The following is a 121,896-nucleotide window of genomic DNA, read 5'->3' as shown; positions in this document are numbered from 1 at the left end:
TATGCCAATGCATAACTTTGTTGACACCTTCTATATTGAGCATGTAAAAGACCTAACCAATGTTTATTTGTAAGTTTGAGCAGTGTTTGATGAGGGTTGGGATCTCAAAGAATTAAATGGAGTGGCTTCCAAAATGCATCAAACCTCAATTGTCTATAACTACATGATTGTGTCACAAATTTTTATTGTAACTTTTCCTTGCTTTCTGTCAGTTGGTCTTATTTGAATGCAAAGATGGTGGCCAAGGGGCACAAAACATCGTGTCCTGGAACTATAATTACTTCTTGAAAACATGCAATGAATATAAATGTGAGGTCAAATATTTGATCAACACAAGTTAAAGGAATGGAGAAGACACGATGCATAAAATGAAAAAATAACAAATTTAATATAATCAGCTTCTAGAGCGAAAAGTTCGAAAGGTTTTAGAAGAAAGGCCATGGATGGATTAAATCAGTTGTCAATGTGTCTTATGTGATCTTGACCTTCCCGATTTCCACACTTCTTGAAATCTAGAAGTCTTCTCAGGTGTTAAAAAAATGAATTGGTCCTGCAAGCTCACAAACAATGCTCAACCAAGGAGCCCCGCCACACACCTAGTGCTACATTGCAGAAGGCAAGCCGCCCAGTTCACTGAACATAATGGCCATATCCATTCCTTGGACCATTAGAGGTATGGCAACCTCATATGGACATTTCTTCGAAAACCCGCGCTTTCCGGACTTTTCGACTTTTCGCATGCACTTCTTGAACTTCTCATGGCAGCTGATATGCATCATTCCTAAATAAGAATTAACTCAAGCTATCAGTTGAAATATTCCTTGTCAAAGGCTAAATAGAGAGTATAAAAACACAACAAACAAAACTTTGCCAACCCTTCTTCTCCACACATAAATCATGCTGTTTACAACAGTTGTCCAGATCATCGCATGGCTTTTCACCAGCACATCCAGTCCAGCCAACTCCACAGAACTTGCCATAACGTATTCCAAGAGCTGCAAAATAGCATGATAAGTGGCTGATTGGACAATCTATTTGATTCAAAATCCTGTACTAGGGGTAAACATTGTCAAATAAAAATTGTCTGGACCTCATGCACAGGGCGGCCCCTGGGGTGAAGGATTAAAAGGGCCAATACTCCACGTTAAGTGTGCACCTGATAGCGATATGTGCCATGTTGGTGTCTCCACCTCTCTGTATTTTTTATTATTTACTCCTTACTTGTTGTGCCTCTAATTACTTCCATCAGAAGGACGGTAATGCTATTTGGTATGGTGCCTCAAAATGGTGCTTTTTAAGGGATTGAATAATTCATAGTCATGGGGATCGCAGGCCAACGTATTCCTGAATACAGAATAATTCATAGTCGCAAGGAACACATGCCAAAGGAATTCCGGATTGTGGAACCCGTTCTCGGCTGGGTAAACAGAAGACCCCTTATAGAATTTGTGAGTGCAGATGGGTTGGCAAATGTCTTATCCATAAGCCTAAAAGTAAAGGATTTGGGGTGAAACTTTTGACAAAACGGCATTTTACGATGTATTTTTGGTGAATTGCTCTCCCAAAACCACAAAAATTTTAATAGTTTCGGCTAATCTTGTTATAAAATATGATTTGTGTAAAATAGCCAAATGATCCTAAAGGCCCTGCAAAAATAGCCATTGGGCTATAAATAGACCCTATTTTTTTCCTAGGAACGTCTGGGGCACCCAGTGGGCATCCCCCCTAGAGTTGAGACCATGTTCACTTCTGTGAAGCCCATTGAGACTGCCTTATTATAGCAGGTTGGTGAAGTAGCTTTGGATTCAAATGTTAACACTCCCATGTTTATTAACAAGGTGCATTTCTTCCTTCATTGTATTCTCATTCCCAACCCCCTTCCCCGATCCATGTTCCGTATTCTTTGAATATTGCTGCAGGATCTGATGACACCAGAGTGAGAGCATATGTGGACAGAGATTGTAAGTCGAGACATGAGGGTAGTAAAGGGATTTTGGACCCAACATGCAAAAGAGCAGAGCCCTTGATAATAGTCAGAGGTTTCATATGCTTGGCTGATAGCACCTAATTGACCACTAACACTATTGCCAGCATGAGAAAGATGAGCAGTACTCGAATTGCCAATGGAATTGTTAGCTGGCACCAGCGAGATGACTGGAGTAATTCATTGTCTAACTTCTTCCCCATGAAATCAATCATACACACAGGGGTATGTCACCTCAAGGTGCTACTTTTCAAGGGGTGAGACATGAAGGTAGTTTACTAAATCCAAACATGCAAAGCCTCTACGCCCTATTGGGCAAGATGGCATCCAAAGGTTTCTAGTTAAACTTTTATTAACACTCGTTGGGAGGCACTCTGTCCGGACTCCTATTCTGCAACCAACAACTAATGGAAGACAAAGCATTCCAAGAACTCTGAAAAGGCCTCTTTTGCTGACTGGGAATGAGAGATGCCCCAAAATATTCCAATTGTTCCAGATTATAGGCAGCATGCCTGAGCCTTGGTGCTAATCAGAGGCCCTCCGGTCCAATTATTTGGTGCTGGACGCTTGTGAACTCTTCCAGAAGGCATGAGAAGAGAGGTCAACCCAGGCATGGAAGTTCGTTCGGGCCCTACAATTATCATTTGACAAAAACCACATCCTCCTGCAGTTACACCTTTGTCACAAATGCCAGACATCATCTATGATTCGAACTGCACCACAGCTTGCAAATGTCCCGCAACAATTTCAACCATCGCTCCAATAGTGCTCATACCAGTTTACTTAAGAGGCCATTTGTTGCATGGAGTTGTGTTTCCAGCTTGCACTGTATATACTATTCAGGTAGGGCAAAGGAAGAGAGTTACAGTATTTTCTTGTCATATTTGGCCAAAAATGAGGTGTCCAAATCCCAAAAATAGGAAAATTAGTTGCTGCTATAAACAACAGCAATTTTGATCATTTACTAGAGAAAAGAGGGCCCAGACTTAGCTATAGCACTTCACACAAAATCCCTCTCTCCAAGTCCTAAAAGCAGCATATCACATTTGAAAGAAAAACGAATCCCCCAATCTTTCCACCAAAAAGCCGGTCGCTTAGAAAACCATGATCCTTGCATGTAAATAAAATTGCCACGCTGAGCTGCCACAACTGCCTCTGTCATTACAGCTTGAGAAATAGCATTCCTTCTGTGTTATAGGCATTGCAATTTACAAAGAACATCTGTAAATGAACCGCCAAAGCTAGATTTGTTATTAATAGCTTAAATTCACGGAATCATTTGAAGTTTCTTTTTCTGAGGTACAACTGAAAGCGCACACCCCACCCCGTGAGCTGGAGGCAAAACCGACCAGATAAGGGCAGCTGGCAAACCCCCTTATATAAGCATGGGGAACAACCCTGGAGAACGAGGCATCATATGAGCAGCTAAGGGGGGTTGACCCAAGACCTTGGACCTAGAGACTTTTTCCTCCAACCAGCTGAGCTAGCTTTGTTATTAAAGGTGAATCTAGACTTATCCTGGATTCTTAGTCGTGTGATGAACATACAATTTAAATTGTGAGATTTTGGTCCGAGTTACAACCAGTTGATAGTCTGTTAATTCTTTCGATCTTCAGTGGTGCATATAGCATATCAACTACCTTTAACTTTTTTTGAATACTTTTCATTTACTGCTTCTTTTAGTGCAAGACTTCATTATGGCCGAGTCTGCCCTGAATCCCTAGAGTTATGACAGAAACTCAATACCCAGATCTTTGTATTGATGTAAGCTTTTGTGTGCGTGGGACATGCAGACTTCACCTCACCTTGTGAAGCTTTTGTCCAGTTTACGAGGAGTTGATATGGTGTAAATTCTATCTATCTTCAGTGGTGCATATGCCCTATCTACTGTAAAATTGTTTAAATACTTTCTATTTATTGCTTTTGTTTAGTACTAAGTTTCATTATGGCTGCGTCTGCCTACAGAAACTTAGTACGCAGACCTTTGTATTGATGTATGCTCTCGTGTTTGTGTGCACAAAGTGAGAAAAACACACGCTAGGTGCCTCACAAAAAACCATGTATGAGCCAGAAATTCGAAAAGATTATAAGAGAAACTTACAATTGCATTGGACCTCTGCACATGTGCGACTGCATGCAGGCTGAGGAAAAAAAGATAAGCATCTCTCTGACTCTCTCTCTCTCTCTCTCTCTCTCTCTCTCTCTCTCTCTCTCTCTCTCTCTATCATTAATCAGACACTAGAGGAGGAGCAAAGAAGACGTGTGCGCGCTTTACATGTGAGAATTTGCAGTCTTAAAGACAAAGGCAATGTGGACGAAGAGGTAAAAGAACTCATGGCCTTGATGGGGGTTCATGAGCCGACGCACACAAGAGCCTGGAGAGTGGGCAACATAAAGAAAAATGGAAGCAGTGGGGAAACCTTAATATAAAGGGCACTCATCCTCCGTTTTCCCTCCCATGGAAGCGAAGAAGTCCTTCTTGAAGAAAAGACCAACTCTTAAAGAGACGGGCATCTTTCTCAGGGATGATCTTACCCTCTCGCAGTTCGCTCATATGCAGGAAGTCATGCCGGAGATTAGAGCGGTAAGGGGAAAAGGCAAGATTGCCTTTTATCGAGATGGAAGAGTGGTAATACTAGAGCGATGCTCCAAATGACGGTGCGAGACTTATGGGACCACACTCAAAGTGGCTGCTTGGAACTGCAATGGATCTATGCGTCTTGATGTGGGTGCTTTTGAGGATAGTTTTACTGGAAGAGACATCATCTTTTACTCTGAGACACACCAGGCCCCTGGGCAATCCATGCCTCACATCAGTGGATACAGGTGGGAGACAGCTTACAAACAGGAGACACACTCAGAGCACAAAGGACGGGGCTCAGGGGGAGTGGCAGTGTTATTTAGAGAGGATTTTGTTACCATATACATGTGGTAGTGATGCGTGTGAACACACTAGGACCGCCAAGGCATTTTTTCCCTCTTTAGGAGGTTTTTTCCCCCGAGCATTGTATATACGCCCATCACTCTAGGGCTATCTATCTTTCCATTGCACACTAAGTAACACACTCTCTATTGTGTGCTTGAGCTTCCTTCGTCTTCTCCAAGCTGTGTGTGTTTCTCTGCAACCCTAATTCCAACAATTGGTATCAGAGCAGGTCACGTCCTCCTGGGCTTAGTCGCCAGCTGCTCCAGCACACGCCTTCTCACTTTCTCCGATTTCAGTGAGCTTTGGCAAGCGTTCGCACGTCGACAAATATTTTGGGCGAGCTCGAAGAGCTCGGTCTGCTCAGAATTTTGATTTTGGCTCATTTCGGGCTCCGTTTCGACTACAGGCAGTACTGCACAGGCTATTTCGTCATTTTGTGCAAAATTTCTGTCAGTGCCGTTTTGTGCATAACAGGTGCCTTATAGTCTTCTACGGTTTGTGCTATATACACAGGTTGTTCCCGCTCCGTTTCTCCTATTTTCGGATAGTTTTCACATCAGGTGCAGCATTTACCATGGCTGACAACAACAACACAGATGTGTTCAAGATGTTTGCTGCTGAGGACAGGTTGGATGGGGACAACTACCCTATGTGGGCTTATATGATGCAACATGTTCTTGTGTCAAAGGGTGTCTAGAACATTGTGCAGGCCCCAGGGCATTGATGTACGTCCTGGTTCTGAGGATGTAAGCGATGTTGAGGATGTTGCAGGTCTTGCTGCAAGGATTGCAGCTGTTAGAGTTGTTTTGCCTACTGCAGAACAAGCTCGTTGGGATGTTAAGGATGCGCAGGCTCATGCATTGATTGCGTTGTCTGTGAAGCGCACCATTGTTCCTCACATCTGTTCAGCAAAATCTGCAAAACAAGCTTGGGATATTCTAGCAGGTCTTTATGCAAGCCGCAATGAGGCTAAAATTGCTTTGTTGCGTAAAGAGCTGGAGTCGAAGATTATGCATGAGGAAGATGATATGGACACTTTCCTTGCTAGTGTCAAGGATATCAATGAGCAGCTTATTTCTACAGGTGAAGTCATTTCAGACAGTTCACTTGTGCAGACTGTTCTTGATGCCTTACCAGATTCCTACCAGACTTTTGCTAGTACTTGGAGAGTGATGACCCAAGGAAATCCTGAAGTTGTCAAGTTTGATGGATTATGCACATTGCTGTTGCAAGAGTCACTTTCTAGAAAAAACAGGACTAGGCAACGTGCAGTTGAACAGGCTTTTATTGCTTCTCAAAGAAAGGGTTATGGACAGCAAAAAGGCATAGATTATGAAGAGACTTTTGCTCCCACTTGTCGTATGACTACTGTGCGTTTTCTATGTGCATTGGCAGCTCATTTTGGTTGGGATGTACATCAATCAGACATTGTTACTGCTTTCTTGAATGGTGACATATTTGAGGAAGTTTATGTAACGCAGCCTCGTGGTTTTGTCATAAAAGGACAAGAGGACAAAGTGCGCAGATGTAAGAAGGCTTTGTATGGGTTGAAGCAATCTCCTCGTGCTTGGTATGAGAAAGCTGACACTCATTTGTTTAAACGAGGCTTTCGTAATAGTCCAACAGAAAGCACATTGTATGTAAAGCGTGAGGGTGACGTACTTCTCATTGTGGTTCTTTATGTTGATGATTTGCTGATCACTGGACCAAATGAGAGACATATTGCTGAATTTAAGGCTGATTTGAATGCTACTTTCAAGATGAAAGATTTGGGGCTGTTGCATCATTACTTGGGTATACAGTTTAAGCAATGTGATGGTGGTATTGCCTTGTGTCAGAAAAGTTACATAGAGACATTGCTATGTAAGTTTGGGCTTGAGGATTGCAAACCTATTGCCACTCCCATGGAAACAGGTTTGAAGTTGAGTCTACATGATGCTGGTGATCTTGCTGATGTCACTCTTTACCAAACTGTTGTTGGCTGCCTCATTTATGTATGCAACACGAGGCCAGATATTCAATTTGCAGTCTCACAGGTCAGCAGATTTATGCATAGCCCAGGATCTAAGCATTGGCAAGCTGTCAAGAGGATTTTCCGCTACCTTAGTGGCACTTTACATCTTGGCTTGTTTTATCCCAAGGGGGGATCATTGCCGCCAGACTTACATACTCAGATTGGGCTGGTTGTTTTGACACGCGAGTGTCCACAAGTGGTTTTTGTTTCATGCTTGGCAGTTCATGTATATCATAGTTGAGCAAGAAGCAACCTACTGTGGCCACTTCGAGTTGTGAGGCCGAGTACAGGGCAGTCTTCACAGCTACGGTTGAGTGTGTATGGCTCAGACGCCTTATGGCTGATTTGGGTGTTGGACAGGACACTGCCGACACTATCTACACTGACAGTCAAAGCGCATTGGCAGTTGCGAGGAACCCAGTTTTTCATGCTCGCACAAAGCACATTGAGGTGCATTACCACTATGTCAGGGAGAGGCTCTCAACAGGAGAGATCAGCTTGGCTTATGTGCCAACACAGGACAACCTTGCAGATCTTTTCACAAAGGCATTGTCTCGTGAGAAGCTTGAAGCTTTCCGCAAAGCTTTGGGCTTACTCCCCATTGTGGACTGATCATGTCCTCAGGGCATGGCACTTCCCTTTACTCATGTGCCAGCTCTCGTTCACCGCATTACTCCAGGGGGGATTTGTTACCATATACATGTGGTAGTGATGTGTGTGAACACACTAGGACCGCCGGGGCATTTTTTCCCTCTTTAGGAGGTTTTTTCCCCCGAGCATTGTATATACGCCCATCACTCTAGGGCTATCTATCTTTCCATTGCACACTAAGTAACACACTCTCTATTGTGTGCCTTGAGCTTCCTTCGTCTTCTCCAAGCTGTGTGTTTCTCTGCAACCCTAATTCCAACAGATTTGCAGCCATTGATACCTATCACACGATGTGGAATATACTGAGTATGGGCGACACCTGATAGACATGGGCACCGCACATGGACTGGCCATCTTGAATGGCCTACAGAGGTTTCCTGTTGCGGGAGGTTTCACATGCTTCCCACACAGACATGGAGCCAGCACAATGGACTATGTCATGGCACAGCCGAATCTCATCTCTAGTATCCAGGATCTCATAGTTGGGCCCAGACCGGTCGGGGTGGCAGTGGATCATGCTCTTGTGTCGATGACCATCTCCTTCCAGTTCAATGTAGCACACAGGCCACAGATAGCAGCCCCTACTCGCTACACCTTCACGCGGGAGAGGGATTCTGTATACATGGACGGGATCTACAAACGCCTATGCACTAAGGAACCGGGGCGACCTATGGAGGAGCTTACTACTATACTGACACAGACATTACATGATGCAGCAGCAGAGGCATACCCATACACCCAGCCTGAGCAGAGATGCCGATCAGGGAGCATGCCTCAGAACAGCTGGTACGATAAGGAGTGCTGCCAGACTGAGCTAGACTCCAGAGGGAGGTGCTTTTGGGGGACGTCACTCACAGACAGTCACAGATTGACTTCCGACGCCTGGTGCGGCGGAAGAAGAGGGCATTTTTGGCTCGACTCTAGCAGGATCTATACCAACTATTCTTGAGTCAGGACTCGCGTGAGGCGTGGCATCTCTTTCATGAGCAGTCCCCCCCCCTGCTATTACCTCCACAGAGACCTGGGGTCAGTACGCATTATCTTTGTACACAGTACCTAGACAGCCGCCCCTTCCCAACCCCCCCAATCCATGCTATTGGGTTAAAGGCCCGTGTGCCCGGCTGCCCGTTGTTCAGCCGCCCATGTACAGCCATTCATTTACTCATTCATAGTAACTATACTCACAACTACACATTGTAGTGTGAGTACCGCCCCGCCACACACTGTGTCTATCTCCTTCTTCGTGCTGGCTCTCTGTGTGTGTGCTCTCCGATCCCAACAAGTGGTATCAGAGCTTGGTAGTGAGAGCATTGAGAGCTTCATCATCATTGTTGAGTGTGTTGAAAATTGTTGCTGTTTCATTGCCGTTTTTCGGTTTCACGCACGCGCGCATTTCTAAAGAGCAGAAGGTTTTTCTGAGCTTGGCATTGGAAGGTTCAGCACTCCGCGAGTATTTTCAGCAGGCGTCCTGAGGTTTAACCCCCCTTTCGGAGCCATTCGTGCCATCAGAAATCCCATCCGAGCTACAGACTAGGAGCTGCATTTTCCAGCTCTCTTTGGTAGTTTTCTGCTGCCAGAGCTTCCATAGCCATTACAAGTGCCATTGCTGTAGTGTCTTCCACTTACGTGAGCCCACAGCTCATTTGAGAGTGTGTAGCCTCTTCTTGGAGTGGCCTCATACACAGATAGAGTGGGAGTTTGGCGACATTGTCTTCTTCGACTACAGGTACAGGTACGGGTACAGGCTACAGGTTACAGGGAGCTTTGGATACAGGTTTCTTCTGTGGTTACAAAAACATGTATTTTGACTGTGGGACAGCCATGCATATGGTTGTGGTTTGAGTGGGAGCTTCTACTCTTCTGGGCAGTCTGTTTATGCGTGTTCTTGAGCTACAGGTTGACATCATCTATGTATGTTGATGGATGTGGATATGGCAGTTTGATAGACACTCTTTATGCATGATATTGTGGAGATTTGGTTCACTTATACATAGAGCGGGTTTGCTCTTGCTTGCAGTGTTGCAGTACGTATAGGTACTTGGTTGACAGTGGAGATTGGACTTCGTTGAGCTTGTGCATTAGTTATATGCTCACTTGGATCCATTTATGCTCACAGATTTGTGTAAGCTTGGTCAGCTTATGTCTCTGTTGTGGTTATTCAGACATGGAGTATGTTTATGCCTCTATGACAGCTCATTGTTGATGCATTTTGTGGCACAGTTTGCCTAGGCCGGTTGAGTTACAGATGTCACGGGTTTATGCATTTGTTTGTGGATTTCTACGTACGTTTTTTGACCATATTATGGGATGATTTATACTCTATGCGTTTGCTCTTTGATTGAGCAGCAGGTGTTGTCAGATTTGCAACACTACTTTGTTGTAGCAGTTTGTTGGTTGGTTACAGGTTTCTCATTGTTGCATTCTTGTTGTAATGGGCACTAAAGAGGACACAGTTTTCAATATTGAGAAGTTGGATGGTGCTAATTTCTCATATTGGAAAGATCAGATTTGGGATGTCTTGGTGCAGAAGAAACAGATTCGACCTCTAAAGTTGCAGGGAGTTAAGCCAGAGAACATGGAGAGGGATGATTGGGAGGAGTTGGATGAGATGTGCAGGTCTACCATTAGGCTTTCCCTTTCAAAGTCTGTTTATTACAATGTGAAAGATGCACAGGGTGGAGCTTATGAGCTATGGCAGCGGATTTGCGATATGTATGATAAGCATTCGGCTGCTTCTATGGTGTATTGGATTAAAAAGCTTATTGATTTGCGAATGAGGAAGGTGCTTCCATGAATGCGCATTTGAATGAGTTCAATACAATTTTCAGCCAACTTGCTACGCAGAAAATTACGTTTGAGGACAATGTAAAAGCTATGTTTTTACTTGTCACGTTGCCTGAGTCATGGGACACATTTAGAACAGCCATAAGTAACTCGGTTCCTGCGGATGAGTTGACAAGTACTAATGTGGAGTCTAGTCTTCTCACGGAAGAGATTAATCGAAAGAATAATGCAGGTAGTAAGTCTTCTAGTGCAATGGTTGTCAGAGGCAGGACTATGGACAAATATAAGTCCAACAAGGGTAAATCTAGAAGCAAGTCCCGTGCAGGCACAAGTAAAAAGGATGTGGAATGTTTTCATTGTGGTAGAAAAGGCCATTTCAAAAAGGATTGCTACAAGTGGAAAAGGGAAAATGGAGATGGTAAGAAGAAAGACCATGATGCTAAGGACAAGCCTAAGTCCAATGTCAAGATTGAGGAGTTAAATGCAACACAGGGAGAGTGTAGCTCTCAAGATGACCATGTATGTGCTCCGACTAGTGCTACTAGTGAAGAGCTTGGTGATGTGTTGCTTGCATCCTATTTTGATGACGCTTTTCTTCTCACTCATGAGAGTAGTATGCCTATGGATTGGGTCATTGACAGTGGTGCTTCTTTTCACGTTACGCCTCATAGGTCGTGGTTTCATGACTATGATGCTTCGAGCACAGGTACTGTCAGGATTGCCGATGGGCGTTCTATGCAGATTCATGGCATTGGGGATATTCATTTGGCTATGCCAAACTCTACTACGTTTGTCTTGCAGCGTGTGCGTCATGTGCCGGCTCTTGCAAAAAGCTTGATTAGTGTGGGTCAGTTGGATTCACTTGGTTTCAATGTATCTTTTGGTGATGGAGGTTGGAAGCTCACTAAGGGCAGCCTTGTTTTGGTTAAAGGTGCTAAGAGAAATACGTTGTATTCCCTTTGTGTAGCTAGTGTGGCTGATCACATTGTGGGGATCATTGAGCAACCTCCTGCTTCTTTATGGCATCAGCGTTTGGGGCATATGTCACTGAAAGGTTTGAAGTTGTTGGCACGTGCGGATTACATTCCCGTTTTAGATTTTGGTGGTTTTGAGTTTTGTGAGCATTGCCTTTATGGTCGACATGCTCGGTCTTCTCATAAGAAAAGTGTTCCACACAGATCTTTGGAAAAGCTAGCTTTGGTGCATAGTGATGTATGTGGGCCGATGCCCAATGCTTCTCTTGGAGGTGCTATGTACTTTGTTACGTTCATTGATGATGCTAGCAGGAAGGTATGGGCATACCCCATTCGTAAGAAGGATATGGTGTTTGATATATTTAAGCAATGGTTGGCTTTTGTTGAGAACCAATCAGGTTGTAAGTTGAAGTGCTTATGTACGGACAATGGGAGTGAATTTATGTCTCATGCTTTCACAACATTATGTGTTGAGAAGGGTATACGGCGCGAGCTTAGTGCTCCCTATACACCTCCTCAAAATGGTGTGGCAGAGCGCATGAACAGGACTATACAGGAAAAAGTCCGTAGTATGCTTTCTATGGCTGGTTTGTCAAATGGATTTTGGGCTGAAGCTGTTGCCACTTCTGTGCATTTGATAGATCGTTCACCTAGTGTTCCTTTGGGCTTCAAAGTGCCTGAAGAGGTATGGACAGGTTTGCCACCTTCGTATGGTCACTTTCGTGTTTTTGGCTGTGAAGCTTATGTACATGTACCTAAGGCAAAACGCAGCAAATTGGATCCAAAGAGCAAGAGATGTATCTACTTGGGTTATGGTAGCTCTAGTGAGATAGGTTATCGATTGTGGGATCCTATTGACAGGAAGATTGTGCGCAGCCATGATGTTGTTTTTCATGAGGACTCTATGTATAGAGCATCACCGCGAACGGTTGAGGTTCGGCGTGTGATATTTGAGGAGGATGGTCATCGGTATGATGCTCCCATGGCTGCTCGTGGGCAGCCCATTGACCCTCAAGTGGGAGATCAGCCCTTGTTGGGAGATCATGTAGATGTGGGACAGCCAGATGCACCTCCTGCACAGTCTTTGAGGCGTTCAGAGCGGCGTGCAAGACAGCCTCAGCGTTTTGTGCCTTCTATGGATTATGTATTGTTGACTGATTGCGGGGAGCCATCATGTTATGATGAGGCCATGTCTAGTGTTGACAAGCTCAAGTGGGAGCAGGCTATGCAGTCAGAGATGGATTCGTTGATCCAAAATGAAACGTGGGAGCTTACTCCTTTGCCAAAGGGTAAGAAGGCACTACCATGCAAGTGGGTTTACAAGATAAAATTGTGTTCAATGGATGCAAAGCCTAGGTACAAAGCAAGGCTTGTGGCTAAAGGATTCAAGCAACAGAAGGGCATTGATTTTGACGAGATCTTCTCCACAGTGGTGAAGATGTCTACTTTGCGTATGTTGTTTGCTTTGGTAGCTACAGAAGACATGGAGTTGAAGCAAATGGATGTAAAGACAGCTTTCTTACATCCGGACTTGCACGAGGATTTGTACATGGAGCAACCAAGTGGGTTTGTTATTCATGGTTCAAAGAAGATGGTATGCCGGCTTCTTAAGACCTTGTATGGGCTGAAGCAAAATCTCGTGAATGGTATCGTAAGTTTGATGCATTCATGAGTTCATTGGGCTATGTACGCAGTTATGAGGACCCATGCCTCTATACTCGCAAGGCTGCAGATGGTAGTCTTATTGTTTTGGTGTTGTATGTGGATGACATGCTGATCGCAGGGAAGTGTATTTCTGATGTGGATGCCTTGAAACATAGGCTACATGAGACCTTTGCCATGAAGGATCTTGGGGATGCCAGTCATATTTTGGGTATGCGGATCACTCGTGATCGTTCTCGCAAGATGCTCTTTCTTAGTCAGAAAGAGTACATTGACAGGGTGCTTGAGCGTTTTCATATGGAAGGGGGAAGGGCCATTAGTACCCCGTTGCCTCCATATGTAAAACTCAGCCATGATGACTGCCCTCAGACAGATTTGGAGACTACAGAGATGTCTCAGATTCCCTATGCGTCAGCTGTTGGTTCCTTGATGTATGCCATGGTGGCTACGCGTCCAGATCTTGCTCATGCAGTTGGTGTGGTTAGCAGGTACATGTCTAACCCGGGCAAGCGTCATTGGGATGCAGTGAGAGGTATTCTCACATACTTGAGAGGGACTTCAGAGTTGTCCCTATGTTATGGTGAGAAGGATATGTATGTTTGCGGATATACAGATTCAGACTATGCAGGGTCAGTGGACTCGAGGAAGTCTACTAGCGGCTATGTGTTCACAGTTGCAGGTGGACCGGTTTCGTGGGCATCACGTTTACAGCCATGCGTTGCTTTGAGCACTACAGAGGCTGAATATATGGCTGCCACTGAGGCTGCCAAGGAGGCCGTATGGCTCTCACAACTAGTGGGAGATCTTGGTATAGCTGGTGATGCTCCGATTCTACATTGTGATAGCCAGAGTGCCATAGCGTTGGCACGGAATCCTGTCTTCCATGCGAAGACAAAGCACATTGAGGTGAGGTATCACTTCATACGAGAGGTGCTAGAGGACAAGCGCATAGAGCTTGTCAAGGTACACACTGACGATAACCCTGTTGATCTACTCACGAAGTCGTTACCCTCACAGCGGTTTGCACACTGTAGATCGCTGATGGGTATGGCTTGACTTCTTTTGCTGTACTTTGGCCACTTTAAAGGCACACTGCCTTTAAGTGGGAGATTGTTGGGTTAAAGGCCCGTGTGCCCGGCTGCCCGTTGTTCAGCCGCCCATGTACAGCCATTCATTTACTCATTCATAATAACTATACTCACAACTACACATTGTAGTGTGAGTACCGCCCCGCCACACACTGTGTCTATCTCCTTCTTCGTGCTGGATCCCAACACATGCCCACACACATGTGCTTTTTTCACCGCTGAGATGGTGAAGAAAGCCATTGACAAGATGAGGACTGGGAGAGCATATGATCATGATGGCTTAGTGGCCGAGCATTTCATGCATGCCAAAGACCTACTAGCAGAGGTTCTAGCAGTTATGTTTAACCGTGCCATGTGTGAGGGCCTGCCGGACACTTGGAGCCTATCTACGATTGTACCTATCTTCAAGTCAGGAGACCCCATGGAGCCTGGGAATTATCGCACTATCATGATTGGACACACACTGGCACAGTTGTACGCATCCATTCTTGAGCAACAATTTAGTAGATGGGCAGAGAGGGAAGGAATGCGTGCAGCTGGGCAGGCAGGGCTCAGGAGAGGCTTCTCTACTCTTGACCATATCTTGACACTCAAGGCCATCATCGAGGAGGGCAGATCTCATGGGAGAGGGATCTATTGTAGCTTTGTGGACTTCCGCAAAGCCTTTGACACAGTACCCAGAGCTAGATTGATGCGTAGATTACAGGAGATGGGAGTACCCAGAGAGCTCATTTGGAGGATCATGGCATTGTACAAATCAGTAGTAGGTCATGTACGCACCCCCTGAGGGACTATCTACACCGGTTCACTCCACTATTGGGGTGAAGCAGGGCTGCCTGCTCTCTCCTACTCTATTTGGTATGTATGTGGATGAGGTTTCTGACTACATTGAGAGAGATGGTGGTAGAGGCGCACAGTTGGCAGGGACATGGATTCCACTTTTGTTATATGCTGATTATATTGTGTTGATCTCTGAATCTCCGGAGGGAATGCAACGTCAATTGGATGCTTTGCATAGGTTTGCCCACGAAAGTGGTGTTTATTACCACCCCACAGTGGATCAGGAGGTCAGCACCTACATTCACATACGGCCAGGAGACTCTGGAGTACACAGATGCTTACACTTACCTTGGAGTGGTTTTTAGCGGACCTGCATTCTCACTCAGAAGAGCAGCACAGACCAGATTGACTAGAGCCCACGCAGCATTGGGTGGATGTGTTCGCAAGTTCAGTTTCAGGAGCCTCGGACGGAGCTCTGGCTCTTTTGACACTTTGGTGGCTTCTGCATTACTCTATGGAGCTGAGATATGGGGACCTTCATTGGATCACCACGGGAGGCCGGGTCGCACTGATGGATGGGGGAACATGGAGAAACCTCTCGTCTCTATGATCTCGCGGCTCATTAGAGCCAAGGCATCAATACCACGGGCCATTATCCGAGCAGAGATAGCGGCCCCCCCACTAGTGGTTGAGGCGCTCACCAAATCAGTCTCCTTCATACACCGCACATGGAAACTTCCTAGAGACAGATATGCTCGCACTGCACTTGAGTCCTCTCAACAGTTAGCCATGCAAGGAGATACAGCATGCTGGTATGGGGAGATGACATCATGGTTTCAGGCGCATGGGTTCAACATAGACAGGTTGCCACCCTTCCAGTACTCATTGGATGCACCATCTCTCACTCTTACACAGTCCGAGATCACCAGGCTCATCCGCCAAGACCTGACCCAGCTAGACACCACGAGGACATGGATACACCAGCACAGGAATTGGGCACGATGATGGCTTTCTACAGAGACCATCTTCTCCAGCTTACGGAGGATGGTTTTGTAACGAGACCCACATACATGGACACCCACTTGTCTCATGGGATACGATGTGCTATTGGCCAGTTACGCACATCTTCTCACCAGCTGCGGATTGAGACTGGGAGATACACCAAAGTACCAGCAGAGGCCAAGACATGCCCCTTGTGTGACATGGAGCCTGAGACAGAGTTGCACTACACATGCCGCTGCCCCGTCTACTACGAGATACAAGGCCGCTTCCATTGCTTGTTTAGAGAGGGTTTTGGACCACTCTCCAGAGTCATGGGATACGAGGATCAGAGATGCCTGGGTTTGTTCTTGCTCGAGCTGCGCAGACACAGAGATAGTCTGATGAGTGGCGAGGCTAGCCAGTCTCAGAGACGGATCACAGACTTCTTCAGAGCAGACACGGGACAGCCGCAGGAGCCACTCCCACAGCAGAGCTCCCTTTCGTCTCACACTAGAGGCACACTGATCGACCGAGCGAATGAGTTGGGAAAATCCAGGAGCCCACGACTACTGAGGACTACACACCATCGACGGAAGCTACGTCAAAAGATTCGGAGCACTCTGGTCAGGCATGCACGACGCCCGGTCAGACTACTAGCCAAGGAGGAGATTGATGAGATCCGCCAACGACGGATGCTAGATCTCCTGTGTTTTAGCTATCCCAGCAAGCCGCCCATTTTGCTTAGTTCACATCGACCAGTCTAGGATCCCATAGTATATATCTTCGTCTTTGTTTTGTTATGTTGTTATTTTGTCACTCTGACTTTGTATCGGATCCACCACATTGTAACTTTATGGTCTCATAGGTCACTTTGGCCTTTTGAAGACGTTAATATAACATTTCGTTTCATTTCACATCTCTCTCTCTCTCTCTCTCTCTCTCTCTCTCTCTCTCTCTCTCTCTCTCTCGCGCACGCAGAGCACACTGCCTGCTGCACCTAGCGCACACTTCCTGCTGCATCCCTCCTTGCCTATTGCCTGCTACAGACCAGGTGAACTGCTGACTGTCCAAAGCATCTCAGGTGAAGCAGTTCTGTCAGCAGCAGGCCAAGTACAGTAGCAAGTCAGTTAGGGTTTCGCCAACGAGAAGGATTTTTCAGCAGCAGGTATAGCACGGTGGCATATTTTGCGAAAAGGGGCGAAAATGTATGCATAATGTGGTGAATGTATGCATAATGTGATAAATGTTATTGTATGCATAGTGTGGTTCAGAGGAATTGCACAAATTGTGGAATAAGCGCATAGATAGAACAAGCGGACATGAGGAAACGACCGCAGCCTCCTAGGCACGATAAAGACACTTGAGGATCGGGTGACGGCCCAGGATGAGAAGATTGCACGACTCGAGGAGGAGCTTGAAGAGGTGCGCTCACAAAGTGCGCTCGAAGAAGGGGAACTTCAACCATCGGTAATGGAAGAGCTCAACACCATAAAAGAGCAAGTGCAGGTCATCAAAGAAGGGGAGGAGCAAAATAAAGAAATGATGACTTCTTGGGTGGACATAATTACAAAAATTCAAAAGAAAGCGAATGAGGCCAAGAAATGGATTGAGGTCACCAAAAAAGGCAAAGGCTAAGAATCAACCCCCACACCCACCATCATTAACTTGACACTAGCAGAGGAGCAAAGAAGGCATGTGCGTTCCTTACATGTGAGGATTACCGGCCTCAAAGACCATAGTGACATAAAAACCCGTTTCAGCCCTCTAAAACCCCGAAACGACGAAACGGCCCAAACGTTTCGGCGAAACGAGCGAAACTAGTTGATTTTTTTCTTGCCCCCTTTTGACCCATTTGGAGATTTTTTAAGCTATGCACAAAGGCTGCCTCAAAAAATCGATAGATTTTTTTACCCTCACACACATCGAATAATCTCTCTCTCTCTCTCTCTCTCTCTCTCTCTCTCTCTCTCTCTCTCTCTCTCTCTTACACGTCAGCTTGGCCCGGGTCTTTCATGTACGTTGTTGCAGCTTGCTACCGACTTACCTTGTTCACTCGTGACTCAAGTCTCACATCTAGATTTTGGTATTTCACATGACTTGAAAGGTAAATTGTATGTATATTCAATTTATAATTATATGAACATACATATAAAAGAAACCTGTGTTTCACTTTCTTTGAGCTCCGAAATAAAACGTTTCAGAAACCTCGAAACCTTGAAACGCACGAAACCCCGAAACGTTTCATGTCACACTGCTCAAAGACCAAGATAATGTTGAGGAAGAGGTCAACGAGCTCATCTTTATGATGGGGGTTACTGCGCCAGTGCATACAAAGGCTTGGCAAGTAGGTAACAAGAAAAGTGAAAGCAAGGGGGAAACTTCCAAGGAAAGAACGCTTATCCTCCGCTTCCCCTCTCTCGAAGCAAAGGAGGCCTTTTTGAAGAAAAGACCCACTCTTAAGAAGACGGGTATTTTCTTGAGGACGACCTCACACTCTCACAAATTACTTCTATGAAGGAGGTAATGCCAGAGATTAGAGCAGCAAGGAAAAAAGGGAAAATTGCTTTTTATAGAGATGGGAGGGTCGTGATAATGGAGCAACGCTCCACATGATGGTGTGTGACCTATGGGACTAAATTAAAGGTGGCCGCCTAGAATTGTAATGGATTTCTACTTGGTGTAGGTGCCTTCGAGGATTTTTCACTGGGAGGGACATCATTTTCTATTTTGAGACACATCAGGCTCTTGGGCAATCATTGCCATAGTGAGCGGATATACATGGGGAGAGCTTGTAGACAGGAGACCCAATCAGAGCATCGAGGGCGGGGCTCAGGGGGGGTGGCAGTTTTATTCAGGGAGGATTGATACATATAGCAAAAAAGGATGAGAAGGATATATAAGGTGCAGCAAATATGAATGTTGAACTTTGCTCAAGATGAATGCTCCGAACTGTGCTCAAGGGTTCCTTTTAATTACGGAAGGGAGAGCCTTCCGTTCCTTTAGTGAGAGTGCAAATGATCACAAACAAAGTGGTAAACACTGTGAATGAAGGTGCTAAGACCGAGAGATTGTAAGGTGCAGCCGAATGAATGTTTGCGCTTTGCTCAAGATGAGTGCTCCGAACTGTGCTCAAGGTTCCTTTTAGTTCTTATGGAAGGGAGAGCCTTCCGTCCTTAATGAGAGAATACTATGGTCACAAACAAAGTGAATGGACACTGTGCGTGCAAGTGTATGAAACTGAGAGATAGAGAGAGAAGAGAGATACGACACCAGAGACATTGTAAAACCCTCCTCCGAAGGCCCCACTCGCGTTGGCGAGAGTAGTCTACTTATGATTGCACAATCTGGTACAAACGGTATACATGAAACTGATGCAAGTCTAGCCTATGTCGCAGGGTAGAATCCGTACGTACGTACGGCACCTTTCCGTACGGTACGGTACGGTACGGTACGACATAAAAAAATTTTGGGCGTTTTTTGCTCGGACAAATTCCGCTAGGGAGCGCTTCCAGTTAGGCTTATTACTGTGAAGGGGGGAAGCCTTAGGCTTTTTTAATCGACCACTGTAGCAAAAGAGTCTCTGTTCTGTTACAGAGAAGTCTGCAGAGCAGTGCACAGAGTCCTGCAGAGCCGAGCTACGCGCGTGAAAAGGTACTGCTTCTGCCACCATGCACTCCGTACTCTTCTCTCGCACTCCGTACTCCTCATGTGCGTGCACTCTTTTGCATTTGCAATGTGCAGGATTCATTATGCCGCGTAAAACCAACCCCAACTGGTCGCTCCACACCAATGTTTTGAGGATCATCACAACCACTTCTCAGCAAGGTTCTGGTACACGCTTATGGCAATGCAAGTATTGTGGGGACCAATACACCAACACTATTACCCGAGTCAAAAAGCACTTGACAGGCATCGGGTGCACTGATCACATTGGTGCATGTGAGAAAATACCATCACCTTTGAGGGAGCAGCTTATTCAAGAGTATTTTCCTGTTGGTGCTCCTGTTTTGAGAGGTGCTCCCAGCACACAGGATGCTTTACATGATGCTTTTGTTGGAGAGCTGGAGTCTTTAGGTGCGGAGACAGAGGTTGGAGGAGGTTCGGCCTCCATGCAACCCCCTACTTCCAGGAAGAGAGCACGTGTTGGTGGTGAAGGTGAGGATTCCTTGCCACGTGAAAAAGGTACATCTGAAACACCAACGCAAACCACTTTGCCTAGTCGCATCTCTTCTCAGGCTTGGGTGAAAGAGCGTCAGAGGGTGGCAGAGATGGAGATATGTCGCACTCTTATTGAGTGCAACATATCTTTCAATGTTTTGCGCACAGATCAGTGGAAAAGAATGGTAAAATCCATTGCACAGGTGGGGCCTACTGAGACATGGACAGGTCTTGATTACACAAAGATGCGCACCACTATGTTAGATGAACAAAAGGCCTTAATTGACAAGGCGCTTACGCCTGTGAAAGCTGGATGGAAGGAGTTTGGATGCACCATTATCTCATATGGTTGGGCAGACATACGCAGACGACACATAATCAATATTCTTGTGTCTTCTGCTTTGGGCACCTATTTCTTGCGTGCTGTGGATGCAGGAAAAGCAGGGGAAAAGATCACGGCTGAGTTTATTTTTGGTCACATCAAAACAGCCATAGAGGAGGTTGGCAAGGAGAATGTTGTGCAGGTGGTGACAGATAATGTAGCTAATTGCAAGGCAATGGGATTTATGGTGGAGCAACATTTTCCTGGCATAGTGTGGACTCCATGTGCTGCACATTGTTTGGATTTGCTCATGGAGGATATTGGCAAACTTTCATGGGTGCAGCCCATAGTTGCAGATGTAGTCAAGGTCACCACATTCTTTCGCAAGAAACATCAGGCTCTTGCTATCTTCCGCAGCCATAGCACTTTGGCTTTGGTTCGACCTTCAAAAACCAGGTTTGCCTACATTTACTTGGTTTTACAGAGGCTCTACAAACTTAGAGATCCACTACTACAGACAGTGGTGGATCCAAAATGGCGAGGCATGTCAAGATCGCAGGATGAATCTACAAAATACTTGCAGAGGCGGATCCTTGATGAGAGCTTTTGGCAGAAAGTGCACGCTCTTTCCGTGGCACTCAAGCCAGTCTACGTCCTCCTTCGATTGACGGATATGGAGGGATCGACCTTGGGACTAGTCTATCATCTGTTTATGCAGATGAAAGACCACGTTTCCAAATGCGATCTGTTGACTATTGATCGGTAAGGGTTCCTCATGTTCTAATGGTTGTAACTTGTCTATTTTAACCATCAAGTCTAAGTTATAACAATTAACTTGTATTGACAAGTTGTTTTGATATTTCAGCCGATCAGATTTATTGGGATGTGTTGAGAGCCGCTGGACTTTCATAAGCCGTCCCATACATGCGATGGCTGCCATGCTTCATCCTTTCTACAGGTCGCCAAAGCTATGGAGTGATACCTTGCTTAGCACAAAACAATCAGAGTATGTTGGGCTCATGTTTTCAGAGGATGATCAGCTTGGGATAGACAAGGAATTCACCAACTACATGAATGGCATTGGCGCTTCTTTCACGAGAGCAGTTTCTTTGAGGAAGGAAGCCACAAAGTATCCTTTGACGTGGTGGCACTCGTATGGGAGAGTTGGTCTTCCCAACCTCTCACGCATTGCTCTTCGTATCCTTTCCCAGGTTAGGAAACTGCCATCCATGATTACATTGTATATATCATTTTAAACTTCTAACTTCATCTTTATATTACTTGACACTTGTCACTCTCTTGCTGATGATTGCGCTCTTGCTTGATCACTGAGCAGGATTGCTCGGCTGAAGCATGTGAGCGCAATTGGAGTGCTTACTCTCTCATACACACGAAGATTCGAAATCGCCTTAGCACTTCTCAGTTGGAGAAGTTGGTGTATTGCAGAGCCAACATGAGGCTCGTGCGGAGTTACCATTCTTTGGGGCAACCCAAACAGGTAATTACCTTGATGTTGGCCACTGTAAACTCAACCTGCAAGCATATGCCATAAATAAGTCAGTTTAACTTTATTTTACTCTTCAACAGGTTGATGCGACAGAGCTGAAAATGGTAGATGATCCTAGACCAGAGGAGGTGGACCGACAGATTAGAGACGAGCAGGAGCAGATTCTCAGAGAGCTGCATAGAGAGCTCGAGAGCGTGGATCGTCGTGTGACTAGATCACGTGCACGAGCTCTTAGCCTTCCTCTACGCACGGTGGGAGGAGATCCAGACACTGTGAGACGAGAGAGTATTCGCAGGGGGAAGCTTCCTATTCGCTCCATTCGTAGGCGAGTGAATGAAGCTGTCCGGCTCATCCATGCAGAGATTGCTGATATGCCTGAGGAGGCTTGTGGTGCAGGGTGCTTGTACCAGAGTTGACATATGCTGAGCCTGACCCTGAGTTTGATGAGGAGGGCAATGTCCTTGATGATGGGGGCTTGCTCTCTACCGACGATTCATCTTCCGCATCTGACACAGACTTTTGAGGCCGCACGTCTTAGTGCACACTGGTGACTTCATGCTTTGGAGGACAGGCTGCAGCAAACTTTTATTGTTATTATGGCATTGTAGTATTTCACAGTACTTTGTTTTGGATCTTGATTTAGTTTGTATGGTATATGCCCACTTCTGGCTAATGCCATGGACATGATGTTTGAACTTTGTAGTTGTTATTTGGTCTTATGATTTATGGTCATTGGTTTTCTCATTGAGTATTGAATCTTGAGTCATTAAGTTTTTTGATCAATATGTTCATTTTAAGCATTGCATTGTTAATGAGGCTGAATTTTGAAAGGTCTGTGAACTTAAATTTAGTGTAATTGTCTTTTTTTACAAATGGTACGTACCTATCACGTACCTAAAGGTTGGTTCAGTACGGAAGTACGTTCCGTACGTACCTAAACCGTACCATACACTACGTGTACCTTTCCACCTTGCTATGTCGGTGTCGACGACGGTGATGGCGAGACCGACCTAAGGGCTGAAATCTGCAATCTTGTATCTGCTGTCCAAAAATGCTATGCGCTGAAATCTGCGGCTAGTCCGAAAACGCTGATTTTGGGGCTGTTTCTGTGGGTCTTTGTCGCTGAAATTCTGCAGGTTTAGGGCTGAAAACTGAGGTTCTTACGGGGCTGAATCTGCTACTTCTTTATGGGCTGAATCTGCTACTCTTCTATTGCTGAAAATGGCGAAGGCTAAGATCTGCAAAGGCTGAGGTCTTCAAAAACGCTAGGGCTGATGTTCTGCAAAAATACTAGGCTGAGGTTCTGCAAAAACGCTAGGTGGGATCTTCTGCTGGCGAGGATGCTGATGCAAAACGCTAGGCATTGGGGCTTGCTGGCGATGGTGTGTTGGTGCAAAAACGCCAGGCAATGGCTGATGAAGAAACGCTAGGATGGGAGGGATCTGCTGCTTGGAGGGAATCCACCAAGGCTTGGTCTTGCTGAGAAGTTGCCTGCTGAGCTTGGCTCCTGTTGCCTCTTCTGCCATTTAGTGCTAGTCTAGGTTTGCTTATATACAAACTTACTCAATTTGCCCTACCTACTTTCCAACAAAAGTCACTTAAAAATAATAAGTGAAAAATGTGAAAAATAGGTAAAATAGGCTAAATGCATTGGAAAATTTCCCTGATGGATTCTGATGGGAATGTTGATGATCATGTTGTGTGCAACCAGAGGATATGAATCTACACTAAGTGTCTAGACATGCACGGTCTGCGAACAGACTCACAAAAGTGCCAGATCACCTCCTATTCTAGACTGACTTGACTGAACTGAACCCTGATCATCCTGTAGCTTGTCCACGGACACATAGGGTTGGATGTGTCACGTGACATCCCCTCCTTTTCAAAGTGAGGTACTGGTACTGAACTGTATGGCGTCAAGGGAGATCACCAATAGCATCCGAAATCTTGGAAGAGACTCTTCGCCGGCCCACTCAGAGCTGTGGGTCGTGCAGTACTTGAACTTCATAAAGGTCTGCAATGCCTTCTTCTTTGGGCCGCGCCGAAAGCGACACAAAGTCTTCTGTGGCTCCTTCAATGCTTCTACTTCGTTTAGAGTCATGCTTCTTTCTTCTTCAAGAATCTCCATGGCTGAAAATTCATGAAACCACTTCCAACACAAAAACATGAACATACCTATTCCATGTAAAGTGAGTGGGAAAAATCTCGGCTTCCTCAAAGACTGTGCATGCAATGTAGATGAACAAAGAGACGGAGTGCCAAACCGTTCGCCACACACACGCAAACAATGAGATCGAATCTTTCTCTTATGATCTAGAGCAATCAATTGTGGCAATTCACAACGGAAATGCCCATGCTTGGTGCTCATACTTTCATGTGTTCTTTCTACAAATCTATCATGCCAAGGAAGAGACATGGAATGCGACTTCCTTACATCCATACTTTTCAGCTTTGCATGAACAATCCGCATACATCGTGCTCATTCATGAGTGAAACGTGCTCAACGTACAATATGTCATGCCTAGGAAAAGGGATCACATAAAGACGCTGACTAAAATACAGGAAACAATCACGAATGAAACACTCGCACAATGCGTGCATACTAATCATGCGGACACATAATACTTCCAGTGAGGGGTCTTTGAACCTAGGCTCGAGAGCCAAGATCGATTCTTCCTGAGGGGGTTGTTTGAACCTAGGCTCGAGAGCCAAGATCGATCCTTCGTGATTGAGCGAATCTGCAACGAGGTTAGCTTTGCTAGAAAAAGCATCAACTAACTCATCCTTCTTGTGAACAATCACATCTTCATGCAACTCATCATGCTTGTCATTGTCATCCAAATCATCATGCTTATCATTGTCAATCAAATCATCATCATGCTTCTCATAATCATGCAAATCTTGTGTGTCATGCTTTGGAGAAGAAGAGACTGAGAGAGTCTCCTTTTCTCGTGCTTTGTTCTCGCGATCAAATCTTGCTCGACTTTCTTTTTCTTCCAAGTCGTACTGACGCTCTATGGCTGCCATTTCTTCTTCGTAGTCACGATCTATGGCTGCCATTTCTTCTTCGTAGGCCTTTCTTTTTGCTTCTCTTTCTTCGCGTTCTAACTTTCTTTCCAGAAACATCTGCTTCAACTCCTCCATAGGAGTCAATCTTTGTCATAGATGGGGAAGGGGGAGGGTCGGAAAAACCTCCTGGTGGGGAAAATTCTTCTTCGCCTCGCTCATGCTCACCACCTCCAAGCAAAATACCAATTCCGCTTCAAGTGATGACCATTCTGATGTCATGGGTTCTTGTGGGTCTTGAGGTTCTTGAGGTTTTCTTTCACTTGCAAACCGTGTTTGAGAAGGGTCTTCTCTTCACCCGAGTTCTACTCCTTTCTGCGGGCGCACCCGTTGGCAGCCTTGAGCTCACACCAAGGTTGCTTTTTCCCACCTCACGTCGATTGGCCGGCCGCTAAGTGCACGGTCCGCTCTCAATGAGTGAAAAGAGGCACAAGGGGAGGCTGGACAAGCCCTTCTTTCTTGGGTTTCCTGTCACTCTTCAAAATCAAGATTAGGAATCGACACGCCCAATGTTAAGTGCAGCAGAATGAATATTTGCGCTTTGCTCTAGATAAGAGCTCCGAACTGTGCTCAAGGTTCCTTTTGTTCTTACAGAAGGGAGAACCTTCCGTTCTTAATGAGTGAAAAGAGACACAAGGGGAGGCTAGAGAAGCCCTCCTTTCCTGGGATTCCTATCACTCTTCAAAAACACGATTAGGAATCGACACGCCCAAGCGAACTTGGGTTTATGCGACTGCAACAAGCAAAAAAAATTATGTGATTCTTTCGGTCCTTTCTTGAGTGATACAGAACGCTGCCAAAGCTCTGATACCAATGCAAGGTGCAGCGGAATGAATGTTTGCGCTTTGCTCAAGATGAGTGCTCCGAACTGTGCTCAAGGTTCCTTTTAGTTCTTATGGAAGGGATAGCCTTTCGTTCTTAATGAGAGAATGCTATGATCACAAACAAAGTGAATGGACACTGTGCGTGCAAGTGTATGAGACTGAGAGATAGAGAGAGAAGAGAGATACGACACTAGAGACGTAAAAACCTCCTCCGAAGGCCCCACTCTCGTCGGTGAGAGCGTTCTACTTATGATTGCACAATTTGGTACAAACGGTATGCATGAGACTGATGCAAGTCTAGGCTATGTCGGTGTCGACGAGGTGATGGCGAGACCGACCTAAGGACTGAAATCTGCAATCTTGTATCTGCTGTCCAAAAACGCTATGGGCTGAAATCTGCAGCTAGCTCGAAAACGCTGATTTTGGGGTTGTTTCTGTGGGTCTTTGTCGCTGAAATTCTGCAGGTTTAGGGCTGAAAACAAAGGTTCTTAAGGGCTGAAAACTGAGGTTCTTACCAAGCTAAATCTGCTACTTCTTTATGGGCTGAATCTGCTACTCTTCTATTGCTGAAAATGGCAAAGGCTGATATCTGCAAAGGCTGAGGTCTTCAAAAACGCTAGGGCTGATGTTCTGCAAAAACGCTAGGCTGAGGTTCTGCAAAAACGCTAGGTGATATCTTCTGCTGGCGAGGATGCTAATGCAAAACGCTAAGCACTGGGGCTGGCTGGCGATGTGTGCTGGTGCAAAACGCCAGGCAATGGTTGATGAAGAAATGCTAGGATGGGGGGGATCTGCTGCTTGGAGAGAATCCACCAAGGCTTGGTCTTGGTGAGAAGTTGCCTGCTGAGCTTGGCTCCTGTTGCCTCTTCTGCCATTTAGTGCTAGTCTAGGTTTGCTTATATACAAACTTACTCAACTTGCCCTACCTACTTTCCAACAAAAGTCACTTAAAAATAATAAGAAAAAAAATATCAAAAATAGGTAAAATAGAATAAATGCACTAGAAAATTCCCGTGATGGATTCTAATGGGAATGCTGATGATCATGCTGTGTGCAACCAAAGGATATGCATCTACACTAAGTGTCTGGACATGCACGGTCTGCGAACAGACTCACAAAAGTGCCAGATCACTTCCTATTCTAGACTCACTGGACTGAATTGAACCCTGATCATGTTGTAGCTTGTCCACGGACACATAGGGTTGGATGTGTCACGTGACAGAGATAGAGAGAGAAGAATACGACACCAGAATGTTGTCAAACCCTCCTCCGAAGGCCCCACTCTCTATGCCGAGAGCGGAATACTATTGATTGCACAAATCTCTACAATGCAATGGACTTGCCGACGATGAGGACGACGACAAGATGAGCTGAAATCTGAAAATGCTAAGGGCTGAAATCTGCAAATCTTGTATCTGCTGAATTTTCACTCTATGTCGGTGACGACGACGATGCGGCGACGACGCGCTGAAAATACAGATGCTGAAATCTGCGTTTTCCGGGCTGAATCTGCAAACACTGGCTGATCTGACCATGCGGTGAGGATCTGCTGCGGAAAGGTGAGATCTGCGACGTTCGGGACTTGATCTACGGTATCTAGATGCTGAAAACTGAAAACGCTGATGTAGAGAAGGTTATGACGCCGGAAATCTGCAAAAACGCTAGGCTGAAATGCTGGTCCAAAAACGCTAGGGCTGAATCTGTATTTGCAACAAAAACGTTGTGGAGTCTGCTGCCGCCAGGCTGATCTGCAACTGTTGAAAACGCTAGGCTTCTTCTGTTGTTGATGAAAAACGCTGGTTGATCTTGGGTGGCTGAAAACGCTATGTCACAAACTGCTGACGTGTCAAAGCCCTGAAGAATGGAGCCAACTTGCAGATGCCGGCCGAGGGGCCTAAACCCTAAGAAGAACAAGTAACAGAAGAAGAAGTCCTACCAACTTATGGGGACCCGGTCCAACGGGGCCCCAAGTGACATAAAGGATTCAAATAAAGCTAGACTCTCACACACACACAAAAGACTTGCGCAAACTGATGACGTGGCAGAATTTTGAAAATTGCGCTGACATGATGACGTGGCAAGCTGTACGGATTTTCGCGTTTTGTGCCGACTGCTGTACGGACTTCCGTGATTTACACGGCAGCTTTTTGGCATTGCTTTTGGACCAAAAGCTTTTGAGTTTGAAGGCTTTTCATGTAAACTGCTTTTCATAGGCCAAGGGCCTTTAAATATGTACTAAGGGCTCATTCTCTGGCATGCTTCCTGGAGAAGGTGCAGAGTCTGGAGTACCGGCTTGTACTGTGTTGATGCAATATAAAGAAATACCGAAAGGGGCGCCAAGGTTTGGGGCCAATACTCACTGGGGTGGAATTCCGCCACTCCGTCTCGTGTATCGTCTCTCTCTCTCAATTCACTTGTTATTGAAGTGCTAAAAGTCTGTTCAGTCTGTTCTTTTCTATTGGCACGTGGTGCCCGTCCTGTGACACGCTGTCTCCTTGCCGGTCTTGCTGAGAAGGTGCACTTCAGTTGTGGTCTGTTGCCTCTTCTGCCAGAAAACACCAGCGCTAGCTTTTCTTATATACTGGGTTAGGTAAATTGCCCTACCCAGTTTCCCAACAAAAGTCACTTAATAATAATGAGTGAAAAATGGCTAAAATAGGAAAATTAGGTATGTGCACTGTAAAAATGCTCTTGATAGGTTCTGATGGTAATCTAATGATCATGTTGTGTGCAACCAGAGGATATGCATCTACACTAAGTGTCTGGACATACACGGTCTGCGAACAGACTCACAAAAGTGCCAGAACACTTCCTAAGCTAGGCTGACTGAATCCTTGTCATGAAGTAGCTTGTCCACATGCACATAAGGTTAGATGTGCACGTGACATCCCCTCCTTTTTAAAGTGAGGTACTGGTACCGATCTGCATGGCTTCCTTGTAGGCTGCAAACATTTCGGGATAATCTTTGAAAAACTCTTCATCAACCCACGCTCCTTTGTGGGTTCCGTGATCCTTGAACTTCAAAAAGTACTGTCTCACTTGCTTTTTTGAACCATGGCGAAACCGATCCAGCAACACTTGCTCCGGCTCCATGACTTCACCTTCATCGATGATCTCCGGTTCTTCTTCTTCCGAAATGTCATTTGGAGGTGTTCCCTGAAACACTCAACCAAGAAACATGGAAAACGTTGTGCATTGACCATGAGTTGGGCAATTGCAATTTCATTGAAACCCTCATTTATCTTTTTAATGACAGGAAATGGACCATACATTCGAAAAGACAACTTTGGACACTTCTTTCCAACTTGCTTAAGATGTTGCTTCATGATTCTTAAATACACCCAATCCCCTTCCTTGATCGAAACATGACGATGCTTATTAGCCTGCCGTGAGTAAGACTCCTGAGCCTTGCTTAGCCGAAGCTTCATACTCTTAGAAATCTCATCCAACGACTGACTTTCAACATTGGCACCAAGCATTTGACTGACCGAGCGAGTCAAAAGTGATTGGAATGGACGGCCAAAAGCTGCCTCATACGGAGTTCGACAAATGGCAAAGGAAAAAGAGTCGTTCAAAATAGCCTGAACCAATGGGAGATAGAGCTCCCAATGAGACTGATGATCATGCACATATGACTTTAAAACATCACAAGCCAACTGATTGTAAATCTCTGTCTGACCATCTGACTGTGGATGAAAAGCCAGTGCCAAAATTTTCAAAGAGTGCGCGCCAAAAATTGGACGTGAACTTAACATCCAATCGATTTTGGCAAACCACAAAGGGGGTACCAATGCTTGATGAACAACCGTGCTACATCTTGTGCGGTGACTGTGGCCTTACAAGGAATTAACATGCAAAACTTGCTGAAACGATCAACAATTGTCAAACATTGAGTGTTCCTTGAATACAAACTAGGTGGAACATTAGTCACAAAATCCATGGAAATATCTTGAAAAAGTCCATCAGGAATAAGCAGCAGAAGCAAGAGGCCTTGCAGCTTATCCCGAGGAGCTTTTACCTTTTGACATATAGTGCATTGTGTGACATAACGAAACACATCTTTTCGCATTTTATGCCAATAAAAGAATCTTTCTATTTTTTCCAAAGTGTTCATTCCCTTGTGCCCACTCGTGAGAGAGTCATGTGCATCATGCAATATGGTTGACCTGAGAGAGGGCAACACACATAGACGTTGGCGAAAATACAATAACCCATCAAGAATGAGATAGTTGCTTGGCCCTTGGGAAGCAAGAGCCTACAACCATTGCTTACCAAACTCAGAATCCGCGTACTGGTTCTTCATACTGTCAAAAGACACACCCTCAAGAGAAACTGTGGATCTTTACTCAAGAGCCAGGACTTGTCCTTTGCGACTTAACGCATCTGCAACAGGGTTAGCTTTTCCAGGCACATACTCAATCAAACCTCCAAATTGCTCAAAAAATTGTGACCACCGTGCTTAGCGATCACTCCAATGTGTACTAGGCATAGACTGGAGCCACTTGAGGGCTTGGTGATTTGTGCGAACTGTAAACTCTCTACCATCAAGAAAATGCTTCCAATGCTTAAGAGAGTGAATGACAGACAAAAGTTCTTTATTATAAACTGAATAGTTCTTTTCTGCACTATTGAACTTCCAACTAAGGAGAGCTACGGGACGACCATGCTGTTGAAGCACAGCACCTCTGGCGACATTGCTCGCATCCGTCCATACCTCAAAGGGATCATCCCAAGAGGCAAGGATTAGACACGGCACTTCTGTCACCGCAACCTTGAGAGCTGCGAAAGCCTCAATGGCTGCCTCGGGTAAATCCACGCGTTGTCGGCGAGTCTTTACCCCTTTCAAAATATCTGTCATAGGTGCCGCAATGCATGCAAAATTCTCTATGTGCTTGACATAAACCAAGAAAAGAACGCACATCATATGCAGTTTTGGGCAAATCCCAATTACGTACCTGCTCCACCTTTGCGGGGTCTAGCTTGATGCCTTCTACAGAAATGATATAACCCAGATAAGTAACTTCAGGGAGAAAAGACTAAGATTTCTTAGCTACAATGTACAACTGACACTAGTCCAAACGGGTCAATACCCTTTCTACATCCTTTTCATGTTGTTCCCACGATGCAGAAAAAATGAGAATATCATCTAGAAAGATGAACACACAAACACTAACCATATCGCCAAAACGGCCTACCGTGAGACAGTTAAATGTACCCACCGCACCTATCAATCCAAAAGGCATAACCACATACTCCCATTGCCCTCGCTCTATGCGGAAAGCGGTTTTGAAGATGTCGCCTTTGAATACCCTTACCTGATGGTATCCACTTTTGAGATCGACCTTGCTGAAGACCTTTGCCCCATTGAGCCTATCAAGAATATACTCAATGCGAGGCATCGGAAACTTATTCTTGACGGTCATCTTGTTCAATGCCCTGTAATCAATACACAAACGAGACGAACCATCTTTCTTGCGGACAAACAAAATAGGAGCAGCAAAAGGACTTACACTAGGACGTATGAATCCTCTAGCCACCAACTCCGTGAGTTGCTGCTCTAACTCTTCTTCCTGTGTCATGTTCAAACGGTAGGGAGCCTTACTGACAGGCTGTGCCCCCTCTGTAAGCTAGATGTGATGGTCCTCTGGCCGCTCAGGTGGGAGACGAGGTGGAAGATCATCCTACAAAAGAGATGCTTAAACTTGGTACACAAAGCTGAATACTTGTCTGGAGCCTGAATGCTCTGGGTAACTGGAGAGACATAGATCAATGCAGCTTGTGCTCCTCGTCGTAATTCACGCTTTACTTGCACATGAGAAATGAGGCAAAGAATGGAGACCCTCCTCAGCACGAATGATCATAGAAGAGTTACTCTTGGCATTTAATATAAGAGTGTTGTCCTCCCAATCAATGAGAGGGTTATGCTCGCGAAACCATCTAATGCCCAAAAGCATATCACATCCTAAGAGAGGAGACACGACAAATTTCCTACGGAAAGCAGCTTGTTGAACTGTAAACAACACATCAAGGCACTCTTGCATGATGAGAAAGTCCATACCGGGAGCAAAGCCAGACACCTCTAGAGGAGATGTCTAACTAACTTCTAGGCGGCCTCTCTCTACAAGAGAGGCACTAATCACGTCATGCATACTGCCTGGATCAAACAATATGACAAAACGCTGACCCTTAGCATGACCATAACCATAGTTACAGGGGATGGAGGGGACGGAGACGGGGACTAGGGACGCAAAACGGATGTAACCGGGCCGGGGACGGCTGGGAATGGCCGGATTTTCATCCGACCGACGGGAACGCACGGGGACATACCGGGGACGGACGGACGGGAACGGACATTTTTTTAAAACTCAAAAAAATGACTGTTTTCAACGGACAGTAGCAGCAAACGTCTACTTTTTTGGGGGGCTTTGGCCCTTGGGAGCCTATAAAAGCACCTTTGGGCCTCATCTTCTCTCAAGTTCAATGAAGGCTCTCCTCTCTACCGTCTACTATCTAGACTCTACGCCGTCTACGGTCTACCTACAGGCGCTCAAGGCTCAAGCTCTACCCTACCCTTGAGTCTCTCTACCCACTCTCTCCCTCTTCTACCCTCTCAACTTTGAAGCTCTCCTCTACTCTCTCCACACAAGCTCTCCTCTTAGCTCTACTCTCTCTCCACCATCATGTCATCTCAAGCTAACTCCACTTCTCAAGCCGATTCTTCTCGAAGGAGTCCCGCCGTGCAAACATGGTCGTGGTGGGATGAAGTCGACTCTACCACGCGTGGTAAAGGTGGCAGTGCAAGACCATGGACGTGCAAGCTATGCCCGTACAGGACAACGGGTGGTGCAAACAAAGTGCGAGCCCATCTTCTTCATGAACACGGTCACGAGGTGAAGTTTTGCCCTCGAGTATCTCCCAAGAAGAGGGTGGAGCTTCTTGAGAAGCTCGCGGTGTATGAGGTCGAGGAAGCGGCCAAGAGGGGCCGTTTTGTTGTCGTTGATCTCTCCGCCACGGAGACACCGCAAGAGCAAAGGGAAGCCAACCTTGACGACACCTCTCAAGCGTTCAAGACAAATGCATCTACACCGTCCTCTTCCATTGCGTATCGCCAAAGCACCCTCAACGAAAATTGGAATCCTAAATTGAAGGAAGAGGTGGATAGGTCGGTTGCCCGATTCTTCTTCCACGACCACATTGCCTTTCATGCTTCGCGGTGAGTTTCCCTTGGCATATGCACATTGCAATCTCCCATTTTCTATTCATTATGGGGTCTCGACTCTCCATACTAACACAACATGCTCTATTTTGTGTGGATAGATCTCCATACTTTCAAACCATGGTTACGAAAATAGGGAAATATGGCTCCTCTTATAAGCCACCTTCATCGGAGAGGCTTCGGACCACCCTCCTTGACAAACAGAAGCTTGTCGTAGAACAAGTGGCCCAAGCAACAAAGGATTTGTGGGAGACCAATGGCGTCTCTCTCCTTGTAGATGGATGGAGCGACACCCACAAGCGGTCCATCCACGGAGTGGTGGCCTACTCTCGGAGGGAGATGTACTTTGTGGAGTCACATGATGCATCCGACAGTGGCAAGGCCGCGGAGATGCTTGCTGCGGAATGGACAAGCCGCATAGAGATCATCGGCCCGGAGAATGTCCTTTGTATGGTCTGAATCTCAGCTTGCGCCACTTATGAACCACCAACATCTTTGGCCAGCTCCGGTTTCGAGGTGAGAACCTGTAGGACCAACTCTTGCATGCGTTGGTCTCTCTACGCCTCAAGCTCTAACTCCAAGGCCGCTCATCTGTCTTCAGCCATTACTCGTTGGGCTTCGCCTGATTGCTCCCGCTCAAGCTCAATAGCTGCCTTTCTTTCTTCGGCTGCCACCTTCTTCTTCAGCCGCCAAGCGCACTTGCTTACGCTCACGCTCAATAGCTGCCTTTCTTTTTTCGGCCGCCACCTTTCTTTCTTTGGCCACCAAGCGCGCTTGCTCACGCTCACGCTCCAAGGCTGCACTTTGCTTCTCGATCGCCAAGCACACTTGCTCGCACTCGTGCTCCAAGTCGGCCTTTCTTTCTCCTTTTCTTTCTTTTCGTTCCTCGGCCACCAAGCGTGCTTGTTCACGCTCGCGATCCAAGGATGTCTGTCTTTCTTGGCGCTCACGCTCCAAGGTAACGCGTTGCGCTTCTTATTGTAACATCATGTCCATCATCGTCTTAACGAACCTCCATAGGATTTGGTGCAATCCTTGGCGTAGATGGGGAAGAGGGAGGGTCAGAAAAACCTCCTGGTGAGGAAAATTCTTCTTCGTCACTTCCATGCTCATTACCTCCATGCGAAGTATCCATTCCGCTTCGGGTAATGACCATACACTGAAGTCTTGAATCTTAAGTTCACGAGGAACTTGGGTTCTTAAGTTCATGAGGAACTTGGGTTCTTGTCGTTCTTGGGTTCTTAAGGGTCTTGAGTTCCGAGGTTCTTCTTTAGCTTGCAATCTGTGTTAGAGAAGGATCTTCTCTTACCCGAGCTCTTCTCTTTCCCGCGGGCACACACCTTGGCGGCCTTGCGCTCACACCAAGGTTGCTTTTTCCCACCTCACGTCGATTGGCCAGCCACTAAGTGCACGGTCCGCTCTCAATGAGTGAAAACACAAACAAGGAGAGGCTGGACAAGCCCTTCTTTCTTGGGTTTCCCGTCACTCTTCAAAAACACGATTAGGAATCCACACGCTCAAGTGGACTTGGGTTACGTGCGACCTCAACAAGCAAAAAAAAAAGATGTGGTTCTTTCCTTGAGTGATACAGAACATTGCCAAAGCTCTGATACCACTGTAAGGTGCAACGGATCTAAATGTTAAACATTGCTCAAGATGAGTGCTCTTAACTATGCTCAAGGGTTCCTTTTAATTACCAGAGGGAGAGCCTTCCGTTCCTTTAGTGAGAGCGTGCAAATGATCACAAACAAAGTAGTAAACACTGTGAATGAAGGTGCTGAGACTGAGAGATAGAGAGAGAAGAATATGACACCAGAATGTTGTCAAGCCCTCCTCCGAAGGCCCCACTCTCTATGGCGAGAGCGGTCTACTATTGATTGCACAAATCTCTACAATGCAATGGACTTGCCGACGATGTCGATGACGATGAGGACGACGACGAGCAGGCTGAAATCTGAAAACGCTAAGGGCTAAAATCTGCAAATCTTGTATCTGCTGAATTCAGACTCTATGATGACGACGATGCGACGACAACGTGCTGAAAACGCAGATGCTGAAATCTGTGTTTTCCGGGCTGAATCTGCAAACACTGGCTGATTTGACGGTGCGGCGAGGATCTCGTGCGGGAAGGTGAGATCTGCGAGGTTCGGGACTTGGTGTGCGGTATCTAGATGCTGAAAACTGAAAACGCTGATGCACAGAAGGTTACGACGCCGGAAATCTGCAAAAACGCTAAGCTTCATGAAATGCTGGTCCAAAAATGCTAGGGCTGAATCTGTGTTTGCAGCAAAAATGTTGTGGAGTCTGTTGTCACCAGGCTGATCTGCAACTACTGAAAACGCTAGGCTTCTTTTGCTGTTGATGAAAAACGCTGCCTGATCTTGGGTGGCTGAAAACGCTATGTCTCCTTGCCGGTCTTGCTGAGAAGGTGCAATTCAATTGTGGTCTGTTGCCTCTTCTGCCAGAATACAGTGTACACTAGCGCTAGCTTTTCTTATATACTGGCTTGGGTAAATTTCCCTACAGTTTCCCAACAAAAGTCACTTAATAATAATAAGTGAAAAATGGCTAAAATAGGGAAATTAGGTATGTGCACTGTAAAAATTCTCCTGATGGGTTCTGATGGTAATCTAATGATCATGATGTGTACAACCAGAGGATATGCATCTACTCTAAGTGTCTGGACATGCACGGTCTGCGAACAGACTCACAAAAGTGTCAGAATACTTCCTAAGCTAGGCTGACTGAACCCTTGTCATGACGTAGCTTGTCCACATGCACATGGGGCTAGATGTGCACGTGACAGGCTAGGTACATGTGGGTGAGATTGAAGGCAAATATCTCTACATTGCTATTCATTATTTCCCTCCTAGTACGTCAGTATATGTACTGCCTAGAGGACAGTCCCCGTTTTCTATTTTGGATGATGACATACGGGAGTTTTCCAGGGATGGTGACATCATACTGGAGGACTTCAATACTAGGACTGCCCATCATCAGATAGTATTCTATGATACTTCAAAGGAGATGCTTAGGGAGCTTCTTGTTACAGAAATGGACTTATCTAGACTATCATAGGATGAGGAGCGCACTAAGTATGGCAGATACTTGATAGATATGGGGACTACACATGGATCGGCCATTTTGAATGGTCCACAGAGATTTCCTACATCGGGAGGTTTCACATGTTTTCCACACCGACATGGGGCTAGCACAGTGGATTATGTTATGGCCCAGCCATGTCTCATTCCATCCTTTCAGGATTTCATGGTGGGCACCAGTTGGAGTAGCAGTTGATCATGCTATCTTGTCTTTCACTCTCATGTTTCAATTCAGCACAACTCCACTAGGAGAGGTCTCCACACACACTTGGTATACCTTCATGAGGGAGACGGATTATGTGTACATGGATAAGATATATAGGCAGCTATGCACTCAGGAGCCACGACAACCACTAGATGAGCTCACTCAGATACTGACAGAGACGCTCCATGATGCAGCGTCAGAGACATATCCCCACAATCAGCCTACACAGAGACGATCTGGTCCCAGAACAGCTGGAATGATGAATGTAGAGAGACGAGGATCAAATTGCAGAGGGAGGTGATCATGGGTATTACCAAACATAGACAGTCACGGATTGTCTTTCGCCGGCTATTGCGACGAAAGACGAGGGCTTATATATCTCAGCTAAAGCGGGATCTGTATAAGGTGTTTATGAGTCAGGTGTCACGCGAGGCATTGAGACTATTCCATGAGCATTCACCACCACCAGCCATCACCTCCACATAGACATGGGGAGAATATGTCAGTGCCACATGAGATTATCCGAGTCGAGCTAGCCACCCCACCTGAGAATGCTCAGGGAGACTATTCCATGAGCATTCACCACCACCAACCATCACTCCACAGAGACATGGGGGGAATATGTCAGTGCCACATGAGATTATACAAGTCGAGCTAGCTGCCCACCCATCGAATTTTAAAGTGTGATGAAGTTGTGAAGTATTTTAAGTGATTCTCTCGTGTGTCGTCCCAGATTTCCGACTTGGGGTGTCCAAGTCTGTGATAGTGGTATCAGAGCACGGCCAATTTCTCTTATACCACGAAATCCTATCCTCTTACCGCGACACACATGGATTCAAACGACGAATCCCGCAAGAATCGGACGAACCCTCCTGACACTTCCAAAACGGGAGGTAGCACGAGAAATTCGAATGAATCGGCAAATCCAAAGCATGGGCCACCTCGGCCTACGGGATATGAATTGATGGAGATGTAGCGTCAACAATAGGTTGATGATTGGCAAATCAGAGGCTTCAGTTTGCAAAGGATCCCCAGTATGCTAAATTTTTGACCCGGCACCTGATCGATGAGGTGCATTCTCATTGGCAAAAAGCCATCGATCCCTCAATAAAGTCAACCCACAAGAAACCTCCAATCCCACGGATGTTTGCTGAAGATGAACCTGAGGACATTGTCGAAAGACAAGTCAACCAACTGTTGGGGGCAAAGAAGAAGCAACTGAAGAAACACAACAAGGGAACTGACTTCCTTGGTTACTTGGGCCGAAAATCTTCTTTTGTGAATGCAAGAAAACAGAAGAAGCATTGTACATTTGGAAGGATTGTCCAATTCGTCCTCATCTTCTTCTGACAGCTCGGACAGCTCATCCTCTTCGGACTCGAGAGATGAGGACAGAAAGGGCAAGAAACGACGAAAGAACCAAGGATTGGGAAAGATCAAGAAGAAGGCCAAGAAAAGCGGATCCTGACACTTTTCTGACATTTCTAATGAGGATTCATCCCCTTCTGAGAGTTCGGACTCTGATGACCATACGTTTTACTAAAAAAGGAAGCACTTTTACAAAGTCAACCAATATGATTTCCTCGAAGACAAGGGCAAAAAGACTAAGGAATTCAAGGAGGGTGGAAAGAAAGTAAAGTTTGAAACCTTTCTAGGGTTTTGAGATGCTCCCAATTTAGCCTTTATCCAACAATTTGATATAGCATTTTTTGGAGGCCGCTATACAGAGCACTCTTAAGATTAGACAGGCAGCATCCTTTTTTAAAGGCAATGCACGGAATTGGTGGTCCACTCTTTTGTTAATAAAAGAAGCACCGACAAAGTGGCTAAAGTTTAAGAGACTCCTAGTTTCTTCGTGGCTCGCTCAAGAATACGAACGGGCTGTGACTAAATAACTGGAATCATCTTCGGATGGTCAAGGCAGAACCCTCGCATACTTACTATGAGAGATTTTGGGATGGTTTTCTACCTGCTTCATCCTTTAAGAAGACAGTTTCAAGTAGCAAATCGAGCAGTTTTGCTGTGGACTTCCCAAAGAGATCCGAGATTACTACCTTGAGCGAAAATCCGAGTCCATACAACAATTGATGGGACATGCTAAGCGGGTATTTTCTATGCATTCGGGTAACTTGCCTTATCCACCACATGAGCCTTCAACAAGTCATAACAGAAGCAGGCAACAGAAAGATACACGATCTGGACTGACAGAAGAACAGAAAGACGAATATTTCAAAGTGAAAGTGTTTTGAATGTGGAGAACAAGGATATATCTCTGCACGGAGCCCCAAAAACACACAAGAATAAGAATGACTGACAGATTGAAAATAAAACTGAGCGAGGAGACACTCCTTCCAGAACAGATATTAGATAGAAAATTATGGATGAGCTGGCATTATTTTTGCTTTGTGAATTTATGAATAACTTGGAGGTAGGACTTTTTAAAGATGATTTTGATTTAAGTATGAAACTAATGTTTTATGGAAGATCTTGCTATTTGTGAACAGATAACAAGATTGAGAATGCGATGATGATGATTTTGCAGCAATGACAACTCCGGAATGAACCCGATAACGATAAGAATCATGAATTTTGAATCATGATGAATGATTGAATGGAACTGTCGTGAGCGCATCAAGAGTTCCCACGGGATGAGATGGCCACACAGCTAGAACTGAATGATTGAAACACTATGTTCAGTATGAACTCAATGTCTGACTGATGGATTGGAATTCCCAAAAATGATTACTCGCACATGACTATGTTCTAGTACAGATGGAATAATTGACGAAATGACTGCAACATTTCGGTCTCGAGAAATCTATGGACATCATCGCAATATACAATTAGTTAATCCGACATCAGTGAGGTCAGGTGCGGATCTAGATGCAATTGCTAAATACGTTGCGAAGAATCATGGTCCTAGGTCAGAATGGATTCTATGTGATATGATCTGAATGTGATGTGAATGTCCTCTTTGTACAAGTGTTGGATTTGTGTCGTCTAGTGTGTCGGTACTTAAGAGTAAGTGTCTACTGAATTGGTTTATGGCTTATGTATGATTTTGCAGGCATAACCGAGGGCGATTACAATTCTTTCAAGAGGGGGGCATGTCACAAACTAATGACATGGTATGACCACCCCGATAATACGGATGCTGACGTGACAGCAAGCTGTACGGCAAAAACCCGGGATTTACGCTGACAGGTGCCACGTGGCAACAATCCGGATTTTCGCATAATGCGCTGACATTCCGACGTGGCTGTTGTACGGAATTCCGCGAATTGTGCTGCTCGCTATTGGGACTATTTTCTTTTGAGTTTAGATGCTTTTGGGGCTCTGCTTTTGGAGCATCCTTTGTAAGAATAAATAGACCCAAGGGGCCTCACTCTTCATAAAGTCTAGATGCACAGTCTAAGAGCAGAGGACCCCTTGGGTGTTGTACTTTGCTCAAGCATTAATATAAAAATAAATACCGATAGGGGAGTCATCTTTTGGGGCCAATACCTCTGGGCACGGAACTACGCCGGGCCATGTCGACTCTGATTTTAAAGTGTGATAAAATTGTGAAGTATTTTAAGTGATTCTCTCGTATGTCGGGTCAGATTTCCGACTTGGGGTGTCCAAGTCTGTGACACCTAAGAGAGCCACAACAACACCTGAAGGCAAAGACAGACACAAGAAGGCAAGAGGATCCGGTGAATGGCTTGTCAAAGCTTGCTATCACAACCAGTGAACAAGTCGGAGGAACAGGCTAAAATGTCGGGTAGGCCAATTCCGATAAGCGCTCTGCCAAGACAACTCAAAAAATGGAGAAAGCATGGTCCGCAATTCCATCGAGGACAACTTTAATCGACCATCCTGGGTTGCTCCTCCTTGAGGGTGAAGCGAAAGCACAAAACCAAGCCACGCATGCACACACAACACGCAAACACCACACAAGGCAGACACACACACCCAACCAGCTACACACACAGACAACCAGCCACACACACCCACACTCGTCAATTTCGGCACAAATTCACTCATGTCCTTATGTCATGTACTTGCATCAATAATCATTTGTGTTGCATCCTGGTGGGCCAACCATATCTGTTCCATATTGGGTGAGATTGCTTGGGTATGTAATATTAATGCATCGAGACACTCCTTTAAAGATCAGCGCGGTTTGGGTGTGATCGCTAACGTTGTTACGTCAAATATCAAGAGCTCCGGTACAGAATAAGGTAACTTATTGACCCGTAGGATGACCCTCAGATTTTTGAACTAACGTTTTGAGTTTTGCACGTCTAATCGCGGACAATTACTTTCCTTTCAAGAGGGGGGTATGTCACAAACTGTTGATGTGGCAAACCTTGAAGATCTAACCAACTTGCTGAAGACGGCCGAGGGGCCTCCCTAAAACTTAGAAGCAAAAGAAGACCTCTCGACTTACAGAGCTCGACCGAGGGGCCTAAATACTAAAGAGGGTTACGACTTTAAAATCCTAAACTTGCCCAACTTAAAAGATTTGGCTGAGGGGCCTAAACCCTAATTAAAGCAAAGCACACACACAACCCCCAAATTTGCTTGGAGATGATGATGTGGACGGTGGCTATACGGATCAGCTCGCAAATTGCAACGATGCATGATGATGTGGCAGTGCTACGGCCAACCCTTTGGGCACTTGCTTTTGGACTGGTAGCTTTTAGACGGTAGGATTTGTTCATTATGCAGAGGCTAGAGCCTATGGTAAGATTCGTGGTCACAAAGACCTTATCTTCTTCAATCCAAGAGCCACCAAGAATTTCATTCACCCAGAGTTCCTCAAGCAAATGGACTTTAAGCACGATCAATTTGTTGGAGCCATTGAGACTGAGCTAGCTACAAGGGATGTTAGAGCACTGGGATGCTCTATTGGGCATGCCTTGGCACGAAAAAATCCGGAATAAAACCATTACTTTGATGTAGGATGGCAAACCAGTCGTTCTTTGCATTCAACTAACAGAAACCAACCCCGAATAATTTTGGTTTTGTTTTGTATTTAGATACTTTTTTAACATTGTTTGCAAATTGTCCTGTTTTAAAATTGTCTTGGTGCCGATTAAGTTTGCTTGATTCTAGTTTTAAATGATTGTTTCAATGCTATTTGAGAACCTCTAGGAGACGCACGTTGTGGTTTGGGGAGCATTTTAGTTGTATTTGGGACCTCTAAACAACGCAGACTACGGTCTGGGGAGCGTGAGCATTTGGTTGTATAGGGCCTCTAAACACGTAGACTTTGGTCTAGGGCGCTTTATTTATATATTTGCACTTGTGAGCTCTGCGTCATTTGTAAAGCATTTTGTCAAGCATATGAATCTAGCAAATCAATAGCTCCAAATTGGATGAGATTACCTAGGTATGTGATCTTAGAGGGCTCCCCCATACACCCATTAAAACAACGATTTAAAAAAGGGCCCTCTAAAGTTTGAAGGGCCCTTTCAAAATCTCATTGTGTGCCCATATGCCCTTTAAAAATAGGTTTTCCAATCGCTTGTGCAAAGAATTGAAGAGCACACCCTCACTTTTGACTTGTTAACCTTCTATAGCAAGTTGTAATGGCATTTTTGAAATGTAGGAGGTGGTAGAAGGACCCCCTAAAACTTTTGTGCTACATTTTAGGTGAAGGACCCTTTACTTTTGCGTAGCCCTATGAGGCTCAAATTATTTTTTCGGAGGGCCCTCTAACAGCACCATTAAAGGGTCTATGGGGGAGCCCTCTTAGTGCATCAAGACACCCTTGAAAGATCAGAGTGGTCTCAGTGTGATGGCTAACATTGCTACGCCAGAATATCAAGAGCTCTAATGCGGATGAGATTACTTATGAAAATCTATTTGTGGAACCGTATGATGTAATGCATGCTAGAGAATGTACTCTCTCGTAATGATGGGCATTTTGTCAAGCATATGAATCTGGTGCATCGATAGCTCCAAATTGGATGAGATTGCCTGGGAATGTGATCTTAGTGCATCGAGACACCCCTTGAAAGGTCAAAGCGGTCTACGTGTGATGGCTAGCATTGCTACGTCGGAATATCAAGAGCTTCGATGCAGACAAGATGACTTGATGAAAATCTAATTGTGGAATTGTATGGTGTAATTCATGCTAGAGAATGTACTCTTTGTTAATGATGGGCATTGGCATGTATGCATAAAGGCAATGTTTGCTAAAGAATCCGATTGGGAATTTTGCAGGCCTAATCAGAGACGGTTACGCTTCTTTCAAGAGGGAGTATGACACAAGTTTGGTGACGTGGCACCCCTAGGGGGTTAGAGCCATTAAAGACCACAACTGTGGACAACCCGCCGAGGGGAGGACAAACCCTAAAAACTAATGATGTGGACAGCCAATGCGAAACACGGAAACATCTGTTGACGTGGCACCCTGTACGAACCATCCGGTAAAAAGCGAAGGTTGCTAATGTGGACTGTACGGACACCTAAAAGTTGCGGAATTGCTTTTTGGCACCAAATTTAGCCTCGGAAGGTTTTGGGACAGGAAACTTTTCAAGTGTGCTTCTTTTCAAGGCCAGGGACCTTTAAATATGTAATATGGGACTAGAATGTCACCGACACCCTATAGGCCCCATCGGTTGGTGCCCCTTTCAGTATTTCTTTATCAATTGAAAGTAGACAATCCGAACACTTGGTCCAAACTCTCACAAATCTGTCCAAACCTGGCGAGGGCTGAAAATGCACGTTTCTGGCCTGATTTCGGCAGCGCAACTGCGCAAAAACCCCTGTAGGTCAAAAACACCTGTCGAAGACGGATTCCCTCGCAATTAAGGAGCTTTCTGGTGAGCTGTCATAGAAATTCAGTGTGCTGTGATTCTCTGTTTTTCTGCTGTCGGGTGCCCAAAACCCTGCACATGCATCCCAAGGCTCTCAGGGAGCTCCCCTGGTGTTCCCTTGCAATTTAGGTGTGAAACCCTAAACCTGCAGAAAAACACAGCAGGCTGTAATTCTCTGTTTCGGATTGTTTTTAGCGGAGCGAACACGCCTACGCGCATCCCAAGGGCTCCCGCACGCAATGGGACAGTTCCCCTGTAAATTGAACGAATTCACACCAGAAAACTCTCCAAACTCACAATCTTCCGCGATGGAACTGTGCGTATCTGTGGGGGATTAGCAGTTAGCTAATCCGGTTCCTGTTCAGAAGGCTCTTGCCTTGGCAAACGTGCATAAACCCTCAGAATTGTACATATTCATCTAAGTAGCCCAACTAGTGGGGCATTACCATATGTGCCAAAGGGGTGGGGCATTACCATATGTGCCAAAGGGGGGGAGAGATGCACGAGAGCAAATCATCGCGCTACAAGAGACAGAGGAGAAGGCAAGCTTTCCATTAAAGCTGTAGGCTTGCACCCACTACTCACACACACATTGTAGGTCACTTATCAAGTTCAAATCAACCCCCGGCCTCATTTGGGCCCCTCCTCTTGCTGAGGTGTCCTGCAGGTTGCTCTCCTTCTGCCAAGTGTCCAGTTTGCCCCTATGAGTTAATTCCCTAGTTCCCACTCACTTATAAAGTTGTGACTTTTCGAGTGGCCCAGACTTCATTTGGCGCGCACAGCATAGAAACAAGGGACGGGGGGACACGGCCCATTTATGCGGGGACGGGACGGGGGACGCGGCGACGGAGACGGGGACGGGGACGGGGACGCCTTTTTGACGTGGGGACGTCCCTCACAGGGGACGGGTGGCGGGACGGGTCCCGGACGCGGGTCCCCGGTGACACTGCCGGATGGGACGCGGGCAGGGGACAGGTTGCTTTCTACTTAAGAGCACCCAAGCCTCAAGGCTCATACCCAAGCCTCAAGGCCACTTCCTTGAAGTTCCCATTGCCCAAGCCTTGCAAGACTCAAATGCCAAGAGCCAAGTTTGAAGGTTCCCTCCGACTCTCCGAGGCTCCGTCGTTGAGTGACGAGTCTCTTGACTCTCTCTCTCTCTCTCTCTCTCTCTCTCTCTCTCTCTCTCTCTCTCTCTCTCTCTCTCTCTCTCTCTCTCTCTCTCCAAGTCGAAGCCTTGAGCCTTGAAGCCTACCCCTCTTTCCTTCTCTTCAAGATTTCTCTAATATCTATGTACATCATTATGTTTTGCCCTTTGGCCAGGATGATTGATGCTTGATCACCACACCAATGGTGTACCTTGTGGCGCACGACGCACGCCCTTTGTTATATTTTGGTATTATGTAATATGAGTGCAAAACACACTTTTTCTTTGCAATCTTGTGCTCTTAATGTTCACTGTTGTCTCAATATTAAATTTGCAAAGAACTAATGTTTTTTAAAGCGCGTCCCCCGTCCCCTGTTTTGCCACGTCCCCATCCCCGGGACCCGCCACGTCCACAAGACCCGTCCCCGTCCCCATGTGACTATGGCGCACAGGCTTCCATACTCATCAGAATTCAGTGCTAATTGGCCCGAAATAAATAAAAATATGTAGTACATATTTAAAGAAGGCAACGGGAAAAATATACCTCCTGGTGACAGCCAGACCTCAAGAATGTTCATGAAGTTAGAAGCTTTTTGGGCTTGTGTTCTTACTATCGGTGGTTCATTTGGAAGTTTGCAGAGGTAGCTTCGCCTTTACACTTATTGACTCAAAAAGGAGACCGACCTTTACACTCCCGTGGGGACCGATAGTTGTGACTGCCTTTCGAACACTTAAGAAAAAACTGACTACTGGACCAATGTTGGCTTTGCCAGACTTGCAAAAGCCATTCGAAGTTTATTGTGATGCTTGTGGTCGTAGTCTGGGAGTGGTCTTGATGCAAGAAGGCCATGTGATTGCTTATGAAAGCAGAATGTTTTCAAGGCCAGAATTGGTAGCACAAATTTATGAGAAAGAGCTATTGGCAATGATCCATGCTCTTACTCAGTGGCGACGTTATCTACTTGAAGCCGATTTCACGGTCTTTACTGATCATCGGATTTTACGCTACTTCTTGTTACAGAAGCAGCTTTTGGAAAAGCAATAGCGGTGGGCTAATATCTTGTCAAAGTTTCACTTTCAGATTGTCCATGTTCAGGGACAGAAAAACTTAGTGGCAGATGCATTGTCTCGCAATATCATTCCACCCGCAAACAGATGGGCAATCTAAGATTGCAAATTCAATTGTTCTGGATTTATTGAAGTCTTACATCTCTGATCAAAAGACTCAATGGGAAAAAAATTTGCCTTTGGTGGAATTTGCCAACAACAACACGGTTCACTCTGCGATGGGGAAGGCGCCATTTGAGATAGTTGAAGGTGCTCAAAAGGTTCCACCCTTTCTCAACACTAAAGACAAGATTTTTGAAGCGGACCAACACACGAGGGACTTGGACGCTGCTTTTGCCAAGGTCCGCGAGGCTGTAGAGAAATCTCAAGAACGACATAAGAAGGCAGCAGATCGACATCAACAAGACTTGAAATTAAAGGAAGACGATTGGGTGCTCTTACGTTTTGAGAAGGCACGCCTAAGGAAACGAAAGGGAAAGGAGCGGCTTTTTCCAAAGCTTAGCATGAGGTATGACGGCCCTTTCCAAATTAAAGAAAAGACAATGATGTCTCCTTTCGACTCAAGATACCCGATACTTCGAAGATTCACAATGCATTTCATGTGAGTCTCTTGAAACCTTTTAAAGGTGAGGTGCCAGTTGATAGGGAACCTGATGAGCAACCCGAAGTGGAAGAGATGTCTCCTTTCGACTCAAGCTGCCCGATACTTGGAAGATTCACAATGCATTCCATGTGAGTCTCTTGAAACCTTTTAAAGGTGAGGTGCCAATTGATGGGGAGCCTGATGAGCAACCCGAAGTGGAAGAGAGCGAGCAGATACTCGTTCTTGAATAGATTTTGGCACACAAGGAAAGAAAGATGAAAGGTAAAGTGATTCCGTGGTTCTTGGTTAAATTCAAGAAATATCCGGCATTAGATGCGAAGTGGATGGAGGAGGAGGACCTAGCAAAAACTCCCCAGATTTGGAACTTTACCTTGAAGCATTCGGTTTAGCATCGTCTACTCCGATAGATCCCCCAAATCAGCAAGGTTGAATCTGGTGCAGAGGGATTGCACAACAGGGGAGTCGCTCCGCTCCTTTGTCCTCGATTAAATAAGGTCACTGATGTCCCCTTTGGGTTTCAGGGATACTGCTGGGCTGACAATATTCTGTTGTATGACTTTATGAACGGAATTGATTTGTACTCTCTCATTTGACGTGTTTGAGTGCAGGAACTGAAAGACGAAATGATTGCAACATTTCGGTCTCAAAAATCTGTATAGACATGATCGCAATAAGGATTAGTTAATCCGGCATCAGTGAGGTCTAGGATGGATCTAGATGTGGTTACTAAATTCATTGTTGGTAGTCACGGTTTGAGATTTGGAATGAATTTTTCTGTGATTGATTTATCATGTAATGACGTGTAATGTGATTGTCGTCTTTGTACACGTGCTAGATGTGTCATGTCTAGTGCGTCGGTACTTAGAGTCAGTGTCTACTGAATTGGTTTATGGCCTCTGTCCGTTTTGCAAGCGTAATCGAGGGTGATTTACAATTCTTTCAAGAGGGGGATATGTCGCAAACTGATGACATGGCAGCCCCTGCTGACGTGGACAAAATGGTGCGGAAAGGCTGTACGGACATGCTGGCGTGGCAGGGTGTCACGTGGCACACAGTATGGATTTCCACTATTCCCGCTGACATGCTGACGTGGCAGAACTGTACGGATTTTTGCTTTTTGCGTTGGATGCTTTTACTGGCAAATTTTGGGAACAATTGCTTTTGAGTTTCATGCTTTTGGGGCTTTGCTTTTAGCACCCCTTGTAATGTTTATAAGTGACCCAAGGGGGCTCACTTCTCATAGCATCCGGACACAGAGTCTGAGAGCGAGCACCCGCGGGAAGTTGTACTTCGCTCAAAGATTAATATTAAAGAAATAACAAAAGGGGTGCTAGTCTTTGGGGCCAATCTCTCTTGGCACGGAGCTACGCCGGGCCCTATCACTTTGTCATCACGGGCCGAATTCGTGTCAAAAATCATTACTCCTCCCCATGGTGTTGGAGAATCTGGGTATGTGATGAGGCTAGGTCGAGGTAGAAGAGAGAAAATCTGCAAATTTACCCACTACACCCCAAATCAGCCCCAAATATCCATGGTGTTGGAGAATCTGGGTATGTGATGAGGCTAGGTCAAGGTAGAAGAGAGAAAATCTGCAAATTTGCCCACTACACCCCAAATCACCCCCAAATAACTGAAAACCGCAGAAAAAACAGCAAACCATCTCTTTTTGTCGTGGAAATTCAGCACCAAATACTCGCACAAATCACCGATCCAATTCAAGAGCACGTTGTGGCTCTAATACCATGTCAAAGGTGCAGCAAGAAAGGGTGAATTGGCTGATGAACTTAACTGGGTACCGATAGATCATTGATCTATCGCAATGGATCTCCTCATACTCAAGCTTCTATCGCAACCCTCCCACCGTACGGGCACGGGAACAATCTGCAAGCAGTAGCACCACGTGTAGGTGTCTACATGGCAAGAAAGGGAAGCGCAAGCAAGAGAAAGAGGGATCGCTCGAAGAAAATGCCAGAGAGAGATGGTGGAGATAGAAAGAACACAGCAAAAACGCTAGCACGACTAGAAATGCTAGAGAGAGTGTGCCCATCTCTGCACTGAACAACATGTAAAAATTACAAGGGGGTGGGTTGCATATATAGGCAATTCCCAGAATTGCCCTACCTACTGCAAATCCCCACGATCTTGATAAATGGCAAAAAAAATGCTAATAAAAGGCACATGCATCTGGCAAGGAACCAATTAGACGTATCTAAAACACTATGGATGAGTACACCAATCCATTGTTGTTGGCCAGATTATGGACAGGATATGTTTCAAAGCTCACTATCTAGCAGTATTTGGACGTGATTTGTTCACAATTCACGAATGGGGATTCTTGGACGTAGTGTGATCTAGAGTTCAATTTTCTACAAGGCAATCAATGCTCAGGATGGCATTCTTCTAAGGTAAAAAGTTGAGGGTAGCAAATCTGCCAAGGTGTATCCGGTAGTAGATGTACTAATCGGATGTCCATGGTAGCTTCTTCATCGACTTGGTCTCACTACTTATGTCCACTATGAGTTGCAAACAAGGTATTAAAGTTATGGCATCTCAAGTGAACTGCCCAATGTGATCCCAATATTTAATTTTTGCTTTTAGATATTTATTTTACTTATTTGTCAAAGTCTAAGTAGGGCAATTGACTGAGGTGAATATAAACTATATATATAACCCATTGTATTATGTATCAATTCATTGCCAAGATTGATTGGTTCAACAATATCTCTCTCTCTCTCTCTCTCTCTCTCTCTCTCTCTCTCTCTCTCTCTCTCTCTCTCTCTCTCTCTCTCTCTCTCTCTCTCTCTCGTATTCTCCCCTTGGTCTCTACGCTTCTGCATCATCGACCACCTTTCTAGAAATAGAAAGTCTGTGACTGGCTAAACAAATGCAATGATCACATGCGTCTGTGACCTCAACGCTAAAACCCTAACCCTGAAACCTGTCACATACCGCCCTCTAAAATCAAAGCAATCATTCTCGATTGCAAGATATAGCAAAAGAAAAAGAAACCAATAGAAGGACATTCACACTTCTTAACATTTACACAATGTTTCCCCAAAGTAAAACCCCCGAGTGATCATTCAGTCATGCATACATGTGCAGTGATGGTGGCAGTGTGCATAAAAGGGATAATCTAGCTACAAACACCTCGAGTGCGTCTAAACATCTGTTATATGGTCAGTATCATAGCCAATGCCTATAAAAGAACATTGGATCATGTTGTTAAAGTTATAGCATCTCAAATGAACTGCCCAATGTGATCCCAATATTTATTTTGGCTTTTAAGTATTTATTTCACTTATTTGTCTAAATCTAGGTAGGGCAATTTATTGAGGTGTGTATATATAAAACCCATTGCCCTCATTGTATTATGTATCATCAATTCATTCCCAGAATTAGTTGGTTCAGGACTCTCTCTCTCTCTCTCTCTCTCTCTCTCTCTCTCTCTCTCTCTCTCTCTCTCTCTCTCTCTCTCTACACTTCCGCATCGTCGACTTTGACATGGTATCAGAGCCTTGGTGGAGCATTTACAGCGCTAAGAAAAACCGTGAAGTGAGCCCCTCCCCACACTTCCTCGTTGTCGGCGCCCTCACCACCCCTCTGCAATTAGCATTTTGAAACACTGCATCTCGGCGCCACTTGGAGTCCTATCACCGTTGTTCTAGCGTTCTTTAACGCTACCAAGGTTGTGGGCGTTTCTTTCCTGCCACTCTAGCCTTGCCATGGGCGCTGCTCCTACAGTCGACGACGTTTTAAAACGTTGTTGCTGCGAGCGTCCGACGGCAATTGTGAAGGCGAAGCACCCCTCACAGCCTTTTCCCTAGCGTTTTGAAACGCCTGCATCTTCCTCCTCCTTGACAGAAACAATGAAACCGGCCTGTTCAATCCAAAAAGGGCGGTAGACTTTACTTCAAACCTTGATTTAGCTTTCACCCATTATTAGTCGTCTATTATACCTGCGCTATAGTGACACAAGAGAGGGGAATGGGATACAGATGCTAGAATGCACCTGTATGAGAAGACCGACACCAGATTGGCCCCTAACTTAGGCGCCCCTTTCGGTATTTCTTTATTGTTCAAAAGAGGGAATAAACGTTGTGGATCCCTACAAGCTGCCCCGCACAAACTCGGCTGAATTTCCACTGTTCCAGCCCGATTTCGGCAGCATAACTCTACTAGAACCCTTCACAGTCAGTATTCCCACGCATTGACTAACTTTCCCGACGCATACGGGCACTTTGCAAAACCTGGCGAGAATCTGCAGCACGCTGAATTCTCTGTTTTCAGCCCCCTAAATGCGCCAGATCGCCTGTACAGCGGTCCCCTTGCGTCCCCGAACCTCCTGGGGATATTAGGGTCCGTTTAGGGCCAAAACCCTAGACCTACAAAAATACAGAGCAGGCTGTAATTCACTGTTTCGGGCTCCGTTTCGCGTGCCGGTCGCATCCTTAGCAAGTCCTCGAGCTCCCGCACCTGTAGGGCTACTTGCCCTTTGAATCGGACGAGATTTCACGCGTGAAACCTCTCCGAATTCACCTGTACCTGCGGGGGATTAGCCGCTAGCTAATCCAGTACCTGTGCAAGAGGCTCTTGCCTCGGCAATCGTGCATGAACCCACACAACTGTACATTGGTCAAATGAAAAGCCCACTAGAGGGGCATAACATACTGCCAAAGGGGAGAGAGAGAGGGCAGTGCGTAGCGTGCAGGGCATCACTCCTGGCACCGCACTGTGCATAAGAGGGAAAGCAATCACTCCATAGCTCTTAACCTGTGACAAAACTGAAAATGAGGCTCTCCCCCTCCTAAATTCAGCGCCACTTCTTGTTGCATGAGGCAAGTGCACCAGAAGGTGCCACTTGGCACATTTATAAGAATTTTCCCGTTTAGGGGTTGCCGCCTAAAAATCCCCCAACCGGTTGCCCAGTTGACTCAACGGCAAAGTAAGAAAATGTTCCCTTTGTCATTTCGGAGGTAATGACGTCAACACATTTTCAGGTCCCAAAATAGCAGTTCCCTAAATTTTAGGAGATGCTGCCATTGTATCTTTCTAGGTCATCCGACCCTCTTTGTACACTGCGGCCACATCCAGAACTAAAATGTAGCCTCTGTAGCAAAGGATTCCACTTTGGCTAGTCAATGACCCCACTTGGCTAACCATAGTCCTTGTCCAACCTTAGTGCTCTCTTGCCCTCAGGCCTGGACTCCCTATGGACAGTTCCACACTAGCTATGCAATGCAGGGCAGTTAGATTTCCTGAGGGGTGTTTCCAAAAAGTGAAAGTAAATAAATAATAAGAAAGAAATCAACAAAAAGGATAGATAGTAGTCACACGCTGGTGACATACCCCCCTCTTGAAATCTCAAACGTCCTCGTTTGCATCTATGTCGTTCATGCTCCTAGTCAACACTGATGTATTCAACACCTGTCGACACATGTACGACACATACATGCTCATTGTCAACCTTGGTGTATTCAACACCTCGTCGACTCATGTTTTGCCTGCGTGTGAATCCTGTCCCATTGACATAGTGGTAGCTTCGCACTCTGCCATTGCTTTGAGTCACTAACTTTCCAATGACAAAATGGTAGCTGCACATTTTGCAACTGTCTTATAGTACACGTTGGATCCCGTAACACTTTCGAGCATACCCAACCCGACAGTTTAAGAATGCAGTTACACATGTACTCTTCAATAGAAGCAATCATTGTATCCTTGAAAAACTGACAAGAAATACTCACTTCTATAGCACAAACCAAACTTTTGGACATTCCATAAGAGCAATTGCCAAACTGACAATCTCTACAACTCTAACATTCATGTAACAGGTATTTGATTTGAGCTCACTTTAAATACCATGTACATCATTTGTTTCAAAAGCCATTGTCACACTAACAATCCATTTAGCTTTGAAACTCATGGGGTCAAGGTAGGTTGCAAACCGAAGGCTTCAAGGTAAAGTGATAACACAGTTGGTGACTCTGCAAGTTCACCTTCTTCCATCCACTAAGCATCCATTGGTGGATAGTTTCTGAACTTTACCAAGTAACGCCTAGCAACCTTGCCTTTCACTTTCCTTTCTTTGTGTGCCAAAATCTGTTTAGGGACCAAGATCTCGTCAAGTTCCTCAACTTCCGGATGATCTTCAGCTGGCATATCTTCTGGCACATCACCTACATAGGGTCTGACAAGACTCACATGAAAGGCATTGTGAATCTTCCAACTGTCAGGCAATTTCAGCCTATATGCAACATCACTGATTATGTCGCACACTTGAAAAGGCCCATAGTAACGCATGCTGAGCTTTGGAAACAGTCTTTCCTTGCCCTTCATCTTCATTAACCTTGCCTTTTCAAAGCGTAAAAGCACCCAATCACCAAGTGAATATACCACTTCACGACGGTGACGATCGGCTGCTTTCTTTTGTTTTGCCTGAGTCCTTTCTAAGGCCACTTTGACCTTCTTGTACATTTCATCCATGTCCTGAACATACTTATCTGCTTCAAATATCTTGTCCTTTGTATGCAGTATGGGAGGAACTTTCTTGCCACCTTCAACTATCTCAAAGGGTGCCTTGCCAGTTGATGAACGCACTGTATTATTGTATGCATACTCCACCAATGGCAAATACTGCTCCCACTTTCCTTTATGCTCTGACACATAGCACTTCAGCAGATCTAGGACAGTAGAACTTGCCTCTTCTGACTGCCTATCTGTTTGAGGATGAAATGACGAAGAGAATTTGAGCGTGGTGCCCATATTCTCAAACAAGCCTCTCCAGAACAAACTTGTCATGCGTGGATCACGGTCGCTAACAATTGACTGTGGCATGCCATGATACTTGAAAATATTGCTCATAAACAAGCGTGCCATCTGATCTGGCTTTATCTTCTTCCTGACAGGAATAAAATGAGCCTGTTTGCTGAATCTACAAATAATGGTCCAAATACCATCGTTTCCTGTCTGCGTTCTCGGAAGATCAAAGATAAAATCCATAGGAATACTTTCCCATGGTTTATCTGGAATAGGTAGTGGTTGCAATAACCCTGGTGCCTTTTGCCTGTCAAACTTGACCTTTTGGCATATTAGGCATTCTCGCACAAAGGCATCCACATCCCTTCTCAATGTAGGCCAATAGAAGAATGTCTCAACCACTTTAACTGTAGCATCGATACCACGATGCCCTGCATACGGTGGGACATGACTCTCTTCCATCACTTTGCGTCGCAATGGCTTTGTGACACACAATCTGCCATGCATCATCATGAACCCGTCTTTAAGAAGATAGTGTTCATGACGTTGTCCATCCATTAGTTGCTCGAAGACCCTTGCAAAATCTTCATCATTTGCATACTGTTCTCTCATATCATCAAGTTCATGATGATAAGGAATCGACACAGCTGAAATTTGTGGCTTCCTTGACAAGGCATCAGCCACAACATTCTTCTTGCCTTCCACATGCACAATCTGAAAATGGAACATGGACAAGATATTTGCCCATCGCATATGCTTTTCAGATAACTTTGTTTGTGTCAAGAAGTATCGCAAGGTCTGATGGTCCGTTTGGACAACAAAGTCTGCACCTAGCAGGTAGTGTTTCCAACTTAAGAGCGCATGAATCACAGCCAGTAACTCTTTCTCATAGACCTGCATGGTCATCTCTGGCCCTTGCAAAATTCTGCTCTCATAGGCTACTACCCTGCCATCTTGCATTAGCACTGCACCAATGCTACTACCACAGGCGTCACACTGGACCACAAATGACTTCCTAAGATCTGGCTACACAATGACTGGATCTGAAGTCATCTTTTCCTTTAAGAGATTAAAAGCTGAAATCTCTTTTTGTGTCCATCTAAAGGTGACTGCCTTCTTTTGAAGAGCATGTAAAGGTGAAGCAATCTCAGCGAAATTTCGGATAAACCTTCTGTAATAGGAGCATAGTCCCAAAAAGCTTCGGACATCATGCACCGTCTTCAAATTTGGCCATGACTTGATCGCTTCAACTTTTGCAGGATCCATTCTGACACCATCCTTTGAGACAATGTGTCCCAGAAAGTGAATCTCTTCCAAAAAAAACTCACTTTTCTTTGCATTGATGAGCAACCTATGACTGCGTAGCTCTTTGAACACAATGGCCAAGTGATGCCTATGCTCTTCTTCATTCTTTGAGTAGACTATCATGTCATCAAAGAATGTACCAACAAACTGCTGGTGTGGACGGAAAATTCTGTCCATCATCCTATTGAACGTAGCAGGAGCATTTGTGAGACCAAAGGGCATCACTAAAAATTCGTAAAGGCCAAACGTCGTTCTAAAAGCAGTCTTGTGCACATCCTCTAATCTAATGCGGATCTCATGGTACCCACTCTTTAGATCTATCCTGCTAAACATAGCTGCTCCTTCTAGTTTGTCCATAATATCATCAATTCTAGGTGTAGGGAACCTATTCTTGATGGTATTCTTGTTCAGTGCACGGTAGTCGATGCACATACGCCATGAGCCATCCTTTTTCTTCACCAACAACACTGGAGCACAGAATGGAGATGAACTAGGCTGAATCAGCCCCTTTTCTAACAGCTCCTGTACTTGGCCCATTATCTCTTTCTGCTGAGCCGCACTAACCCTGTACGGATGCTTATTTGGTGGACTACTGCCTGGCACCAAATCTATCGCATGGTCCTCGGGTCTCTCTGGCGGTAATTGAGACGGTAATGAATCAGAAAAACACTCACTATACTGTTGTAAAAACATTGACCTTTCTTTATCTAGCACAGATAAATTTGATTCATCACAATCTGACACTTCACGTGCAAAAACCAAGTACGCAGAAAGATGCTTTTTCATTACAGAAGTAATAGCAAAAGCTGATACAGTAGGAATAGACTCCCCTTTAAGCTTTACATCCAGAATGTGAGTCTTTCCCCTGCTCTGTACAGTGATCTTTTTGTTGTAGGCATCCATGATTCCCTGTACACGAAACAACCAAGGAATACCTAGCAACACATCACATCCGTCCAGTGGCATGATGTAAAATTCTTCAGCATCTACATAGGACTGGATATGCAGACGCAACTTTCCAATGATGGGTGTCACAGCCTCTGTATGGCCAGGACATGCCAAACCTGCCTCTGCTGTATACCCCATCTCTTCAGGTCTGATTCCCAACTTTGAAGCCAATTCTGGGGAAATGAAGTTGGCTTTGGCACCTAGATCAAAGAAGATAAGCACTGTTTGATCCCTGACCTTTCCCCATGCTCTGCAAAGCTCACTTGCATCTGAATTTGGCTTGTCGCCCACCATATCTGGCACTAGACCAGCCATGGGCTTCTTTCCTTTCTTGTCTTCCTTGTCATCAGAATCAGCTGGCCTTTTCTTTGTAGGATAATTGTAAGCAATGTGGCCAAGCTGCTCACATATAAAGCATTTGTTCTCTGTCCTCAGGACCTTCTTTTGCTCTTCTGACTTGCGAGGAAAACGTCTTTTCCATTTCTTTGCTGGTCCTTTTTCTGATTCAGCCGTAGCTTTATCTTTCCCTGCGTTGGCCGACTCCTGAGTCCCTTTAGGAGCCTCATTGGGAACGTGCTTCTTGGCTGAATTTTTCTTGCCTGATCTTGCCTTGACGCCAGTGTTAAATTCACAATCTTCTCCCTTGAGCAAACCATTGCCAGTGTTTGCTACCTCGATGAGCTGCGTCAAAGTAGTGACTTTTGTCTTCGTGCAGTATTTTCCATAGTTACCGGGGAACGCCCCCTAGCCCCCGTTCCGGCGTTCCGGGGGGCAGTTCCCTTCCCGAACATTCCGGAACGTCCCGGAATGTCTGACGTTCCGGGTGGCCAATGCAAACCGGAACGGCCGTTCCGGAACGTTCCAAAACGCCCCCAGACCGTTCCAGAATGCCCCTGGAACGGCCAACGGCTACAAACAAATTTGGCAAAAATTGAAAAAATTGAAGTAAATGTTTGGGCTTCTTTTGAAAGTGTGCAAGGCCTCAAGGACTCATAAAATGCACCCCCCTCCCCCTTTCTCTTCACAAGCTAATCCTCAAGGCTCAAGCTCTCTCCCTCTCACTCTCAAGATCTCTCCCTCTCAAGACTCACTCTCTCAAGGCTCAAGGCTTCAAGCCTTCAAGCTCTCTCCCTCTCCCTCCCACTCTCTCAAATCTCTCCCTCTCCCTCTCCATCTCTCTCTCTCTCTCTCTCTCTCTCTCTCTCTCTCTCTCTCTCTCTCATCATCTAGTCATAGCAAGGTTGAATGGTCTTCAAAACGAGTTTTTTGTGAGTATTAGAGTCAAAGCACTCTAATACTCCTTGTATTTAAACACAAGGAGCTAAAAATTGCACTATTTGGGTGTTTTTTATACCTCCCGTTCCGCGACGTTCCCGTTCCGGACCCCTAGCCGTTCCCCCGTTCCGTGGGGATCCCGTTGCCGTTCCCGTTCCGCGTTCCGGGTAACTATGGTATTTTCTCAATCCTTTGGGTAGGCCACAACAGTATTTTTCAATCTGTTCTGTCAATGGCACAAACCTATAGGAAGTTACTGGAAGTAGAGCTTTCTAAAACTACCGATTGTAATCATCCAGATTTCTGCAAGTGGCAGCATTTAGCTGGTGCCATTCTGTCATGACATCTGCTTCAAAGTCATCAGATAACCATGCTGTTGCAAAAATCTGCTTGAAGTAAATCCATGTGGACGGGGCTTGCCCTTGAAGCAATAAAGTTGTCCACCATTGTCCCGCATTCCCTGTCAAGAAAGTGGCTGCCTTGCGGACCTTTGAAGCCTCTGTAAAGTTTCCCCCTGCATAGGCCTTGTCAAACTGCTGGAGGAATGAGAGAGCCTTCTTCCTGTCATCAAACCCTGTAAAGGTCGTGAAAGACACACCTTTGCCACCTTCTTTGTACGGAGTTGGCCTCTCCAGCGGCGTTAAATTGTCATATGGAAGTGACTGAAACATGGGAACACTATTAGGGTTCATCTGTGTTCCTTGGCCGCTATTAACTTGACCTGAAACTGCCATATTTGGCTGCTGATTTGTAATTCCAGCCATACCAAAATTTGCTTGTGGCATCCCAAATTGGCCCTGAGTGCTCTGAAACCCTGGTTGCATACCCATGACACTGTACATGGGGTTAGGCATCATCGTTTGAGCACCCCCAAACACTGTTCCTGGCGTGTAAAACTGATTTCCAGGTGCATGACCAGCCATGCTCTGGAACACCGATCCACCTCCAAAATAGCCAGGGTGTACTGAAGGTGGTGGGAAGACCTGTTGCATAGCCTGTAGGTTGCTTCCCTGCCCATTAGAACCAGCTATAGGCTGCGGAAAGGTGCCGGGCTGAACTGGTACAGCTTGAAAGACTGGCATCTCAGCCACCTGTTCTTGCACCTTAGGCACAGGTTGTGGAGACTGCATGTTCTCTGTCAAGTGTACAGGTGTTTCCATTGACTGTGCGGTATGAATCACCTGTGCTCGAGCCTTAACAGGCTTTTGAATATGATCCAGTGACCCAACTTGCTGAGACGGAACAGGAGGTTGCAGAAAGGCTAAAAACCTCGGGTTCTGCATTACTTGTGTGAACATAGCCGCAGCAGTAGCCAACTGGGTCCTGAATATATCGTCATCTGTCTGTGGTGGTCTTGAGGACTCACCCACTTCATGTGTCTGTTGACCCTGTGAAGAGGAAACCTCTTCAGTCACATCATCTGGTCTGTCAACCATAATTGCAATTCCCTGTGTCTGATCTATGATCCCCTGTGTCTTCAAGCCCAAAACTGCCCAAGGCTCACTTCTATGGGAAAAAGTGATTTAAACCCGTCGATGGAACCATGAAACCGGCCTGTTCAATCCAAAAAGGGCGGTAGACTTTACTTCAAACCTTGATTTAGCTTTCACCCATTATTAGTCGTCTATTATACCTGCGCTGTAGTGACACAAGAGAGGGGAATGGGATACAGATGCTAGAATGCACCTGTATGAGAAGACCAACACCAGATTGGCCCCTAACTTAGGCGCCCCTTTCGGTATTTCTTTATTGTTCAAAAGAGGGAATAAACGCTGTGGATCCCTACAAGCTGCCCCGCACAAACTCGGCTGAATTTCCACTGTTCCAGCCCGATTTCGGCAGCATAACTGTTCCAGCCCTTTGAATTGGACGAGATTTCTGGCGTGAAACCTCTCCGAATTCACCTGTACCTGCGGGGGATTAGCCGCTAGCTAATCCAGTACCTGTGCAAGAGGCTCTTGCCTCGGCAATCGCGCATGAACCCACACAACTGTACATTGGTCAAATGAAAAGCCCACTAGAGAGGCATAACATACTGCCAAAGGGGAGAGAGAGGGCAGTGCGTAGCGTGCAGGGCATCACTCATGGCACCGCACTGTGCATAAGAGGGAAAGCAAGCACTCCATAGCTCTTAACCTGTGACAAAACTGAAAATGAGGCTCTCCCCCTCCTAAATTCAGCGCCACTTCTTGTTGCATGAGGCAAGTGCACCAGAAGGTGCCACTTGGCACATTGATAAGCATTTTCCCGTTTCGGGGTTGCCGCCTAAAAATCTCCCAACCGGTTGCCCAGTTGACTTCACGGCAGAGTAAGAAAATGTTCTCTTTGTCATTCCGGAGGTAATGACGTCAACACATTTTCAGGTCCCAAAATAGCAGTTCCCTAAATTTTAGGAGATGCTTCCATTGTATCTTTCTAGGTCATCCGACCCTCTATGTACACTGCGGCCACATCCAGAACTGAAATGTAGCCTCTGTAGCAAAGGATTCCACTTTGGCTAGTCAATGACCCCACTTGGCTAACCATAGTCCTTGTCCAACCTTAGTGCTCTCTTGCCCTCAGGCCTGGACTCCCTCTGGACAGTTCCACACTAGCTATGCAATGCAGGGCAGTTAGATTTCCCGAGGGGTGTTTCCAAAAAGTGAAAGTAAATAAATAATAAGAAAGAAATCAACAAAAAGGATAGATAGTAGTCACACGCTGCTGACAAACAATGAGGCCTCTCTTCTTGCCATCGACCCCTTATGCAGTAGCGTTTTAAAACACTATAGACAAAGGCTTGTGAACGCCTTAGTGCATTCAAGAGGAACCACCCATCGACCGTGTCTTCGTAATTTGGAGTGAGGACTCTGGAGCTCCTATTGGCAGATTTTGGTGAGAAACTTGGGACTTTGTGGCCACGACTTGGAGTGTGAGAAGAAACCTATCATTTCCAGATCTAGCAACTTCAATATAGCCCCCCCTTGCTCGAGCCCCAGCAACAAATCGAATGGCAATAATTACCCCCATTGAAACTTGATTATGCAACTCTGGTTCACGCGGAAAGGCTTATTAGACATAGTCGACCACTCGAAGCCATCCCAACAACAGGTACACCCGCCTTCAAGATGACAAGTATCGAAAATCATGTGTTGATTGGGATGCGAGTAATGGGAAGGCAATGTCGGCCATTGTGGAATCTCTTACAAAGGAAATTTCTCCAGCCATACAGACTTTGAAGCCTGCCAATGAAATGTGGTTCAAGCTCGTTGAAATGTTTCATCGGGATTCTACGATGCGAGCAATCACCCTCCTTGGACAATTATTTGCCATCAAGTTTCTGAAACCGGCTTGTACTTTCAAGAAGGGCGGTAGACCTTAGACTTAAACCTTATTTGCTTTCACCCATTTAATTTGGTGCCCGCTTTACCTGTACTTTCAAGACACAACAAAGGGGAAAGGGATACAGGCTACTAGACTGCACCTCTATGAGAAGACCGACACCAAACCGGCCCCTAAATAGGCGCCCCTTTCGGTATTTCTTTATTCTTTAAAAGAGGGAATAAACGTCGTGGTTCCCTACAAGCTGCCCCGCACAACCTTGGCTGAATTTCAACTGTTCTGGCCCAATTTCGGTAGCATAACTGTATTACGACCCTTCACAATCAGTATTCCCACGCATTGGATGACTTTCCCAACGCATACGGACACTTTGCAAAACCTGGCCAGAATCTGCAGCACGCTGAATTCTCTGTTTTCTGCCCCGAAAATGCGCCAAATCACCTGTACAGCGGTCCCCTCGCATCCCCGAACCTCCTAGGGGTACTTGCGCTTTGTATCACACGAGATTTCGCACGTGAAACCTCTCCGAATCACTTGTACCTGCGGGGGATTAGCCGCTAGCTAATCCAGTACCTATGCAAGAGGCTCTTGCCTTGGCAATCGCGCATGAACCCACACAAATGTACATTGGTCAATTGAAAAGCCCACTAGAGGGGCATAACATACTCCCATAGGGGAGAGAGACGGCAGTGCGTAGCGTGCACGGCATCACTCCTAGCACCGCATTGTACATAAGAGGGAAAGTAAGCACTCCATAGCTCTCAACCTGTGACAAAAACTGCAAAATGGGCCTCTCTTCTCTAAAATCAGCGCCACTTCTTCATCCATGAGAAAAGTGCACAGAAATGTGCCACTTGGCACATTTACAGGCCATTTCCCGTTTCGGGGTTGCCGCCTAAAAATCTCCCAACTGGTTGCCCAATTGACTTCACGGCAGAGTAATAAAATGTTCCCCTTGTCATTCCGGAGGTAATGACGCGAACACATTTTCAGTCCCAAAATAGCAGTTCCCTAAATTTTAGGAGATGCTACCATTGTATCTTTCTAGGTCATCTGACCCTCTTTGTACACTGCAACCACACCAAGAACTGAAATGTAACCTCTGTAGCAAAGGATTCCACTTTGGCTAGTCAATGACCCCAGTTTGGCTAACCATAGTCCTTGTCCAACCTTAGTGCTCTCTTGCCTTCAGGCTTGGACTCCGTCTGAACAGTTCCACACTAGCTATGCAATGCAGGGCAGTTAGATTTCCCGAGGGGTGTTTCCAAAAAGTGAAAATAAATAAATAATAAGAAAAAAATCAACAAAAAGGATAGATAGTAGTCACATGCTGGTGACATACCCCCCTCTTGAAATCTCAAACGTCCTCGTTTGCATCTATGTCGTACATGCTCACAGTCAACACTGGTGTATTCAACACCTGTCAACACATGTACGACACATACATGCTCATTGTCAACCCTAGTGTATTCAACACCTCGTCGTCACATATATTGCCTGCGTGTGAACCTTGTCCCAATGACATAGTGGTAGCTTCGCACTTTGCCATTGCTTTGAGTCATTAACTTTCCAATGACAAAATGGTAGCTACGCATTTTGCCACTGCTTTAAGTACACGTTGGATCCAATAACACTTTCGAGCACCCAAACCGACAGTTTAAGAATGCAGTGACACATGTACCCTTTAATAGAAGCAATTACTGTATCCTTGACAAACTGACAAGAAATACTCACTTCTATAGCACTAAGCATGTACTCTTCAATAGAAGCAATCATTGTATCCTTGACAAACTGACAAGAAATACTCACTTCTATAGCACTAAGCAAACTTTTGGACTTTCCATAAGAGCAATTGCCAAACTGACAATCTGTACAGCTCTAACATTCATGTAACATGTACTTGATTTGAGCTCACTTTAAATACCATGTACATCATTTGTTTCAAAAGCCATTGTCACACTAACAATCCATTTAGCTTTGAAACTCATGGGGTCAAGGTAGGTTGCAAACCGAAGGCTTCAAGGTAAAGTGATAACACAGTTGGTGACTCTGCAAGTTCACCTTCTTCCATCCACTAAGCATCCATTGGTGGATAGTTTCTGAACTTTACCAAGTAACGCCTAGCAACCTTGCCTTTCACTTTCCTTTCTTTGTGTGCCAAAATCTGTTTAGGGACCAAGATCTCGTCAAGTTCCTCAACTTCCGGATGATCTTCAGCTGGCATATCTTCTGGCACATCACCTACATAGGGTCTGACAAGACTCACATGAAAGGCATTGTGAATCTTCCAACTGTCAGGCAATTTCAGCCTATATGCAACATCACTGATTATGTCGCACACTTGAAAAGGCCCATAGTAACGCATGCTGAGCTTTGGAAACAGTCTTTCCTTGCCCTTCATCTTCATTAACCTTGCCTTTTCAAAGCGCAGAAGCACCCAATCACCAAGTGAAAATACTACTTCACGACGGTGACAATCAGCTGCTTTCTTTTGCTTTGCCTGAGTCTTTTCTAAGGCCACTTTGACTACTATCTATCCTTTTTGTTGATTTCTTTCTTATTATCTATTTACTTTCACTTTTTAGAAACACCCCTCGGGAAATCTAACTGCCCTGCATTGCATAGCTAGTGTGGAACTGTCCAGAGGGAGTCCAGGCCTGAGGGCAAGAGAGCACTAAGGTTGGACAAAGACTATGGTTAGCCAAAGTGGGGTCATTGACTAGCCAAAGTGGAATCCTTTGCTACAGAGGCTACATTTCAATTCTGGGTGTGGCCACAGTGTACAAAGAGGGTCGGATGACCTAGAAAGATACAATGGAAGCATCTCCTAAAATTTAGGGAACTGCTATTTTGGGACCTGAAAATGTGCTGACGTCATTACCTTCGGAATGACAAGAGGAACATTTTCTTACTCTGCCGTGAAGTCAACTGGGCAACCGGTTGGGATACTTTTAGGCGGCAACCCCGAAACGGGAAAATGCTTATAAATGTGCCAAGTGGCACCTTCTGGTGCACTTGCCTGATGCAACAAGAAGTGGCGCTGAATTTAGGAGGGGGAGAGCCTCATTTTCAGTTTTGTCACAGGTTAAGAGCTATGGAGTGCTTGCTTTCCCTCTTATGCACAGTGCGGTGCCACGAGTGATGCCCTGCACGCTACGCACTGCCTTCTCTCTCCCCTTTGGCAGTATGTTATGCCCCTCTAGTGGGCTCTTCATTTGACCAATGTACAGTTGTGTGGGTTCATGCGCGATTGCCGAGGCAAGAGCCTCTTGCACAGGTACTGGATTAGCTAGCGACTAATCCCCCCGCAGGTACAGGTGAATTCGGAGAGGTTTCACGCCAGAAATCTCGTCCGATTCAAAGGGCAAGTAGCCCTACAGGTGCGGGAGCTCGAGGACTCGCTACGGATGTGACCGGCACGCGAAAAGGAGCCCGAAACAGTGAATTACAGCCTGCTGTGTATTTTTGCAGGTCTAGGGGTTTGGGCCTAAACGGACCCTAATACCCCCAGGAGGTTCGGGGACGCAAGGGGACCGCTGTACAGGTGATCTGGTGCATTTAGGGGGCTGAAAACAGAGAATTCAGCGTGCTGCAGATTCTCGCCAGGTTTTGCAAAGTGCCCGTATGCGTCGGGAATGTCATTTAATGCGTGGGAATACTGACCGTGAAGGGTTCTAGTACAATTATGCTGCCGAAATCGGGCTGGAACAGTGGAAATTCAGCCGAGTTTGTGCGGGGCAGCTTGTAGGGATCCACAGCGTTTATTCCCTCTTTTGAACAATAAAGAAATACCGAAAGGGGCGCCTAAGTTAGGGGCCAATCTGGTGTCGGTCTTCTCATACAGGTGCATTCTAGCATCTGTATCCCATTCCCCTCTCTTGTGTCACTATAGCGCAGGTATAATAGACGACTAATAATGGGTGAAAGCTAAATCAAGGTTTGAAGTAAAGTCTACCGCCCTTTTTGGATTGAACAGGCCGGTTTCATCGCCCACCATATCTGGCACTAGACCAGCCATGGGCCTCTTCCCTTTCCTGTCCTCCTTGTCTTGAGAATCAGCTAGCCTTTTCTTTTGAGGACAATTGTAAGCAATGTGGCCAGGCTGCTCACAGATAAAGCATTTGTTCTCTGACCTCAGGACCTTTTGCGCTTCCGACTTGCGAGGAAAACGTATTTTCCATTTCTTTGCTGGTCCCTTTTCCGATTCAGCCGTAGCTTTGCCATTCCCTACGTTGGCTGGCTCCTGAGTCCCTTTAGGAACCTCATTGGGAACGTACTTCGCTGAATTTTTCTTGGCTGATCCTTCCTTGACGCCAGTATTAAATTCACAATCTTCTCCCTTGAGCAAACCATTGCCAGTGTTTGCTACCTCGATGAGCTGCGTCAAAGTAGTGACTTTGGTCTTCGTGCAGTACTTTCTCAATCCTTTAAGTAGGCCACAACAGTATTTTTCAATCTATTCTGTCAATGGCACAAACCTATAGGAAGTTACTGGAAGTAGAGCTTTCCAAAACTTCCGATTGTAGTCATCCAGATTCTTCCAAGTGGCAGCATTAAGCTGGTGCCATTCTGTCATGACATCTGCTTCAAAGTCATCAGATAACCATGCTGCTACAAAAATCTGCTTGAAGTAAATCCATGTAGATGGAGCTTGCCCTTGAAGCAATAAAGTTGTCCACCATTGTCCCGCATTCCCTAGCAAGAAAGTGGCTGCCTTGCGGACCTTTGAAGCCTCTGTAAAGTTTCCCCCTGCATAGGCCTTGTCAAACTGCTGGAGGAATGAGAGAGCCTTCTTCCTGTCATCAAACCCTGTAAAGGTCGTGAATGTCACACCTTTGCCACCTTCTTTGTACGGAGTTGACCTCTCCAGCGACGTTAAGTTGTCATATGGAAGTGACTGAAACATGGGAACGCTGTTAGGGTTCATCTGTGTTCCTTGACCGCTATTAAGTTGACCTGGAAATGCCAGCCATACCAAAGTTTGTAATTCCAGCCATACCAAAATTTGCCTATGGCATCCCAAATTGGCCCTGAATGCTTTGAAACCCTGGTAGCATGCCCGTGACACCATACATGGGTAAGGCATCATTGTTTGAGCACCCCCGAACACTATTCTTGGCGTGTAAAACTAATTTCCAGGTGCATGACCAGCCATGCTCTGGAATACCGATCCACCTCCAAAATAGCCAGGGTGTACTGAAGGTGGTGGGAAGACTTGTTGCATAGCCTGTAGGTTGCTTCCCTGCCCATTAGAACCAGCTATAGGCTGCTGAAAGGTGGCTGGCTGAACTGGTACAGCTTGAAAGACTGGCATTTCAGCCACTTGTTCTTGCACCTTAGCCACAGGTTGTGGAGACTGCATGTTCTCCATCAAGTGTACAGGTGTTTCCATTGACTCTGCACTATGAATCACCTATGCTTGAGCCTTAACAGGCTTTTGAATATGATCCAGTGACCCAACTTGCTGAGACGGAAGAGGAGGTTGAAGAAAGGCTAAAAACCTCGGGTTCTCCATTACTTGTGTGAACATAGCCACAGCAGTAGCCAACTGGGTCCTGAATATATCATCATTCGTCTGTGGTGGTCTTGAGGACTCACCCACTTCATGTGTCTGTTGACCCTATGAGGAGGAAACCTCTTCAGTCACATCATCTCGTCTGTCAGCCATAATTGCAATTCCCTCTGTCTGGTCTATGATCCCCTGTGTCTTCAAGCCCAAACTGACCAAGGCTCACTTCTATAGGAAAAAGTGATTTAATCCCAACGATGGAACCATGAAACCGGCCTGTACTTTCAAAAAGGGCGATAGACCTTAAGACTTAAACCTTATTTGCTTTCACCCATTTAATTTGTCGCCCACTTTACCTGTACGTTCAAGACACAACAAAGGGGAAAGGGATACAGGCTACTAGACTGCACTTGTATGAGAAGACCGACACCAAACTTGCCCCTAAATAGGCGCCCCTTTCAGTATTTCTTTGTTCTTAAAAGAGGGAATAAACGTTGTGGTTCCCTACAAGCTGCCCCCCACAACCTTGGCTGAATTTCAGCTGTTCTGGCCCGATTTCGGCAGCATAACTGTACAAGGACCCTTCACAGTCAATATTCCCACGCATTGGATGACTTTCCCGATGCATACCGACACTTTGCAAAACCTGGCGAGAATCTACAGCACGCTGAATTCTCTGTTTTCTGCCCCGAAAATGCGCCAGATCACCTGTACAACGGTTCCCTCGCGTCCCCGAACCTCCTGGGGGTATTAGGGTCTGTTTAGGCCCAAACCCCTAGACCTGCAAAAATACACAGCAGGCTGTAATTCACTGTTTCGGGTTCCATTTTGCGTGTCGGTCGCATCCATAGCAAGTCCTTGAGCTCCCGCACCTGTAGGGCTACTTGCCCTTTGAATCGGACGAGATTTCGCACGTGAAACCTCACCGAATCACCTGTACCTGCGGGGGATTAGCCACTAGCTATTCCAGTACCTGTGCAAGAGGCTCTTGCCTCGGCAATCGCGCATGAACTCACACAACTGTACATTGGTCGATTGAAAAGCCCACTAGAGGGGTATAACATACTCCCATAGGGGAGAGAGAGGGCAGTGCATAGCGTGCAGGGCATCACTCCTAGCACCGCACTGTACATAAGAGGGAAAGTAAGCACTCCATAGCTCTCAACCTATGACAGAAACTGCAAAATGGGCCTCTCTTCTCTAAAACCAGCGCCACTTCTTCATGCATGAGGAAAGTGCACAAAAATGTGCCACTTGGCACATTTACAGGCCATTTCTTGTTTCGGGGTTGCCACCTAAAAATCTCCCGACCGGTTGCCCAGTTGACTTCACGGCAGAGTAATAAAATGTTCCCCTTGTCATTCCGGAGGTAATGACGCGAACACATTTTCAGGTCCCAAAATAGCAGTTCCCTAAATTTTAGGAGATGCTTCCATTGTATCTTTCTAGGTCATCTGACCCTCTTTGTACAATGCAGCCACACCAAGAACTGAAATGTAGCCTCTGTAGCAAAGGATTCCACTTTGGCTAGTCAATGACCCCACTTTGGCTAACCATAGTCCTTGTCCAACCTTAGTGCTCTCTTGCCCTCAGGCCTGGACTCCCTCTGAACAGTTCCACACTAGCTATGCAATGCAGGGCAGTTAGATTTCCCGAGGGGTGTTTCCAAAAAGTGAAAATAAATAAATAATAAGAAAGAAATCAACAAAAAGGATAGATAGTAGTCACATGCTGGTGACAGTTTCCACCCAGAAGTTCCATGCAAGCATTGCTTATGAAGGCTAAGGTTATCCATGATCAACTATTGGCTATAAAAAGTGAACTCACAAGTACTCAATTAGCTGCTTTGGTACTCACGAAGTTGCGTGAGACGTACGAAACGGTGTCTAGGACACTTCAACTACAAATCACGAAGGAAAAGCTAGAATTTAATGATCTCAGCTCTTTTCACATTGAGGAGGAAGCCGTGTTAATAACTCAAGGCTAAATTCAGATTTATGTCAAAGGTGTGGAAGCACTTGCTGCTTCGGATTCCAGAAAGAAGACCGATAGCGTTGTTACAATTGTGGAAAGTGTGGTCATTTGTCTAGAGATTGTAGATCCAGAGGCAAAGAGAGAGGCTCTACAAAGGACAAGTGGAGACTACGTTGGCAAGAACTCCCGTCTTCTAGTCAAGTGGAGACCGTTGCTATCACTAGCTTCAACCAGATAGAAACTTGTGAGTGGCACACAGGGGCAAGCAATGCTATCTATAAATAACTTAGACCCTTGTGTTGAAGTTCAAGTCACCGGTGTTTGAACTCGTGGGTCGGAGTTCAAGGCACATGCATCTGGCAGGGAACCAATCAAACATATCCAACACACTATGGATGAGTGCACCAATCCATTGTTGTTGGCCAGATTATAGACAGGATGTGTTCCGAAGTTCATTTTCTTGGAATATTTTAAACGTGATGTGTTCACAGTTCATTCTTGGACGTAGTGAAACCAGCCCGTAGGGCGGTAGACGTTAGCTTTCACCCGATTCTTTATCACTTGACTATATGACACAAAGCAATGACTTAAAAGGAACCTGTAACTGAGACTGGAATTACACTTCAAAACAAAAGCATGGCCAGGAAGCTAGAATGCTCCCAAGCAGACAGCGGCACCTATAAGCCCCAAAGGTTGGCGCCCCTTTCGGTATTTCTTTATTCTTTAACAGAGGGAATAAAAACCTGTGAATTTCCTACAAGCTGCCCCGCATAATCCGGGCTGAATTGCACATGTTCTAACCCAGATTTGGCAACATAACTGTACTAGGTCGCTTCACAGTCAGTATCCCCACACCATAGAGGGCTTTCCCAACGCATACGGACACTTTGCAAAACCTGGCAAGAATCTGCAGCACACTGAATTCTCTGTTTTCTGCTCCGAAATTGCGCCAGATCACCTCTATAGCGGTCCCCTCGCGTCCCTGAACCTCCTGGGGGTATTAGGGACCTTTTAGGGCCAAAATCCTAAACCTGCAAAAATACACAGCAAGCTGTAATTCTCTGTTTCGGGCTCCGTTTCGCGTGCCGATCGCATCCGTAGCAAGTCCTCGAGCTCCCGCACCTGTAGGGCTACTTGCTCTTTGAATCGGACAAGATTTCGCACGTGAAACCTCTCCGAATTCACTTGTACCTACGCGGGATTAGCCGCTAGCTAATCCAATACCTGTGCGAGAGGCTCTTGCCTCGGCAATCGCGCATGAACCCACACAACTGTACATTGGTCAAATGAGAAGCTCACTAGAGGGGCATAACATAACTGCTCGTAGGGGAGAGAAAGAGCAGTGCATAGAGTGCAAGGCATCACTCGTGGCACTGCAATGTACATAAGAGGGAAAGGAAGCACTCCATAGCTCTTAACCTGTGACACAGAGCTTGCAAATGAGCCTCCCAACTATAAATTCAGCGCCACTTCTTCTTCCATGAGGAAAGTGCACAGAAATGTGCCACTTGGCACCTTTACAGGCCATTTCCCGTTTCGGGGTTGCCGCCTAAAAATCTCCCGCCCGGTTGCCCAGTTGACTTTGCGGCAGAGTAATAAAATGTCCAAAATAGCATGTAAGGTGCAGTGGAATGAATGTTGTATTTTCTCAAGATTAGTGATCTTTACTGCTCAAGGTTCCTTTTAGTTCTTAGGGAAAGAGAGAGCTTTCCGTCTCGTAGAGTGCTGTGGTCACGAACAAAGTGAGTGGATTGTGCGTGCAAATGAATGAGACTGAGAGAAGGAGAGAGAAGAGATACGACACCGAGAGGTTGTAAAACACTCCTCCGAAGGCCCCACTCTCGTCGGCGAGAGTGGTCTATTCTTTGATTGCACAAAGGTGTACAATGCGTATGCAATGGACTATGCAACTTGGTCTATGCCGATGACGACGACGACGATGGGGCTGAAATCTGAGATCTTCTAATCGCTGAATTTCGGGACTGTTTCGGTGGCTGAAAATGACTGTTTTGGCTGCGTTTTTATGGCTGAAAAATGAGGTTTCTTAGGGCTGAAAACTGATGGCCTTTACGGGCTGAATCTGCTACACTTTAGGTGAATGATGCCGGTCTTAATTTGCTGCTGAAATCCAAAAACGCCAGGGCTGAGATTGGTCCTTCTGTCGCCGGGGTTCTGCAAATGCAAAAACGCTAGACTGATCTGCTGTGTCGTGATGACGCCGGGGCTGATCAGCTGTGCACAAATCACCAAGGCTGATCTGATGCAAAAACGCTAGGTCTTCTGTGGGAAAAACGCTAGAGTAGTCGCGGGGGTTGGTCTTGCTGAGAAGTTGCCTGTTGAGCAAGGTGCTCCTGCTGCCTCTTCTGCCAGAAAGTGTAAACTTTGGTTTGCTTATATATTAACTTAGCAAAATTGCCCTACCTACTTTTGTTGGAAAGTCACTTAAAATAATAAGTGAAAATCCCAATAAATAGGAAAATAGGCTAAATGCACTGGAAAATTCCCCTAACTAATGAATGGATTCTGATGGTAATTCCGATGATCATGCTGTGTGCAACCGAAGGATATGCATCTATGCTAAGTGACTGGGCATGCACGGTCTACGAATAGACTCACAAAAGTGCCAAATCACTGCTAATCTAACTTGATCGGATTGACTGAACCCTGCTGTGGTGTAGCTTGTCCACGGACACATAGGGTTGGGATGTGTCACGTGACATCCCCTCCTTTTCAAAGTGAGGTACTGGTACCGAACTGTAGGGCGTCGAGGGAGATCGCCAACAGCATCCGGAATCCTGGAAGGGACTCTTCGCCGGCCCACTCTGATGTGTGGGTCGTGCGGTACTTGAACTTCATAAAGGTCTGCAACGCTTGCTTCTTTGGGCCGCGCAGAAAGCGACACAAAATCTTTTGAATCTCCTTTCTTGCTTCAACTTCGTGTAGAGTCGTGCTTCTTTTGTCTTCAAGAATCTCCATGGCTGAAAATTCCTGAAACCATCTCCAACACAAAACCATGAACATACCTATTCCATGTAAAGTGAAGGAAAAAAATCTTGTCTTCTCTAAAGACTGTGTATGCAATGTAGATGAACATAGAGACGGAGTGACAACCCGTTCATCAAACACATGCAAACAATGCGCTCGAATCTTTTTTGTTTGATCGAAATCAATCAACTGTGGCAAATCACATTGGAAATGCTCATGCTTGGTGCTCATACTATCATGTGCTCGTTCAGAAACTGTGTCATGCCAAGGAAGAGACATGGAATGTGACTTCCTTACATACAAACTTTTCAACTTTTCATGAACAATCCGCATACATTCGTGCTCATCCATGAGAGAAACGTGCTCAACATACAATATGTCATGCCTAGGAAAAGGGATCACATAACGATGCTGACTAAAATACAGGAAACCTTCACGAATGAAACGTTCGAACAATGCGTGCATATCAATCATGCGAACACATAATACTTCCTGTAAGGGCTCTTTGGACCAAGGCTCGAGAGCCCAGATCGGTTCTTCCTGAATGATCGAATCGTCTTGTGGGGGTTCTTTGGACCTCGACTCGAAAGCCAAGATCGGATCTTCGTGATTGATCGAATCTACAACGAGGTTAGCTTTGCTAGAAAAAGCATCAACTAACACATCATCCTTGTGAACAATCACATCTTCTTCATGCAACTCATCATACTTGTGAGAAATCACATCTTGATCACGCAAATCATCATGCTTGTGAGAAATCACATCTTGATCATGCAAATCATCATGCTTGTCATTGTCATCCAAATCATTATGCAAATCATTGGCATCCAAATCATCATGCTTATCATTGTGCTTCAAATCATCATGCAAGTCATTGTCAATCAAATCATCATCATGCTTCACACAATCATGCAAATCTTGTGTATCATGCTTTGGAGAAGAAGAGACTGAGACAGTCTCCTTTCCCCAAATCTCTTGCATTTGTGTCTAAACTTGAGAATAGAGTCACCAGAACTCTTTGTTTTGTCGGTCGCTCTGTTCTGGTATTGCTTTTCTTTCTGCTTTGTCTTCTGCGTGTCTGCGATCCATTTCTGCTTTTCTTTCTGCGTGTCTGCGTTCCATTTCTGCTTTTCTTTCTTTGCATTCATCATCAAATTCTGCCATTCTTTCTGCATTTCTTGCTTCACGTTCTAACTTCCTTTCTAGAAACAACTGCTTCAACTCCTCCATAGGAGTTGGTGCAATCTTTTTCGTAGATGGGGAAGGGTCTGAAAAACCTCCTGGTGGGGAAAATTCTTCTTCGCCTCTCTCATGCTCATCACCTCTAAGCGAAGTATCCATTCCGCTTCGAGTGATGACCATTCTGAAGTCGTGGGTTCTTGTGGTCTGGGTTCTTAAGTTCTCGAGGAACTTGGGTTCTTGGGGGGTCTTGGGTTCTTAAGTTCACGAGGAACTTGGGTTCTTGAGGTTCTTGAGGTCCTTGATTCGTGAGAATCTAGGGTTCTTGAGGTTCTTGAGTTCTTGGGGTCCTTGATTCGTGAGAATCTAGGGTTCTTGAGGTTCTTGAGTTCTTGGGGATCTTGGGTTCTTGGGGTTTTCTTTCGCTTGCAAATCGCGTTGGAGAAGGATCTTCTCTTCACCCGAGTTCTACCCTTTTCTGCGGGCGCACCCCTTGGCGGCCTAGCGCTCACACCAAGGTTGCTTTTTCCCACTTCACGTCGATTGGCCGGCCGCTAAGTGCACGGTCCGCTCTCAATGAGTGAAAAGAGACACAAGGGGAGGCTGGACAAGCCCTTCTTTCTTGGGATTCCTGTCACTCTTCAACAAAACACGATTAGGAATCGCCACGCCAAAGTAAACTTGGGTTCGTGAGATCGCAACAAGCAAAAAAATTCTTGTGGTTCTTTCCTTGAGTAATGCAGAACACTTCCAAAGCTCTGATACCAATGTTAGGTGTAGCGGAATGAATGTTGTATTTTCTCAAGATTAGTGATCTTTACTGCTCAAGGTTCCTTTTAGTTCTTAGGGAAAGAGAGAGCTTTCCATCTCGTAGAGTGTTGTGGTCACGAACAAAGTGAGTGGATTGTGCGTGCAAATGAATGAGACTGAGAGAAGGAGAGAGAAGAGATACGACACCGAGAGGTTGTAAAACCCTCCTCCGAAGGCCCCACTCTCGTCGGCGAGAGTGGTCTATTCTTTGATTGCACAAAGGTGTACAATGCGTATGCAATGGACTATGCAACTTGGTCTATGCCGATGACGACGACGACGATGGGGCTGAAATCTGAGATCTTCTAATCGCTGAATTTCGGGACTGTTTCGGTGGCTGAAAATGACTGTTTTGGCTGCGTTTTTATGGCTGAAAAATGAGGTTTCTTAGGGCTGAAAACTGATGGCCTTTACGGGCTGAATCTGCTACACTTTAGGTGAATGATGCCGGTCTTAATTTGCTGCTGAAATCCAAAAACGCCAGGGCTGAGATTGGTCCTTCTGTCACCGGGGTTCTGCAAATGCAAAAACGCTAGGCTGATCTGTTGTGTCGTGATGACGCCGGGGCTGATCTGCTGTGCACAAATCACCAAGGCTGATCTGATGCAAAAACGCTAGGTCTTCTGTGGGGAAAACGCCAGAGTAGTCGCAGGGGTTGGTCTTGCTGAGAAGTTGCCTGTTGAGCAAGGTGCTCTTGCTACCTCTTCTGCCAGAAAGTGTGAACTTTGGTTTGCTTATATATTAACTTAGCAAAATTGCCCTACCTACTTTTGTTGGAAAGTCACTTAAAATAATAAGTGAAAATCCCAATAAATAGGAAAATAGGCTAAATGCACTGGAAAATTCCCTTAACTGATGCGAATGGATTCTGATGGGAATTCCGATGATAATGTTGTGTGCAACCGGAGGATTTGCATCTATGCTAAGTGACTGGGCATGCACGGTCTACGAATAGACTCACAAAAGTGCCAGATCACTGCTAATCTAACTTGATCGGACTGACTGAACCCTGCTGTGGTGTAGCTTGTCCACGGACACATAGGGTTGGGATGTGTCACGTGACATAGCAGTTCCCTAAATTTTATGAGATGCTTCCATGGCACTCACACTGGTCATCTGACCATCAATCACCACTGGAACCACATCAAAAAGTGCAATGTCGGCCAGCTATCAGGTGATTTACACTCGTAGCCCCACCGTGGCTAACCTTAGTCCATTTGCCCAACTTCAATGCTCATTGGCCGTCCAGCCTAGACTCTCACTGTCCGCCTCACACCATGCAACTCGGACATTGGCATTTCCAGAGGGGTGCTTTAAAACAAGTCAAATAAGAAATCAACAAGTAAAGTTGCCACAGACTCGTGACATACCCCCCTCTTGAAATCACGAACGTCCTCGTTGCATGAATATCAATCCACTAGTGTGTACAGCACTTCGTGGATACCGTATGACGGATGTCAACCTTTTCGTGTGTACACACCTGGTTAACATGGTACGAGACATACATGCTCATAGTTAACACTCTTGTGTATTCAACACTTGTTAACTCATGTATGGTCTACCTGTGAGACTGTTTCATTGACATAGTGGATAGCTTTCACATTGTGCCACTGGCTTTAATGGAGTCCATAACTTTTAGTACACTTCGAATCCTTTCAAGCATAATAAACCAGTAGTTTAAAAATGCATCAACATGTACTCATTAGAAGCAATTGTAGTACTCTTGACAACTGACAAGACATACTTACTAAATCCATAGGTAAATGAGAAGTGTATTGCACTAAATCCATAGGTAAATGAGAAGTGCTAGCTCCTGGATCACCCCTCTCTAGCGCAGGTCTCTTTCCTTTTGACTTTTGCTCTTCTTGAGTTGGAGAATATGTAGGTGGTAAACCAAAGGCTTCAAGGTAGAGTTGCAATACATTTGGTGACTCTAAGAACTCGTAGAGACCAAATGTCGTTCTAAACACAGTCTTGTGCACATCCTCGGGCCTAATTCGAATCTGATGGTACCCACTTTTAAGGTCGATCCTGCTGAAAATCGCCGCACCCTCTAGGCGGTCAAGAATATCATCAATCCTTGGAATAGGAAACCTATTCTTGATGGTGTTCTTATTTAACGCACGGTAGTCAATACACATGCGCCACGAGCCATCCTTTTTCTGTACTAAGAACACTGGGGAGCAATAGGGTGACTAGCTAGGCTGAATCAGCCCTTTCTCTAAGAGCTCCTCCACTTGGCTCCTAATCTCCTTCTGCTGCGCCTCACTAACCCTATACGATGGCCTATTTGGTGGGCTACAACCTGGCACCAAATCAATCGCATGATCCTCGGGCCTCTCCGGCGGTACTTGAGACGGTAATGAATCAGAAAAACAGCCATTGAACTTTTGCAAAAATGCTAACCTATCTTTATCTAACATAGATAAATTTGACTGACAACTATCTGAAACATCAGGTGCAAAAACCAAGTACGTAGAAAGATGATTCTTTATGTTAGGTGCAGCGGAATGAATGTTTGCGCTTTGCTCAAGATGAGTGCTCCGAACTGTGCTCAAGGGTTCCTTTTAGTTCTTATGGAAGGTAGAGCCTTCCGTTCTTAATGGAAAGTGCTATGACCACAAACAAAGTGAATGAACACCGTGCAAGCAAGTGTATGAGACTGAGAGATAGAGAGAGAAAAAGAGATACGACACCAGAGACGACGTAAAACCCTCCTCCGAAGGCCCCACTCTCGTCGGCGAGAGTGGTCTACTTATGATTGCACAAAGTGGTACAATGACGATGCAATGGACTGATGCAACCTGGGACTATGCCGGTGACGACGACGGGGATGGCGACGACGACTTTAGGGCTGAAATCTGCGGTCTTTCTACTGCTGTCCAAAAACGCTAGGGGCTGAAATCTAGGACTGTTTTCGGTGGCTGAAAATGACTGTTTTGGATGCGTTTTTAATGGCTGAAAATGAGGTTCTTTTGCATGGGACTAGGGCTGAATCTGTTGCTTCTAATGCATGCTGAAAACGTTGAGCCTTCTACTGCAAAAGGGCTGAAAACCAAAAACGCTGGCTGGCTGCTGTAGCGTTAGTAAAACGCTAGGCTATCTCGGAATGACGGCGACACTGCAATGCTGAGATCGCCAAGGCTTGGTGCTTGATGCGGTGGAAATCTGCTAGGGACAGAAAACCCTAGGGTAATTAGGGTGTGGGCGATGAGGAAAACGAAAACGCAAGGGGTACTAATGAGGTTCTTGCTGTGAAGATGCCTGTTGAGCGGGAGCTCCTATTGCCTCTTCTGCCATTTAGTGCTAACTTGGGTTTGCTTATATATTAACTTAGCAAAATTGCCCTACCTACTTTTGTTGGGAAGTCACTTAAAAATAAAATAGGCTAAATGCACTGGAAAATTCCCCTAACTAATTTTGATGGATTCTGATGGGAATTTTGATGATCATGCTGTGTGCAACCAAAGGATATGCATCTACACTAAGTGACTGGGCATGCACGGTCTACGAATAGACTCACAAAAGTGCCAGATCACTTCTAAATCTAGACCGACTGGACTGATTGAACCCTGATCATGTTGTAGATTGTCCACGGCCACATAGAGTTGGATGTGTCACGTGACACTTTATTACAGAAGTGATAGCAGAAGCAGATACAATAGGGACTGACTCTCCTTTTAGCTTTACATCCAAGATGTGAGTTTTGCCCCTATGTTGTACAGTGATCTTTTTGTTGTAGGCATCCAAGACTCCATGCACTCGGAACATCCACGGGATCCCCAACAAGACATCACATCCTTCCAGCGGCATGATGTAGAACTCTTCTGTGTCCACATACGACTGAATATGCAGACGCAGCTTTCCAATGATGGGAGTAACGCACTCTGAGTGGCCAGGACATGCCAATCCTGCCTCTGCGGTATACCCCATCTCTTCAGCTCTGATGCCCAACTGCATAGCTAATTCTGGCGTGATAAAGTTCGCTTTGGCACCTGGATCAAAGAAGATAAGTGCCATCTGGTCTCTAACTTTACCCCACGCTCTGCATAACTCACTGGCATCTATACTAGGCATGTCGCCCAACATGTCTGGTACTAAACCTGTCGAGGGCATAGGCTTCTTTCCTTTCCTATCCTCTTTGTCATCTGAGTCAGTTGGCCTTTTCTTTTGTGGAAGTTGGTTGCAAAATGACTAGTCTGCTCACATAAAAAGCACTTGTTTTCAGCCATCAAGACCTTCTTTTCCTCGGGCGTCTTATGCATAAAAGTCTTCCTTTTCTGCTTCCTTGCCTGCGCTCTAGAAGTCTCGACTAAACCTTTGCCTTTATTGAACCTAGCTGGCCCTTGGGACGCTTCAGGAGCCGCTCTCGTAAAGGGCTGCTTTGCTGAATTTTTCTTTTGCTGCCCTCCTTTCTCGTTGCTCGGAAACCCACTGTCTTCTCCTTTCAACAAGGCAAGACCAGTGTTAGAAACTTCCATAAGCTGAGTGAGGGTAGCCACTCTGTTCCTGGTACAATAATCGCGAAGCCCTTTAGGCAACCCACAAAGTACTTCTCTATCTGCTCTGTCAATGCACAAATCTGTAGGAGGTCACTGAGAGTAACGCTTTACAGAACCTCCTATTGTACTCCAGCAAACTCTTGCATGTAGTCGAAGTAAGCTGGTGCCAATCTGTCATGACGTCGGCTTCAAATTCGTCTGACAGCCAAGCAGATGCAAACATTTGCTTGAAGTAAACCCAAGTGGTGGGTGCCTGTCCTTGCATTAACAATGTCGACCACCATGTGAGCGCATTGTCCTTTAAGAAAGTGGCAGCTTTTCTGACTTTAGAGGCTTCTGTAAAATTCCCTCCTGCATAAGCTGTATCAAACTGCTGGAGGAAAGTAAGAGCCTTTGCTTTCTCCTCGAAGCCACTAAAGGTGTTGAACTTCACAGCTGCACCTCCTTCTTTGTATGGTTTTGGCTTCTCTGTTGGCCCCAAATTGTCATAGGGAAGCGTCTGCAGCATGGGCATTGTAGTAGGGACCATCTGTGCCCCTTGGTCATTGAGATTCTGCATCAAAGGTGCCATATCTGGCTGCTGTCCCCAAAAACCAGCCATGCCAAAATTGACATGTGGCACCCCAAACTGGCCCTGATTGTTCTGAAAGCCTTGTTGCATGCCAATGTTACCATACATGGGGTTTGGCGTCATGCCATGCATACCCCCAAACACTGTTCCAGGCATGTACTGCTAGTTTCCAAGCGCATAACCAGCCATACTTTGGAACACGGATCCACCCCTAAAATACCTAGGATGTACCGTGGGTGGTGGAAAAACCTGACGCATTGCCTGGAGACTGCTGGTTACCTGTCCATTCAATGCAACATTTTGACCCTGAAAGGTGGCGGGTTGAACTGGTAAAACCTGTGGAGTAGGGATCCTCGCCACCTGTTCATGGACAGGAGGGACCTGTCTAGGAGCCTGACGTGACTCCGAAACATGTGAATGCTCCCTATCCTGCTCAGTTGCATGGGGGACCTAGGCTTGAGCCTCAACGGGCTCTGTACGCTGAGGACATTCCCTTGCTTGTTGTGACTTTAATGGTGCTTGCAGATAATCCATAAACCTCGAATTCTGCACCAACTGAGTGAAGACATTCACAGCAACAACTAATTGTGTCTTGAACGCATCCTCTTCAAAGCATAGTAACAGGGAATGGCCGTCTTCAGGTCTCCGTTCTCCGTTCCCATTCCAAGTTCCCGTTCTGAATCCCCGTTCCGTGTTTTACGGGAGTACCTGTAACAGGGAATGGCATTTTGTTCCGCGTTCCCGTTCCCCGTCCCCGTTCCGGTTTCCCGTTCCTTGTAACTATGCTTCAAAGTGCCCAATCATGAACCCTTGAACCTGTTCTCGCTGTGCATTCACACAAAAAAAAGGCGTAGAGAGTGGCAGTCGTGAAATCTCGCCAACTTCATGCTGTAAAGGAATAGCCTGTCTACCCTGGGAAGAGGAACCCTCTTCTCTAGCATTGTCTGTCCTGTTAGCCATAGTGTAATTCCAAGTTCCTGTGCTTTGTGTCTTCGCCGCAAACCAACCAAGGCTCACTTCTTAAGGAAAAAGTGATCTTGTCCCGGCGACATAACCATCAAACCAGCCCATAGGGCGGTAGACGTTAGCTTTCACCCGATTCTTTCACTTGACTATACGACACAAAGCAATGACTTAAAAGGAACCTGTAACTGAGACTGGAATTACACTTCAAAACAAAACCACGGCCAGAAAGCTAGAATGCTCCCAAGCAGACAGCGACACTTGTAGGCCCCAAAGGTTGGCGTCCCTTTCAGTATTTCTTTATTCTTTAACAGAGGGAATAAAAACCTGTGATTTTCCTACAAGCTGCCCTACATAATCCGGGCTGAATTGCACCTGTTCTGGCCCGATTTCGGCAGCATAATTGTACTAGGTCGCTTCACAGTCAGTATCCCCACACCATAGAGGGCTTTCCCAACGCATACGGACACTTTGCAAAACCTGGCACGAAACTTCAACACGCTGAATTCTCTGTTTTCTGCTCCGAAATTGCGCCAGATCACCTCTACAACGGTCCCCTCGCGTCCCCGAACCTCCTGGGGGTATTAGGGACCGTTTAGGGCCGAAATCCTAAACCTGCAAAAATACACAGAAAGCTGTAATTCTCTGTTTCTTGCTCCGTTTCGTGTGCCGGTCGCATCCGTAGCAAGTCCTCGAGCTCCCGCACCTGTAGGGCTACTTGCCCTTTGAATCGGACAAGATTTCGCACATGAAACCTCTCCGAATTCACCTGTACCTGCGGGGGATTAGCCGCTAGCTAATCCAGTACCTGTGCAAGAGGCTCTTGCCTCGGCAATCACACATGAACCCACACAACTGTACATTGGTCAAATGAGAAGCCCATTAGAGGGGCATAACATAACTGCTCGTAGGGGAGAGAGAGAGAGCAGTGCGTAGCGTGCAGGGCATCACTCCTAGCACCGCACTATACATAAGAGGGAAAGGAAGCACTCCATAGCTCTTAACCTATGACAGAGAGCTTGCAAATGAGCCTCCCAGCTATAAATTCAGCGCCACTTCTTCTTGCATGAGGAAAGTGCACAGAAATGTGCCACTTGGCGCGTTTACAGGCCATTTTCCGTTTCGGGGTTGCCGCCTAAAAATCTCCCGACCGGTTGCCAGTTGACTTCGTGGCAGAGTAATAAAATGTTCCCCTTGTCATACCGGAGATAATGACGTGAACACATTTTTCAGGTCCAAAATAGCAGTTCCTTAAATTTTGGGAGATGCTTCCATGGCACTCACACTGGTCATCTACCATCAATAACCACTGGAACCACATCAAAAAGTGCAATGTCGGCCAGCTATCAGGTGATTTACACTCGTAGCCCCACCGTGGCTAACCTTAGTCCATTTGCCCAACTTCAGTGCTCACTGGCCTTCCGGCCTAGACTCTCACTGTCCGCCTCGCATCATGCAACTCGGGCATTGGCATTTCCAGAGGGGTGCTTTAAAACAAGTCAAATAAAATTCCCCCAAAAAGAAATCAACAAGTAAAGTTGCCACAGACTTGTGACATGTAGTGTGGTCTACATTTCAATTTTCTAAAAGGCAACCAATGCTCAAGATGGCATTCTTCTAAGGTAAAAAGTTGAGGGTAGCAAATCCGAGGTGTATCCAGTAAGAGTTGTTGCTGGGGTGTCCATGGTAGCTTCTTCATCAACTTGGTCTCACCATTTATGTCCACTTTGAGCTGCAAAGAGGGTGTTAAAGTTATGGCATCTCAAGTGAACTGCCCAATGTGATCCAAAAATTTATTTTGGCTTTTAGGTATTTATTTCACTTATTTGTCAAAGTCTATGTAGGGCAATTATTGAGGTGTATATATATACAACCCATTGTCCTCATTGTATTATGTATCATCAATCCATTGCCAAAATTGGTTGGTTCAGGACTGACTCTCTCTCTCTCTCTCTCTCTCTCTCTCTCTCTCTCTCTCTCTCTCTCTCATGCATTCTCCCCTTGGTCTCTACGTTTCCGCATCGTCGACTTTGACACATGCTTGGATGTTGATCGCACACCCAAGATCACCATAATCATAATCATCGTCATCATTTGTCATAAATTGATACAAATGTCATAAAACAAAATTCATGGTTCATGTCTGCAATCCAAAAATTATAGGATTCATTTCTAAGTCGCCGTCGCTCCCCGATCTGCTGGTTTACTCAAGTCCAACAATAACTCCTTGTTTTTGGCTTCAATTGGATCACTCGTTCTCTTACGTCCGGAGCTCTAACGTGAAGACGTAACAAGGGGATTATGAGAAAGGGAAGAGTAGATCTGAGAATTTTGTTGAGGGAAAGCAAGGGTAACAGGAGGATTAAAAGAACCCAAATAGTTGTGCAAAACCTCCAAATCAATCCAATCGTGCCTGACGTTTTGCTTTTATTGCTCAGCCAGATACACCAGTTGTCGAACTGCGTCCTAAGCATGTTGTCGAACCGCGTCCTAAGCAGTGTGACATGAAACGTCTCGGGGTTTCGTGCGTTTCGAGGTTTCGAGGTTTCTGAAACGTTTCGTTTCCGAGCTCAGAGAAAGCGAAACACAGGTTTCGTTTTACATGTATGTACTTATAATTATACATTGAACATACATACAAATTCACCTGTCAAGACATGTGAAATACCAAAATCTAGATGTGAGACTTGAGTCACGAGTGACAAGGTAAGAGCTGAAATTGAAATACCTAGCCAAGCCAAAACCATGATAAATTACAACGGCAAAACAAATAACAATGTCTAAACTCATGTTCTCATAACAAGAATCATGACTCAAATCACACAAGCAGTTCCTAATACACGATCTGAATTTTGAGTCCTGACCAAAAGACCAATAATACATGAGTTAAGTTTTGGCCATACTACATAAAATGCCCAAATATCAATAAGAAACTAGCTAGAGTCCTCCTCGTAAGGCTTTGTAATGAGTTTAAAAATCCTAAAACACCCGTTTTGGGTCAGCAGGTCAAAAGGGGAGAAAAAAAAAATAGTGTCGTTTCGTCCGTTTCGTCGAAACGTTTCGGCCGTTTCGCCGTTTCGGAGGGCCGAAACGCGTTTTTATGTCACAATGGTCCTAAGCATGGTCTCCTCTGGATGCTTCAGGGTGGAAGGGTCCAATGGATTTCCGCATTGTCTCCATGCTCTCCATCCATGTTGTCAAGATCGTGCTTCACTTTGCAGAGGGCAAGGAAGCAACTGGGCTCTGATACCACTGTAATCACTTCCGGTGAGGAATCGGATGGAAACACAAGGACGACTACAATCTGCAAAACTCAAGAACACAACCTGAAACAACTGAATTGTGAAAGAGATAGAAGGAAAAGGAAGGGGGGGGGGGGGGGGGGGGGGGGAAGAGAAGATGTCGGGGCGGGATGTCCCTTCACACAATTGGTGGCCCTGAATTGCCACTGTCAATGCCCCCGTTCAGGTATTTCTTTATTAGGTAAACTCTTCTTATACAAAGAGCCGGAGGACTAAAATCCAACAGGTGGTGCTCCGGCAATCATGTGGCGTCAATCTGCAAGTGAAGTGTGTGTGAAATGATGCCGAGAGGATGCTTTTGTAGGTCCACAAGACATGCAACAATAGCAGGTCCTGCCCAAAAAGCAGGGCGCCTAAAACAACCCCCCTTTTCCCTTGCTTTTTCCTAACGCTGGCTGTTTTCAACAAAAGCGCTTTTTTTTATTGTTATTGTAAGATTCAGCTTTAGAGAGAGAAAACTCGTTTTCAGAGAGAAAATTTTACATTGTTCTAGAGAGAAAATTGCAGATTCTAGAGAGTGAAAATATGTGGTAGAGAGAAAATAAGAAATTCAGGTTTAGAGAGAGAATTCTACTGAGAGAAAATCAATGTGCGTAGAGGATTCCGGCTCTGACAAAGAAATTGGCATGGACCACCTTTCTAGAAAGAGAGATCTATGAATGGCCAAACGAACGCAATGATCAATTGCATCTATGACCACGACGTAGAAACTCATCACAACGCCCAGTTTTTGGCATACTTTTTTGATGGAAGTGGCTGACCATTATAAGTTGAGCAGTCGGACACACTTAAAAATAATCTAAATCTACAAAACTCAATAAGAATTCATATGTTAGCCTTATGCTTCCACACACATTGCCCAGGCATCTCTAGATTGAATCTCATGAAATGCTGACGCATACTCCTTTACGAAAAAGCATCTGCTTTTTAAGCAACCAAAATGTAATTCGCTTTTTCAGAAAGCAACTGCATTTCCTCACAACTACTAAGAACCCATCTTCATTCAAGTGCTTGCCTCTTGCGTGCAACTCTAACTTAGTTTGGAATCTACTCACACTATGGAGTATTACCTACTCAATGTTCCCGTCATCCACCATGTGACGCATCTAAATTCTCACCACTTAGTCTCACTCACCGGACTTATGGAACAACTCCTTCACGATGCTCTACGTCACCCATCCCATGACGAGAGATATCCATTCCAGATGGTCGAATACTTCTCCCATCTGATGTCATGCATCAAAAGTATTCATTCTTGGTGGCCAAATAGATATTCCCATTCACAGTGCTCTCGTGGAATGATGCACTAGGAATATCCGTACTAGGATGTCTCAAAGAGAAAATTCTCTCACTTATGGATCAAATTATTTTCAATAATCCATTTAGAATTATAATTCTTTAAAATATAGCTAATTTAGCAGCATTAACTATTTTGGTTATTCCTTGGCCTTACAATGTGCATATATAGCAATTGTAAACTATGGCTTGTCTCTGAGGAGGAGTGATGGATAGGTCTTCATAACTTGAAGGTAATAAATTCCTCCCCATGCACTGCAAATCCAAACAAAAAGTGACGCTTCACCTTTGGAAGAGAATTGTAACAACTCTCCAACGCTTGAAGAGAAACATATCATGACTCTTCAACACTGGAGAAGATACAAGAATACGAGGGAAGGGCATGTTCCCTACGAATTATGATAATCGTGAGGATGGTGTCACCATCATACTTACGTATGGTTTTTTATTTTTCGTGGACACAAGAATCCCATGTATGTGATGCATTTCTCATGAGCTTTTAACCTCTACAAATTTTTGTTACTACTCAACATTTGCTAACTCTTAATGTCTCCAATCTTGCGCGGTTTAGATATTAAATAAATTTCAAACACATGTTGGCATCAACTTACAAGGCAAAACTAAGATATTATATTATCTTTACTTATCATCACTTGACTTCTAAATGCAATCTTAGCATTTTTCAATAATCGATAGCATTCCATAAGTATCATGATCAAAAAGTAAAGATCCCATCATTCCACGTCATTCAAGAAGCATGAAATTCTTGATTAACCAACGAGAGCTACTAGATGTATGAGCATCGTGAAAATCATAACAGAATAAGGGAAAGGGTTGCTAAGACCTATACTCATAACTAGTAACCTATAATTCATTGTGTCCAGCACCTTCTTGAGCCTTGCTTGGGAGGTTTGTTTTATGAAGTGAAGTAATAGAGAATCCCATCACTCCAAGTTGTTCACAAGGCATGAGATTCTTGAGTAACCTGCAAGAGCTACTTGATGTATGAGCACCATGCGATGAAAAGAGGACAAGGGAAAGGCTACCAAACCATAACTACTTTTACCACTCGTCAGTGTCAAACTGGAGTGTTCTCGACTACTTCAACTGAACCGTTTCTTGCGAAGTAATCATGGCACACTAGTTCATATTATATACAAGTGCTGCCATAAATGGTAAATGTCATATAACGAGGAACACCCTACGAGCATCTCCTTGTTCCTACACTAGTCACTCCCATTGGTTTTCTTAGTCTCATCTATATCTATACTATCTATAATACATACTGTATATAAAGGGGGAAGGGATTCCAGCAGACCCTCCCACTCGGCAAGAGAGCTGCCAAAGGCAGCGCCGTTGTACTAGTGGTATAGTAAATTTTCTGCTAAGAAGAACATCTCTCTCTCTCTCTCTCTCTCTCTCTCTCTCTCTCTCTCTCTCTCTCTCTCTCTCTCCACACATGAAGAAGAAAGAGCAGCACCTGAAACTGGGGCCCCTGACAGTTAAACCCTGGAATGGAGGAAGCTACGATGGGCAAGACAATGAAGATGATGCTCATCGCTGACATGGCCTTTGTATAGATCGCTGCGTTTCAAATCAATGGCTTGCGGTGGTGGGTATTGTATGACTATACCCATTTCATATTAAAATCATGGGAAAATTACCAAAATACCCCCAAATTTCAAAAATCACCAAAATATCCTTGCATCTATTTCGGTTGGATTGTTCAAGATTTTCTAATCTCTATTCCTTTTTGACGATTAAGCTCTGTTTTTGAGTGCTTAGCATGTAATTTGTCACAAATAATGAAGAAATTCATCTCTAAAGCCTACGTAATATTCCCAAATTCTATATTTAGCATCTTGTATTGATAGACAATCAGTCTTCTTATGAAAAGCTACAAATTTTTTTGTCTTTCAAGAAATTTAATCTCACGACTAGGGGTACTTTGGGAACTTTGGAAAAATTGAAGGGCATTTTGGGAATTTGTGACAAAATATTGGGGGTGTTTTGGGAATTTTCGCAAATTAGAGGGGTATTTTGGTAATTTTCCCTAGAATCAATGACTTGCGGTTACCCATTTCATATTAAAATCAATGGCTTGCGGTGGTGGGTACTGTATGAGTATACCCATTTCATATTAACCAAATGAAATGTATTGTATAGGTATACCCGCTTCATTTTAACAAAATGGCATTTTGTATTTTTGGCCTGCCATGAATTACTGAGGAGTCTTCTTTTTGGCCTGCCATGCTGGAAGGCCATAGCCTTGAGTCGAGTTATGGGTCAGCTATGTGGTCCCCTTTCATTGGGTGGAAAATTTCTATTTCTTTCTTTCTCTCGTCGCCTTCTTTTTGATGCGTTGGCAACTTGGCGAGGTCATGTGTGGTGACTCTGCCATGCATGTGCGAGGTGCAATTGTGTGTGCCATGTTGCCATCTTCTTCTGGATGTTGTCTCTACTTCCCAGTTGTTGCGACGCATGTTGAATGCGATTTTTTGAGTGGAAGTTTGTTGTGTGTGATGCTCTGAGCGAATGCAAAAGGTGAGCCTCTTCTTTCTAGTGGTTTATGACATGCTTCGCATAATTTGGCTTTGTTGTGTGTGCCTGAGAGAGAGAGAGAGAGAGAGAGAGAGAGAGAGAGAGAGAGAGAGAGAGAGAGTTTTTGTGTGTGTCTGATCTTTTTCCATGTCATTGGTTTCTGTTTTGAAAAAAACGGCACTGCACTATAGCTGGTTGATTTTAAAGATTTTGCAAGCAATGAAACTGCCTTCCAAATGAAGGGTCACAATTTGACATAATCTTAAGTCTCCCTTGTCTTTCTTGACCGCCCATTCAAAATAGGCCTTTGGCTACTTACAGAGATGCTTATAGCACCTTCTGGACGATTGTTTGGACAAACAATGTGAATTGTAGAGTCTAAAAACATATGAGTCCTTTATCGATAATGGAATACACCGATAGTCTTATATGGTCACGGTATTGTCATGAGCATGTAACTCTTGCCCTTTCCTTAGGCCACCATGAGGGAGCTAAACCCTTTCTTATTGATACATAGCTATATCATCCCATAGAGGATTTTGTACACATGTGAAAAACTTTTTAGGAGTGGCTTAGGTGTTAGTTTCACCAAACTCCTGCAAGATGTAAAACCAACAAAACAAGGTGATGTAAATGCTGACCTATCAGATAGGCAAAATGGTCTCATTTTGCACTTTCAATAACGATGCAGAGTAAGAGCATGCTATTGACTTGAGAGAAATCAATTTTACTACAACCAGCCAGTGCTTGTTGTATCAATAACTGAAAAGTTGCATTGGCATTGGACTTTCTAATGCCATGATCCCACTGCTTGCGGCCTGTTGAAATCTTTCTCTGATGTGCTCCAGGTTTGCTCTATGATCCATAGAGAAAATCTTTCTTTGGTCTGCTCCACATTGCCTCTATGATCCATAGCTAGCTCTTGCTTTTGGTTTATATGGTCTTTGATGTCCAAAACACTGCTATTTATCTCATTAGCCCCCAAGGTGAAATGATAGCTCTTCTCAAGAATTGAAAGCCTTACCTTTGCAAAAGAAGATAAATGATGCATAACTTTGCAAAGAACTCCAACCTACTTGATCATTGGCAACAACTCCTCCATCACTACCTCAGTCTGCTTTAAGATAGTGTCATAAAACATGCACTCCTGTTCAATGGAGAGCAAGCCTACTTGCTTTGAGCATGTGTTTCTGACTGGACATGGAGAGGCTGGCCACCTTGTCTCTTTCCCTAGCTCGTGTGAACTCATCTCTTTGCTCTTGTCTTTGCATCTAGCATACCATATTCCAAACCCTATACTTCACCTTAATTGTTCTTACAAAAACTATTTGACACATCAATTCACATGATCTCCCAGTTTAGATGGCGATTTTGATGGCATGGCCCAAGTACAGTTGGTTGATTTTAAAGATGCTACAAGCAATAATACTTCCTTCCAAATGAAGGGTCACAAATTGACATAATCTTAAGTCTCCCTTGTCTTTTTTGAGTGCCACATTCAAAACAGGCCTTTGGTTGCGTACTGAGATGCTTATAGCACCTTCTAGACAGTTGTTTGGACAAACAATTTGAACTGTAGAGTCTACAGACATATGAGTCCTTTACAGATAATCGAATACACTGATAGTCTTTCATGGTCACATATCATCATGAGCATGTAACTCCTGTCCTTTCCTTAGGCCACCGCGAGGGAGCTAAAGCCTTTCTTATTGGTACATAGCTATATCAACCCATATAGGATTTTATACACGTGAAAAAACTTTCAAGGAGTGACTTAGCTGCCAGTTTCACCAGACTCTTGCAACATGCAAAACTAACTAAACAAGGTTATATAAATGCTAACCTATCACATAGGCAAAATGAACTGATTTTGCATATATGTAGAGTAAGAGCGAAATATCTTTTGCTACAACTAGCCAGTGCATGTTGAATCAATAACTGAAGAATTGCATGGGCATTGGACTTTCTAATGCCAACTATGATCCCACTGCTTGCGGCCTGTTGAAATCTTTCTCTGATGTGCTCCACGTTTGCTCTATGATCCATAGAGAAAATCTTTCTCTAGTCTACTCCACGTTTCCTTTATGATCCATAACCAGCTCTCGCTTTTGGTTTATCTGGTCTTTGATGTCCACAACTCTGCTATCTATATCACTAGCCCCCAAGGTGAAATGATAGCTCTTCTCAACAATTGAAAGCCTTACCTTTGCAAAAGAAGATAAATGATGCATAAATTTGCAAAGAACTCCAACTACTTGATCATTGGCAGCAACTCCTCCATGACTACCTCAATCTGCTTTAAGATCCTATCATAAAACTTGCACACATGTTCACTAGAGAGCAAGCCTACTTGCTTTGAGCATGTGTTTATGACTGGACATGGGAGAGACCTATAGAAAATCTCAAATAATCTATGTACCTATATGAATCCAGGGTAAGCCCAAATTCACCACTCTTAAGGGAAAGGGCAAGGTATAGACCTATGGTACAATCCACTACATGGACTATACATGCTTAATCTAAGTTACTACCCCCCCCCCCCCCCGATAAGCCTATTATGAGAGGTGGCTGATTTAGAACGGTGTGTAAAAACTAGCATTGCATGTGTTGCTTAATACGTGGCATAGAAGCGTGCAAAAATTGGGGAGCTCAAAAGTAGGTTGGGAAAAGGTGAAACTAGTGAAGATATACACTTGCATCACACTGATTGGAGTAGCAAAAGGGGGACTGCCAGGAATAGTACTCCTTTGACGCAAGGAACTTGGCACTTGAAGTGATGGCTTCATTGACAAACATATTGCTGGTGCTAATTGTACTGATTCATTATCGAAGGAATAAGCTAGTGGGGCTTAATGCTTAATTGAGATGTTGTTCTTCTCTTACTGAGAATCGCCCATGAAAGCGCTCCATTCTCAAGAAGAGGGGTCTTTTACCAATAAGGGAGTAGACGATGTTCTCAAAGCTCTCCTAGCTCATTGCCATTTACTTCTGCTTGTTGGTGACCCTCTTCAGCAATCCTTCAAAGAAGGGTATAACGCTGGTACTAGGGTTCTTCCTCTTAATCTCCTCTTTCTTACCTATGGCAAGGGGAAAAGCATGTGATGGGGAGCAAAGATTAATTCTCTCTAGAAAGCCTTCAAAGAAGACCATAGTGTTGACGGCGGTCTTCGTCTTCTTCTTCTTTCTTTGATTTGTTGACAAGTTCTTTCTTTGATATGTTGACAAGGGGAAAATCATGTGATGGAGTATGTAGTAAATTAGAGTGAGGTTCAAGCTTAATTTATGCTCACTCTTTGTATTTCCACTATTCTTATTGTTCTATCATCTACATCAACAGCTACATTGTTCTCATCATTGTCAAAGGAGGAACTGGATTGAGGTAAGCCTACAAAGTCATCATCAAGATTTACCACCTCCATTATTTTCTCTGCAAATGTGTTGCTAACAGGGACACTCCTTGTCATGAGAGATGATCAAAGCGGTTTCCACGATTGGGAATGAGTGGAAGCATGTAACAGAAGAGGGTCCATAGTTGCTGCTTGCAAAACCAAGGGTAGAAACAGTTTCACATTTTTGAGTTTTTCCCGTGCGAAAAAACTCAGATGAAGGGAAGGGAGTTTACTTATTGTGTAGAATAGTAGGTAGAAGCATTAGATGGTAGTCATGTGCTTAGACAAAGTTGTTGGGGTATAAAGCCCAATGTGGTCGCCCAGGTAAGTGGGCGGGCCGCCAGGTATGTACACATATTCTTTTGTAAAAACCTAATAAGAACTCACTATGCTCTACACATTACAGTAGAGCGAGTTCACCATATCGTCGTGCTCTTCTTCTCGCACTCTCTCTCGCGTCACACTTCCGCTCGTACTCCTTCTACTGGTATCAGAGCTCAGATCGAGGCTTGGGGCAGCACTGCAGGAGGCTAGAGTCACCAACTCAGATTGGAGTGAAATTCGACAGGCGAAGACACAGCCCCAAATCTCGTGGGTGAGCCCGAAGGTTTCGCTGTTGTCAGAATTTCATTTTGAGGTCATCTCAGCCACCGTTCGGCTTCGACAAAGGTCTGCGCAAGCCATTTTCGACTACGTGGTCTCGGCGGGTGCAAATCCGACTCTGTAAATTTGGGGTTTTCGGCCTACAACTGCAGGTGCTGAGGATATCGACACTCCCAGAGTGTTGATTTGTGGCTGTCTACACATCGAAGGACGGCTCACAGTTCTTGGAGGCGTGTCACATACGACACGGGCGCATCTACACACAGACTGTAGGCGACATCCACTAGTTCATCAGGTAGCTTGTGTTTGCTGCTTGATATTCCAGATTTCATCCTGACATTGCAGGTACTTCCACATGGGATGTATTGTCAGAGATGATGTATGTTTGTTGAGGGTTTGCTGGCTGTGAGTCACGCAGCAAACAACCGCCGCAGCGGTTACAGCATATAGTGGGAAATTTGTGGATGTATGACTTTGTGGGAAGTCTATGTACTGTCAGATTTACTGCAGCCTTTGTTGAGGGTCGAGTGAGGTTTTATTGAGCTGGGGGATTCTCGAATGTTGAGATCCTTTCGGTGATACAGGTCTTGGAGCGATCCCTCGAGCACCCTAAGATAGGCAGCTAGGATGTATTGACTGTGAGTTAGACAGCTGGGATTGCATCTTTGCTTTACTGCCGTTGAGGCATTGTCACAGTCTATGCTCACAGGACAGTGACAGGACAGTGAGAGACAGTACAGGTGCAGGACAGGTTTACCCGCAGCTTACAGTGTCAAAGAGAGTGTTTTTTGAGCTGTTTTTGGGTCTGTTTTTGAGTACACCAGAGCCATTTTACAAAGGAGACTCTGCCGAAATTTATGCAGAATCTGAAGCTTTATTGGTTCATTTGACAGGTTGATATTGGTTCAGAGGTCAGTTTACAGGGGAAACTCTGCCAAATTTTTCCCAGGAAAGTAAACCACTGTGAAGCGTAGCTATGGCTGGATCACAGGACACTGCTCTTTACAATATCAAGAAGCTGGATGGAACCAATTTCCCATTGTGGAAGAAGCAGATTTGGCACGTGTTGGTACAAAAAGAAGCAGATAAAACCTATAAAGCTCAAGGGGATAAAACCAAAAGATATGGACGAAGATGAATGGAACGAAATGGATGAATTGGCACTTTCTACCATTATGCTGACTTTGGCAGAAAGCGTTTACTTCAATGAAGCAGACGAGATGTCGGCTTATCAAGCATGGTTAAAGCTTAGTGATCTTTATGAGAAGCAGAGTGCAGCTTCACAGGTATACTGGCTTAAGAAGCTTGTTGACTTGAAGAAGCTTGTTGACTTGAAGATGAAAGAAGGGACACCTATGTCCAATCATCTGAATGAATTCAACACAATCTATAGTCAGTTGTCATCTCAAGGTGTCAAGTTTAATGAACCTGTTAGAGCTATGTTCCTGTTGATCACATCGCCGGAAAGTTGGGACACTTTTCGCACAGCTTTGAGTAATTCTGCACCTCCAGATGGTTTGAACATAGCAGGTGTAGAAGGAAGTCTGCTTACTGAAGAAACCAATAGAAAGACAATGGACAAAGGCAAAGGAACAACCTTAGTTGTCAGGGGAAGGACCAAAGAAAAGTACAAAGGTGGAAAGAGGAATCAATCTCGTAGCAAGTCCCGCAGTGCTAAAGGCAAGAGTGACATAGAATGCTACCATTGTGGCAAGAAGGGTCACATGAAAAGAGACTGCAGAGAATGGAAAGCAGAAAAAGGCAAAGAGAAAGCTGAAGACCATGGTGAGAAGAACAAGTCCTCAGTGAAGATTCAAGAAATAAATGTGACAAACACTGTTGCAGAGGATGACAGTCTAGTGTCAGGAGACATCTACTTCTTGAAGAATACAATGGACTCAGCTCTTCTTACAGCATCTGATGGAAATGCACTGAGTGACTGGATTATAGACTCAGGGGCATCACTTCATGTGTCTCCAAACAAGGAGTGGTTTACCTCTTATGTGACCACTAAAGATCATGTTCGGCTAGGCAATGGGCAGACATGTGAGATCTTAGGTGTTGGAGATGTTCAATTGAAGTTTCAGAATGGCTCTTCTTTCACGCTGAAGAATGTGAGACATGTTCCCGCAATTACAAAGAGCTTGATCAGCACAGGTTTACTTGATGATGCTGGCTACGTCACCACTTTTGGACAGAACATGTGGAAGATATCCAAGGGTTCTATGACAGTAGCACATGGAGTAAAGTCTGGAGGACTTTACATGATTTATGTATCAAATGTCTCTAAAAATGTAATCAATGTAACCGAGCACCGAACGTTTCTTTGTGGCATAGCCGGTTAGGACATATGTCCAAGAAGGGAATGGAAATCTTGTCTCGTTCTGGTTATTTGCCTGGCTTTTCATTTAATGATTTTGAATTCTGTGAACATTGTCTGTATGGTAAGCAAACACAGCAGCCACATAAGCATAGAAGCAGTAGAAGAGATACACAGTTGGCACTTGTTCATAGTGATTTGTGTGGACCTATGCCTAACCTATCTCTAGGGGGAGCTTCTTACTTTATGACATTTATAGATGATTACTTGAGGAAAGTATGGGTTTACTTTCTCAAGCACAAGGATGAAGCATTTAGTGTTTTCAAAACGTTTGTGACACTTGTGGAGAATCAGAGTGGCAAGAAGCTTAAATGCTTACGCACTGACAATGGTGGAGAGTATGTTTCAAAGGCCTTTCAGGACTTTTGTGAGTCAAAAGGTATAAAACGTGAACTTACTGCTCCTTACAATCCTCCTCAAAATGGTGTTGCTGAGAGGATGAATAAGACCATACAAGAGAAGGTCAGAAGTATGTTGTCTAATGCACAGCTGCCAAATGGGTTTTGGGTTGAAGCTGTATCAACAGCTGTTCATCTTGTAAATAGATCTCCTAGCAAGGTTTTGCAGAAGGATTCAGTGCTAGAGATGGTATGGTCATGCAAAATGCCCTCATACAAGCATCTCAGAGTCTTTGGCTGTGAGGCATATACTCACGTTCCAAAGGAATTTAGGAACAAACTTGAGCCAAAGAGTAGAAAGTGCATCTTTCTAGGCTATGGTAATTCTGGTGAGATGGGGTACAGACTTTGGGATCCCGAATCCAAAAAGGTTGTCCGCAGCAATGATGTTCACTTTAATGAATCCAAATATCATTCTAAACCAGAGAGGGTTGAGGAGATTAGAAGAGTTGTCTTCCAAGAAGATGGACCTGCACGTGCAAGACAAAATGTCAGGGCTCAAGAGGAGCAAGGACAGGATAGATTGGAACCACAGGTTGTGGCTGAGCCTGAGCCACCTATTGTGCGTAGATCTGGATGTGTCACGCGACCTCCTGATAGGTTTGTTCCATCTATGAACTATGTCATGTTGACTGATTGCAATGAGCCTTCATGTTACAAGGAAGCAGTGCAAATGAAGGACTCTGGGAATTGACAATTGGCCATGCAGTCAGAGATGACAGCTCTGCATAAAAACCAGACATGGAAGCTAGTTAAATTACCACGGGGCAAAAAGGCTCTACCCTGTAAATGGGTTTATAGGTATAAGATCACCGCTCATGATAGTCAGCCAAAGTACAAAGCAAGGCTTGTTGCCAAGGGCTTTAAGCAAGAACAAGGCATTGACTTTGATGAAGTCTTCTCTCCGGTGGTCAACATGACTACATTGAGATGCTTTCTTGCATTGGTTGCCATATTAGATTTGGTGTTGCACCAAATGGATGTCAAGACAGCGTTCTTGCATGGTGATTTAGATGTGGAAATTTACATGCAGCAGCCAGAAGGGTTTGTTGAGAAAGGCAAGGAAGATTGGGTATGCGAGTTGTTAAAGAGTCTTTATGGCTTAAAACAATCACCGAGGGCATGGTACCATAAATTCCACAAGTTTATGCTTTCTCAAGGCTACAAACGTAGTGAGTTCGATCACTGTCTATATACAAAGAAGGCTAAGGATGGCAGTTGGCTGATCCTTATTTTGTATGTGGATGACATGTTGATTGCTGGCAAGCACTTGGAAGAAATTTCAGCTTTGAAGTCAAAGATGGCAAAATCGTTTGACATGAAAGACATGGGTGAGGCAAGTCATATACTTGGTATGCGCATTGAGAGAGACAGATCAAAGAAGTTGATTTGGTTATCTCAAACAGAGTATATTGACAAGGTTTTGCAACGTTTCAATATGGAGAAGGGAAAGGCATTGAGTGTTCCATTGCCACCATATGTGAAACTTAGCAAACAAGATTGTCCTGTGTCTGAGGAAGAACAGGCTGAAATGGATAAGATTCCATATGCGTCTGCAGTGGGTAGTTTGATGTATGCAATGATTGCTACTCGCCCAGACATTGCATTTGCAGTGGGAGTAGTAAGTCGATACATGTCAAACCCAGGCAAGAAACATTGGGAGGCAGTGAAAGGAATATTGAGATACCTGAAAGCTACAAAGAGTATGCGTATATGCTATGGGAGTCAGGAGCTAAGTGTAAAGGGTTTTACAGACTCAGATTATGCAGGTGACTTAGACAACCGAAGGTCTACGTCAGGGTATGTCTTTACATTGGTTGGTGGAGCAGTATCATGGCGTTCTAGATTACAAGATTGTGTTACTCAGTCTACTACAGAGGCTGAATATGTTGCAGCATCAGAGGCATGCAAAGAATCAATTTGGCTTAATCGACTAGTAACAGATTTGGGAATCAAAGAAGAGATGCGTGTGTTATATTGTGATAGTCAAAGTGCTATACAATTGGCTCGCAATCCAGTTTATCACTCAAAGACAAAGCATGTGGATGTGAAGTATCATTTCATCAGGGAAATGCTCGAGGATAAGCAACTTCAGCTTGTCAAAGTTCACACCACAGAAAATCCTGCTGATCTACTTACAAAAGGACTTCCCTCAGAGAGCTTTGCGCATTTTCGCAAGCAGTTAGGTGTAGGGTAGTACATCACTTCTCTACATCTCTTGTATATTAGCTTGTATAGTAGCTTCTCTCACACTTAAAGTACCACATTGGACTTTAATTGGGAGGTTGTTGGGGTATAAAGCCCAATGTGGTCGCCCAGGTAAGTGGGCGGGCCGCCAGGTATGTACACATATTCTTTTGTAAAAACCTAATAAGAACTCACTATGCTCTACACATTACAGTAGAGCGAGTTCACCATATCGTCGTGCTCTTCTTCTCGCACTCTCTCTCGCGTCGCACTTCCGCTCGTACTCCTTCAAAAGTCCAGGTTAAAGTCATCAGCAGGGCTTTCACCTCCATCTCTTTCTTCGTAAATGTTTTGCTAGCAGAGATAGATGATGTTCTCAGAGCTCTCCCAGCTTATGGCCATTTATTTATGCTTGTCGATAATCGTCTTCACCAAGTCTTTTATGGCATCATGTTGGTAGGGCTCTTTCTCATGTTGGTAGGACTTATTCTTTCTCTAATCTTTGGCAGGGGGTAGAGCATGTCGTGGATTATGTAATGGACTAGAGTGAGATTTCAAGTGTAATTTGTGTTCATTCTTTGTATTACCTCCGCTTTTGTTGTTGTGTCATTGACACCAACAACGAAATTGTTCTCATTATTCTCTTCTTCATTATTGAAAGAGGAGTTGGATTGAGGCAAGTCTCAATTTTCAAAGTCATCATCAGGACTTATCACCTCCATCACTTTCTCCGCACATGTTTTGATAACAAGGACGTAAGTCTACCATAAGAGGCGATCAAAGCGGTCTTCATGATAAGGAGTGAGAAGAAGCATGTAATGGAAGAAGATACATGGTTGTTTCTTGCAAGATCTGGAGTAGAATCAATTTTGCACATTGGGAGGGAGAAATGTAGGGCGAGAGTCATATACTTACAAAAGATAGGAAGCCACATCATTATGATCATTCGGCTCAATGTCAATCTTAAAGTAGCTCGCATAAACCATCTTCATGTTCTGAAAAATCCCATCCTCAACCTGTAGAAAACAAGAGTTTGGAATCCCTTTTAAAGAGAAATTTGCAATTTGGGACTTTTGTTAGGATAACTATTCATGTATCAGCTTGGCTTCTTGACATTTTGTCCATGCTGATCAACACCATATGCCAACCATGTGTTGGACTGGAATGAGTATGGAAGCACAACATAAGTTCGGATCAAACTTTCTAAGTACTCCATACATTGCATTCCATATGGCACGTAAAAAACAACATGTATATGCCACTTAATATATAGTAGAGAGAAAAGCAAAAATCAAGGAGTTGAAAATTAGATTGGGGAAGGTGCAGCTAGCGAATATATCCACTTGTATTGCGCTATCTGGGGTATCAAAAGGAGGAGTACTAGCAACAATACTTCTTTGAAGCAAGAAAGTCAGCACCGAAATTGATGGTTTTGCTGATGAGCGTAGCGTATTCTTCGTGTTGCATGTACTGATATGGGTGGTACTTGAGCTGGTACGAGGAGCAATGACAAGAGTGCCCCTGGTGGGTGTGATAGTGATGAGTTCTTCATGCATGCATGGGTAGAATACTCTACTGTTGGCGATACGGCCTTGCCTCTATCTGATGGAAATCTTGCATTTCCACACATAATTGGTACAATCATTGATTTGAGAAATAAGCCTATAGAGCTTCGTGCTTGATTAAGATGCTACTCTTTTCTCATAGACAATAGAATCATGAAATCTCTTCATTCTAAGGTGGAGGGGTCTTTTATTGCCAAGGGAGTAGATGATATCGGGTTCTTCCTCTTCTCCCAATGAAAGTGATGGTTTCACTGATGAACATATTACTGGCGGGATATGCTTGAGTTGGTATGAGAGGCAACGATAAGAGTGTTTATGGTGGTCTTGATGTAAATTCCCTTCACGTCAAGACTATTGAGACTATTACATGCATTTAGATGAATGATGCGTTCCTCGTGCGTGCAAGGGAAGAAGCCTTTGGTATTGGTGATAAGTTCTTGCTTCCATTTGATAGAACTCTTGTATTTTAACATGCAATTAGTGCATTCCTTGATCTAAGGAATAATCTATTGGCTCTTGGTGCTTGATTGAGACGTTATTCTTCTTTTGTTGAGAATTGCATCATGAAAGTGCTCCATTCTAAATTAGAGGGGTCTTTTACTAGCAAGGGAGCAAATGATGTCTTTTATTGCAAGGGGTAGAGCATGCGATGGGGAGTAGAGATTAATTCTTTCCAACAAGCCTTCAAAGAAGACCACAGTGTTGGTGGGGGTCCTCCTCTTCCTCTTCTTTCTTTGATCTATAGCAAGGGGAAAAGCATGTGATGGAGTATGTAGTGGATTAGAGTGAGGTTTAGAGCTTAATTTGCACCCATTCTTTATATTACTTCCGTTCTTGTTGTTGTATCATCTACATCAACAGTGAAATTGCTCTCATCATTTTCGTCATTTTCAAAAGAAGAACTAGATCAAGGTAAGTCTACAAAGTTCTCATCAGAACTTACAACCTCCATCACTTTCTCCACATATATTTTGCTAACGGGAACACAAACCTGCCGTGAGAGGCGATCAAAGCAGTCCCAACGATTGGGTGTGAGCGGAAGCATGTAATGGAAGAGGATCCATAGTTGCTGCTTCCAAAGCCTAAGGTGGGACTGGTTTTGCACATTTGAGTTTTTCTTGTATGAAAAAACTCAAATGAAGGGAAGGGACTTTACTTCTCGTAGAAAACTGTAGGTGGAAGCATTAGATGGTAGTCATGTGCTTAGACAAAGTCCACATTAAAGTCATCATTAGGGCCTTCACTTCTACCACTTTCTTCATAAATGTTTTGCTAACAAAAATGGATAATGTCCTCAAAGCTCTCCCAGCTCATGGGCATTTACTTGTGCTTGCCAATGACCCTCTTCAACAAGTTTTTGAAGAAGGGCATCATGCTGGTAGGTTTCTTTCTCTTTGTCTCCTTTTGCTCCTCCTCCTCTTCTTCTTTCCTTGATCTGTGGAAAGGGAGAGAGCATGCAATAGATTATGTAGTGGATCAGAGTGAGGTTTCAAGTGTGATCTATGCTCATTCTTTGTATTATCGCCATTCTTGTTGTTGTAAAGAAGTAAAGAGTTGTATCGATGTTTTGTTGAGGACGCGATAAGCAATACGTTAAACTCAAAGCGAGGAGCTAAAATAACAGATTGTGGGATGATGGGAGTTTCACATTCTCAACTTCTCCTTGCACTTCTTGGCGCTCCTCTTGTACCCCAAATCATATGGCTTCCTACACCAACATTCTCTAGCACATACAAAACTATCATAAAACAAGAAAAATCTGATGTGTTTCCTCTTTCTTGTCAATTGCCCTCTTTAGCAAGCTTTCAAAAAAGGCCATTGTGTTGGTAGGCCTCTTCCTCTTCTTCTTCTTTCTCTAATTTGTGGCAAGGGGTAGAGCATCTAATGGACTATGTGGTGGACCGGAGTGAGGTTTCATGCTTGATTCTCACCATCATCGATGATGTTATCGTTGGCATCATTCACATCATCGATGTAATTACCCTCATCTACCTGGGTATCAAAAGGAGGGAGTGTCAACAAGATTACTTCTCTGACCCCATCGAGACTTCATTTGGACAAGCCTAAACTGGCACTTTGATATGGGATGGATGACAAGGCATTCTTTAACACCAAAGAAAGATACCATAACTCGAGCTCATCCTTGTGGTATTTACTAACCCTACACTTTGGGAACCTACCATTACACAATCATTGACGTTACATGCATCAGGGCCATTTGCAGTGATTGCATCCAAGACCGTGCTGCACATCACTAAGCACATTAGTGGGTTGCATCTAAAAAGAATCTTTGCCACCCAAATCCCTCTATCCATGATGACTCATGGAAGATGCATCATACCTTATGCTTGCTCAAACGTGGGTTTGTATGCTTAGCCCATTCCCATTCTTAGAGCCTATGGAGCTTAGTTAGATATTATGTAGTGGATTGGAGTGAGACTTTGAACTTAATTTGCACTCATTCATTATGTTTTTACTATTCTTTTTGCTGCTTCATCCACATGAACTATGGCATTGTCCTCATCATCCTTGCCGTTATTGGAGAAGGGGTTTAATTGAGATAAGAACTAAAGAGCTGTACCAATGTTTGCTCAGAGATGCAATGGGCAATATACAAAACACAAATTGGAGAGTTGAAACACACATTGTGGAACAATAGAGGTTTTACTTTCTCTTATTCTTGTACTTCTTGGTGCTCTTCTTGTTCCCTCACTCCGTTGGCTTCTAAAAAGGCGGTGGTAATGTCCTAAAACTACATCAACATGGTCCATGTTCATAACTTGGAAGTCAAGGGTCATCGTATGATCTTGAACAATAAGCTCAACACCCTTGAACTACCATATCCCATACTTCTTTATCATTCCCAGACATCTGCTCCACCATATTTGTGAGAGCAGGGAGTCTGTGTAAGCTTCAATTTTTTGACTAGCTTATAGTTCAAGAAGTTATGAGTTGCACCATCATCCACTAAAATACGAACATGTTGTCCGTTAATAGTACCATGCATGCAAATCAAATCATGGGGGCCAAAGGTGGGTTGCCACATTGAAGCAGGCACACAACACTTGTGCTTTTCTTCCATACGAAGAACCTCTACATCACAATATTTAGGAGATGAATCTAATGTGAGACGTTGCACCGTGTGCATGGCCTTTTGTTTGCCTTGCAAAAGAGGACAATATTTCTTGTTATGTTGGTCCGAAAGACATCTAAAACACAAATTGTGTTTCTTTGCACGCTCAAAATCAGTAGTGCTGAGAGACCCACGTGGAGTATCTCGTGATTGCTTAGGCTTCTTAGCCTCTTGTGGGCGTGGAGAGGTAGATTGTCTCTTATTCCTCTTGGAACGTGTGGGAGATCTACCTTGCCATTGGCTCTTAGCCACATTGCTCTTAGCAAAAGTATTCTTAGAGTGGGAACATTTCCTTTCTTCTCTTGGTCATCATCATATCTTTGCGCATGACTGATCGCTTCTTCCAAAGTTTTTGGATGTTGGGTCTTGACATGAAGACGATAGTCTTTGTCAAGACCCCTATTAAAACCCCGTATCTTTTGGAATTCATCTAGACCTTCTAGTTTTAATATGGTTTCCTGATACTTCGAAAGGTACCGTGTGAGAGAGAGGCCAGACATGCGGCATGCATCCCATGCTAACCAATTCTTATCTTCTTCATTGGAGTCCAAAAACTCTTTGGAGAAAGAAGCTTGAAACGCATCCCAAGACGGAGGACGAGCATCTATTAGAAATGTCATCCACCACTTATAGGCCTTGCCTTTAAGAGATAGACTTGTTTTTATAGCCGTCTTTATATACGGGGTGTGTCTCAATCTATGAATATCACTCCATTTGTGTAAGAACGTATTGACCGCATCCTTGTTGCGATCACGCTCTTCCTCGTGAAACTCAGGAATGGTGTTATTCTTAAGTAATGCATTGCTACCTTCTCCATCTTCTGCAACACTTATCTCTTGGACTCCTTGAGTCATGCGTGCTTGGTTCCCTTAAACCGTGCCACTTGTGGCTCCTTGAGTCGTCTGTGAATTCATAAATTTCACAAGTAACTCCGTAAGATTGGTAACATTTGTATTGAGTGCAGAGAGGTTGCTTTCAAGTACGCTTTGGCGATGTTCCAAAGTCTTGAAAGAAGCCATATCTACAAGCCCATGATCTTCTAGATCATCATCATGATGCATATTAACGTCAGCAGCACCCGTGGTGCCTTGATTTTGATCTACGTGCTCAAAATCAAACGTGTGTGTAGGTGGGATATCCTCACTGGCCATGGTAACACACACCAATGTAAAAAAAAAACAACAACTTGTACCTTTATAAATTGAAGTCTTTGTGTTTTGTATGCTCCGCGATTTGCATTGCATGCGAACCTCGCCGTGCAAGAATTTGAGCGCTTCATTTGTCGTTCGTTGTAAGAACACCTTTGTTGATTCTTCACAAAAACCCATCGTTTTTGTGAAGGCTTTTGTTCACTTTGAAGCTACCTCCTTGAGGAAAAAAGAATTTTTGGAGGAATACTTACCTTCCTCCAAGAAGTAAAAAGGAAGGGTGAAGCTACTTCCATGAAGTTTGAAGCTTTCTTTTTCCTTCTGGTTTTTCTTTCAACACAAGTAGGCTACCTTTCCTTGTTATACACAACAAGGGTCAATAGCTTGATGGTAAAGCGTTTGCCTCTTACCCCCATGGGGTGGGTTCAACCCTTCTTCATGCAAGGATTAAGCGGGCCTTCCTACACGCGTGGCATAGAAAGCCTACGGAGCCTCGATGCCGTCAAATTGCTAGTCTAGTTTGCCTTGGTCGCTCGCCTTAGTTGTGCACTGTGGAGGGCCTAGATGGGGTGGTCGCGGTCGGTTGTCGTCGTCTATCCACGTGCCACACATAGGAAAGCGTGCATGTCTTCTTTTGCTGCACAACAAATATGTCGTTGTCTGCGGAACGTGGGAGAGAAGCAGCGCGTTGCATGCACATGCAACTCACTTTTCCTTTTCTCCAAAAATAGCTTGGATACCAGTGAAAGGGCGGTGGTAATGCGTGTGCTAGTCTCCACCCAACCGTACTATCTTATAGCCTCCCCCTAGCGTACACACTATCCGGCCCTGCTGATGGCCTTGCCCATAGGACCCATGTCCTTACAGCTTCCTATACAACATACTCCGGCACGCACAAAGTTATCATAAATCGGGAAACTTTTGATGCATATTTGCAGTGCTTGCATTCAAGACCATCTCATGTCCACTAAGCATATTAGTAGGCTGCATGTGCAAAGAAATTTTTCTATCAAACCCTCTCTCCATAATGGCTTATGAAGAATAAATCATATGCAGGATTGACATCTTGTGATAGCTCAAAGCTAGGCTTGAAGACTAGCCAACTCCCATTTTTAGAGCCCATGGAGCTCCATTAAATGAAACATCTCAGATTTCAATCATCTTTTGCTGCTCGAAAAAAAAAATCACGATCTTTGTACTAATGTAATTTCTTACTTGTTAATGATTCTCTTCATCAAGTCTCCAAAGAAGAAGGCTTTTGTGCTAGTAGAACACTCTCTCTCTCTCTCTCTCTCTCTCTCTCTCTCTCTCTCTCTCTCTCTCTCTCTTTGCTCTGCTTTGTGGTAGGAGGTAGAGCATGTGATAGAGCACTTATTGAATGAGAGTAAGGCTTTGAGCCTAATTTATGCTCATCCTCTTTATCATTATCGTTCTTGTCATTGCATCGTCTGCATCAACAATGGCATTCTCCTCATCTTCCTCATCATCCTCGTCATTGCTACATTAGGAGTTGGAGAAACTGTGTCCATGTTTTCTTGAAGATGTGATGGGAAAAATGTTAATCTCAACTCGGGAAGCTGAGTAGCAAATTGCAAAACGACGAACATTCCACATTCTCAATGTCTCTTGCACTTCTTGCACTCCTCTCGGACCCCAACTCCCGTGGATATGTGGTGGATCAGCGTTAGGCTTCGAGCTTGATTTCTACTCATCTCTATCATCATTGTCATAGTTTTTATTGGCATCATCCACATTATAAATGGCATCATCCTGATTTGATTGGGAGTATTAGAATAGGGAGTGTCATCAAGAGTGTTGCTCTGACTCCATTTTCATTTAACTCTTTAATTTCTCACTAACAAAAAACACATCAAGATATGAGATGTGTATAGGTATATAAATAAAGAGTTGGTGAAGAAACAATTAAACAACAAAATTTGTTTGACCAAACCAAGGGAAAGCATAGAGAAGAATTGAGAGCCTCTCTAGAAGGGACTTGGTGAATGACTCCTACATCCTACACTCATAATACGTAGAAATTAGTACATATTTAGAGGAGACTGCATTCTTAGCCTGCTTTCTAGATTTCATCACTAGCTTTTTCAAGATAGGAGATTAGTCACATATATGTTCTTGTGTGCGTGTGTGTGTGTGCGCGCGTGCGCTATGTGTGTGTGTGTGTGTGTGTGTGTGTGTGTGTGTGTGTGTGTGTGTGTGAGAGAGAGAGAGAGAGAGAGAGAGAGAGAGAGAGAGAGAGAGGTGCCATCTCGCTTTATGATTTTGAAATAGACTAGGACTAACACGATAGTATATACTACTTTGTTGCTGCATGAGAATGAACTTATACGCGCATATATATGTAACTCAATTTCATTGCTTTCTTGCGTAAGCACAAGCCAACGAGTTATTACGTGCATGCACAAAAATTGCCATTGTGCGACTTACCGTTTGCGAAGATGATGTTCAGAAGGCTTACTTGATTTCTTAGATGTAGAATATATTCTAATTTCTTAGTGTGCACGTGTGGGTGTGTGTCAATACGCGAGCTTAGACTATGTGCAATGCTGAGCATTTCTTTGATTATACCAAGTAGAGTACAAAGTAAATTAGCACGGTTTTTTAACATAGTGCATACATCCTTACATTCCAATGGTGCTAAATTTTTTTTGTGTAGTGACGTAGACCTGGTTGCATTCATTATCTGTACATTTTCTTCTACATGAACGTATGTGCACGTGAGAGAGAGAGAGAGAAGGGGGGGGGGGGGGGGGGGGGGAGAGACGGCATCTCAAACTAAAAAATGGCATGTTCTTGCTTGTTTATTTAATGTATTGTACATAAGCTATTTTCTGGTTAAGTTTGCAAGAATTGTAATCAAACTATGAAAAAATGTGACGGCTTTTTTTGGTCTATTTTTTAGTGTGTTCAATGTAGATTATCTTCGATTAGACCTATGTGTTTTTGAACTGTAAAAAAAAAATCCTCATGCACTAAGTAGAAAAGATCTCTCTCTCTCTCTCTCTCTCTCTCTCTCTCTCTCTCTCTCTCTCTCCAATGCTTGCTTTGCTATGATCAATATTGCATGTGTGACGCTTACATTATTGTGATGAAATGTTATAAAGTTATAATTTTGATTCTCTCTCTCTCTCTCTCTCTCTCTCTCTCTCATTTTTTGGATATGAGTTTAAATTTTTGTGACGAAGTGTTCAAAGTTATATTTTTCAGTCTTCCTCTCTCTCTCTCTCTCTCTCTCTCTGTGTGTGTGTGTGTGTGTGGTTTGCCTCAGTGACATGAAAAAAGTAGAAGTGGGAGAATAGGGCTCTGGCAAGCCTGGCAATAGTAATTGTTTTGCTACCGTGTATAGAGGATGCATATTGTGTTGATGACTATGTAGAAATAATGATTGGAGAGAGTAGTGCTATCAAAAGAATCGCAAAGCCTCCCTAGAGTCCTTGCTTTAATTGCTTGTTTGTTTTTTTAGTGTGCTCTACACCACTCTACATAAGCTATTTTCTAGTTAATTTTGTGATAAGTGTTAGCAAATTGTGGAAAAAAGTGGCAGCTTTTGGTTTATTTTTTAGCATGTTAAATGTAATGAATAGAAAAGATCTCTCTCTCTCTCTCTCTCTCTCTCTCTCTCTCTGTCAACTCAAAGCTAAGGCAAGTGAGCTCAAGAACGTACACAAAGCCAACAAACAAGGTAAATGGGCAGTCTATTGAGGTGGAAAATCCATCATCCAAGAGTTTCAAAATCCCAAATCATCTCTTCCCATAGGTGATCCACCCTGGGTTTGTTTCCTCCTTTTCCTTTTTCTCTTACCCCTCCCAATGGACCCTTAGTCCTTAATTGATATATATCTCCACCTTTTCCTTAGATGAAATCGTTGTAATGTTTGCTCTTGGTCCCATGGGTCATATTCGACCTTCGTGGATGATAATTCAATGTGTGTGTCCCCCAAACTTCGCTTCCTCATACTATATTCCTCATATGTGCTACCACTAAAAAGACGGTGCACATAATACTCTTTTTCCTGTTGTGCATGATGATGGCTCCCTCTCTCTCTCTCTCTCTCTCTCTCTCATTTTTTTAAGATAAGAGTATCAAGGTGTCTTTGTAGGCTCTCTTCTTTTTTGTTGTGCATGGTGGCTCTCTCTCTCTCTCTCATGTTTTTTGTGTGCAAGTATCAAAATAGATAATATTCTAGTGTGAGTACGTGTATCAAGATTGTTGGAATTAGGATTGCAAGGAAACATACACAGCTTGGAGAAGGTAAAGGAAGCTCAAGGCACACAACAGAGAGTGTATTACTTAGTGTGCAATGGAAAGATAAGATAGCCCTAGAGTGATGGGCGTATATACATGCACGGGGGAAAAACCTCCTAGTGAGGGAAAAAATGCCCCGGCGGTCCTAAGTGTGTTCACACACATCACTACCACATGTATATGGTAACAGATCCCCCCTGAGAGATGGCCATAGAGTATAGGGAAGTGCCATGCCCTGAGGACATGATCAATCCACAAAGGGGAGTAAGCTTAAAGCTTTACAGAAAGCTTCAAACATCTCACGAGACGATGCCTTTGTGAAAAGATCTCCAAGGTTGTCATGTGTTGGCACATAAGCCAATCTAATCTCTTATGATGAGAGTCTCTCCCTGGCATAGTGGTAATGCACCTCAATGTGCTTTGCGTGAACATGAAAAATTGGGTTCCTCGAAACTACCAATGCACTCTGATTTTTAGTGTAGATAGTGTTTCCAGTGTCATGTCCAACACCCAAATCAACCATAAGGCGTCTTAGCCATATGCACTCAATCATAGCTATGAAGACTGCCTTGTACTTAGCCTCACAATTAGAAGTGGCCACATTAGGTTTCTTCTTGCTCAAGCATGATATGCATGAACCACCAAGCATGAAACAAAAACCACTCATGGACACTCACAAGTCAAAACAACAAGCCCAATTTGAGTAAAAAAAAGCATGTAAATTTGGCGGCAATGATCTTCCCTTGGGATAAAACAACCCAAGATGTAAAGTGCCATTCAAGTAGTGACACTCAAGTAGAAAAATATTTGCTTGATATCCTCTCAATTCTTAGACCCTAGGCTATGCATAAATAGTTTGACCTATGAGACTACAAATTGAATATTTGGCCTCGTATTGAATACATAAATAAGGCATCCACAACAACAGTTTGGTAAAGAGTGACATCAACATGATCACCAACATCATGAAAACTCATTTCAAACCTGTTTCCATGGGAATGGCAATGGGTTTGCAATCCTCAAGTCCAAACTTGCATAGCAATATCTCTTATGAACTTGGTTGACATGAGGCAATACCACCATCACACTGCTTAAATTGTATGCACAAGTAATGGTGCAACACCCCCAAATCGTTCATCTTGAAAGTAGTGTTCAAATCAGCCTTAAATTCAGCAATATGTATGTCATTTGGTCCAGTGATTAGCAAATCATCCACATAGAGATTAACAATGAGAAGTACATCACCCTCACGCTTTACATACAATGTGCTTTTTGTTGGTGGACTATTACAAAAGCATCATTTGACCAAATGAGTGACAACCTGCTCATACCAAGCACAAAGAGATTGCTTCAATCCATACAAACCTTTCTTACATTTGCACACTTTATTTGCGTGCACTTTTAATAACAAAATCACGAGCCTGCATTGCATAAACTTCCTCAAATATGTCACCATTCAAAAAAGCAGCTATGTCTGACTGATGTACATCCCAACCAAAATGAGCTACCAATGCACATAGAAAACTCACACTAGTCGTACGACAAGTGGGAGCAAGAGTCTCTTCATAATTTATGCCTTTTTGTTGTGCATAACCCTTTGCAATAAGTCAAGCCTTATAGCAATCAATCTCACCATTCGGCTTGCGTTTCAACTTGTAAACCCACTTTGTACCAATGGCCTTTTTTTCAAGAAGCAAATCACATAAAGCCATGTGTTATTTCTATAAGTGCATCATATTCTGATTGCATGGAAGCCTTCCAATTTTTTGAATTTGGTGCTTCATCAAAAGACAGAGGTTCCTCAACAGCACGTAAGCTAGACACAACCAAAACATAACAATCTGATGCATATGATGCATGGCAAGAACTTGAACAAGTACGACTAAACAAAGGTGCATTCAATTTACTGTCATGCAAAGTATGCACCAACCATTTTGGCATACCTCTAGCTTGCCCATTCTCAGCCCTTTCCTCATTAAGTACATCATGCATATCTACATCAATAATACAGTAAGAGGTTGATCTGTAACATTTTCAAAAACCCCCATAGGCTGTACATTTACCTAATTGGAATTTACATTCGAACTTCCACCATTGAAAAGAGGCAACAAATTGTCATAAATGTCCTGAGATCTTACATTATTGTCTCTAGTACATGATAGCAAGGGTCACACAGAATCTTCCTCAAAACACAACATCTTGTGAGACCAAGATACGCTTTGTTTGCAAATGATATAACATGTAACCTTTGATTTGAACAATATAACCAACAAAAATGCACTTGCAACCTTATCATCCGATTTGTTGCGTCGTATTTGTGGCATCAATGCATAAGCCAAACAACCAAAAACATGCGTGTTCTCAATAGAAGGCTTTCTGTCATACGATGCTTCATATGGAGTCATAGACTGCAATCTTTCTTAGGACTCCTGTTAAGTACATAAGTGGCACACATGATGGACTCAAGCCAAAACAAATGCGGCAAAGCTTGACTTTTGACCATACATCGTGCCATTTCTGTAAGTGATCCGTTTTTCCTCTCAACACCACCTTTTTGTTGAGGCATATACGACATTTTACATTGGTTTTTTATCCCACGACTAGCCAAAAATGCATTAAATTCATGAGAGATATACTCCCCCCCTCAATCTAAGCGGAGGGTGCTCATAGTACATTTGGAGATATTTTCAGCCATAGCCAGAAATTGTTTGAAGCACATCAACACTTTGAACTTTGCTTTAAGCGGATACACCCATGCATGCCTAGAGTAATCATCAGTAAAAGTCACAAGGTATTGCAATAGTTAGCACAATCTTTCCAACTCCCTTAACCGGATAAGAGGAATTGTTGGCACAAGTGACTGAATTCCCATGAGGGACATCCTTGAGAGAGGTTAGCAAGTCACGATGAGAGGTAATGTGCTCTGTAGCACCATTATCAAAGTACCACACATGAGCATCTACAACAACTAACATACATGCATCATGGAAAAAAGGATCATAAGTGCACTCTGCACTAAAGGCCCATTCTGCATCAACATTAGCATCACAATGTCCTTTCACGTAAGACTCAACAATAGCTACACTTGTAGTGGAACCAACCTCTTTCTTCTTAGCCTCTTTTGCCTTCAATTTTGGACACTTCTTAATCGAGTGATCATTAACTTTACAATAATGGCAATGCATCTTCTTTTTGTCCTTTTCACCACAATTCTCTGACCAATTGCTGCCAATAGAAGCATTAGGAACAAGTGATTTACCACTCGCAGGAGAAGTGGCTACATTGATGTTACCGCCTTTTCTTTGAGCAACAATAAAGGCATGTTTAACTGCACACTGTTTAGCCCTATTTTTAATGGAAAGTGACTCTTGCAACGACAATGTGCATAATGCATCAAACTTAACTTTTGGATTTCCTTGGGTGTACTAGCAAAAGTCTGGTAAGAATCTAGCAAAGCATCAAGATTGGTTTGCACAAGGGAACAATCAAAAATGAATTTGCCTGCAGAAATAAGTTTCTCATTGATATCCTTGACACAGCAAGGAAAGTGTCCATCTCATCTTTCTCATGCATAATCTTCGACTCCAGCTCTTTACGCAACAATGCAATTTTAGCCTCATTGTGACTTTCATAAAGACCAACCAGAATATCCAAAGCTTGTTTTGCTGATTTTGTTGAATGAATATGAGGAGTAATAGTGCGCTTCACAGACAACACAATCCAAGCATGAGCCTATGCATCTTTTACATCCCAACGAGATGAGGCAAAACAACTCTGGCAGCAATCCAGCCACCAAAGCCTACAACATCCTCAACATTGCCTACATCCTCAAAACCAGGATGTACATCAATGCCCTGCACAATATTCCAAATGCCCTTTGACACAAGGACATGTTGCATCTATAGGCCCACATAAGGTTATTGTCCCCATCCAATCTATCCTCAACAACAAACATCTTGAACACATCAATGATGTTGTCAGCCATGGCAAATGCTGCACGGGACGTGAAAACTACCCAAAAAGAGGAGAAACAAAGCGGGAACAACACGTGTTATATAGGAAAAACGGTAGAATACTACAAGGGACATTTAATGTAGAAAATAGCATTGACAAAAAAATTGCACAAAATGACGAAATAGATTGTGTTGTACTGCCTGTAGTGGAAATGCAGGCCGAAATGAGCTCAAATGAAATTTTTGAGTAGACCTAGCTCTATGAGCTACCCCGAAGTATTTGTTGACCTATTGATGCTCTCTAAAGCTCACAGAAATCAAAGAAAGTGAGCAGGCGTGTGCTGGAGTTGTTGGCGACGAAGCCCGAGAGGACGCAACCTGCTCTAATACCAATTGTTGGAAATAGGGTTATAGGGAAAAATACACAACTTGGAGAAGATGAAGGAAGCTCAAGGCACACATCACAGTATATTACTTAGTGTGCATTGGAAAGATAAGATAGCCCTAGAATGATGGGCGTATATACAATGCATGGGGGGGGGAAACCTCCTGGTGAGGGGAAAAATGCCTCGACGGTCCTAAGTGTGTTCACTCACATCACTACCACATGTATATGGTAACAAAGGTATGGGTATCATTTTTTGGTGTATGAGTACCAAGGTGGATTATGCTCTAATGTGAACTATTGGTTTGTAAAATTTTAGGTTAAAAGTATGTTTCACAAGCATTGATTGCGTCCGTTTTAAATGTGTGTGGTTGATAAACGGTCTCACTCTTTATATATTATTTCTTTTTTTTAAAAAGCTAGCCATGGTGACATGCACTCAAAGAAGAATATTCCTACTTGCATAATTTTAACAGTTTAAACATCGTTACGCTTATCAAATATTGTGTGTGTATTGGAAAACCAATAGAAGAAAGTGGCTCAACTACGATAACATACAAAGTACACTCAATGAAGAATATTAGCAATTACATGTTTTTAATGTCTAATATCATTGCACTCATCATATACATTATGACTTTGAATCTCTTCACAAATCATTACATCTATTATTGCACTTTGTGACTACTTAGTGTGCACGTAAAACTTAAGTTAAAGAATATACAACAAAAAATGGATTCGCATTGTAGTGACGTACAAAGCATGGGAGTCGATGGTATGGGTTTGTGCATTTCAATATTGCTTTCATAGTACAATTGCATAGACAATCTCAAATCAATATTCTCGCAATCCTAAAAAATGCATAACTCCCAATGCAAACCAAATATGAAAAGTGAATCTTTACAACGTGATATGTACCTGTTGGTTTTAGTGAATTATCTGCAAGTGCACTCGCAAACTCACAAAAAAGTCCATCAAAGAGTGAGGTTAATCTTGTCAATCAATGTTCTCTATTGAAAAGTAGAGGATAGCCTTTGAGTAAATTTTCACCTTTTTGCTTTTGCTAGTTTTACTCCCTCATGTTCTTTAATGAGCACATATACTCGATAATAAATCTATTTTTTCTTATAGCATTTCATATAGGTCCATTGCAAGCTAATCAAGCAGCTTTGGAAGTCTTCGCAATGCTAATGTGATTAACATTGATGCTAATAAGCAAGGTTTTGAGAAAACACGTAAGCTCTATTTGTCTTGATAAAATATTGAAAAAGTCCTCACAATAATATATTGACATGGTGTTTTTTAATAAATATTCCACATGTTTTTGAAGTTATTGCATCCATACCCCACAATGAAACTATTATATATATATATATATATATATATGTTGATCATGATGGTGTTGTCGATGGCCTTGGAACTGAAGTTGTAATACATCAAAACAACATTCCATCACTTCACATCACTGACCTTTTTGCTATCACACTTAGATTTGCAATCGAGGGGCAAATTTTGAATAACTATGGCACAAACAAAGCGAATGATCCCAAGTACGTGAAATAATTCAAAGCATATCTTGTGGACTCGCACAATTCCGACACCATTACAGTCGTCGTGAAAAGTGCTTTGATAAATCAATTTTCACATCTGTTAAGCCTCGCTGCTTTCGTGTGTTGTAGAGGGTGCTTTTATCAAAAGGAAAAACAAGAATGACGGTGGTACATCACCTTTCTCTTTATATCTAGATACTTCATCTATCGTGAGATGTGCAACCTCATTTCCTATCAGCTTGAGTTTTTATCCACCAAAGATAAAAATAAAGGCTTTTTTAGATGAATTAATCAACTGCTGCAAGCTTGAATGGTGCAAAAAGCGTTTATGGAATGCTCTCATATGTTGTCATAAAGAGTGAAAACTTGGAGATTGACGCTTCCTTCAGACAAGTGGAGCTCCTTGTTGCGCAGATGGTGTTGCTCCTAGTGATCAGCTACTGTAAGCTTCTATCAAACTGAATTGTACACTTGCGCTCATTTAGTCGTCAATGTTGATATGATATGTTTGCAGCTGCCTTTGTGATTGATAAAAAAGACGACCAAAAAGATGAAAAGAGATATCAATGATGGCCACATTGTCATGCATGTCGATAGAAATGTTGGGGCTTTCTTAGGTCACGAAAACACACTATCGAATTTGGACTTTACTACTTTGGTGCCAGTTCAAAGCAATCGGCTATATTGTGAACTCATACAAGCTTACCATAAGCAAGTGGAAAGTCTTGGATATGGAAAGGATGTTGATTTACTAGAATTCACTCTTACCAATTTTTTCTTGACTTCAGAAAAAATATTTAACCTAATTGACTGCTTGCAGCTGTTTGGCAAGCTCCATTTCTCAAACATAAATAGTGTGTTGGTCGAGATGGTGTGCGCTACTTGTAACTCTAACAAAGTGCACAAAAATATTGATGGTTTGCTCTACATAACATGTCAAAAAGCCACTAAACTACTCAAAATTCCAAAGCTTCAAGTAAAAATTAAGGTTTCAGAACACATTATGATACCTACACAGCTCCTTGGTGGCATAGTAGAGGATGTGTTACACTTGGGCAAGTCATTTTATGTTTTCTACTCTAAAAGTGCAATTGTTGTCCACAAGAGAAATCCTCACTTCCATAACACCTATGGCACATGTAAGATCAATGTAGCAATGAATGCAACAACATTCGTGCAATAGTGGAGCACAAAGTGTTAGAACTATTGTTAGATAACATATTGTGCTAATTGAAATAGAACTTCTCTACTACTAGACATCACTCTCTCTTTGCCTTTATACATTACTACTAGAGAATTATTTTTTTTCAACATGAATTGTCCACAGATGAATTATTGCTCCTCCTAAAAAGAAAGGAAACACTTTAAAAATTAGATATAGATAGTACAAATATTGTGAAAATTTATAGAAAAAGGCCAAATAATCTACACAATTTATGTTTAGCAGAATTTTGCTCCTATTGCAAACAATGTGGGTATGAGTTTGCATCTTTACTATCTCTCCATGTTATACGGTATGTTTGATACAATAAATACAAAGATCACGATAACTTTTAATGTGAACGCTGCCTATTGTTTCTACCTTGGCACACTGATTAGAACTAACACTCTTAAAATTTTGATACATGGAAATCTACATACACATAGTTTTCCAAATTAATTTCATATAACAAAATAAAGTTCAATAAAGAGATTGTAATCGAGAGAAATCTTTTCAGAGATACCACACTACTCTCAGCTAATCAAAAGATTGGACACCAATTCAAAGAATCACAAGAGAATTTCAAATTGGGAAAAATATGTTGAACACTATATCGAGAACACAATTTCCTATCCAATCTGGATCACCACGAACAATCCAAAGATCACAAGGATTAACATTACACACACTTGCTAATCCTTCTAAATAAAATCCCACAGTTTAATATACACAACAATGTCATAAATCAAAAACCTTAATAATTTATATTTCCTTGAGCCAATAAAGCACGAGTAAATAAAAACAGCCATCATAGTGCTAAAAGAAAATGCTTGTCTGAAAAAAGAAGCAAAATGAAACACACACAAAAATTTACAGGAACTCATTTATAGCAACATAACTATTCAATCATTGAATATAATATCTATCAATACACACTACTTGGATATTATCAATACACACTTGGATATTATAAATGACGCAAGCCTCATGTCATCAAACATATTATGTCCCCAAGACACACATTCACAAACCTCTATAAATCAATTGCAGATTTTGCTTCAATTTCATCTAAAGGATTGATAGGAGTTGCAATTTTATACAAAAAAAACACTCACTTGGATAACACAAGCAAAATATTACTTTAGTGTACAAAAGTTATTTTGAAAACATTAACGTGCCCAACCGAGTACAAAATCAATGTTATCTCTCTTTACAAACATCCTTCGTCACAACTAGCAATACTATACAAAGAGCTCAAAAAAATCTTCGACACAATTGACATGAACATAGATACTATAATCATTAATCAATGCACAAAAACCTCATTACTATGTAACTTCTGAACAATGCATGGAAGCCAAAAACTTTACGCAAATAATTAATCAACCAGCAATAATATATCAATCTACTTTGGATTACATACGGATGACTAAAAATGTGAACAAATTATAGTTGGAACACATTTTTATTATTGGTTGTATCACTCCATAACATACCTGGTTCTACCACATGGCAGGACGTCATGAAGTGCACCTTCAATTCTCAACTTGTTTTAGTGTGGTGCAGACATACTAGAGGTTTTAGCCAAGAGTAAATTTTGTATCATTTAGGTAGCATAATTTTATTAAATATTTTTGTGGTTAGAAAAGTTTCTTCTTGTGGCCTACCACTCTGAGCCTACGATGGAGTGGCTTAGCGCAGATGACTTCATTTGATCCGTGAGGTGCCAAGGTCGATTTCAGCTTGGTGCATGGTGATTTTAGTGCAGTTTGCAACGAGCACAGCATGGGAGGGAATCTATGAAGATTCTAGGTAATCAAAAAGGAGAATGGGGCGAGTATGAGTAGGGGAGTAAGTTGAGATGCTCTTCTAATTTACAAAACACAAGCATGCTATAGCATTGAAATTGAGAAATGAATATGTAGAATAGAGTCTCTTCTAGTCTTCATGCATTTCCAAAACTTTAGAGGAGAATGGTTTGACATACTCTGCACCTTGTAAACATAAATTTTTCTTATATTGCTCACCAAACATGTTGCCTTATTACATTTTTCACCAAGACATCACTAAATTATAAAAATTGACTTGTAATTTTCATGATATTTTTTCATGAGAAGGCCAATATGAAAATATAGGGTGCTACATCCCCTTGTCTGTCTTTGAAAGATTAGGGAGCCCTTCTAATTCTCTCTCTCTCTCTCTCTCTCTCTCTCTCTCTCTCTCTCTCTCTCTCTCTCTCTCCCCCCCCTTTCTTTCAAGAAATTTGTTATGTTGGCGATCTTTCTAGCAGGCATCTCTATCATGCAATTGTTTTTGCCATACTTCTTACACATGCATGCTTCTCTGGCATATGCTGCTTCTAGAGCTTTCTAATTCTTTTTAGGAGGCATCTCTCTCATGTAATCGTTTTTGCCATGCATCTCGTATGCAAGCACCTCTACCATGCTTCTCTAGCATATGCTGCTTTGGAGCTTTCTGATGCTTTTTTCCTGGTGTGCACATTGTGTAAATGGATTTTTGTAGGTTGGAGTTTTGGGTTTTGTGTATAATTAAGATAATTCAAAGGTGAGCTTTTGTATCTCTCTATCTTTTGTGATATGGGTTGTTGATTTTCTAGGTGTTGGTAATCGTGTGTGTGTGTGTGTGTGTGTGTGTATGAACGTGCCTGTATGCACATGCAAGGCTTTATTCCTCTCTCTCTCGTGTGTGTGTGTGTGTGTGTGTGTGTGTGTGTGTAGCGGTTCTAAATCTATATATATATGCAAACGAACACTAACTATTCACAGACTAACAATTCTAGAAAAGTACAGTGGATTTGTATAATAATTTATTTGCAGTTGAAAATAAATTTTGTACAAGGTAATGAAGATAACAGAATACAGCTCAAGAATCTTTAAACCCAAAGTCTGGGGAATTTTGCATCACAATAAGAGATCCACCATTTGTTAAGAACTGGACGTTTTAATCAAGGAAGGTATCCCTCACCTGCACCCATAGCCACAGGAAAACAGTTCGTTAGCACATGACTGTACGCAGGTGATGCTGGGCATCCTAGTTGTTATCCATGTCACCATAAAAAAAACATAGTTCTTAACTTGTAATTTGTTCTTTTAGATAAAAAGGTTTTTTTTTATAAAACCAAGATCCTTGTCTTTTCTGCCAATCTGATACAGATGGTACCCAACCCCATAGAGCAGCCATAAATTCTGATTATATTGTTTTTTTCAATCTTAAGGTTTAAAGGAGTTTAAGGAGAAAATTAAATTTTTACCAGAACTTCATCCTTAACTAGATAAGCGTGACTTATATTCCATTGCAGTAGTCTCAAGCCAGACCAAAACTAACCACTTCCTTGTATATCAACAACATTTGTAATAGAACCTTTTATTTGGAACTAGTTTTATAATCAGGCTGGGATATCCCCCAACTTTTTTTTTTTGTATTTACCACTTATTACCTAGCTGAGATACCTCTTTCTTAGAAAAAATTCATAACCATTATTCCCAAAAATCCTTACTATTATGTTATGTCAATCCTACTGCTGTCGCATGCCAGCTAACAAATGTATACTACAATACATTGGACTACTCAGTCACAGAGAGCCAACTTAGACTCAGTCCGAGAAATTTTAAAAAAATCTCCGGCCGTGCTCAGATAGAGGGAACTATATGCCATACTCATCTACCATATAATGCATTCATTCCTATCAAATATCTGAAACTAGGGCAATAAATCCGAAGTAATTAGTAAATTCAGAGTATCCCTTTAGTTAAATCAGTAAATAAATTCGTCTGTTCTAAAAACATCAGAGTAACCAGCCAAGATCCGCTTAAGGTCACTATATGATTTACCCTATAATATCGAGATCCTTTTAAACAAACCCACTAAAAAGATGGTAGGTAAGGACAAGTGCCTATATACTTTAAATGAGAAAAAGAAGCCAACAGAAGATGGTAAGCAAATTAAACTGAGTAGCCAAGGTTCGACCTAACCTTGGCCATCAGAAATCTGTCAACACATTGAATTAGTGATAGGTTTATCAGAAACTACCACTACTCTTCCTAGCATATGATGACGATGAAAAAAACCAATAAATTAGAAACTTGCTTTTATTCAACCTCAGTTCGGTATATGTTGTCAGCATATAGGGCACCATACCAGAAGCCAGTACTCAGTATATACAAAACAATCTTTTAGCCGATTCAGTACAATAGGCAACCGGTAAAAAAGATCAATCTTACTTGTAAAAAATGGTCGAGTCAAGTTTAAAAAACATTATTTACTCCTACAATTGGGTATGCGAAGCCTCACATAGCCTACTGTAATATCAGATGCCTGGCCACCATTTCCAAAACCTGTTTTTAATGACCTCAGAATAATCTTAAGTAGTTTTGATAAAATAGGCCCCAGAATTAGTAACCGATTTAGTTCCGGGTAAGTCCTTTTACCAAAAATACCTCAGCAAAGTAACAAAACTTATCCAACAACTCATATACATCTCATTTTTTTGTGAAGGACAGGTTATTTTCAGATCTGCAGTACACCTTTCATAAGTACATTACCCAATTGAGTAACAATATTACCAGAGTCAACCACATATACTCTCCATGTCTTTTAAATACCCCACCATCCTCTTTTCCATACAGCCATAAGATAAGAAATAAACCTGGCAATCTGCCTTTTTTTCAAAAAATTATAAAGGACAAATTTTACTAAAAAAAAAACCAGTTAAACAGCCCCCTTTTTTTTCGAAACCACATTTCTTTATTTCCATCAAACATTACTTGGCTGTTACTCATTTTTTATGCGCTTTTCACAATACCAGGAAGAGCCATGTTCCTGAGCCAGTCTACCTATACTTTAAATAGCAATATACATCATTAGTCGAAGCAAAACCTCCATTCCAATATGTCCAAAGTTACCATACATTACCCCATACTTTTCTCCTCATAAACCTTTTAAGAACAGTCTCCGGAGCAAGTTAAAAATAAAGAAAACAGTCTATTTAATTGGTTTTTTTCTTTGAGAGCACAAAAAGATTTCCCCTTTTTTTATATATATATTCAAGAATAAAAAAAATAGATTTCTGTTAACCTCTAGATTAGGAGACGACGATGCCTCCACAATGGCTTTCTCCGATTTTTTTGGCATCTTGAGCCACAACAACCAATAGATAAAATACACACAGTTTTGAACTAACACGCGTAGAGAGACGATAACAGAGCACGCAGCTATGTGAGTATGATTACTCACCTTAGAAGTCTTATTTATACAGTTGATGCTCCTCTGTAGCAGACGCGACCATTGAGTTGGATAGGTTAAGCCCACAACCGAGGATGTCAGTACAGGCACGTACGCCAGGATCCCTCACAGCCCAAGATCCGGAGGATAGCAGGTGAGATTCCACCATATCTGCACCCTATGCTCAAGGGAAAAGGGCGGGGAAGACAGTCATAGCAGACCCATACCCCAAAACCTAAGCGGTGGCGTGCAGTAGAGGCAAGAAGGACTCCATACCTCGCTTACAAAACTTAAAGATTAGTACTGTGACCAGAAAATGTGAAGCCAAGTCAAACAGTCCACCTCACCCTATGGTAACTTAAGATAGCATTAATTCCCATAGTCAAAGCCCGGCTTTTTCGAGTAGAAGCGAGTAAACTGTATGATAAATTTTGGGTAAACTTTCCAAATCCCAATTAGTCTTAAGAGTCAATAAATTGGTTTTATTCTAAATGGTTGGTTATATATAAAAAACCAAGTTTCGAGTATCATTTCTAGAGTAAGTGGTCTTCAATTGTTTAAGTTAAATGTAAAGCCCGGTCAGACAGTCTACATCACCACAAGGTAAAATCAAATAGCAATAATTCCCATATTCACAGCGAGGTCTATAGACTCGTAGCTAGTAAGTTGTATCAGGTCTCGGGTATATATACACAATAGGTATTTATACCTGCTATCCCAGCCCTATATTAAGCTTCAACACTCCCAATAGTGTGAAAAAAAGAAGCACCATTTACAATGCGAGAGTAAACACAATTTCAGGCACACTTTCCTATTTCCAATTTGGTTTAGGAGTTTTTTTTTTAAAATGGTTTTATTAAAGATGGTTGGTCAAATATAAAACCCGAGTACAGAGTATCATTTCCAGAGTTTGGCATTCTTCAACTATTTTGCATCCTTGGTGTATTATGGCCTACAGTCATGACCAGGTTTTTTTCATAGCAACTGCACATCTCTTTATGTCAAATGAATCTATACGTCGAGCAACATTACTCCGTTATGAACTTCATTTATTCCCACAGCCTCTATTTGCCAAACAAAGTGGTGGACATATCAGAACCGAGTGACACGAGTGACACTTTGGGGTCGTGAACATTTCAAGAATAATATCCGATTGGCGATGTTTACTGAAGCAGTGGGTCTAGGGCCAAAGTATTATTATATCAAGCATTCAATAAATCCCGGTTTTTCAGATCGGCTATATCTGCTAGCCCAGTTTCTACCTCCTCAGAAGATTTTCCTATATCGTAGTTATGGTCATCAGCTACGAGGATATTGTAACTGTACTCACCACACTTGGGAGTATGGGGTAGCCTTGGCGACTCGTATCGTGCCTTTGGCTGAGAGGCCAAATACTTGCTTCTAATGTGATAGATGTTTGTGTGATCATGTAATGGGCGGCATAATAGAGATGTAGATGCAAGGCTCCTGAAATAATCATCAGCTAAGCTTTTTTTGTCCCGTGACAGCTTTTGTGTGTGTGTGTGTGTGTGTGTGTGTGTGTGTGTGTGTGAGAGAGAGAGAGAGAGAGAGAGAGAGAGAGAGAGAGAGAGAGAGAGAGAGAGAGAGAGAGAGGAACAACTCTAATTTTTTTGCACAATTTGTGCATGAGTTGTGAAATCATGTCGGAGCTCCTAAAGAGCTCGTGCACACATAAGAAGCAGCTCAAGCTACCCACACATACATGAACCTCTTGTCTCAAACATAATGGCATCGCATCCCATAGTGCATGCATGAGGACCTGTGACATGTGTATACCTTGAATTACCTGGCTCCAGCACCTGTGAATCCCAATGCTATGAGATTTTCTCAAAACTTGTGTAACATGTGGCCCATATGGCTAGGTAATGACATGCACAAAAACCCATGATGGGGTAATACTCTCAAGAGGGTGATCATCCATGATGCCCAACGAGCATGTGTACCTTGGAGAGGAATAGAGGTTTTCATTTCTAAAACGATGAACAGAGAGAATCCAAAACCCGAGCAAGTTTTTTCGAGCAAGTCACAATTCGAGCACAACAAGCCATAATATATAGTCAAAAGTCCTTAGAGATTAAACCTTTTCATGTTCCACAAAATCTCTTTTATAAAAAGACAAATGCAAATAAGATTCATATAGAGCACTTGCATAAATTTATCTACATGGCCCAATATACTTTTTTTTTTTTTGTGCACCGATTTAGCGTTTAAGATCGACCCCTCCCCCCTCGCTCTCTCCAAGTCTAAGTCACTCTTTCTACCTAAATTAGTAGAGTTCTATCATCAAAATACTTCAAAAAACACTATATTTCATTTTTGACGACTCGTAAGACTTTTTAAGTCTCTCTAAAAGACATCTCACATATCTTGTAGCATGAGCAAGACACTATGATAATTGATTAGGCCATGTTTGTGGAGTAGCAGCCCAATGTACATTTTTTCTGTGCACCAATTTAGCGTTGTAGATCCATCCCCCCCCCCCCCCCCCCCCCCTCTTCTCTCTCTCTCTCAAGTCTAAGTCACTCTTTCTACCTAAATTAGTAGAGTTCTATCATCAAAATACTTTAAAAACACTACATTTCGTTTTTGACAACTCATGAGACTTTTTAATTCTCTCTTAAAAAAAGATATCTCACATAGTTGTGCAATGTTTGTGGAGTAGCAAGAGGTTACAAGGAAGGTGAGAGAAGAGTGAGAGGGATTGTACACTGAATGGTGAATACTTTTTTAGGAGCATGGGGGGTGCAAGAGTAAGCACTTGGTAAGCTTTCAAAACGTTGTTTTTGAAACTGGTTTTATTACAAGGTATCTCATGAGATACCCTTTGGGGAAGGAAAGTAAAAGGAAAATCTTGGGGTGGTGTGCAAGATATAGAATCCGAGCAACATGATAGATGGCAACAACACGTGCACAATAGGTTGTAGTAGAAGGAGGTGTGGCAGTAGATGGTGACAATAGGTGCGACACACGTGCTAGTAGGAAGACCATAGAGGAGGTGGATGCATGTTCATGTAGGCTTTTTAAAAACATTATTGGATGCAAGTGTGAGCATTGTGGACAATCGTCTCACTCGTTTATGATAGTGGTAGAAGAATGCTCTGCGTGAGTTTGTCGTCTTGGTTTGAATGCATCAACTCTACAAGTTTAAGGGAGGGTTACAACCTTGAGTAAACTTGAGTTAAAAAAATCTTATAAGATTCCATATAATAAAAATGAAATAAACCGAGTTGGTATAAATAGTGCGTGTGAATGTTGCTTAGATTAGCTTGAGATTTTTCAATTCAAATTTTACCTTAACAAAATTGTCTCTACCAGCCCAGGCCGGCGTGGACCCCTAGAGGTAAATTTTTGTTTTGACATATTTTCAATACTCACATACTTTAGTGCATTCCAATACAAGGAATGTTGGTTAGGCTAGCTTGAACTTACAATCTTAATTTAACAAACTTGCCTCTGCCAGCCCACGCCTGCGTGCACTCCTAGAGGCAACTTTTTGTTTGACACTTTTTGCAAAACTCAAATAATTTAGTGCATTCCAAAAGCAAAAAGATAAGCGCTTTCTTCAACACACCTTGGCTTTGATATTGAAGTCTAAATCGAACGGTGTTCAACAAATCCATCTCACTAAAGAGAAAGACAAGACCATCACTTTCTTTCAACAAGAAAAATCAATTAAATTTGATAAAACTTCTAAGAGCTTGGTCACACCCTAATGATCCACTGAGTGGGATGAGTGGTAGTAAAGAGCAAGGGAAGTTGGAAGCTGCAACATGTGTGTAGTTATTGAGAAAACAAATAACGGAATGTAAATGCTCCTCTCATTGATTAGGAAAAATCCATTTACAAATGAGGAGGGACTTTGTTTTCTAAAATTTAAGCTCAGTACCCCTTTTCTCATCTTGTATTGATGAAGGACTAGGAACCCCTCTACAATTATTGATTTTGTAGAGGGACTTTGTTTTCTAAAATTTAAGCTCAGTACCCCTTTTCTCATCTTGTATTGATGAAGGACTAGGAACCCCTCTACAATTATTGATTTTTGTTCATCAACTAGTCTGCCCCCACCCCTCCCTTTTGAAAAAACAAAAAACAAAAAAAACACATTGATCTTATATATACACATTTACATCAATCAAAATAGAAGTTAACATATATCATCAAGGCAACAAGATTTTGTTAACATCACAATGCAAAAACCCCCTCCTCTCCTCCCCTCCCCCCCCCCAAACTCTCTCTCTCTCTCTCTCTCTCTCTCTCTCTCTCTCTCTCTCTCTCTCTCTCTCTCTCTGTAGACGTGCAGGATGAAATTCCAAGGTCAAAAGAAATTGGACCAAAGGGAGGACAGTTCCCTCTAGTAATTTGAAATGGGTACAATGACTAGCAATAAATATCAGTAATAAAATATATATCTTGTGGGACTTGCTTGATTTTATACATGCCTAAGAAAACTTGCTCACCATTTAGAAGTCTCACTTTTGGTGTCTTCGAACATTGTGGCATCAATTTTGAGTTCATTGCTTTACTGCATTGGCCTACTAGCAAGAATGTAAAAGACATGTCACTAATCACAACATAGAGTGCAACACGTAGCGCAAAATGGGTCCTAACCATTTAGACATTTGCTCGGATTTTAGGTCGTTCGGAAAATCTTGCTCGGACTACGGTAAGACTCCGATGAACATAAGCTTGAAACAATATTAACATCATTTTTTGCAACAAAAGTCTTGAATAAACAGAAGGCTTTATCAAATATTTCCATTAAGCAAGGAGTGCTTTTTCCTCATCCTTCACTACTCTATGATGGGTTTCACCAGTTTTTGAATGGCCTTGCATGAAAGTTACCTCGCAACCTAAAAATTTACCAGTAAGATGGGGCTAGAGTTCTAAACTAGATTGTTGGTCCTTTTGTTGATCATAGCCATGGTAGAGCAATGTTTACTTTGTCAAAAATACTTTCTATGTTTGTGCAAATTTACACTGCCTTTTTTATGCTCTTTATTTTAAGACATAGTGGTAATTTTGTGTGTGTGTGTGTGTGTGTGTGTGTGTGTGTGTGTGTGTGTTTGCATGAGTGCGCACGCCGTGCGTGCATGCACAAGTAATTTTTCCTTCCTTCCTTTGTCTTTATGTGTGTCTGCAAAAGTAAGGTTTCCTTTCTCTCACACAGAAAGATATGAGCAAAAGAGATTGTATTAGGGTAAAACCCCCGACATAAGGACTTCTATATTAACATTTGTCATAGTTGATGTATAATGCATCAATTTGTGTTTCTAGAGTGTGCAAATGATAACTTAGCACATCTAGTTTCAAGGGAAGTCGACGATGGTACATGTGACACTCCACACAAAGAATGCACTAGACAATATCAATTTGTTG

At 43.6% G+C, this 121,896-nt stretch overlaps 1 protein-coding gene and 1 pseudogene across 1 annotated transcript; one reads left to right on the top strand and one right to left on the bottom strand.

Moving 5' to 3' along the window:
* Nucleotides 1–366: 366 nt before the first annotated feature.
* LOC147461876 (putative phospholipase A2 homolog 1) lies at nt 367–84,194 on the bottom strand. Its single transcript, XM_086509345.1, has 4 exons — nt 84,042–84,194; nt 4,086–4,125; nt 876–995; nt 367–781 (listed from the first exon to the last, which is right to left on the bottom strand). Exons 1-4 carry the CDS (start codon nt 84,126–84,128, stop codon nt 603–605), a joined length of 426 nt encoding a protein of 141 aa, XP_086365471.1. The 5' UTR covers nt 84,129–84,194; the 3' UTR covers nt 367–602.
* On the top strand, nt 19,594–22,508 carry LOC147461877 (uncharacterized; annotated as a pseudogene).
* Nucleotides 84,195–121,896: the final 37,702 nt, after the last annotated feature.

The sequence above is a fragment of the Adiantum capillus-veneris genome, chromosome 3 (assembly GCF_014529385.1).
Source record: "Adiantum capillus-veneris isolate H3 chromosome 3, ASM1452938v2, whole genome shotgun sequence".
Lineage (NCBI taxonomy): Eukaryota > Viridiplantae > Streptophyta > Polypodiopsida > Polypodiales > Pteridaceae > Adiantum > Adiantum capillus-veneris.
The sequence above is the reverse complement of the archived record's forward strand: the minus strand, read 5'-3'. Positions and strand labels throughout refer to the sequence as shown.

Bases quoted from the DNA above. Each gene is read 5' to 3' on its own strand.
- LOC147461876 (XM_086509345.1), bottom strand. From the start codon at position 84,128: ATGTCAGCGATGAGCATCATCTTCATTGTCTTGCCCATCGTAGCTTCC. The intron at 996-4,085 runs GTAAGTTTCTCT...GCTATTTTGCAG, and splicing joins TGCAGAGGTCCAATGCAATT to CTCTTGGAATACGTTATGGC. The intron at 782-875 runs GTTGGCAAAGTT...ATTCTTATTTAG, and splicing joins TTTATGTGTGGAGAAGAAGG to GAATGATGCATATCAGCTGC.